The sequence below is a fragment of the Aphis gossypii genome, chromosome 1 (genome assembly GCF_020184175.1).
Source record: "Aphis gossypii isolate Hap1 chromosome 1, ASM2018417v2, whole genome shotgun sequence".
In the NCBI taxonomy this organism is placed as follows: Eukaryota; Metazoa; Arthropoda; class Insecta; order Hemiptera; family Aphididae; genus Aphis; species Aphis gossypii.
This window is the reverse complement of record NC_065530.1, coordinates 14,701,424-14,845,602: the sequence shown is the minus strand read 5'-3', so window position 1 is coordinate 14,845,602 and position 144,179 is coordinate 14,701,424. Positions and strand designations below refer to the sequence as shown.

Below are 144,179 nucleotides of genomic sequence, written 5' to 3'. Positions count from 1 at the left end.
AGACTTTAAAGTTTTATTTATATTTATAAACTTAATATATGCAATGACATTTTAAATTGTAATGTTGTTTTTGGACTTTAAGAGGCATTGCAAATTTAATTGGTATGGCACTGACTATTGCTTATTTATACTGAAACTTATTTACATTTTAATAAATTTTATTATAATTCAGTAATGACTCAAAAGTTAATAACAAAAAGTAATTCATACTTGTATATTGCAATTAGTAAAATAAATTACAAAATATATATTACTTTTATTTTAGATTATCAAAAATGTTATTTCATCATCTTATGAATTATATTTTATAAATTTTATAATGTAATAAAATATAGTAAACAAAAAAAAACCAGAAAAATTATGGTTTTATTTTTAGAATTGGTTTATTATTTAAAGGGACTCACTTGTCTTAGGCGTCAAATAAACAGAAATAGCAGTAATTGGATCATTTGATGCATCTCTATAGAGTTCAGTAACTAATAAATCATTGTCTTTCATTCGCAATGGAAATTTTTGCATATCTAAAAAAGTATAATAATTTTAATTTATATATAAACTTTGAATCAAACATATTTTATAATCTACATTGTAATAATAATATTTGAGTATAATTCTTACCAATATAATATATTGATCCATTATTACAACCAAGAAGTAGAAATGAGCCAGCCGTATCAAATGATGCGATTGGTACTACATCTTGAGTTTGCCAATGTTGAGTCATTGCATGCCAAACCCCTATTTTACCAGTAGGAGATAAAGCCACAAGTTGACTACCAATAAAAAATAAATGTTCTACACGGACATTTAAATTGAATGTACCTAAACATATTTATTTACAAATTTAACTTTGTCCATTTTTAAAATAATATAATATAATATATTACCTATATTGGTTCGAGATCCCTGTTCTGATACTCCCCAAAGTCGAACTTGATTTCCGTATGATATAGCAACCATAACAGAAGATCCATCAGAATTACCATTTTGGCTATTCATTTTAGCATTAATTGCTATTCGTTCTATACAGTTGTCTATATGTGGTGATGTAAAAACTTGTTGCCAACCACTTGAATCCTTTAATCTGTTATAGTACATAATAATATTATTTTTAAGTTACCATAAGAAAAATCTAAAGAGAAATGAAACATACAAAGTTTAAGTATCCAAGAACAGATTTAGGCTGTTATTAAAAGCAATCTTATCCTTATAGACTATAGAAAGCTGATATCTTATATTATTTTTTTGGTGCTAAGTTAATGAAAAATATGTTACATAACGTTGAGAATTGAAAAACAAAATTGTTTCAAGCATATTTATTTTTATTTCTAGTACATATTTTATGATTTAACATGTTGACTATGTGTCTGTGTATATCTTTTTACAGTTTTCACCCAATACGTATGCCATTTTCTAAAAATAATATAAAAAATTGTTTTTATATGGTCTTAAGTTCAAATGGCATATAAATACATATTTCATAACATGCATTTAATCAAATTGAATCATGCCACTTTGGCAACTTTTTTTTTTCATTTATAAATGTTTTGTTTTTTTTTTTTTAAATAAGCCACTTGGGTAAATTTTTGCTCAACACATTTTGGCCTACAGCAAATTAAATATTGTTTATTATTTTTTTTTCTAAATTTTGTGTCATATTGAGTCATCTATGTTTTTTATCACTAGTTAAAAATGTTAATAAAATAAAATATTTTGATAAAAATAAAAAGTATTATTTTTACAATAAATTTAAAAAGTTTAATTTTTACGCACATTTGTTTTTACTTATTAGTTATTACTGATGTATTGACAATACATAAAATACTAATAAGTCAACATAGCAAATTACTGCTACCAAAGTTTAAATTTATACAAAAAAGTTTTTATTTACCTGTAACAAACAATGAAATGAGCATAAGCAACTACAATCCAATTATGGTGAGCTTTGATGATTTGGACACGCAATGGGTCAGCCCAGTTAGAACCTTGATTATAACCAAAAACCAAGTTTAATGCATCATTTCTAATATATTTGTTGAGATCAGCTGATGAGTTTCTGGAATGGTGATTAGGTACATGGTTACCCAATGAAGCTGCCCGAGAGTGTCCACTGTTACCGTTACCACGTCCATTAATAACTGACCCACGACCATTTACAGTAACTCGAGAAATATCCAAAGATGAATTGCGAGAATGACAACGACTAGAAAAATGTTTGTCTTTAATATTGTAATCCTAAATTTTAAAACTATTATTTTATGAAAAACTGAATTGTACCAAGTTAGAATATTTAATATTTACTAACCTTTGATATCCGTGAGTATGAGGTATTGATGATGGTGAATTTGGTGGTGGTGCTGGTTCAGGGACACGGACTATTGAACCAGGCCTTGTTTGATCATCTACTTTAGCTGCATTACTAATTATCTCGGACTCTTGCATAGGAGGGTCTAATAATATTATTCAGAAAAACTTTTTATAAAAAACAATCTAATTATAAGAAAAAATAAGTAGTAAAATAAAATCCTAGATTATCAAACTCAATGCAAATGGTGAATATTAATATAATAATACTACATATTAGGTGATTTAAATATTTTAAATACTTAAAAATTATAAGCTTAAAATATTTTTAAGAACATGATATTAAAAATGTATGTAATCAATAAAAAAAATAAATATCTTTCAAAATTATGACGATATAAAATTTTTTTTTTTTTAAATTTGTTTTGATTGAAAATTATCTAAAAAAAATATTTTCAAAAACATTAATTTACTATGAAATAATAAGTGGTTTGATAAAAATAATTACGCTACATAATAATATTTAATCCAAATTCAAGGTTTTTTAACACTTAATTATAATATTGGATTTGTACTTACTTGGGGCTGGTAACATGCTGTAAAATAGAATGTCTCCACATGATGATTGCTCTAGATCTTCACATAGAATAAGGCGCTTGACTAGAGGCATAATACCATAAAATTCAGCTTCATGGCGTAATGTTCTAATATCGGTACCAGACAAATCTATGTCATGTGTTCGTAGGTAGTTCAAAATTATTGCAAAAACTTTTGGATCACGGTCAATAAATATAGCTCCTGTGTCATCCCGTAGACTAGAAATACGGCCACTTAATAGAGCAGTAAAAAAGGAATCTGGCACCCATGTTAATGTTTGTCGAGATGTTGAGAACCTTAAGACAGATATGTTTGAATTATGTTTCATATGTATTTTAAAGGATTTTTGCTAGCTTTTTTAATGTTTAAATTAGTTTCTTACACAATTTGGGTATTTTTAATGATTGACATAAAACACATACTATTATAAAGTAGGGAAGTATAATAAGGTAAATATTAGGACTTTATTTTAGGATTAATGTCTTAATATACCTAATAAATAAATTTGAATTTAACAAGGTTAGTTATGTAATAATTTGTAAAATTTTTTAAATGTATCTATTTTTAATTTTTAATTTATAAAATATATTTATTATAAAAAGTGTATAATATAATTAATTATATTATAATATAGGTGATATATACTACAATATAAATCATCACCAGAATATTGATTTAATCAGTTATATTTCTTACCTAGTACCACCAACGTTAAGATGCATAATTTCACCATTGTGTGGAGGTAACATGATTCATCAACTTTTTAAATCCTGAAGTTGACTTGAGTATTTGATTGATGTATACTAAACAAATTTATTAGAACAAATTACAATAGCATTACATTCTACTCGTGGTAACGATCACAAAATAATTAAATGAACATTGTTTACGTGGCACATTCAAATAGGTACTAAAATAATTTTGAAAACTATAACACTATAGGTACCTACTTTTTACTTTTATTAATTAATTTGTATATTAATAAATGTTATTATGTCAATAATTATTAATTACGGTTTATGTTGCATTGAGTATCAACATAAATTCAAGTTTCAAGATAGCATATCTTCATATCACGTTATCACTGTTTGTAAAATGATAAATTTGGATAGTAGCTAATTTAGCCAATATAAAATTGACATTGCTCACGATTGAATCATTTAAATAATTGAATCCATTTCAATTATCAATTATTATAAAACGAAATTAGTTTTTTCGTAGATGGCAAAAAGATTTTTGCATAAAAAATTTACAAAACAGATCTATTTTGAAATGGTTTATGGGATGGGGCATGGTTAGTTAATACTCAGTTCTTCCCGTTGTGTATACGAGGGTGTACCCCTGAGAAGTGATAATTAAAATATTGTTTTCTCCGATAACCCATTATCAGCAGTATTAAAATATCAAATTGGGAATTTTGTGTATCAAGTCTATCAACTATCAAGTATCAACTCTTATTGTAGTAATTGTAGTATGTCTATTTAGATCTCTATTCTTAATCTTATCTGTAATACAAAGTCTAAAACTAAGTGCAGTTGCTAACTTGCAGTCTCACAAAAATACAGATCTAAAATAGATTAATCTAATCTATCCTGTGGTAGTACCGCCTAGAATACAGATTGTAATACATAATATTATACATAGGCAGTTTAGTTTTCAATAATATTTATTGATGTACATAAGATTAGGTCATTGTTTTATTCATTAAGATGAATCGCCTTTGATACTCTATTAGCACAATTTTTTTGATATCCTCCAATAGAAACATGCAAAAATACGAAAAACTAGATAAAATCGGAGAGGGTAAGTTCATAGTATACTATTAGTACATTGATATAGATTAATATTTTACCTATTTTTTAACCCTTAACAGGCACTTATGGTACGGTTTTCAAAGCCAAAAACCGTGAAACTTTAGAGATTGTTGCACTGAAACGCGTGAGACTTGATGATGATGACGAGGTATATATCTAAGGGATTTAGTCATGTCTGTTTTTAAGGCAGAATATGTTTCTAGGGTGTTCCTTCATCTGCTTTGCGTGAAATCTGTTTGCTGAAGGAGTTGAAACACAAGAATATCGTACGACTTTATGATGTACTTCATAGTGATAAAAAATTGGTACTTGTCTTTGAACACTGCGATCAAGACTTGAAAAAATATTTCGATAGCTTGAATGGAGAAATTGATCCTAATGTTGTAAAATCATTCATGTATTAAAAAACAATAATTTTTTATTAGATATATGCAATTAAATCAAAATGTATAACTTTAGGTACCAACTATTACGTGGATTAGCATTTTGCCATAGTCACAATGTCTTGCATCGGGATCTTAAACCACAAAATCTTCTTATAAATAAGGTTAGCAAATTAGAATTCTCAAAACAAAGTGAATTATTCAGGTTAATATTATTTTAACTTGATTTATATAGAATGGAGAATTGAAACTAGCTGATTTTGGTTTGGCTAGAGCATTTGGAATTCCAGTTAAATGTTATTCTGCAGAAGTTGTTACACTGTGGTACAGGCCTCCTGATGTTCTATTTGGTGCTAAACTTTACACGACATCTATTGATATGTGGTCTGCCGGATGTATATTTGCTGGTATATTTATTTTATTTTCACTTCAATATTTTTTCACAGAGTTAATTAATTATTACCTATGTTGTTTAGAGTTAGCCAATGCTGGAAGACCTTTATTTCCGGGTTCAGATGTAGATGATCAATTGAAACGGATATTTAAACTTTTGGGAACACCAACTGATGAGACATGGCCTAACATGACAACTCTGCCAGATTTTAAACCAATGCCAATGTATCAACCTAATATGACTCTTGTACAGGTTAGTTATTATAATAATACAAAAATGAAATTAAAGTTTAATCGTTTTACTGTTAATGTTAATTTAGGTAGTGCCCAAATCAACAACTAAAATGCGAGATTTATTACAAAGACTTCTAGTGTGCAATCCTTCTCATAGAATATCAGCAGAACAAGCAATGAGCCATATATACTTTGCAGACATAAATTTATTACCAAAATAATTTAACATTGCTTTTTACTTTTAAAATTTTAAATGCCAAGTATAATTAAATGTGCAATACAGTGTTAACAGTATAAATTAAAATTTGATTTCTAGAGTGTTACTAGTATTAGTATTATGAATCCAACTAAATTATATAGTGTCTGTTTCTTCTCAAGTCATAGCTAATTTTTTTTTTGCTCCAATTTACTCTTATCCTGTTTTAACCAGATTTTATTTAATGATTTTAATATTTTTTTTATTTTTTATTTTTAGAAGTTTTTTTATATATAATTGGTATATATATTTAACTTAATTCAAATTATTTAATTAACTTTATTATACTAAATTCATTTTTAAGTGTGATTTAATATTTCTGTTTTTGGTTAAATTATATTCAGTCTGTAACCAGTAACTATTCTATAAATCATAGCTTATACTTTTTTTGTATATGTTACTATTTTATTAAATTAATTGATTATAACATGACTAGTACCACTAGTGTATTCCTTTTTGGATCTCAATTGTATTAAAGTGTAATTTATTATTTTGTCACTTAAAAATCAATAACTAAGTATTTTGTTAATACCTTTACTATGAATTAAAAGATTTATGTTAAAAGTATTAAAATCATAAATATTGTTATATGATTGTATTTATTTATTCAATTTCTATACCTATTTAGAATTATCTAAGTAATATGCTATTTGATTAAAAATACATATACATTTAGTTGTATTTTCTTTATTATTTTAAGTATCATTAGTCATTTCAGTCTTCGTGTCTTACAGTACAGTTGTACTCATCCCGATAAAATGAAGTTTAATGTAACTCTATCATTGATTCATTAGCTTTGTCTAAATTTTTTTGCAATTAATAATATAAAAATTCAACCTTACTCATACTTTTTTATGAATTATGATATAATATTTTGTACTTTTTTTTGGTCTGTATAATAGTATGACGTAAATTTTAAAATAAAATTAAAATTTTTGTAAGTACAAATCGTACCTAAACACAACACCGGCAGCCCTGATAGCAAGGTTTTGTAGTTTCGTTGAAATTTGAATGAATAATATTCATTTCTATAAGCGTATTTTGTAAGACAAAACTAATAACCAGATTTTACATATATTTACTTATAATTGTTAAAAATGTATGCAAACATACACTAAAAAAGTTAAAATAAAATTTAAATTTTTAATATACTATTTATATGTTACGTCGAATTTATGAAATTGTCTGTCGATATCATGAAATCAGCAACGCTGTTGCCGAATATGTGAAATAGGCAATTTGACTACTATTAATAGTAAATTCTTCATTAACCTAACTATTACCATACCGTTGTATATATTACCTATTACCTATGATGATAGACACTATATGATATGTATGTAGAATGTAGATATAAACATTTTATTTAGTAACTAAAACTTTATTATTGGTTTAATAAAATAATACACTGACGCCAAACATTACCTACATGGCTATATGTCATTCAATTCTCCTAGAAAACACTGTCATAACAGTCTATAATGTACGAAGTGTAGACGGTTCGTTAAGTGCGCTTACGTTGTGATATTAGTATTTTAATTTATTTTTATGTAACTATGGACACTAAATGGACAGAAGAACGAGATGCAAAAGCTGTCAACACTTTTTAATTTTTAATTGGTGGCATTTCTATAAATAAATATAGGCGATACTATCATGTCGCAAGAAATTTGATTTTACCTTTTTGAAGGTACTTACCTAGCTGACGTTCTACGAGTGCGACGAAAGGGCGATCGATGTATTATGGCAGTAGTTGAAAGGTTCCCCAGTATTTTCCGTGACATGCATGTGGCCAGTGGACATAAAGGTAAGACAAAAAAAAAAAGAAAATTAAAAATACTTCTTTAATATTACAATGGCTGCTTTAAAAGTTAATATTGCTATTTGCTAATTATTCTGAAAGGTGTGGGGAAAAATATACTTGAGGCGTTGTTGTGCAGCCTATTTTATCTTCTTCATTAAATTAATATGGGAAAGTAAACCTTGTTGATTTTTAAAGTTCACCAGACAGTGATTTAAAATGTATTCTTCATTACATAGAATATTTGACTAAGTTTTCATTTTTCTGGACTCTGAAGTGTAAGAAGGCTTCGGAAGTGGCGATATTGCACTATATTGCACATATTTTTAACGTTTGGTGTCTCTCAGGTTCTACAGTACGATAATGGTTGCGAATTCACTGTTATTATTATTACAGAATAATTAGCGTTATTATAGCCCGATAAAATACTAATAAACGGTCGGCCACGTTATCCACAAATCTAAGGATCTGTAGAAAGAGGTAATTATTCGCCGAAGGATTCATTGGCGGTGTGGATACGAGACAGCAAGACTGTCACATGGAGTTATGGCTTCACTTTTGTACATATTATAAAATCAATGATACCACATACCACGAAGTTACAAAGATGACTCTATATATGAATCAGTCTTTGGTCAAAATAGCACGAATGCATATTGGATTGGTAACAAAATTACGTAGAGAATTATTGAAAAATAGGGTTAATTGCGGGGCCGGACAAGCCGACAAGGATATCGACGTTGTACCTGTCGTAAAAACTTGCGCTATTATCGGAATATTAAAAAATACATGCAATATAAAATTTTGGTAATCAAGTATAATGATTTATGTTTACACTCATAAACTATTTGTAAATGATTTAGAAAATAAAAATCTATAATTGATACAATATTCGATCTTTAGACATAACTGTTAACTAAAATTGTATTTTGTATGAAGGTTGTTGCAAAAATCTAAAATGTTATATACATACTTATAAAATATTTTCGGTATCAGCATTACTAATTCACAATAGATCTTAGTTGAGTCTCTCCTATATAATAAATTATTGTTCACCCTTTTCCTAGCAAAATCTTAAATACTTCACTGGCTATTATGTTTATGCCAGATTAGCATTTTGATATCTATATTTAATACCGGATCCCCTGGTGAAATTTACTGTTTGTACCGATGGCTTGTCTGGAATTTCGTAAATGAAAATTAACTTGAAAAAATTATTTCAAGTTCTTTAAAAAAGTCAACTCTGGGTAATTGGTTATTACTTATTACCAGAGTGTAATAACCAATGTAATCAATAACGAAATAAGATTTATTGTGATTATAAATGTTAACTTGTTGACCATTACAACAACAACAATATACAAAGTAGTCATAAATCTTTTTGTAATACTATGCTATTCTTAAATTAATTAAAATAACAGTATAATTTTAAGTTACCTACCAATTACCATTAATGCTAGAATTTACATATTTAAAAACCAAACCGACATCATTCATGTGAAAAATAAATAATCGGAGATACTTACAAATATGACCACCATAAATTTGGCTAGGTTAGGTTGATGTACACCGGTCGTGGCAGTTTAAATCATTTTCAAATAAATTGTTGTTATTAATAACAACAATTTGAAGACGTTATAATTTGAAATGAAAAAAAGACGAATTTTAATTGCCTACCCAGAGCGCCGTCATACATACATGTATGTGTAATATTATATAATATTCTATAATATCACTATATAGGACTAGGTGATTCACTGAAGAGAATTAACCAAGTGTAACCCATGCAGAAAAATACACAGCTAATAGTTTTATTAAAGGAAATGTCTTGCGAATCCACCATTGAAATACTTGATTTTTTTAGTTTTAATGTTTTATCAAATATTTATTTTCATAGTATTATATAATATTATCCTTATGAACTATTGGACTTAATACGTTTTTTATAACGTTAATATTGTATTACGTTAATTAAAATAAATAATAATTTTGTTTAGCTAAAATGTATCACAACATTAATTGACTATTAGGTGGTATATGGAGTTTGTCGGGTCAGATTGTATTTATATTTTTAAAATATAAATGAAGTACCTATACAATAAATAAAAATATGTAGGTAATGAGTTATGAGTACTTATGGCTAATATATAAATCAAATATAAGGATATTGTGAATTTATCAATAATTAAGTTAGTATCTATCATTATTATAGTATGTCATTATTCATTAAGAGAAAGAGAAGTATCTTATAATTTTAAAATAGATTATAAAGGCAGTTTGTATGTAAGCTATATAATATTTTTAAGTCTTGTTTCTGAATAAATTCATGGTATTATAATTATAATTAATTAAACATTCGTTATAACATTGATTTTAGGAAAATAAATTTAGGAATGTAATAATTAGATGCAATGTGTAACTTGTTATTCTTATTTTATTTAAGTATACCGTATACCTACTATTATATAGTAAAACATGCATTTTTTGTACTTAAAGTTAAAATATTCAATAATAAACATTATATAAATTCAATAATTAATACTAATATGAGTAAATTTCTGCCTTATTTGAGGATATTTAAAATCAAATTTGTTAAAGGATGTTACAAAAAGAACATACTGATGTATATAAATTCTATCCTAAGTTAAATTACGTTTATGATTTTCCCCATAGTTGTGATGCAATAAAAAAGATAAATATAAAATGTACGTAAAAAATAAATGCTTAAATTCCTAAATATAACGAAAAACTCATAACAAAAACATGCAATAAACCTATAATGTTTAAAGGTATTATTAAAATGATTATAGCTTTAATCAGGATTGTATCTCATTAATCATGTATATTAAGATCAAAATTGACCGATTAGTCACAACTTTAAACTTATTGCACCCTTGACTATTAATTGGTATCGACGATAAATTGTTATATATAATATAATTTATAATATATATTATATAATATTATGCAATTACAATCGTAAAATAAAAAAACAGTAAACCATAAAAGTATACGTCCGACTTGATTTTTTCCATCAAAACACGACGATACACTCGAAGGCTATAGCTGGTCGGCCAGTTTTATAACTAAATAGATAATTTGGCAACAAAATGTATACGATTGAAGGAGGTGAGTGAACCTTTTTGATGGAAAGGGGGATTGAAAGTACAAAAGTTCGCACATATTTAATAACATGTGATTATGTAGTTGTAGTGAAAGATACTATAATACCCCAAAAGTAATAAATTTATAATTAATATACAATATTCGCCTCCCCACTACTAGCTTAATTTCATGTAATTTTTAACTTAGATTTTTTTTTTTGCGGAATACTCTATAAATAAAATATAAACCGGGCGTACCTATTTATTGACTATATTGTTCCTTGTCAGTAAAAATAACGAATAATTTACTGGCTTTATTTATAAACATAATTTTAGTGCAAAATGAATGTATGTAAGATGTCTTTTTTTTTAAAACTAAATTATTTATAAGTATGTTAACACATCTAGCACATCCTCGACCTATTTTAAACCAAATTAATTGATCACATGAGAGATGTGTACTATTATAATTCTCATTAGCCTTTACTCAATATTTATATAATTTACACACAATATATTTGTAAAATCATAAGGAAAATAATATTTATTTACTTGATTTAAATAAATAAAATAGTAACTCAGCTACCTACTAAAATTTATAAATAATTCAAGTTATTATAGTATATAATATTATATTAGTAGGTATTATAGGTAGTTCAAATCATATGTTATACATATGTTTGTTTGTATATATTAAAAAAAAAATCTTTTCATCAATATTTTATAGTTAGTAGTTAGGTACTATATCACTGTATATTTTCTTTATGTGAAAAAACTTAAAAATCTTTCAACACCCCAACGTAATTAATATAATGGTATAATATACATAGGTACATATTATGCACTATAACGGCATAATATTATACTCGGATATTAGTAGAATCTACACAATACACTTCTAAATATTTTAGTTTAAAAAAGGAGACCGAGTCTCCTTTAGCTTATTTCAACATACAAATAATATGTGGTGCTTACTAATTATATTAATATTTAATATAATTTATGAAGACATTTTGATGAATGAAGTAGTTGTATAAGCATAAATTGGGTTAGGGGAAATAACTGTTTTTGGAATGAGTATTTGAAGTTAAAAAAATTATCATCACCACACACATTCGCATAATTTATAATTGACATTTTCATATTTTTTCCTGTAGTGGTCAAAAACTGTCTTATCAAATATGTGTATAAAATATTTCAACTTTTTAAATAGACACTATTATAAACAAAATTCGACTTGACTTTTTATTTTAAAAATAAATTATTTAAATTTTATCGTTTAATAATAAAACTTTTATTTATTAACTATTACTTATTAGTTATTTAGTTTTTGTTAATGTATCATAGTTCATAGATACCTATTTGATGTTTATAAATTATAAGTTATAAGTTAAGACAAAATAATTTTGAAATCAAGGAAGAGTAAGTCTATATATACATATAATATTATGCTAACATCCAATCTTTATGTTAGTTCGTTAACCTCTTTTTTTTTTACAAATTTTAATACAGTTTATGTTTTACTATGCAGTATGCACTAAAATTAGAATATAAATTATTCCAATGTGTTTTGTGAACTATTTAACTATTAGTAGTTTATTTTTATTCAGTATAATCTGTAGCATATACGTATTCTAAACACATCATCGGAGGCACTTAAACAACTATATAATTATTAATTTCATAACTATAGGTTCACACTATGCAAAACGTAACACAACATGTCTGTTGATTATTAATACAGTAAATGGCCTATTTGTCCTAGATAAATGATGTTTTTTCCATGTTAAACTAAAGAAAATTCACTTTATTATTATTACTATAATATATGGTAGACTAATTTACAAAAGCATTGTATGTTTTTATTTTTAACTAATACGTTTTTAAGTACCCGTTTTTGTATAAATATAAGCTGACTAACACTTTAAACAATAAATTTTCAATACAAATTTCCCATTATAAAAATTTTATTTTTTAAGTAGATAATAATAAAATGGTTTATAACTTAAAATTAATATCCTATTAATTAGACTACTAGCTATATGCTTTTATGCCTTTTTATGTATTTATTCTCGGGATAACATCAGGTGCATGATGCATGCACAATGTACCTACATACTATTATAAGAAGGTATTTAAGTATTTTGTGCACTGTGAGTTTAAATAATTTATAGCAGTTGTTAAAACTTTAAAAGAAAATTTATCATTTTTATGAATATATAAACAAATATCATATATTCATATATTATTGGTATATTTATACACGAACACACAAATATTTAATTAAAGTATTAGATACTAAATTAAGCAAATTATAAAAATATATAAAAAGTATAAAATTAAATTAAAACGCATAAAATTGTTTACAGTCCCAAAAATACTGAATCAGTTGAAAATACTACTGAATAGTAATATTTATAAAATATATAGGTAGGTATAACGGTATTTTTATAACAACATATATTAAAAAATTATTTTGTTAAGTTTTATTATACAGCACTCACATTTCAATAGCCGAAAATAGTAAAAAATATTCTGAACCAAATCCTTAAAAAAAAAATCATCTTTTATTTAAGGTCAAATTCTTTTGGCAGTATTGAACTTAGATTAAATAATCCAATAATTAAAATGTTTTTGATTAATAACCTTATATAATATACTAAATATATTACAGTCTACGATACATTTTGCCTTTATAGAAATTATTGCTGCGATGTCATTACAAGTTACAACTATTAATTTTATAAATAAAAAAACACATATACATTTCTAAAAAAATTTATTTTTAAGTAAATTACATGTAGGTACATGTATAATATAATTTATTGTAGAAGAGTCAAATTTTTTATTCATAGAAAAAAAATGTCAGTGATATAAACTCAAATAAGTACGTTTTATCGTGTAATAATCAGTAAAACCATAATATTGTTTAGTATTTATAGACATTTATTATTAAAATTAAACCGAGTGCACTCATTTTACAGAAATAAAACATTAATAAAGTAGGTATAATATTTTAATTAATTAAAATATAATTCTTATATTTATAATTTATGTATAATAAAGTAAAAAGAAGTTTGTCGATTGTAACCATGTTACCATTATAAGATACCTAACTATTTTCTAAATGTAATTCGTTTAAAATAATATGTATAATATATATATTTATAATAATATAAAAATATATATACCTAATTATGTAGTATTATGTGTAAGTAAAGCTAGTATTTGAACTAATTTTTTTAATAGATATAATTTTTAAGATAAGCAATTAATATTTTTTATTTCAATATTTTAGTTATTAATATACATTATTATATAGGATAAGACTATAAGAAATTAGAAATTTAAAAGCTTTTTGTATAATCTATAATTATGTTATATTTTGTATTTTTCGATTTTTTTTTCTATAAATATTTATAAAACATTTTTAAATGGGGAAGAAAATTGGAAATTTAATACAAATTCCTTATAAATTATTATTACGGATATTTAAAATGCATGTATTTTTTTCATAGATATAAACAAATTTATTTAAGTTTAAATTGTGATGATATTAGATATTTAAATGAAAAAGAATGATTTTAATTATTTTTTTTTATGATTCAAAAATATTATTCACGAAAACTTCAACTTTTATAAATATCATTATATTTTATATACACATGACATTTCAAAATATTTTGATTAATATTATTTATATTTATCTTGTCACGAATATTTCACACAATTCTACAACTACAGTATAACTCGGTGTATAAACTTAAAATTTTATAGTAATATTATAAATTTATAAAACACAATTATATTGGTACTTAGTACCTGCAAGTACTATTATATTATTTAAATATTAATTAATGCTACAGTATTATAATTCATAATAAATACAATGCTTTCATCTTTAATTCAATCTGTCGTATTACTAATACTAAAATATCAACATAAATATATCATAAAATAGATTTAGTAATGTGGGCTGGTATATCACCTTCGCTTAAAATATCTTTGGTATAATCATATGCAATAATTTATTATTGAACTCAAATTTAAAACATTCATTGTAGTGACTTTACTGAAAGACGAGTTATTATAAATATACCTAATTAATACACTCGAGTCTCGATACCTATAATACTGCACAATGTAGCGGTTACCTACTTCCTTTCTTTTTTCATTTGACATTTATAAAATGAAATATAATATAATTAATGAATTTTTATTATACTTTATTTTATAGCAAACCTATATTTTGAATTTTTTAGTAAATAGTTATATAAAACTCATTAATGACCTCACAACTGTAAGCTAATATTATTAATGTAAGTCCATTGCTCAAAACTTCAAGCTTAATAAAAGATAATTTTTAAGTTATTTATTCACTCTAACCATTTAAAATATTCGTCAAGTCAAACTGTATATTTTTCTATATTTTCTACCGGCGCTTGATTAGAGTTCTTCTGTCTACATGGACATTTAAGCGGACTTAGCTATTATAATAGAGGTCGATTAAATAATATTAATAAATCTCGTATTCAATGACATGGCTTAACAAACGATTACAAAGTTTGTAATTAAAATAAAGCGGTATTGCTGTGAATTAATGAACCGTTAAATGTATACCTACTTTTATAGATATGGACGTATCATTTCTGTTTGGCAGTGACGCACAGTATGGTGATATTATAATCACTAGTGTTGTAGTGTTAGTAGTGTCACTATACCTTTAGGAACATCGTGTGTGTAATTATATTTATTTATATACCTACCTACGTATTATAAGTATAATAACTAATAAGTAATAAGTAATGACGTTTCAGTTCTGACGCATTATTAATATGCTAACGTCGAGTAAAACATTCAAAAAACAAATTGACCTGAAGATAACGGGATGCTAATGGGCCCAATAACGCCCTGCAATTTTGTTTTATACAGAGTGATTTTTTACCTATACACATCCCATTTTCATGTTTAAGTTATACATTTACTCAAATGGTGATTTTAGAGAGTTTTAAGTATACCTGCTTATTATTTAAGTTTATTTTTTCAAATAGTTAGATTTTTATGGCATTCAATAATTGCTCTAAGATAATAATAGCTTTTTTTTAAAATTGTTTTAACATGTATTTATTGAAATTTAAATTTGAACCAACTGCTTAATTTGAGTTGTTAGACTTAAAATAGGTAGGTAGTAAAGATGATGCGCGCCTATGGTGTATTGAGTAATAAAATAAAATATCATAAATAGAAAATAGGTACATGGGTTTAGAATTTATAATACATGGCAAGTATACTCTTACAGATAACATCGACTAGACAAAGTTTTTTTTTAAATAAAATTAATTAGCATTAAATTATTATATTTTATGTCGAATGTAATATAATCATATAGGTAAATAGGTTCTAAAGTTTAAACCTATTATCTAAAAGTGAAAGCGTCAACAGCTCTAATGTAGCTAAATGGATGACGTGATGAACAACAATATTACTGCTAACCAGGAACGACAACCAAACTGATAGGTTAAGGATACCTAGTCGCTAAATCAAAGAGTAGAATAAGAATCCAGGTCGGTGGGTTCAGGAAATATGGTCGTAAATACATCGAACATGGGTTAAATAAATCAGTTCTATTTAATTCGAATATTAAATACATAACTAAAATTATAGGCTTAACTATAAAACTCTATATTTTAAGTCAATCAATGACCAATATTGGGTGTTAATGCGATTGGGTTGAGACGAAGTATTGGAAAAATGGTACCGTATCCATTTTAGATAAAAAAAAAAAAGGCGTATTACCAGTAATACCTAAATCACACAAAACGTTTATAAAAATAAAATAAGTATCCTTAAAAAATCACCCTGTATACTGAAATATGTATAGTGTCGGCAACTCGTCGTACCATCAACGACTGAACGAGACATGCATAATATTGGCGATGCGAGGAAGCCGCCAAGTATATTATTAATATTATTACACGTTACAATAGCTACGCGACACCGAGGCAGTCAGTCAAAACGATTTTGACGAGAATTTTGTGGAGATTAAATGCGGGATGACACCCGAAAATCGTCGTTTCACCATCTGTATATATAATAATATTACTCGTCCATTTCTTGTCTCTTATATTATATATTGTTTCTCTTCTCGACGACTCATATTATATAGTTGCTTCAGTGCAGTGGCGCCGCCCGAAGACGAACCACTTAGGTGTATTATCTACTTCGACATCAACAACGAGGCGTTATTTTATTGTATATTCGTAGATATAAAATGTATATCATATTATATATAATGTGTATGTTACAGTAAAATGATGTTATATCAGAAAATAACGATATTCGTCGGTTATTAATGTTATTTACCTACGAATATGGGAATTATCGTTATTTTATTATATGTAAATACACAACAAAAACCCTTCGTAAACTACGTGTAAAAATAGCCAGTAAAAAAAAAAAATAATAATAAAACTTTAAGCACAATGAAGATATGATATCATGCATAAAATAAATGCTAAGTACATTGAATTTAAGTAAACTTATTTTGTTTCAAGAACTTATTTACTTGGCTAGGAATTATTTCTTAGGAAAACAAAGTGTGATGGTGAACAAAATAATTAAATAGCGAAGGACTATTAAAATATATTAAATTATTATTATTTAAAAAATATTATTATTAATATTTATATACTATTCTGAATAATTAAACCTAACGTCTTTTGCTCGGCGATAGAGGCGTCTGCTGCGTCTGCGGTGTTTGCGGCTGCTGTCGGGGCTGCTGTTCCGTCTGCGGATCCGCGACGCCAGCGCGTTTTATCATCACCACGGAACCGACCACGGCGAACGATCCGGGCGCGGTGTACTCGACGACGAAAGATTGCGTGAACGTTTCCGTCGTCGCCACGACCAACAGCTGACCGTACGGGCACCGGACCGCAGGGTCGGGATCTAGGGGGAGCGAACCGGGGCACTTGCCCCGAAAGTTTTGGTTGGGGGCACTAAATAACGGCGCCAAATTGTGGGCATAACAAAGAGGGAGGACGCTAATTTTATACTTTGCCCCGGGTAAAAAATATACTAGATCCGGCACTGCCGGACCATCACTACCGACTGGACGACCAGCGTTTTGCAGTCACCGTCGTCGTCTTCGCGGTTGCCGGTCTCTCCGGTGCCGCCACGTTATCGAACAGCTCTCGAATCTGGGTTCGACCCGTGGCCACGTACCTAGTGCCATCGACGTCCACGAGACTTTATACCGCGTCCTCAGAGTAATAACGCCAAACGCCTTTTGACGTGTTATACCATTCTGTATAATATCGCCCGACCATCTGGTGGCCGACCGCGTCGTCGCGGCCACCGTCCACGACCGTCGTCCCGCCGAGACCATCGCCGCCGCCGTTTGAACACTCCTCTTCAACGGCCCGACGCTCGCAAAAGTCGTTTTGTAGTTAAAAATGCATAAAATGTTTTATGTTTAATCTAAGGTTGAAAAATTCAACACTATAAGTTATCCATAAGTTTTCCTTCAAATAGTTATAGAGAAAACTCGAAACATCATTATTATAGGAAACATTTTATGTGCGTTTGAATTTGAAATTTGTACAAAATTGCGTAACGATAACGATTATTCAAAAAGTAGGTGTAAGTCGTAGATACTTGAAAATTTCACCAGTTATATTTAGATTGGCATTTTCTTTACATGATTTAATTCAAAATATTGTTTATTTTAATGCTATTTAAAGAAATTTGAAATATTCGTTTTCGTTTAATTTTTTTTTTTATAATATCGATAAAATTTTTTGACCTAGTAAAAATACTTGAAAATTTAATAAAAAGTTCCTCATAAGTTAGTATTATTATGATTTAAAATTTATAAGAATACATAGACACAATTTTATTTTATTAACATTTGAAGTTCAAATATTGACAAAAATTCGTCAAAATCATGAATATTTGCAAATTATATATAATTTGCAATATATATAATTAGTTGAAAATTCACTACAAGAATTTCCATGAGTTTGACTTACAATAATTGTATTATAAAAGAACTTGAATGTTGGTCAATTAAAAAAATGTTATCTTAAGTTTAAATTTACTATTTAATTTACTTAGTTTTACTAATTTTTTTTTTGTTTAAATCTCATATTTCGTTGAAATATAAACTTATTTTTTAGATTAACATCAAAAGCTCATAAAAAATATTATGACTATATATTCATGTATAAATAAGTTATAATCAATTTAAAAAAAGTTAAATTTTCAAAGTCTTTGATTAAGCGAACATTTTTTTATCGAATTTATTTCCAAAAAAAAAAAAAAAAAATGAATTGAGAGCAGTGTTGAATCCAGACAATTTCACTGGGAGCTTACTTTTTTTCCATTAGTGAATGGTGATACAGTCAGTAGGTACTCGATAGTTCCTATACTAGCAATACGACGGTATAAAAACATTTATATAAATAAATTGTATTTTATTGAACGCGATTAGGTGCGGTAATCGTAACGAGTATTGTGCATTTAATTAATACATTTAGGTACGTTTTGTTGAAAATTGTATTTGTCAGGGGGTGCGAAAGAAATTTCCAGAAATGCCCCCCTGAAATATACTCGGATGTAACACTGATTGCGAGTATCAAATGTGTATATATATAATATAAGTATATAACTCAACAATTGTAATGTATAATCTGATTTTTTCTAAAAATCATAATTAAAAATTCAAGCATTTCATTTTCTAGAAAATATATTCAGATAAAACACGTAGAAAAATGTGAAATATGTTGAGTAGTGTTTTAAAAATTTTAAGCACGAGCTGTGATTCAGTTCGATTACCATTATACGATCCTACCATACAATAATAAATTATACTCCTTGTGTAACATTTATAGATTATGTACATCGTTCGAAAACATTCGTTCAAAATTCGATATCGAATTAATTTTACATAACTTGTATTCAAATACAGTATACAATAAATAAATATACATAAACCTAATACATTAAACATGCATTATATATATATATATATTTGCGTATATTTATCGTCTATATAGTTATATGTTTGTATACATAAATAATTTCATATTATAATTCGGTTACCAAGACCTGACCAATATACATACGCACACACATAATATGCACTCGCTATACTCACAGAAACACTACAGTTTATAAAGACCAACGACCCCCCGGTACCACAAATAGACTCGTATGTCTCGCAGTAGTCGGCTCGCAGACTTATTAATTTTAACCGACAGATATCTTCTAAGTACACGGACTACTGTTCCAGTCTTGCGTTCTGTCACTCTCCGTTACTCCTCCTCATCATAATCCCTTCCTTATAGACTACGTCTATATACAATCCTTTCACCGTCTGTATATTCTTATTCTCCTTCTTCTAGGTTTTTCGTGTTTATTATTGTGATATTTTTTATACATATGTGTCAAAAGTTATTTAGCCAATTTATTAGCTATGTGACAACGTTACACTATACGAATATAAACAGTTCTATGCGTAGTTCTCCGCAGACAAAAATTTAGTTGAAAAAAATTTAAGCACATAATAATATACATATAAACGTAATATTATATAAACACGTAAAGCAGAAATTAACTATTTAATTTTTATGTTATACTATTCAGTTGTTTTATATTTTTATCTGATATAAGGTATTTAAGCATAATCATTTATTGTCTTAGTATGTTTTAGTATATATTATATTACGTATGGGTACATCAATTTATAACATAAATATAGTAAATTAATATGATATACGTTATTATATTTGTCCTATTTATATTATTCCTTTTATAAAATAACGACAAATTTGGTTATTTAAAAATAAACATGCTATACAATAATAATAAAAATAATTAACAAAAAAAAAATTGTTAACAATATTAAGGAATGAAATATTATGGTGTTCTCTTTGTTATGAATATACAAATATATAGACTATAAAGTATAGATATATCTAAATATTATCTTAATCAGGGGTGTCATTTCAATTTTTTTTTGATACGCATAAATATTGAGCAGACCACTATTTATTTTTTCTTGACATATTTGACATTATTAATATTATAGTAGTATAATAATAATTATTAACAAAATTAAAATGACATAATACAAGCAGTAAGCAGTAAAAAAGCTATACATGTCTAAACTTAATACCTAAAATTGAAACCAACAGTTAAATTAAATAAAAACAATTAACAATATAAAGTAATACAATAGATATGCATAGAATAAATCAGTAAAATTTGTGGTTACTAATAATAATCATACAACGGTTGTATTGTGATTATAAAGACGTGATCAATCAATCAATTTTCAACTATCATAATATTTACATATTAATTTATTATTTTAATATAATAACATAAATATAATTTTTATTTTTTGTGATGTGACCGAGTGGGCCATGTGCATGTGCCTTGCCCTTGCGAGCCAAAAATTACAATTTAGAATTTTAGGTACGCAAATGTATACCTTGCGTACCGCAAATGACGCCCCTGATCTTAATTTGTGTTGATGACTTAAAAACACCCAAAAATGCTCTTAGAACTACAAAAAATTGCTTTTAAAAAATGACCGAACAAATCTACTTAAATAAGCTGAAAACAACTTAATTTAAAATTAATAATTATTAATACATAATATAACAATTATATGATATATTAATATCATGTAATAATAATGTACCTACTATGTATGTATTGTAAATCTTATCCGTATATGATAAATTTAATCACAATAAAAACCCCACAATAATAATATTACAATTAGTTTTTGAATATTATACAAATTTTTTTAAAAATCTAAAATTTGAGAATAATGCTTCTATAACTTTGTACAGAATTATAAAAAATGACCTAAAATATGAAAAAATCACGTAAACATTTAAAAAAAGTAAAATTACATTTGTAGCTAAAAATGGCTAAAAAAGCAAAATCAAATTACTAAATTAGTATATACCTAACCTAACCTGTGATTTTTTTGCTAAAATAACATTGTATAGGAACAAAAGAAAAAAATGCAAAATCCATCAACATCTTAACTCTAATACTATCATGTATATGTAAACGAATAGAGAAAAACTATATAATATATACCTATATTTTAATAGATACTACATGTCAACAATATAAAATAACTTGTCAACAAAACTCATATATTTTATTCTCGAGGATTTTATCTCGAAAAAAAAAATAATAACAATAACAATAATGATAATCACATTAAATTTTAAAGTCATTCCAGTGTAATATACTGGACGGTTTGGCGCCGACGGGGTAGTATAATATAATATATGCTGCATATGCTGTGCAGCCCATACAGTATATATATATCTATATGTATATAAGTATAGTAAATGTGTGCACGAGCAATATAGAATGAGGTAGGTACGGTACGGTCATATACCTATATATAATATATATATTATACATATGTATATTGTATATATTCAGTCAGCAGCAGGTTGTTGCATATAAACGCGTGGTGATGCGGGGTCTGCCGCTCGTCAAATGCGCTCGATCATCATTTTTTTTTTAATATTATCATTATATTATGTGTTTTTTTTTTTTTTTATAAGAACCCAGAAGCAATAACAACAGAAACAATAAACGAGCAACAATGTTTAACGAAATGAATAGCAGCGTACACCACACATATTATATATGATATATTATGTACATAATACATATAGTGTACCTATCCAGCGTGTCTGTGTGTACATATACTGATATATCTTATATTATATTATGTATATACCTAGCTAGTTTATTACATGCAACGGACTTCTGTGTGAGTTGTCCGTCTGGCGCCGGCGCCACACGATACTGCTGCAGTGTGTGTATTATATATACCATCGCGTGTACACACATACACACACACACAATACGATGTAGTAACTAAGGTGAAGATGGTTAATGGTTAATAATTAAATAATAATAATACAAATAATAAAAAAAAAAAAAAAATTAAAAATTAAAAATACCATACGTAATATAATATACTATACGTACAACGATGAAACAAAACGCGTTTGATTAATACGGGTAAAGGTAAAGTATTGTACACGAGCTATCGTAATATATATTATTATATCAGCAGTATGTGTACTTGGTTTATCGTCTTCGTCATCATCATCATCATCATAATTATCCATCTCGCGTAGAGAGAGAAGGATAAAGATATATATAGGGATCGATCGAATTATCCGATAACGCGCTCGCCGTCGAGACCAAATGTAGATATAAAAATGACAGACCGACGCGACGACGTCCGACGTTATTATATATTTCTGTGTCCGACGTATGTCTGCAGCAACGGAGTAAAAACGGATTAATAAATATGTGTGTGTAGTGTGTGTGTGTATATAATAACTTAAAGTATATGTATTGGATTGAATTGGCTCCGGAGTTCTTCGAGGATTCGAGCCGTCAGTACTGTCCCGCGAGAACCACAACTACTGTACCGTCTGAATTGGCCTGGAATTTTATCATACACATTAAATACATATTTAATATAAATATATTATATTTAAAACATGAGAATAATATTTATGACTATGACGTTTTAGAAAAATTGTGAACGTATATACTTCAAAAATAAACATAGTTCTCTCAACAAATTCATTCTTACACGTAACATAATAATATAATTGCTTTATATCACGAATATATTTACAACCATTTGATTACGTAAATTGTACTTGTACGAACACGAAGTAAAATCAATTTTTATACAAATTTATAACAAATAATCATCCTCCAATCCGATTTCACGTCTTTGTCAAGACCAATATCAAAAATGTTTTCACACAATTATATAATACCAGAGGCGTAGCCAGGGGGGTTGGGTATTGTGGGCTCCCACCCCTCATTGATTTTTATTTAATTACTTAAATATTTTTAATTACTCAATGTCTTGTATGAACATTGAACGGGGTCGTTGATGGTGAATGGCGACAAATCAAAGAACAGTTAACTAATCATTTTGTGTTGTTCCGCAGCTGATAACGATGCGTATCACACTATATTATGTATCATATTATATTATTATACACTACTGTCACTACTTATGTTCTAAATAAATTAGCGATCAAAACAAAAGACTACGGTTAATGTAATGAAATTCAAATACTTTTGACTTAAAATGTTTAAAATAAAGTAGGTAACTATAACAAAATAAAAAAAAAAATATGTTTTATATATAACCCAATAACTTAACCTAAACGTAAACCTTAGGTTAGTACCTAAACCTTTAACCCCCTCTTTGAAAAATTCTGGCTACGCTACTGCATAATACATATTATAGTACAAAATATTCACGTTCGCTTATATAATACGTTTCATCTCCATATCAGTGGTGTGGGTCACGGAATTACTATATAAATATAAAATAAATAATACAAATAATATATATAATAATAATAATAACAATAATATATTTTGTCATAAAAGATTAGCTTACAATAATATATAAAATATGCAACGCCAACATATATGACACCCCCCCCCCAAAAAAAAAAAGAAAAAAAGCAATGCTTGTGCTTGGGGTGATGGACACCTAAGTCTGGCCTTTCCTAGTAAAAATTAAGATTTTCAAGTCTTTTCTTTCGAATATGATGTACTATAATATTATGTTCTGACTTCTGACTGTTCTGTGCTACTAATTACGTTTAATATTAACTCTATACAGAGCTAGTACAAAATCTTTATCAAATGTGGTACTTACTATACGCCTACCTTAATAAGTAAACTTATGTGTAATCTCATTTATCAATTTTCAGCAGTTATTGAATTTTCTACTAATTTTAAAAGTCATTTTTACACTTTTCTATTAGGTACTCGGTATGTTAATGATGTACAAATGTTGTTCAATAATTTATTTGGTGTAGGTCAACTGACAGTCTGCAAACGACAATCGGCCACTAATGCGCAAACGCAATGTATATAGTATAATTATAATATGGTATTTAGGTAAACACTATAGATCCGTAATCGTTAACCGGCAATTACGAATCGTAACTATAACTACACTACACTTGAAAATATTATCCTTTAAACTTTTATAATAGATCATTTTACTTTAAGATAAATCATAAAAAACAATTTTACACAAATGCATTTTATCTGTTACTCGCGTTTGAGAAAAAAATAAATATTACCTACCCTTTATCCTCTAAAGTTTGCATTCAATAAAATACAAAAAACTATTCCGAGTCCAGAATCATCAATTGAGGGTATAAACGCTTGAAACATACAGAAATCTAAAGTCCTACTAAAATAAAGTTTAGTGATTTGTAGACTTTAATAATAACGGTATATTTAAATTAAATATAATGAAATTATATTACATGGCAATATGGCATTCGCCTAATTGACTACCCAAAATAGTCAAAACTGTAGGGTCTACTGCATACATCCAACAGTCTAATATGTGATGACCATTATTTGACATTTGTGTATACCTAAAAACTCATGAGGATAGATGATTAATGAAAAAATCATAGTTAAATTATTTAAAGGTGACAATTAATTATGTGAAAAATATTTGTTTTTAAATTGTATATCTCTTCAAGTTCTGACATTATTCCGTGATTAAAAACTATTATTATGTTTTAACTAGAAACGTCTGTATCTAAATTTAAAATTCAGAAACTGATAAAAATATAACACAACTTTTAATTGTATTGTAAGTAGGTATGTGATTTTTATTTTAAACTTTAAAGTTAAAACTGTTTAATTAGCTAAAAAAAACACATAATTTTTAATATTCTTAATAACGTTTTTAATAGAACTTGATTTATCCCAAAACATTCTTTGTTGTTTGATTAGCATATGACATTATCATTGTCACTATGTAAGTATGCCAAAGACAAAAATTATTAAATTATTTTAGTTTTACGAAAAAAATAAATAGTTTTTATCCCGAGTCACAGCAGGCTTACTGGAAAGGTTTAAAATGTTTGAATACCAAACAATATAAGAACTGAAAAGCCGGTATAATAAAATGTTTAATGATAGCCGAATCGCAAAAATAACACGTTTCACGACACCTTTAAACATTGGGTACTCGCTGGCGCCATTGAAGCATAATGGACCTCGATGAACAATTCTTCGAGTGTAGATATAATATTATAAAGGTATCTTATGAAATAATCCTAACCGCAACAACTGCGCGTTGAAAATCGCAATCGTTTCTTATCGCACGTATTTTCCGCATTATTGTACAATATAATATTATATGAATATTCATTTATAGCATTTACTATTTTATACACAGAGAACACGCAATATTATGATAATATATATTAATATAATATTATAATAAGTACACAGAAACGTAATTGTCGATCACTGCCGACTGGACGATTATATAAATGATATTATACGAACAAATATAAAATAATATATGTTATAATTGCAACACGACGATTCTTACATACAAATCAAACAAAGTAATAAGTATATATATATTATAGTATATTATATACTATGACTATATGGATACGCGTGTGGCGTGTCGTGGGTTCAATTAACATCGTTATTATATATAGTCTTAATTCGGAGATGCTCATATTGCTCATTAACATTAGGTCATCCGTATAATTTCCACTATTTTTCGTATAACATGAAATACGAACGATATAAATGTATGTATGTACTAAACGCTCAGTGGTTCATTAACTTTTGTGCGGTAGAGCATAAATAATGGCATTGAACATAATAAATACTTATTTTATTGTAACGTATATTATTATTTCCTACTCCACCACAAGTAAGTACTGGGCCACTCGGGTACAGTGTATTCGCTCAAATTCAAATTTCTGTTACTCAAAGACTTGTATTTAACTCTGAGAACAGTTGCTATATCGACGGTTTATACTTAGATATTTCCATATTAGTCACTTAAAACTTAAAAGTAAAAGAACATATAGCTAACAGAATATACTGTATTTGTAAATTAAACGGTTTTTTCCAAACTATAATTTATATCACCAGCCTAATCAGAGATCATTAATTATATTATAATTTGATAATTTCTAATATTTAATTGGGAGTTGAGGAACCAACTTATTAAAGTCAAATAATAGTAATAATAAATTAATATTATATAATTTTATATTTAAAGGTGTTCATTATGATAAACACGTATGTAGGATTATATACGATTATATATATATAACACATTTACTATGAAAGGCATGATTAAAAAAAATGCTCATAATTATTTTTCAACAATATTATTATTTTTTATATAGGCTAAAAATATACCTAGGAAATACTAAACTATATATGTTTCACAATAACATAAACTATTATCCCATAAGTATTGTATAATAAAGGTAAATATAGACGTGTAATTTCTTTAAAATGAGAGTAACGAACATTTTCCATCTATAAAGAATACTTTTGTATCATAACACCTCGAATAGTCGAATACGTCTTATTACGTTTCTCTTCACATTCGAGTCATAGATCTGCAGGTACGCTCTAATGCAGCGCGTGTATACATAATATTGACATTTATCTGTATATATATATTATTTTGATGTGCATCGCGCATACAGGCGCATATATCTTGTGCATTTACCGCGCACTGCAGTTGCAGCAGTTTGTATTTCGTAAAACGTATATAGTAATAGATATGGTAAGTCCTGCAGCAACTATGATATTATTATATTGTAAATCCGTCTCGTGTCTCTCGAGTCAAGAGCTTGTGCGTCCGTACATTATTATTATTATTATTATGTTATTTCACGTAAAATATTATGACTACACACACACACACACTATATATAATAATATTATGTATCTGCAGGAGAGACGCTGACCGTGCGGCGCGGCGGTTGCAGCGATTACCGTGGCGACAGTGCAGCAGGCGTCGACGACGGGCGGCCGTCCGGCGGACGCACGCGGAGCGTTTTAATCCCGTGCCGTAGGGTCCGGTCACGTTCCGTTCGTGTACACCACACATACTCCGGTGCGCTGCAGCAGACGAAGACGTGATATTATTATTATTATATTATTATTATTATCATCATCTCTCGTACACGCCATAAATACACACACACACACAAATGACGCCCCCGCAACACGTTTGGTCGGTACAATGCACACACATACACACGCATTATGTACGCGACGGCGTCACCACCGGCCGCCGGAGATCCTGCAGCCTCGGGTGTGTCCGGTGGACGCGATCCTCGTCGTCCTGCGCACAACGCGAATAGTTCAATAGCCGAGACGGGTAAAATAACATAATATAGAAATGCACTTGTGCACACGCAGCGCGCGCGCGATGGGGCGGCGCCTAAAATATAATATAATATAATATATATGAGATGATATATTATTATTATTATTATACGATCGACGTGTGATCCTTCGTTCGTTTTTTCGCTTCCTATTATGTGTATTGTACTCTCGTAATGCCCCCTTTCAGCCCCCCCGCGAGTTTTCGCATGCCATTGCATATTTTCGTTGTTTGTTTTTCTTCGATTTATATATACGCGCGCGAGTGATGATGGCACGCATCTCGCGGGTATATGCTGTACTCGCCAAATGGTCGAGATTACAAATATCCACATCTGCTGCAGCAGCAGCAGCAGCAGCAGAAGAGTGCATAATAGAATAATATTTATACGTGTAAAATATGTGCGTGTGTGTGTGTGTGGGTATATACTCAGAGCGCGCATATGGCTGACGAATCTGTTATAATTCGTACATTGCCAAAATATTTAAAATTCATAATATAATCGAATCTCCGTCGAGTGTAGAATGTGTTTACAATACATATATGAATTTATGTGGAAACACGTTATTCAATAACGTAGAAATAGGATTGATCATAGTAAATAATATTATTTAATACATACTAGAGCTATGTATTGGCTTTTTTCCAAAATACCAACCACAACAGACGCCCGTTTTGAAAATGAGTTAATAGAGCACTGAAACATTAATAATGAGATGAAATTAAATTTATTCGACTTTGTGATCGGACGAGTATATCACGGTAGTTACATCGCATATACAGTTCATGTTAATCGTTCCATATTTCCATCATTTAATTTATTGATACATATATATATATATTATATATATTATATTATTTTATAAGTACTTACAATCCGAGTTCGTTATAAAATTACTGTGTTCTATCAGCTGTTCAGTGGCACCAATCATTACTATGCATAGTGGCATAGTACATACGTATACGGATACAATACCTTTTTTAGGCGGTTGATGTCCAACGGATAATAATAGTCAGTAGGATATATAGGTACACGAGTTATAGATATTGTTGGATATATTTACTTAAAGTACATACAATTTGTCCTGTATTTTAGTGTAAAATGTTTCTGATTTACTAGTACCTCTATCACAGGTTTTATTTTTGTATGGAATACCATTTGAAACTGACATCGGTGTCACTGGCTGTTTTTAGTTTAAATCTCATTGAAAATATTATTGAATCCCCAATGTGCTTTTAAACTTTTAAAGTTAAGCAGCCTACTGAATTGTTTAAAACGGTAATCATCGTCGTACAACTATACACGTCTAGAATATTTTAAGATATACATAAATTCTGCAAATACATTTGAGGTGAAGTAATACTACACTGTAGTACGGCAGTATGCAATAAAACTTCAGAAATACGTATAATTATTATTACATTTTTATTTTGTTTGCATTACTAATACTTTTTAAAAGATTTAAGTGCACGCTGCAAGTAAATATTTTATAAGCTCATATAGTATATAATATTAGCACTATAAGCTAGATAATTAAATATGCTGTTTATTTTAAATGCAATGGCGTCTAAAGTTTAAATTTGTCTACATTTTAAATTGTATATACGTTTATATATCTACGTTTTATTTTATTTACTTCAACTTTAAATGAAGTTGTAATCACAAATATATAAAAATAAATTGGCTCTCATTTCATTTTATTTTTAAAAATTGTAATTTCTTTATTTTATAATATATATATACATATATTTGGTACACGTACTTTTGGCTTGCATTCGGTATTTTAGTAATATTAAAATGTATTTATTTTAACACTTTTTTTGCACCGTCAACATTTATCATTATAATTTATAATAAGCATAATTACACACGAGAACAAAACTTATCTAGCTCCATAAAATAATTATTCTATACCTACTTAAGCGATACATTATATTTTAAATATTTATATAGCATTGCCTATATTTATTTATAATAAAAATAAAATGTACAATATCTATAAACGGATTAATTTGTTTACTGTTTATAGATGACATATTATGTACCTAAATTATAAGCATTAACGTACATACACTTAGTACTAAAGTGTGCTCAGCCTATCTTATACATTATATTGCACTTTTCTATAGTATAAAATATTTCCTACACTTTACACATAGGTACTATATTAATACAATAATAAGTACCAACAGTGTTTATTATAAATAATATTATAGTTAGATAATAATGTGCGGAAAGTGTATATGTATATAATAAATATGATCATATTATCTCATGTATATCCATTATATAATAGTAATCTATAAGTTAAAACTTAAACCTCTTCCTCCTTGAAATAAAATATTATTTTTAATTAACAATCAATAGGTAGGTCTATTTGTAAACAGGGATGAGCTTGGGGGATGAAACCCAGGTGGTTCACCCGTTACATTATATTCCAAAGCTACCTTTTTTAAATTATTACTTTCTATGTATAGGTACTCCAAAGATACCTTATTTCTACATTATTATATTTTATATTTCAAAAGTACCTTTTTATATTAATATTTATTAGCACACTTTAAAGATACCTTTATCAGTTAGTTAATTAAAATGTACTGACGCGTGTAGTATACTAACGTTCAATAGTCTTGAAAATAATCTATATAGTTATATTTCAAACGTTTACGATTCACCTTTAAAAACAATATTAGTATCTATTCATATGTTTTTTACTTATAAGATTATATACATTTATATTTATACTATATTTTCAGAGTCCCATATTTTTAATGTTTTAATGAATATTTATAAACATGAAAAAATATGCGAAACGTATATGAAACGTACTATGATTTTATACAAAATATATATACATTATCAGCTATAGGTATATTATACAGTGTCACGGTTAGTAGCAGTAAATACGAAACGGAAATCAAGAAATCACGAATCAAAAAACACACATTTATTGTCTGCGGCGGAGGCGGAATCGAGGGTCGTGCCCGGGGGCAGTGCTTGTCATAATATCGTCGCTGCGGTAAATACGACACCGCGAATGGAATCGCGCGTGTCGCGCGGGCGCTGGACTGTAATACCTCCCCCGGAAAAGGGGCGATCCGAATTCGGACGGTTTTACGCGGAGCACGCGCGATCGCGCCAAAAAGCTCGACACGCCGCAGCCGCAGGATTTGACGTGATTTGCGGTCTTAGGACTCCTCCGGTACCCGCGGTCGGGTCCTGCCCTCTCTACGCCGAGTCCGCCGCTCGTCACTCGTCGACCACTGCGGCGGCGGCAGTCCGGCGACACACGTTAGCGGGCGCCAGGGGATCGGCAAAGGCGGGTACGGCGTCTCCTCTCGCGCGCGTGCACGTCGTTTCACAGACGGCGGCCGTGGCGCGCGCGTGCGCGACCGAACCCGATAATTAATCGTCGCTAGTAAATAATATTAGTCCGCCGCCGCCGCCGCCGCCGCCGTGGCGTCAAATCCCGCGGCCCACGTTTTTCTCGCCGCCGCCGCCGCTGGGCTCGTCGTTCTGGCGACGACGTCGGCGGCGGCGCGGCGGCGGCGGCTGTGGCGGCGTCGTCGACGGCGGGTAGAAAATATAAATGGCCCCGCGTGACGGCCGCCGTCTGCACCACCGGGCGGCGGCTGCGGCGGCGGCGGCGGCCGGTGTGTGCGAGTGCGCGTATTATACACGCACCGCCGCCGCCGCCGCCGCCGTGCACACCATAATAAACGTAGCACTCTCATATAATATATATATTATATATTATTATGGTATAGTACGTGTGTTGCGCTACGGCGACGGTCGGCAGTGTGCTATCCGTACGCGTTCGCCTCGCACGTGTTCCGAAGTGTTGCGTCTTCGCCGCCGCCGTCCGAATATATTATATTATAATTTCCGCGCGCCCGCGGCCGCGTGTTTTTTTTTTTCGAATAATAGGATATCGTTACCCGACGATAACGTCCGATTTAAAATCGCAGTTATCGATATATACGATTCACTGCAGAAGTCATCGTGTCCACCGTACGTCCGCCCTCCCCACATCTGTGTACCCCTATTCGCGTAAATCATATTTTTTTTTTTTTTTACGAACGGATTACGAAATAACAATAAAAACGTCATGACGTCTTCGTCCGCCCCCGACGACGGGACGCGCGCCCGCCTGCACCGTGCGGCCGCCGGTAGCACGTAGTGTCGGGAAAACCGAATAAAAAATATTAGTATAGTCGGAAAAAAACCGAAAGATAATTCATAGCAGTCAGACACTACCGTCGCGCGTCGTAGTGACCGGCCGCCGTCCGCAGCTTTGAGCTTTCCCGGTCACCGGCACCACGATGGCCGTCCGCAAGTGCACCGCCGCCGTTTTGTGCGTCGTTCTAGCGACCGCTCTGGCGACAGCCGCGCTTGCAGCCCGGAAACAATCGCCACTGCTCGAAGACATCGCTTTGCCCAAGAAACCGCCGTACAGGGTGACAGGTACTTATAATACCGACCAATCGACCCCCCTCTCTATCTCTGTCTTTCCCGGTCCACCGATTCGCCTACTCGAATTTAAAAATTTACAAAAAAAAATTGATAATATCAAAATAATAATATATATTATTAAAACAATATTATAAAAAATTGTGTTATATAGGAATAAGCGCGAGTCGTCTTTCCCGCCTTTTACTTATATACATCTGACACGCGTCGCTGCCGGCCGATAAAAGAGCCGGTCGTTGTTTTCGTAAACCGATTTTTTGGCATTTTTACAAATATGCGCCTCCCTCGTCGTCGTCCCCGGGGCTATCGCAATTTATTCGTTCCGATTTTATTTTTAGCGTTTATTATCACCGTGTGCGTATCTCTACACTGTTATAATATAGGTGTACAACGCGTATATTATAAATTATAATATTATTATTATTAAGTTTAAAATATATCCGTACATGCATATATAATATATATATATATACACACATGTATATATTAAACATTATTTGTGTACGATGTTATGTAAAAACAATACTTGTCTGTTTACCTCTATTTACGCCTTATCTCTATGCACGTCCTCAGCGGCTCTGCCCTCGCAGCATTGCGTCGGTGACTATTATAATACGACGCGTCGTCGTTATAATATATGATGATATTTATAGGTGTTTTCTCTCTAAATGCATTTCGTGCCCACACGGTGCATTGTGTTCGACGCGATGTTATCCTCCGAGCCGCACGTGTGCACACGTCCATAACCCGCGCTCTCGTCCAGAATCTTTATATTATTATAATATTCTTTACGTACACACCACCTAAAACGTATGTATACGATTATTATATAGGTACTCGCGTGCAAGAGTTGATCTGCGTACTCTTCGATTGGAATCGTGAAAAATACAGATTTCTCAAAACGACTGTATAATGATATTGTATTAATAGGCGTTATCATCTTTTATTTTCAACTATTATTTTTTGTTTTCCGGAGAAAATTATAACGCGTTTCACATGAACGATTTGCGTGGCTTCTTACTTACGCGTCTCGACGACGGCTAGAACCAACATACACGAACGTACGTTATACCTGTATCGTTTATTTAAATATTTTATCTATACCGCAAAAGAGCGTGCGTTGGTGTATTTTCGTAAATTAGGACTTCAAACTTCAAACAATACAAAAATTAAAAATAATCTGATTAAATATACGTAATATTATTATATAACATTAAGCCGTAAAGATAATATATTATAATACTCGGAATTATTGTTTTACATTTTAATGGTTTCTACTTTCTATGTATTAAATGTGAATGAATTGTTCAAACTTTAAAATAGAAGAGAACAGTTATTTTTTGATTTTTTTTTTTTTTTTTTAGGACAAAAGTAAAATAGACTTAATTTGTCAAACTTCAATTTCTAAGTAAAAAAGAAAATTAAATTATTTTATATTTTCATGATAACCAGTACAAGATATTCAGAAAAAATAAGAACTTAGGTTGGCGTTTTAATAATAACATAAATACATAAAAATATGTATCAATATATTCTATATGGTTCGTTTACAGGATGCAAAAACTAGGAAAGCATAGTTAATTAATTAAAAAAAAAATTTATATTGTAAACGTATTGACCGACATCGTATGCAAAAATAAAGTATAAACATGTTGTTATAATGTATTCAGATTTAAAATGCGTATATAAATATTGAAAAAATTAATATAATATGATGTACCAAAAAATAATTTATTATTAACAATCTGTTTAAAATCAATATAAAATAACATTATTTAAAGCAAGTAATTCAATAAAATTGAATTTAAAATTTTTTTAAATGTGTCAATTTACAAAGTATGTTATACATGCTCTTCAATATCTAATTGAAGAATAGTTATTAAAAAAAAATCTTCCAGCTTTATCTAAATAAATATAAAAATTATATTATTATTTCTTAATTAATTTGAATTTATCTTATTGCATAGACATTATTATTAGATAGTCCTTAATACAAATTATATAACACACATAGGTACCCACCTACTATTTTAATTAAACAGAATGTATACATTTACTTAGATATCAGCAATAAAATGCTCAAAAAATTAAATTGATTATTGAATTGACATTTTTCAATATTTATTTAGTTTAAGTAAAATAATAGTGTTTAGTATTTTGAATATTCAAAATAACAATAAAAAAACGTTTTGATTGTAATTTAATTTACATGATTAAAACGAGAATATTGTAATATACTTATTAGTTATTACTATATTAAATAGATAATAATTCATATTAGTATGAATAGTGTGACATACAGTCATATACCTATTTTAGTTTACGATATCAACCACAGCAGTTTACTGTTAATTAGGTAATAGGGTATATGCCGTATGGTAAAGTGCAATCTGTATATCAATATAATCGAATATTTTTAAAAATTGTATTAGTTCATAATTTTGTTACAAGTCATATGATTACGTATGCGAAAATGAATAATAATTCTAATAATCAATCAAATTTTAAATACTATCAAGCCATAAGGTTATAAAATGCTTTGTCATAAAATGTAACAGATTCTTTTAAGTATGATTCATGTGATTTATAATTTGTAAAAAATAAATATTACTCTTATTTTAACGTCAAAATGATTGCAAGCTAACTAATAGGTAGGTAAATAACATTCCCGTTAATTCAGTTCAAACGTGTATATAGTAAACACGAAGTCATACTAAACAGTCAAATTAGCAGTTCTCCTTCACTAATATCCATCCAAAAATAATAAATCGCTTTGGTCCGCACTTTATACACATTCAAATATTAATATTTATACATAGTATACGAGCATTTGTCATACGTACATACATAATATATAAGGACACATCGTAGTCTCGTAAAACTGCCAAGTAATCACACAATAATACATGTCCATCGTGCATTGGGCGTCTAGACGCGGCCAACGACTTCGATACGCACTTTGCACCTACAACATATATTTCACAGAGTGTCCCACAGTATGTTCCGAACAATTTGGCGTACATTCCAAATAAATACTCGACTGAGTCGACTTTAATTATATACTTGCGTGGAGCAATAAAGCAATATAATTTGAAGTATCACATTTTTACATTTTATAATAATCAGACCATTGAGACCATTGAGAAATTCTTAAATTATTAGTATAGGTATCTTCTTCATAACCAACATTAGTCATTAGATAAACTTGTAATCCATTCGATGTATAATATTATGCTGCACTATATATTCTCTGCAGCGTAAATAGTAAATATTTAATCGATGATGTATTTATTTCAGCGGAAATTTCGTTTTTGGTCGTTAATCAGTCATCACCGATGGATTTTAAGCTACTAAGCTACTACTTAATTATATCTAATAATATTACTATTCATTTCAGTACGCTAATTTACGTCTAAATAGTTTTTTTTTTATCAATAAAACCTTAGCATTTAAATAACTAATAACAATATAATAGCTGAAAAACATGCGATGTAAAATCATTAAAGTGTTATATTCTTGCACTGGCACTTATACATTATTTAAGTATTATTACTACACCTATTGGCTATTATGAGCTACCAAGACTATTACAACTCGCAACTTTGCTCGAAAAGATACAGTGATGACTACGAAAATCGGTTAAACTGATATGATGAAGTATATGAAGAAATTAAAAAGGGCTTTTACTTGAAATCAGTTGGAGATGCAATATAACTACAAAAACACAATATTGAGTATACATACATAAGTCGTGTATTATTACACGTCCGTCGTCCCACAATAACCGTCACGACAAGTGCGTTTAGAAACACGAAAAAATATAAATGCTTTTATCAGCACATACCTAGTAAAACAAAAACTCTTTCGGAATGGTTTCCTCTTCTTTTACTACCGACCGTTTGTACGCACAAAGTATTTGACATCACATTGTGAAAAAGCATTGAACGACGGTGTTCATACCGGCGACGGACGTCTTCCGGATGGACCAGCCGCCGCGGCCTGCTTACCCGCGAGCAATCGGCCTTTGCCGCAATGACATCGTTTTTCCGTGCCCACGCGTACATACATGCGATAGGCCACGATTTTATTTTTTCGTACTATATACATTTTTATGACGATTTTAAGTTCACTGAGCCGTGTGTACACCGTCGTCGTCAAATATTATTCAAAACCATTATAATAATAATATAATAAAACACTATTCGCTCGTGTACACGTGGTGGACGGACGTATAAAATAATGTGCACAAGACGAAAATCCGGACGCATGCATAACCAATTATTATTATAATATAACAACGGTTGTTGTTGTTATTATTATAGGTATGTACGACACGCCGTTTAAATAATATATACGATACCATTATAATATTAGGTGCTATTTTTTACCGAATGTTTTTTTTTTTTTTTTAATACATAATGATATAAATACATATATAAAATATTATTATTATAATGTGTAGTGCGTGTGTGTGTGTGCGTATATAACCGGTCATACCAAAATAAGGAATGAACGAAGAAGCTGTTGCGTGCATAAAAACGGCGGGTAAACGACGACGACGTCGCCGCCGTCGCCGCAGCCGTCTTCGTCGTTTTCCAGTCGCCGGCCGGCGCCAATCTGTTTCACGTCATTGCCGGCTGGTGGCTGCACACACACACGCGCGCACCGAACAATGAGAACGCCAACGATAATAATCATTTGTATAAATACGTCCATCGTCGTCGTCGTCGTCGTAGTCGTCGGGATGAGAGAAAAAAATAAAGATATTAACGTTTTAAAAAATTAAATCACGAGAATATAATATTTTTTTTTTTTAAATTTTTTTCCTAAAAACTGCAAACGATAGTTGCAGTATACCGCCTCCCATATTATGTGAAAAATATGATAAACGTACAATACGGTTGAACGTACAAAACGTATATGATGTTTACGAAGGGTCGTATTTTGGGGAGAGGTTGTCCGCGGCCCCGGATTATTATATTTCTATATTTTGTAATTTGTTGTGCAGCGATATAAATCTATATCTTAGTCGTATCAACAATCAAAAGCGATATTAATTACCTAATTAGGATTTTCCGAATTGTCACAATCCAGGAGAGAACTTGAAATGTTTAACTTCCATTTTCGAATCGTATAAAAATATACTTACGTATAAGTTAATTTTTATAAGAAAAATGATTTTATAAACTAAAAAGTTCCCCCCCCCCCGGCGGTAAATTCCTAAGTAGGTACAGCGCTGGACGCGTGATATACACAACACCCGTATTGTTTCAGTTTGTGTGCGAACTCTGTTTATCGCCGAATCATATTATATTACATTATGACGATGATGCCCAAAATTATATTCTTCTTCTCTCCTTTGTGTGCGATTACCTGTTGGTCAGCGGACGAAATCAATTTTCGCATTATTATTATATAATATACACCGTACAAACAGTCAACCACCGTGATTACCCCAACTGGCGTATTTCGCTTATAAGCTATTATTAAATATGACACGCTATGTACCCGAACTGCAGAGTCGTTGATTATTATTATTATTCTAGAGTTCATTTCGGGTACGGTCATTAATTTAAACTGTACACGCGGACACGCGGTAGACCGCAAGACGCATCTATTGTGTACCTGTATACAATGTACACATTTGTATTCTGTATACAGTCGATGGTGTATTGTTGACGGTAATAGACTGTATAGAGTAACATCGTGGCTCGTGGATTGCTTGCTGAAGGCAAGACTGTTTAGATCAACCAACCTATACATATATACCTAATACAGCATATTTAGATCCATTTCATTTATGAGAGCTTATTGATTACTTTTGAGTTCAAGACATCGGGATGTTCCAAACATTTAGAGTAAATTATTAACATAAACTTCTAATATTTATGCATTACGAAGTAGGTATTTCAATTTCCAGTATTCTCTATGTTTTTGTTACGTTATAAATTAGTATTATTACAAATTGTAATTTATATCCATGCATTTATGTGTCACAATTATAGCAGAATTATAAACGGATTATCGATAGATAATAATGCACGATAATATATTTGATATTTATTTGTAAATTTTAATGGTAGGCCCAGTAATTTTTAATGGGAGGAGATGTTATCTTATATCTTATCATAAATTTCATTACATTGCGGAAGCAGAACCAAAGACACAACTCGCAAAATGCAAATTCTTTAAAAGTTAAATTGTTAATATCGTTCATAACAATGTACTAAGACATATAAGTTAGAAGTATATAATATTGCGTGCTCATAGCTTTATCATATTACGTATGGATGGGTTTTTGTCTTAGTCTGTACGATATATATAAATTATAAACATTAAGGAAGTTTTCCTATTGACACCACTTTAAGACGTTTTAAGGAAAACATACTGATACAATTTGAGACAACTGCTAATAATTGATAAGTGATTACACACAAGTTTACTGATTTATACGTGCTCTGTATAGTTAATACTAAACGTACATACCTATAGTAAGACATGGCGTACATTAAATTTATAAAAAAAAATTCGAAAATATTAATTATTTCTAAGGATAGAGCAGATAGAAAATACATATTACTGGCCGCTTCGTATGATTTTGATTTTTCGGGGGCAGAGGAGCTGTGCGAATATCAAAACTAGGAGTATACGCGCATCACGGACATCGGGAAATAGCATGCTTTATACTCAGGAAAAAAAAATACAATACGGTGACAGCCTCGGCCGTGATGTTTATCACAAGTCAAACCACGTTAGCCTAGAACCTTGTCGGATTTTAGCCTTAAAAATGTTTAGTGAACAACGTCACTAAGTCTTTTAAACATATTCAACTGTGTATTGCATATAGTGAACCAGTTAAGTTCTCGAACCCGTGATTCTTTGTGTACTGGAAACCACGATAAGCTCGGCGTGCAACTGCTGTCCATCTATAATTGTATCCACTGATGTATAATGAATGATATTTGTTGGTACTTTGGTAATTGGTAGGTACATATAGGTAGTCGTGTCGAGTGGTTTATCTATTGAGATGTTTTCTATTGATCACCACAATAACTCTTAATAATTTTAATATAATTTAATAATTCGATTTTAAATAGTAATTGGTTAATTTAGCATTATTATTTTCATAATATTATGAATATTAAAATAGTGATGTAGGTACCAGGTACCTATACGCCTATTAAAAGCATGGCGTGTGATTAAATATGTGAAAAACAAGATTAAGTAAATGGCATTTTATGATTGATTTATGACATTCGCAACACGTGAGAATATCATGTATAACTTAAACACGATATAACAAGGGGGCTGTTCAGCTGTTATAATCATCAACAACATTCTAAAAATATCAAACAGATAAAAATTTAAATCCTATTTTTCCACTAGATAATAGTATAGTAATTATTAAATCAGTTTTTTAGTCTATGGTAAGTATAAGCTTATAAAATACAGAAATAAAATAGATTAAGCATATGTTGATGATGAGTGCTAACAAATATGGGTCAATTATAAGACATCTAATTGTTTATATGTACTCTGCGAACACTCGTGGAACTTGAGTATTATAATTTATTATATAAGCCTATATTTGTATAAAAAAACACAGTATAAAACTTGTTTCATAAATTATTTTTAAATTTTGTACACACTTTTTCATTGAAACAATTTCAATAGTTTCGTAAATGATCATAACATAGTGTAGCAAATTTTACGTAGGGCCGATTTTAAACAAACTTACCATTACAATTTTGTTTTAGATCAAGTAGATACGAATATGTTTCAGTTTGTTCGTTTGTATGCGGAAATAAGCCTTAGAATAATCTGAGTAAATAAGAGTTTTAAAATCACAATATTGTACTATTTACCTTATTAGAGTAGATATATTATCTATTAATTGAATTGATTGACTAGCTTGATGTTTTTTTCTTGAGGGAATCAAAAGCTAAAAATATTTTATAATAGAAATATCAATATATTATTTTTTAGTTGAAAAAGTGATCATTTTTATAGTTTTTTACAATATAGGTATTTTGAGTTGCTACATTCGAATTTTATAATTATCAAATTAAGGAAATTTTTCTTTTTTAAAAATCATACTATACCCAAATAAAATTATAATAATCAAACTGAAATTAAATTGTTTTCATAATATTTTATTTTATTAACCGTTTCTTGTGTTAAATCATTTATAACATTTACATGATACTATTGATAGGTAGTCGTGTATTAAATATCTATGTGATGCCCATATTATAATATAATGTACACTATAGTATACTATATACACACAGTAAAGCAGCCACTGTTTCAATTAATTTTCAAGGATTGTGGGTGGTTTTTCGTTTTTTAGAGCTGTAATTATTCGAAAATTAATCAAGTCTTAGCATATTACTTTTTATGCACCTGTAGTTGTAATACCACACAATTGTGGCAGTTGATATGACCGCAGTATCTTCAATAAAAACACAATATCATTCTACCTATAATAATATGGTTATAAATTAAAATATGTATGAAATATAAATATATAGTTGTGGGTAGTGGATACGTAGGTATATAACTCTTAATAATTATTTTGCCTTACTTCACTGAATTCTGTTTATGATTCGGCGCCACTGTATTAAATCAATTAAAATAAATATTAATACGTCTGTAGGTAAATACATTTAAATCACATAATGCTTCAAATATAGATTGTTAACGTGTATACACATCGAGGTACTATAATTAAGTATATTATATTCTAACAACAAAAGAATTGAATTTGAATTGACTTGCCTAAACGATTCGTCTGCAATACAAGTTATAACAAATAGTATTATTATACACCTATATTGAATATAGATGTAGAAATACAAACATAACAGGCAACGCCGTAGACCATGCACATGATATGTGTTGTGTTTGATACACAATAATATACATTTATTTTTATTGATCTCTTCTACTCCTTCGGTAGCAGAGACCATTACTATAATATATAATTTATTACTCGTTACGAACGCCATATAATAGATTATAAAATGTAATGGTGTAATAAATTATGTTTTCAATTAATACAGGTAGTTGGGTTTAATTAATAATATACTGCACAAAAGTAGGATTAACTCAATCGAAGAAAAGGATTTGTATAGCTAAGGAAAAACAAATTTACCGAATAAAGGTATAAGGATAAAACCGTGGCAATGAAACCGTTTGCGTTTCTCTTTGTCCAAACTTCGGAGCCTTAGGGTTTGTTTGACTATTTATTTTGGGGTACTATTTAACTACAGTTAAAAAAAGTTATAGAATAATTATTCAATCACGATTTTTAATTATAGATTAATTACATAAGAAAATGTTTATAAAACTAAACTAAAAATATATTTCATCATGGGTATATATGTATATATAATGCTATTATATACTTTAAATAATCGATTAAAAGATATATCATTTTAATTCATAACTTAAGAATAATTTGTTACACGTTTGAAAATATATAATATTTACCTATATAAAATATATGTTCACGAAAACTTGAAGTGCCACTCGTCTGTTTATATAAATGTTGGTACCTATTCTATTATTTCTATTTTTTTCTACATTAAATTCATCTTTATAAAAATATGATTTATATTTTATTTTTGATTTAGTTTTCCTGAATTAAATAATTTTTTTCAATAATGAAGTTTTTTGATACGGATAAAGAGGTAATCGGTCAAAATTTCTGTTTTAGAAAAGGTTCGAAATTTTAAGAATAAAAAATAGAAAAAAATATAATAGTACAATATATAATGTATAAATTTTTTTAAATTTTATTAAAACAAAAATTAATATTAATTATATTTTATTATATAATATATACTTAGTAGTATCTATTTAATTATAAATGAAAGTTGAATAGAATATTTTGTGTTTTTGGTCTTTTTACCCGACCACAAAAACTGAAACTGGACTTTTTGTCCAACTTTTTTAAAATGGACTTTTCAGCTTATATTTCTTATTTTGTTGAATGAGCTATGAATAACACTGGATAACAAGAAATAATGGTCCACCTATTTATTATATTATGTATTATTATGTATATGTATTGAAAAATGTCGTACCTTCAACAGTTAGGTACAAAGAAAAATCTTACTAAGTTTATAGTATAATTTAAGTAAATTTTACTGTTTATTAAATCAAAGTGGATACTATATGCATAGATAATACTAAGAATAGTGATTAACAAAACATTTATATAATATTAAGTTCATATTACGTAAAGTGTATACCCACCCAACTCCAAAATATATTTGCAAATGATACAATATATTACTCTATAATAGAATTGTTATTTTTTTTAACAATTTGATTTTGTCAATATTTTGTTTTATTTATTTATTTTTTTTTTTTTGTTACTTTCAGAATGTCAGTTTGGCAAACAGCTCAAAGAAATCGGGTCCGTTTGGTTCGCGGACTTGGGGCCACCTTTCGGTGTCATGTACTGTATAAAATGCGAATGCGTTCAGGTAAGTGTGCGACACTTATTATATAGTATTATTATAATAACAACAACAACAACAACAACAAGAGCATAGCAATAACGCGCGCATGTACCTATATATACAATAACTACATGGCATATAGTGTCACCGGCATAAATCTCCGTGTATGAAAATAATCACGTTTTCGTATATATACCTACGGATTTTTTTTTTTTTTTTGTTACACTGAGGTATTTATTTTATTATTATTATCGTCCTCATTACATTATGAAAAAAAATAATAATAAAATAAAATAAAATAAAATAAATAAATACCTCTGTACACGGTGTACGTGTCGCGTTTATAATAATGTACCGGTGCGGTGCAGAATACATAATGTACCTTACCTATATCGGCACCTGCAAACATTAATGTATTATTCACATCATAGAGTGATTATAATATGGTGTGGCGGCGGCGTCACCGTATAGTGTGCGTGTGTGTGTGTTTGTGCATATTATATTATATATTGTGTAAATTATAAATTATTATTATTATTATTATTCGTTACATTGTTTTGGCGATGGAATGAGGTTGTGTGGGGGCCCCCGAGGGCGGGCGCGGCGTACCTATACATAATAATAATAATATGCGTTTAGGAAAAAGGCAGACGGCTTTTCGGGATGTCCGCCGCGACGGACCGCTTGGCGCAGATTATTCTAATTATGCGCTCGCGTATCGCGTCTGCCGCCGTCGTTCAATTATTGTGTGTCGCGCGCGCGCGTCCAAACAATCGACGAGATCGGATTCACGCATTCCATCGTCGCGCGACGGCTGAGGAGAACAATCGATCGAAGCCGCCGCCGCCGCCGCCGCCGATATAGAAAGCTGATGTTCGTGAATAACGACGACGACGACGACGACGACGATATATGTATAAAAAAAATAAATAAAAAAAAAAGAAGAAGAAATATATACGCACACATTGCACACGCGCGCGCATTATTACACGCGTCGTCGTGACTGTCATCGCGCGCGCATAAAATATATTTACGGTAAAAAAAAAAATAAAATAAATAAAAAAGTACGACGTGGACAGTACTATGTGTGTGCGAGAGAGAAAAATTCCGTTAAAAAACCGCACACAAGAAGAACCGCCGGCCGAGGTGTATAACACATAATATATAATATTATATAGATCCCGCACGAATACTGCACGCGAGAGACTTTTAACGCTTTTGACGCGGACGGCGGACGTTTGGTTTTTGGACAAACTCCTGTGCCCACTGTACGGTACTCGACCGGGCCTCGCCCGCGTTTTATATAAAGTCATCGATTTCAGTTAATATTTCGTTACAGGTCAATACAGGTAGCTGTTACCACTACACAGGTTAGTGGTGCCAGCTAAACGTCATACGTGTTTATACGTGTGAATATAATATAAGCCGCGTACACCGTTGAGAAGATATCGTATGTATGTGTGTGTGTGTGTGTATACATAATAATATTGTGTAAAGGAAAGACCGACGACCGTTACGATGTATGTATGTAATAATAATTTCGCTAATTTAAAAAAAGAAGCTCATGACACGCACACTCGCCGCATACTTTATGTCCGAGTCACATTTTTGTATATTATCCATAATAATAATAATAATATAGCTGTAGAATATTTGTTTATTCGTGCCCGGTTTTAAAACAAATCATCGGATCTCGCGCGTACGTTTTTAATAGATGTTTACAATAATTATCTGCGGGCATTATAATATATATAAATGCGCTATTATGCCAGAAGTTCGTGTTCCTATTAGATACCAGCCGATTTACATGTTATGTAAGTAGGTTTAGTAGCAGGTATAAGTGCTAAGTAATAAGCAATAACCGACGGGGAAACGAGCACATAATATATACATATACATATATATGATTATTATGATTATGTTATATTATATATATATTAATAACAGAAAACGTAAAATTATAATAATTTATTTTTGTTTTTCTTTCCTGTGTTCCACAATATAGAGTACAATATTTGCAATCCATATCCTAGTCATGTGTTTTTTAAATTACTATAGTACAGCACGAACAATAGAATAAAATATATTTTATACACTGCAATAGTGCAGTACACACGGTATATTCAATAAAGGCCTGCAGTATTCTGTAGTATAACCACATGCAGGCTATACTCTTTAAGTGCTATAATATTAAAATGTCAACTACTCGATTTCTCGATGTTTTCAACTAAATATTAATAAAAAAACCTATAATATTATAATCCTTACAACTCGACGACGGTAAATATGTATTTTGAATACGCATTTGTCAGTATTGGCAAAACAACAATAATTAGTATTACGAAATAACCTTCAGACAAGTATGATATTATAATTAAATTTATTAGGTATTATTATTTCATCATACTGATTTTCGGCAAAATAGTTATTTACACACAATATTCTTAATGTATATACATTATACAATGAATGATATGACTGAAGAATGAATTAATTTGAAAAACCGTTTTTTTTTTTTTGGAAAATTGTATGATTGCTGGTGTCTTGGTGGTACATAGTAAAAGAAACACGAAAATCATATTATTTATTTTTGTATTATGAATAATACAACAATATATAGTTATAAACCTATTATACCTATAGCTGTAAAGATCCGAATCCCGATTAATATCTGGCGTACAATATTATATTTATATACATTAATGCATTATACATAATACATAAAAACTACATCCTATAATTAAATTATATTTGTATCAATAAAATAAATTATGAAACCCGTAATTATCTATCATTTTACACATTATTCAGGTTCAAAAGAAAAGAAGAATTATTGGCCGGGTGCAATGTCGGAACATAAAACATGATTGCCCTAAACCCAATTGTGAAGAACCCATATTATTGCCAGGAAAGTGTTGCAAATCATGCCCAGGAGAAGATGCCAGTAAGATATTTCATTTGTACTTAATTTCATAACATGTTACATATTATATTATATTGAACGCATTTGGAATTCAATGAGCATTTGTTGGAATATTAAAGAAAATAATTAAGTGCATAGATCTAACGTATTTTATAATATTATTTAAATCGAATAGTAGTAGGTATATAGTAGACGGCAGATAGTAAATTGTTTGTTCTGCCTTTTGCGTATAATTTAAAGTACTTAAGACATGTTATGCTTAAAAATAAGTGTAAAGTCGATGATAATAAAAATCACCATAAAACATACATTATGTGATTAATGTCGATTTGCATGGATTTATTTTGTTTCAATCAGATTTTATGGGTTTGTTTTTTGTAGTAATCCAACCTATAATTAGTACAAATATCATTACTTAATATTCAACTTAAAAAGTAATAAAATAATAATCAATATAAATGTATGAACATGTATTGCCATACGACTATATCATTATATGAATTGTATAAATGTTTAGGAACCTATATAAATTAAAACCGGCAACATTTATTTTTTTTTATTATTATTTTAAAATAATAGGTACTAATAAGTAATAATAGTTATCTGAAATAATTTGAAATTAAATCGATTTCTTATATAGTTTAAATTGTCGACGACAACATTCCAAAAATATTTTATTCTGAATTCCAATATAGAATGCTGTTTATTGATAGAAATTTCTATTGTTGAATTATGTTTCAAGGAAGGGATGCATATATTATTGGATTTATAATGCACTAACGTACAATTAGCATTGTTTGGCATGTTAACAGATAATGTGACATTTTTTTTTCTATCCATTTCGATTAAACCATTTCTAATGAACGACCTTCGTGGATAAATAAATAAGAATAATATGGCACAATAATGTGACAATTATGATTATAAATGTATAAGAAAAAATGCAACAATTTGAAAAACGTGTTCTGCATAATACCTATTACTTATGTTTTCTAGATTACTATTGCTGTGGCCATTAGGTCATGGCTCAAAACGCCATATTGGTAAAATGATAAGAGCAGATTTTAATTGGTATTTTATAAAAACCTGGAAGTATAATATGTGTAATACTGGTATTCGTAAAAATATAATATAGTGTAATAACTGTATTGGCTTAAGTATTGAAGCATTATTATATACAGCCTTACAATGTGATAGAGAAGCATTCCATAAAACGTATTATGAAATAACCTGGAATAAGTATAAAAATGCATCTTTTATTTAATTTTCAATTCCGATGTTGTCTATAGTATGTATGTTACACAAATATACAATACGTGTTATTGTCACTATTGACGTTAAAAAGTACGAATACCTATAGTATAAATACATAAATAATTAAATAATCTTCGTTTGTCATTCGTATATTTTCAGTATACTTCCAAAAATATTATTACATCTATTATTATAGATACTTATATAGTGGAGGCTTGATGTTAAATACTCAACAATAATTATTATTAGAGTCAGGTCTTAGGGACCAAAAACAATAAATAAAATAATTGCAAATTTCAAAATCAATAAATAATATTTTATGAACTTAATTTATAATACATACTATAATATTATGATGGATAGGTAGTTTAATCCGAAGAACTCAAATATTGAATTTAATTGTTCTTGATTTCGTTTCCAATGGCTTATAGAAGTGAGAATACAAAGAAAATGTTGGACAAATTATTTGTTTAATTTATGTCATTGATCACATATTTACGAAATCCATACTAATATGATTTATGTTAAATATTTAAAGTAACATTACATAAGGTTTTTATTAAACCTTCAAAAGTTCTAAGTATACTTAGATAATTAATGAAGATTATGCAAAACGTATTCAGCACTTAAATAAACGATAATAATTTACCAACCCTTTTAAAATATAAGTGAGTTAACAAAATACTTGTTCTTATTTTATATCTTTACTCTATACATCATTCTGGCATAGGTTTTATGAAAAATGTAAGAAGTGAAGTCATTATTATATATTATGTAAGACATACATTACCAAAAATTACCTTTGTACTCAAAAAGGAAATAGTAATTGTTTTTCATACTTAATTATTTTTACTAGTTTACTACATAGTTTAAATTATTTATCATTTTAAGTACTCAAATTATAATATCATTTACAAATGTATAATCTATTTAGGTATTAAGTAGGTATTTATTAGGTTTTAATAATTATACCTATTTTATATTTGATCAGTTTCGTATTTGCGTATTTACCTATACTAAACATTATTTTAAAGTAAATATTAATTTTTTTTATACAAAGTAGGTATAAACTACATGTACAAATTAAATATATTTTTTTTTTGTCGCTAAATCTAATAAATAATTAAATTGAGTTAGTAAATATTATGTACTTAGTACGTTTAAGGGCACAATAAAAACTAATAACAATTTTCAATAGTTTAATTATCGCCTACGTAAGTAAATATCACAATATTAGCTTTTCAAACAAATTAAATTGAAATGTGTTAATTTATTACGATTAAAGAATATTTAAATTATCAAAATTATTAAGATTTTATTATTAAATAATAGAATAACATTTTTAAATAACACAATTGTTTAATAATTTTATAATTAAATTAATTTTACCATAATAAAAATGATAGCATGTATAAACATTGTTCATATGATGGGTATACAAACGAATTCACAAAATTCATTTGAATGATTACAAATTGTAATAATAAGAATTTATTGTTTACTTTTAGACTTTAGTCAACAGAATTTAGCTTTTTGTGTGGGTACCGAATTTTGTTTTTCAATAAAATAATATAATATTACCTTCATTTTTGGAGGACTTGATTAATGCATATATAATGTCCGAATGTAGCTAGTTTCCCTTATATATAATATTCTCGATACGCTATACTACCGCTATATACCTACTCCCTATGACGTTCCAAATGACGACGAAAATAGTCTGGCGTGCGCAAATACTTTGGCAATATATAGACGAACAGACGGGCCGCCACCAAGGTTTAATGCGGATTATATATACATGAATATAAAACTCTTATACATAATATGATATATATAATAGGTATATACTTACTATACTTGCTTTTATATATTATATCAAATGTATGTCGAGATCATTGTAGTAAAACTTGGCCATAGATGTATTATGATTGTCCTTAAATTTGAATGTTCTGCTGTTGTTTTTGAACCTTGCGTCATTTATATAAATATATAAAACAAAATATTTATCGTTGGTTTCAGAGGACTTTGTACAAGATCCACCAGATGAAGAAGAAAAGAGCATGAAACGTATGTATGACTTATTTATCCACGTACAATATTACTATATTAGCTAAAGCACCTGCAATATAATAACCATAATCATCAGTTGTTTGAATCACAATTGCTGAATTTTGAGCAAACTAAATTAATATTTATTATTTAAATATAACTTCCTTCGATTAAAATGAAAATCACGTTTTTTAAGTGATAAATATAAAATACGATTAGGTAGTATATAGTACCTATTTAAAAATAATCGCAAAAATTTGGATGGTTGTACATCAACAAAAAATATCTATAGAAAACTTAATTCGTCTATATGTAATATGTTATAAGTAGGTATACCAACTCTAATAGTCCACTTTTAAAATTTTACTGTATCCTGTTCTATAAGCAGCCAGCAGATAATAATAGCTAATTATTCAATTAATAAATTAAAATAGATTTATGATAACTCATCAATTAACATAAGGTAGATCGAAATCGGTTATATTTTGTATTCGATTTTTATGGAAAAATTTAATAGGTGCAGGTTTTGAAAACAATTTATATTTGCCTTGTGGTTTAAACACGTCGGCGCCACCACACAATACGATAAATCGTATAGAGTGTAAAGTGTAGTACCTACGTCAGTTGTCTGATAATATGCTTCCCAGATAATATGAAGATAAAATATTTGAACGATCATCCAAAGAATATTTAAAAACTACGAAACGTATTCAACTATATAATCCCTAAAAGAATAGGTTGACAGGTAGTAATATATATAGCAACTGGATTTCAAGAATGCCAAGTGCGATGTGAATATATACTTTATACATAATAATTATAATAAGACAAACAAATATGTTATCTATATATGTACAAGATACAAATAAGGCTACAGCATAATATGAAAACAGTTAACGAATGGGTTAGATTCTTGTAGGCAAATACTAATAATTTAGCCTACCTATATAAAAAAAATGGAACCATAGAACAGTAATAAAATATAATCATATAAACGTTTTAATAAAACTAATATATTATTATGTATTATGTCCAGTATTTTCATTTAGTTTATCAACCAACATACACTAGACATATTACTGTACACTATAATAATTGCAAATTCAATAAATGTATTCTTATATTTATATATATTATTACGTACCTATATAGATTTCGCTGCAGTATTGACTGGCCAATCGACAAAATCAAATAATGAGCTTAGGAAAATGGATTTTCCACCAACTTCAATGCAAGAAATGGGATTAGACTATGTAGCAACCGGACGTTTTACATTCTACAGAAAACATTTATATTTTTCATTTTATACCAACAAACCTAACAGGCCAAAAATGGTGCAGTTCATTGACACGAATGGCAACATAATTGAAGAAATTGTAAGTTCTAAATTTTGATCTGTCAAGGCTGTAAAAAATAAATCTAATCGTTTTGTTTTAGGCCTTGCTAACGGGCACCTCTTACCAGAATCTGACGAACAAAATATGCGGAGTCTGGAGACGAGTATCCAAAGACTACAAGCGCTTATTACGCGAAGAAAAAATATCTGTATCACTAGTTTGGGACACGGCTATTATCGGTGGCTCTCTTTATAGGTAAGCTAATTACGATACAGTCATAATGTTATAAACCTACCTATCAGCATAGCCGTAGCGTAATGAATTTATATGGGGGGGGGGGGCTATGGCTTCCTAAGTCTCCACCATTCTACGCCTATGCATATCAGTTATCCATAGCCCTGTGTAATTACAATAATATAGCCAATAAAAAATGAAATTTATTCTGTTGATACACACTTAAGAATAACAATTTTTAGGGATCTATTTGTTATTTTTGTGTTATACCTCAACTGAAGTACCTACTTATACATACATTATGATACATACTATAATAGTCTATAACAGGGTTGTAAACTTGCGGCTCTTATCATAGTTACCAGATGCGACTCGCTTCCTTTTTATAAATTCAAAATTATTATGAATCCACATTTTTTTGCTATAATTTATAAACAGTTATTTAATTACATAAAATATAAATATAAATATTTTGGTTCTTGTAATTATTGTATTAATTCATGTGGCTCAGGAACAAAATATTCACGTTGGCCACCCCTGGTCTATAATATCGGTAATCGGTCAAAATGTCCGTTTTAAAAAAAGTTAGACAAAAAGTACGGTTTCAGCTTTTATTATCGGACAATAAGACATAGTATATTTTTAGTGTCTGACAAAAAGTCCGAAAATACAAAATACTCTATTATATTTTCATTTATAACTATATATAATATATATATAGTTATAATTCATTTATAAATATTACCTTGTAACTTTATAAGGTAATTATTGATTTTTTCGTCCAGAATCCAAAATAATGTATAGTATATAATATAACTTATAGTTATACTTAATCGCATTTACTGATAATATAGTGCGTTTTTAATCATACATAATATACATAAAATATAAAAATTCAATTAGGGTCTTTTGCGTTAAAAATATTCTTTGAATTTTTTTTTAATTTTTATCACTAATAAACAAAATATTGTTAATTTATCATAAAACACATCAATTTTTGACATCGATTTTTATAAAAATCATGGATCATAAATCATTTTTAAAAAAGTCGGCATGAGGGTACCGCTCTGCTGTACATTAGAGGGTGGGGTGGACCTCGGATTAGGGTAGGTTAAATTTGAATGCAATGATAGGTATCATTGTATACAAAAAACGATTCTGAACGGAGATGATTTGTCAGTCTAGAATATTTAACATTAGATATAAATACAAACAATTTTATGAATTTTGAACTACAAAATAATTTGCAAATATTCATGATTTTGACGAATTTTTGCCAACATTTTAACTTCAAATGCTAATAAAAAAAAATTGTGCCCATGTATTCTTATAATTTTTTAATCACTATAAGAATAACATATGAGGAACTTTGTATAAAATGTTTAAGTATTTTGATTGGGCCAAAAAAATTTTATCGACACTTCAAAAAAAAATTTCAGAAAAATTGAAAAATTCAGTTGTCTATAAATAATAGCTCAAAAAAACTCAAAATATTTTGAAAATTAAATCATGAAAAGAAAATTCCAATCTAAATAACTGGTAAAATGTTACTTATACTTTTTGAATAATAACAAATATATAAAATCGTTTGAAGATAAATCGTTATCATTATGCGATTTCGTAAAAATTTAAAATTCAAACGCACTTAAAATTTTTCCTATAATGATGCTTCGAGTTTTCTCTAAAGCTACTTGAAGAAAAACCTATGGAAAACTTAGTGTTGTATTTTTAATTCTTAGTTATAAACACAAAACATTTTATGATTTTTCAATTTAAAATGTCAAAGTTTTCGACAGATTTCGTAAAAATTTGAAGTATAAAAGCTCATAAAAAAAAATTGTGACTAACGATTTTTAATTTTTTTTAGCTACAATAAGAACAATTCATAAGGAACCTTGTATTAAATTTTCAAGTTTATTTAGTTATCCAAAATTTTTTTACCGACACTTCAAAAAAAGTCGAAAATTTAACTGTATATAGATAACACTAACATAAATATTTGGTGAAAATTTCAAGTCTTTACAGTGATTAGTTTTTGAATTACAACCATATAAAAAAATCGATTCGGTCGAAAACTGGTTTTGCGTAAAAATTCCCGTTTTTCCGTCATTTTTTTTTTGTTCTTCTCGATTTTTTTGAAAACTGTTGGAAAATGTTTACTTTTTACCTCTATAATGCACCAAGGATATTCAATTTTCCATCGGAAACCACCTCCGAAGTTTGAAATTGAAGCGTTATTCCGACTAGTTATGCTGTACACAGACACAAAAACAAAAAAAAAACACACATCATTGTAAAATCAATACATTCATCACTCCGTTCAGAATCTAAAACGATTTGGAGTAAACGAGGGTTAAATAGCCCCCCTCTCACCAACATTGGTAAATTGGTTACACGAACTTACACATATACGAACCTAAACTATAATAACATATATTTTGTAGTTTGTACTACGTATTATTAATAAAGTTAGCGTAGGTTTAGAGCGCTGGACACGGAGGCATTCAGCTCGCTTCTCACGGGTGACGCCCGAGATTCCGGTGGTACGAGCATTGTGTCCATATCGACCATATCACCGTCCATACACGTACAAATCATGTTCAATGGCCCGTTCGCCAGTCAAGACAGCGGATTGTTTCTAGTCAAATTGAAATACATCGGAAACGAACGCGCCATTATAGAAGAGGTATGTGCACTTAAATATTCGACCTAAAGACCTGAAACATAATATACTATGATGTTACAATCTTCTGGTTTTGAAACTATGATTGCAGACCATAAGAGTGGACAAGCTCACAAACGGTACGATCGTCATCGAATTACGATCGCCAGTCACGTTTTCCGACCTCAACGCGTTGTCCAAACTAGATGTCGTCGTCACTTTGGAAGCCAAACAGTCGAGTTTCAAGTTGCAGGGAGTCGTGGTACCACGAGTGTTCTGTGACCTCTACCAGACACTAGTCGCATCCAACGGCAATCAAATTGACTTAAAAAAAGACAGGTGTGTATAGTGAAATGTTATGCCTAACTTACAAACTTACAATCGATGATCGCCATGTGGAGGACGTTTGTGAATTATTGCGCGGTATCCATAAAATGCATTCGTGCGTTGCACGAAATTTAATTCGCGTCACCGTGTGAACGCACTAGTATAAAAACCAAACACACGATAATTTTAAAAATACTCTTGGCATTGCATTGTGATCAATTTGGCAAAACACGGAAAAGACACACTTCCTCTGAAAGGGAAACTATATAATTTAATTATTTATATATTATACGGCTCGTCGTCTTCGACGAAACTATTATATACCAATACATTTTGAACGAAATGAAAGTTGTAAACTGTATAATGGGTTGACCGTACGTGTGAATGACCTCGTGTCACTTAAATTATTCACGTGGATGACTGAAAATAGTGCAATTGGTCGCTAATGATAGTTCTATCTTATAATCGTACTGTTTACCAGTCGTTCACCCGAGTAAGTGTCTCGGCGTACAACACGCACATTTTCAAAGAGAAAAAGTGAAAACGTTAGTAAATATTTACAATATTTAAGTCGTGAAATTTCGCTCAAATATAATATTATATAAATATGCCATTAACAATAAAGTTCATATACTATATGATTCAAATCGTCTACATTGTTACTCTGTTTTCTACGCAACGACCGACGGCGGCGGCTAAGAGATGTTCTACGATTACGCTCGGAAATAAATTATTCGCTTAGCTGTTATAACTATCTGGCGTGGTTCCGATTGTTTTGAATAATGCTCTTGTTTTTAATGCGTTTTGGCAGGACCTGTGGCGCGGCTTGGGCGTTTATTAATAAGGACGGAGCGTTGGAATATCGTGTTAAATTTGACAATAACGCAGTCACTGAGTTGGCTATTGGTAAGGTTACAAAAATAGATGCACTCGATTTAACGCAATCCCATTAAACACGATCATTTAATTTTCCCCTGCGTTGAGCAGTTTCTAGCGAGCCCCGAGTGTCGGCTCTCGATATATCCGAGACTATAGTCCAAAACTGGAGCAACGGGACAGTGTCCACCGTGGGCCCAGTACACCTGGAACAGCTGTACGCCGAGGAGTTGAACTTGTTCAGTGCGTCGTCCGGCTTTAAAAATCGATTTCTGTGGAGGCCGGTGGCTGATGCTAGAGACACGTCAGGCGCGATGCTTCTGTCCAGCCCCGACGAACGGTCGATGGTCGGCATGTTGTGGATCACCGTAGATCCCGACTGTACGCTGCAATACGAAGTGAGCTCATTTTATTGTATAATGTCATTAATATTCTATTTGCTCATCCGTGCGACTGTGCAATACTGCAGCCAGCTATACATATATAATCACGATAAAACTAATCAACAGGTCGTTCTCTCCGGTTCAAACGTTAAAAATCGAATCTTTGAACTGTACATCGAAGACTCGCCGCTTTTACTTCCCGGGGCACCGGTGTACAAAAGACTTCTCGAGGAGTTTGAGGGACCGACGCTCGAAGGGTACACTATCGGCTTAGGTCAAGAAGAACTATTACGACTAAACGTAAACATCGTGCACGTGGACCTGTGGGATCCGAAACTGGGACAATCCATACTAAAAACCGAATGGAAACATGTTAGTTATTTTGTTGAGTAAATGAAATTGTCTCTTTATTTACTTACTCGACGTTTTATTATTATCAGGTTAATGTTCCTGCAGTTTGTTATACTCGAGACGCGGGCGATAACGATTCAAACAATATACTTATGAATGACGACGAATCAGACCATCCACGTACGTCGCACTTGAGTTGTTTACATGGTCAAAAATATTATCAACATGGTGCTCAATGGACATCTACAGTTGACGAATGTTTCATGTGTAATTGTCATTATGGTAGGGCAATATGTGATCTTATAATTTGTCCAGTAGTTCAATGTCCAGTGCCTTCGGCCAAACCAGGAATGTGTTGTCCAACGTGTGAAGGTAAATGTTAAATACTTGAATCTCAAGTTGAGATGAAGTTAGCGCAAGCATTTTTAAGGGGTCTTAATCGTACTCGTTTTCAATTTAGAGTATTGTCACAGCCGCGCGCGTTGTCTCCTCTTTATAGGTACGTACAGTGTAGCAATTTTCGTTAAGCAGAACCAATTTTATGTTGTTAGCTTTTTACTTTTCGGTACCCAATGTTACTTATTAGACTACATATTATTAAAGTGAATTTATTTACATAAATAATCAAAAATTAGAAGTAAGCACATTGTAGATGGTTTTCACTTGGTTTTATGTGATACCTATTTTTATTTTTGAACGAGTTATAACTGTGATTATTTTTAAATTATAATACTTTACATTCACTCCGCCTCATAATCCGCCTAAAAATTTAAATATCGTAAAATTTAACGTATAAATATGGGTAACAATGACGTTTAATGGTCTTACCTTTAGGTTTGATTGTATAGTTCAATTCACTTTAATATTAAATTAAACAGCATAAAATTGGTTCTACTGAACGCAAATTTCCTTCGTTGTACGTTTGTAAGACGAAGACAACTAATCCCGGTAAAATATCTTAAAGAATTTTTCAATACAATAAATAATAATATAGGTTTTGATGTACAAAAATGCGAGTGCTGTAAAACTGTTTATTATACGACTGTTCATACTTATTTTTTTATTAGATAACGTATTTGAAAATCAAAATAATTCGACAAACTCTTGCTTGTTAGCTGGACAGCAATTTCAAGCTGGCAGTAGCTGGCATCCATACTTACCTCCAAATGGTTTTGACACTTGTACACTATGTCATTGTAATGTTAGTAATTCAAAAATGTTAAAAAAAAATTAATTTTAACACTTTTATCGATTTAAATGTGTTCTAGAACACATCGTTAAAAATAAAGTGTCAACGGATGGATTGTCCACCATTGGAATGTGACCAAAGAGTGGCTATCAGGCCAACAAAACGTTCCTGTTGTAAGGTTTGTCCGTCCACTTTGCAAACTACTTCTAAACCAACAGGTCCGCTTGTTCAACTAGCCCAGGGCGACCAACAAGTCAACAGCGAGAGTGGTTCAGATATAGAAGTATTAACTAATGGAGGTTGCAGTTATCCTGTTGGAGGACCATATGAGAATGGTCAAGAATGGCATCCCAAAATATACTCGCATGGTGAAGTTAAATGCATCAATTGTAAATGCAAAGTATGTAATAAAAATTGCACTATACTTAATATAATCATAAATTTTAAAATTTTAATAAATTTATTTATTATAAAATATCAAAATATTATTGTTCAGACTCGCATATTTCAGATAACCTATAACTAATAAGTAATAACTATATGTATATATTATAAATTATAAAGATTATTTTAATACATCAAATCATTATTAACACATTAATCAACATTATTTTATTTTGTTTAATTGTAATGTGTTTAAAGTTGAATTAAATTAAATTAATGCTGTTTTTGTATTTTAGCTTTGAATAAAACTATGTATTACTGCAGTGTTTAATGATAATTTTTTTTCAGGATGGAAAAGTGAGATGTGACCGTAAAAAATGTCCAAAATGGTCTTCGTGCTCAGATCCCTGTTGCAAATCTGTTTGTCGAAGACATAAACGTCAACTATTTAATTTTTAAATATAAACAACACATTGTTCCTGAAAAAAAAAATAAGTGTAATAAAGAATAGGTACAGAATAATATTACAAACTTTTATATACAATAATGATGAGACTCATCAAATAAGCAGTCTTATACTTATGATAATTAATATATTATTGTTTACCGAAATCCATAGACTGATATACATAATATATATATTATTTTTCTTTTAATGGGTAGCTGATATTATGTAATTGTCAGTATTAATATTAAATGTAATTGTAAACATTTAAAAAAAATATTAACTTACTGTAATAATGTAAATATGTATTTTTTTTTAAATTTTAAATTATAAAATTGTTGGCTGTCGTGATAAGTAATTTTTGTTCTCTTATTGAATTTCAGTAAGTCAAAAACATATTAATATTTTATTAAAAACTTGTTTTTAAATGTGTACATTTTTTTTTATACATATATAGATATATCTTAAAATTAATATTTATTTACTTTATGTTGTTTTACTTTAGACAGAATTTTTTTTAAGTTAAATTTAATGCATGTATATTATATACAGTGTTATTGCTAAATCAATCTGAAGTTTTTAAATGAATTAAGACAACGAAAAACTCATATGAATATTATGTTACCGTGACAACAATAAATATATTTTAAAAAGATTATTTTTTTTATGATACAATATGAATAATACAGTCGAATCTCAATAACTCAAATTTCAAGGGAGGTTATTTAATTTGACCTATATATTTTTTGAGTCACAAATACTGCACTAAGTGTTTAGGAATTCCCTAGGGACAAAAAAATTTGATTTATCGAAGTTCGAGATAACGAGACTCGACTGTATATAATTGTTTAAATTCATTTTACCTGATTACTTTGTACTATGTTTTGAACAATAAAATCGCACACCATCCACATTAGTAGCTCTAGTATACTTGGCTAACAGGTTGTTTACATTTAACTTATCAGTAGATAATTTCCTATAAAAACAATATTTTTAATATAATTTAAACAACTCAGTTATCTTTAAATAATACTCGAGAAATGGTTGAATTTCATTTAATGTCCATTTACTTCTGACTTGAAATAAGTATTGAAATCTATCGATTATATCATCAGGTAAGTCTTGTTCATTAAAATAACAAATTGTCTGTGGATGACTGGATTGATCAACAAGAACTGTACCATCTAATTGTTTCAAATTAGTAGTCATTCCTGGAGAAACACAATTCCACATGATAAGACATATAACATTAAAATATATATAGTATACAATTAGAAATTAACCTTCTGGTACACTTCCTTGCCAGGCAGTCTTAAAATCAGTTAAATTAAATTTGTCACATGGACGCAAAAGTCCAACAGCCATAAATCTACACACTTTGTCTTCAATTAATGATCTATGTGTTTGACCTAAAAAAAATATAAAATACAAAATATTTAATACACAAATTAATACACAAATTATATCTCATATGAGTACGTATTTCAAGTTGGAATAACATTGTATGAATGTCAGCAAAAATAAACTTGATTTACACATAAAAATATAAAACAATTTGAATACTTTAAAGCAGCGGTTTTCAATCTTTTTATATTCGCGGGTCACCTACACAGTTTGAACATTTTTAAGTACCACCAGATCATTTTTTTTTTTTTTTTGCTTATTAATAATGTAAAAAAATAATAATCAAAAACCTTTTTAAAAGAATGAAAAACGTTAATAATTAATATACTTACTTAAATTTGATGATACACACCAAGTACTATATTGATCAATAATGTGTTGCAATATTACCGGAGGCAATAGTTCACCAAGAATATTAAGAGTTTCGTCCATTGGTATTGTATTATAAGGCCATGACTGTTCATCAATCAAATTTAATAAAAATGATAAAGCTCTACACTCATAATCAAACTCTAGTACTCTCCAATTACCTGGAATAAATAATGATTAAAATGAATGATTCATAGTTAATCTTAATTATAGATTTTATTTGTCACTTGAATTATAATTTTTGTTTTTATTACCATCAATTTGGAATGCACCCATTTCTTTGAGAGCATCTTTTAATTGATCATCACTAGCTTGTATTATGGCTGATAAATGCTCAAACGTATACATTTCATTGGATGCCAATACTTCTTTTTCTAGTTCTGATCCTTTGTAACTACACTTTTCTAGTAAATTTCTCAATTTTTTAAGACGTGGTTTACAAGGTTTTACTTCAAAATATGTATGGAATATACCAACTACCTACAGTAATTAATTTATAAATATCCATTATAACATCACCAGTTTTACAAAATAAATTACTTTTCTGTTAGTAAGTTCTGTGTTGTTAGTATCTTCATCTGGAAATGTTAATTCAGGAAGTAATAAAATTGAATTTGATGTTTCAGCTTCTTTAACATCATAGGTCTTAGCCTTGGTACATAATACAGCAGATTCATTATGATCTCCTTTGAATACCACCCTGTAATAATACAAAATAAGTAAGACAAAGGTATCTAGGTAATAATGCCAAATAGAGCTGTTTAATAATTAATAATAAATGAATTTGAAAAGAACATTAAAGTTCTACCTACACAATAAATTATGGTGACTCATAATAACATAGCATCTAAAACTGTATAAGCAAAAGAACAATATATTAACTGTATGCCAATAAGTTGTAATACAAACCTGGAATTAAACTATTATGTAATTTATAAGTGTTTCTATAAAAAAGTTAGGTTTTGATTCAAATTAATCCATTAAAAATTTAAAAATATTAAACATACGGTATAAAATATAAAAGGGAATTACAAATTTACCTTAATAATTTTATATTATAGTAGATAAACAATATTTATTTTAATGTTATTTGGTAAGTTACAGTTTAAAATAAAATAGTAGGTAAACAATGATTAAAATAATAAATTTAGATTACAATAATTAGTATGCTTAATGCTTATAATATGATGGGATTAAAATGGTATGAAATTCATAGATACACACTATTTTATTGATAATTTAAGTTATTTATCAGTAAAAATACAAGTATCTCTTGATCTAAAACCATTTAAACACTATCAAAGTATATTATATTGTTGAATACTATAAGGACTTATAAAGAGGGAAATAAAAAAAGTTATTAATATAGGTATTTATTAATCATACGTTTGACCACATTTAAGATCTGATAAAATGTGTTCATCCAGTTGCAACAATTTGTAGTTTTCAAACTTCTCTCCAAAATAAATAGGTTGTACATTTGGTTTAAGATCATTTTCCGAAAGTTTTGCATGCTCTATAACTTTCTTTACATCTTCAGCAGTCCTTACATAGTTACTGATAAACATAATACATTATTATTTTATCAATTAGTTGGTAAATTATTTCTAGTGCTTACCTTATTTCGTTTTGAGACATTTTTATAAAAACTTAATTTAATTACGATAAAAATATAATATACACTTAATGTCTGTAATGTGCATGTAATAATAATTAAACTAATTGTAATGAACTATTAAGTTGGACTAGACAAAAAATATATTATAAAAAAGTAAACAGAATACACAAATTAAGATATAGGTAGGTACTTAATATTTATTTAGGTTCCTGACAGAATAATATTATTACACTTCTAAGTTATAATGTAAATCGTGAATACGTTATAGATTCATTTAATTTGATGGTAGGTAAATACTAGTAAATACTAAATAGTAAATAATGCAAGTTCTGACTGTCTATAATACCTACTGCATAGTGAATACTGATTACACGCCATAGTGCCATACTGGCATACTCAAATATCACAAAATAGAGGGAAAACAAATCACATTGCTGTTGTTGTTGTTATCACGGACTAAGCCAATATCACAGAATATAATATTATGTAATTTCATGAGAAGTTTGTTCTACAAATATTTTGTGAAACAAATAGTCACCGGAACAAGTGTTTTGTGGAACAAATAGTAGTGATCCATTCTGTGCCAATATCTCGAAGTAATTAAGTAAATAAACAATAATTTTTTTGATATTTGATAAGGTTTTCAAAAGAAAATAATATGCCTAGATCCTAAATAGATCTATTTTGTATTTTTTTTTTCAAGTTAATACTTTGACAAGTATAACGATTTAAAATTTGATAATTTTCTAATCTTGCTTTGATTTTAAAGTTTAATGAAAAACAAATCGGTAATAGTACCTACTACTCGAGAGATTGTCCGAAACGATGAGAAAATACCAACAATTGCTGTTGGTGCTTGTGTCTTTTGTCAGTGTCACTTCACTATTGTTGTACAGGTATGAATACATGCAGCTTTTGAATGTCTTAGAAGTGCTCAACTTTTTCGGTTATACAGCCGATAACATGACGAAATGTATTCTACTCGAGGACAAGTTCTATGTGGATATGGAAAATGACAATTTATTAGCAAAAGCACCTGTTTCTTGGATTAAACGCGATCAGTACTATGCGTACTCTGCCTTCTGGTCTGCTCAACAACAATCTGTTCATTTGCAGATTCTAGGCCCAAGTACAGCATTCTCTGGTTACGAATGTCGTGTATGGTTTAAAATAGCAGATCAGTTTGTTTCCAAGACGGCCAAACTTTCTTACAATATTAAAACTAATAACCGTGATCCAAATTTTCATCAATATGAGGTTCATTGTAAACCTGATGTTCCTGTCAACACTGAACCATATGGAGTTTTGCTGGGACGGGATAATTCATTAAAATTATTCATACCAATCATAATTCAAAAAGAATCTTCCATTAAAGATGATCTGATTGTATGTATTGCACCTGATTATTCTGGCATTCCTGATACATATCTTGTAGAATTCATTGCTTATCATACATTGTTAGGGGTTCGTCATTTTGTAGTTTATGATATTGGCATACATTACCAAGTTATTGAATTTTTACGTTCAATTGCTGGCCACAATGATTTATATAAAACTTTTTCTACGCTCTCTTGGCAGTTTCCTTCGACTGATTTACACTTAGAAAAGTCAATTTTACAAAAAGATTGTTTGCAAAGAACACAGGGTCTTGCAAAACATAGTATTTTATTATCATGGGATCAGTACTTAATGTTAAACAAGAATGAAAGATTGAATTCTTTAAAGAATGACATCGAATATACATTCGAAGTAAAGAAATGTTGTAATAATCGGCAGTTAAAAAAATCCTTGCCTATGGCTATGAAGAAAACAATATGTGAAAAGACCAATGAAACAGTAAATACTATCATTGATGACCAAATCACAAACTATCAATCGCCTACAAAAATGGGATCAATACATAGGTTGGAAGAAGTATGTGAAAAAATCTATGGAAAAGATGACAAAAATCTGACGGCTAGGTATTTAATTAATTTTGTTCAAAGTAAACTGTTAAGCTTATGGAAATCTCAATTAAAATTATCCATTACACGTGCAAAAAATAATAATGTGATAAATCTGTAAAAAAAACATTCTTGAATTTATTTTGACTGTAACATTTAAAAAGGAATTATATGCATATTTTTTTAGAGTATATTTTTATACAAAATCAAATAAATATTACTATTTTAAATAATTAAATTAATGTGCTGTCTTATTTTTAAATTTCAGCTTCCAAAAAAACATTATAAAATAATGTAAATATATAAATTAATAAAAACAAAAAAAAAAAAAACCAAGTAAAACTAAAATACTTTAACCAATACGTTGGAAAATCACAGTGTTCAATAATCCTGCTTCTGACAATGTTTGATCATTATTGTCTAATGTTTTTGGAGGGTATGATGACTGCAGTTTAAATGGCCTAGAAGCAAAGCTAGATCTTGCACTGATATAAAAAGTAATTAAGAAAAATATTCAATAAGTCAGTTAATTTCTAATATAATTTATTAATTTAACTTCAAATAGTTTATTAACTATTTACACAACACTAAAATACCTACAAAAACAAATATACTAAATTGTATTATATAGTAATAAATACAATAGAACTAATCAAATATAATACTTAATGCAATTGTAAGTTTCTAGAATTATCTCTCCACAATAAAATTATTTAATGTTATAATTAACGAATTGTAATAGATTCCTAAAATCATAATATAATTTTAAATATTAAATTGCTCAAATTTGGTCTGATTATTCTGAAAATTTTATTATGTATCTTTTACATATTATATAGTTAATTACTATACATAGTTTCCAATTTCCACTCGAGAAAAATATCAAGTCCCTTCAGGTTTAATTTTTAAATTAAAACCTAAATTGGTAATTTAGGTCTTTCAGTTTTAATCAGTTCTAATTTTAGATCAACCTTTGAAATTATGACTTCATATTTTCATGTTGTGACTATATTCCAGCCACCGAGAGAACGCTACTCTTTCGCACACACAAATGATTGCACTCCGCAGTTCCGTACCCAAATTTCTGCCACTCTACCACCTAATTGCCGTAAAGCAGCGATGGTGGTGGCAACACGCGTTTATGGTGGCCAGTGTTTCGGAGGGTTTAGTGGTGGGAATGTGTGAGAATGGACAAATTTTGGTCGCCGCCCAGAAGTGTTCTTTCGGTGGCCATACTATAAGTTAAATTAATATTTAATAGCCAGCGCAATATTTTTCAAAAAAATTTGATTAAAAAGGATACGCTATGATGTAACGACGAATATCTCCAATTGTATGACTATGGTTAAATGTGGCTACAATTCTTGTACCATCTACTAATCTGATCTGTAATGAAGTGGTTGGCTCGTCTGGTATTAAAGGAACTTCAGCACGAGCATTAGTTTCATTGGCAACACCATTGTCAGAAGAATTTTCTTTTGGGACTTCATTACCAACAACATCTGGTGCAGGGCTACAAATTCATACTCATGATGATACATATTTAATTAAATATACTATGTAATATACTAGTATTACCTTCCCAACAAATTTCCAGATCCTCCAAAAATCTTTTTTTTTGGTTTAGAGGGTACATATTCTTCATATCTATGATCTTCAACACTAACATGAAGTTCGTCTTCACTAGATACATTTGCCTCTTTCAAAAGTAATGGTGGAATCTCCTCTCTAAAATAGTAGAATAACAATTAATAATGAATTGATTTATGTAAATTATTTTGATGCATGAACTACAATGTTAAACATTGGTACTTGTAGGTTATATTAACAATGGTTAAATACTTTCTTAACATCCTAATTTTCAAACTATATTGTCAATGTAACTAAAAATGTAGATGTTATCAGAAAATACAAGTATCAAAATATTAGACTATAGATTAACTGGCTTTGCTTAATTATTATTATTAACATTAAATTACTAACCCTCTAGCAACTAGAAGTAGAAATTCTCTATTTTCTGGCCGATCAATGCTGTGCAATTCACCATCATTGATAGTGAATCCTTCTTTCCATACTTTTAAGACAACTTCTTCTTGATTAGATGAACGTTTTGTAGTTGAGTTATGAGATGGGATGACTAAAATCAAAATATTTTAGTAAAAACACTAATTTATAAATGATTAAATAAAATTGTATTCAACAGACCTTCAGTATCATTTTCAGTTTGGCCTAACTTGTAACCAGTACCAAAGAAATTTGATGCACCACTATCCTGTGTAGAATTGCTGCTACCACTTGGTGCTGAAGTACTAGCATACCTAGATAGATTTAATATTTATATAATTTATCTAATTCCAACGTATGAATAATTTCTTTTTTTTTACTTCTGTGCCGTTTGAAACATATCAGTGATAACATCAGCATTGTTACGCGGCGGCCCAATTACTTGTTGACCACTTGTAATTGACCCACCAGCGTAGAATCTCTGACCTTCTTCATCATCACTGTCCTTATCTTCGACTTCAGCATTTTTCAAACTACTGAATGTCATTATCCTAAAAAAAAATTAATAACGACAATGTAAGAACAGTAGTAACAGTTTATCAATAATATTATTGATTTGGTAGTGAAAATTTGTTTACTAATATAATATAATTAAATGTAGCTTAATTTACCTAGATTGTGGTTGCCATTTTTTTGGTTTTGCTGCTGGCTTATAACTTGACACACTTGCCATAGGTACATCTCTATTAGAAACAGCTGCTGGTCTCGATGAAGACTGTTCAGCATTGTCGCTTAAAGGTTCGTCATCGGTACCTTCATCATAAAAACTGGCTAGTGCAGCCTAAAGTACACAATAATAAATCAATATTAGAAACAGCAACAACAGGTACAACTTAAGTAATTATTTCTTTACATCCATATTCCAGGCGGCCGATTCTAAATAAAATTTTGCTCTTTCAGTGTCTACATTAGCTATGCCAGCGAATTCGTTGACCTTGTTGCTTTGCTCAGAGTCGCTCATTGTGTTATTAGACTTAGAGCAATTACAAAAAATTAACTACAAAGGAAATATTGCGAAACCAACAACTAAAATGTAAATGTAATATTAATATACACGTTCAATATATACTGATATTACTAAAAGTCAATAATCCAACAAACTGAACAAACCCAAGTGTTCCTTGTTTATCTCTTAGTTCTTGTTCTTACCCACAAAAAGCGCTTGTAATCAATTTTTTTTTTTTTTTGTTACTATTTGAATCCGTGATATAACCTAAAATATTCTATCAGTGTTACCAAAAAAATAACACGTTAAACTTTTATTTTTCATTTAGTCAACATTGCTTATACACCAAAGAATTTTATGCTCGGCCACCACCACGGTCTTATGCCAACAATAATAAAACAATGATAACATCACTCGTTATCGCGTATTCGCGTTATTTTCTCGACACTTTTGGTTTGAGACTTGAGTATTTACTTATTTAGATTTTAGAGTATTGACCAATATTGTCAGTTGACCACTATAATAGTGGCATTCGCACTATTAAAAATTATTAATTAATTATTTGTATACTTTTGTCTATTATATTTAATTCTGCTTAGAACTTAGTGATTTCTTACCATAAGTTACTTCTCTCCGTCCTTTTAACAAAATTAAAAACTACAGACCGTATTAAGATTTAAAAAATACCCACTTTTATCATCAGAATGGCTGATGCTTTTGACAAACTTCGTATGATGGAAGACGAAATGAACAAGTAATTAAATAAATTGTTTATTAATCATGTAACAATAAGTTTTTTTCTTAATGGTTGAATGTTCGTTTTGTTTATTTAGATTTGAGGAAGAAATTGGAATACCCAACTACATGGATGGAACACCTGGTCCTCAATCTTACGGTCATGTAAATCGTCATCATTTAAATTCTGGCAGTGGATATCCAAATGAACATGATTCAGCAAATCATACATGGAAAGTACAATGTCCTTAAATTCTGGTAATTATGAATTGATATAAACATCTAACTTCAACGCTTATATGAGATACGTACAATATTTAAAAAAAAAAATTATCTTTTAAATATATTATTAAGTTATAGAAAATACCTATTCCAATTAATACCTATTGAAAATTCTGGAACTGTCTGTGATGTAATTATGAAGAGAAATCAAGTCTTGTAAGTTTTGTATTTAACTAAAGACAAAGGTGCTTGTCATCAAACCATATTTTAATTGAAATATTTATCTTTACAAATTATTAAAAACTACATGGTATATAATATATAGGTATTTATTATTTTCAAATGATTATCTATTTATTAAATAAGATCATAATATTTTTTATCATTATATAATATATTATTTAATTAATTTTTGAAGTCTATATTTTTCATAAAATATATGGTAGATTTTTATTGTTAACTATGTAATATATATTACTGTCTCACAGGTTAACAGTTTAACAGATGTAAATTTTTATTACATATTTTACACTGTCTGTTGAGAAACCTGACCTGCATGACGGAAGAAAACTCATAGTTTCTTTTGGCGGCTATGGTCGCCTACTTATCACCTATTGCAGGAAGGGAATCTTTGACAGAGCGCCCGTTAGTCAGATGGTCTCTCGGCGAATGGTGTATTTATATATTACATATAAGTATAGGGCCTGGAAACTGATGAATTTGCATTGTTTTTTCTAGATAGGTACAATGGTATTATATTATACAAATTTGATTAGTTATATACTTAAATGAATAATTAGTATTACTTAATAATAGCGTTACTTTTAAATTTTGGTAATATTATTTAGACATTAATTACATTTTCCAATATTTTTCCAAACGTTAGGTCAAGTATAATATGTACTTAAATTAAATGAATACCTACATTTTTTTTTACATATTTATTGTAAAAAGGCATACCATTATTTTTGCTAGTTATCAATAACTTCATTTTCAGATATTCTAATTAACCTGAAACATCCAAAATTATCTACGGTATCCTTTTTAAAATCTATTGTATTAGTACATTGATTAATAATTACTAATATTAGTAAAGGTTTCATAGTGCCAATTAAAATAATGTAGAAAAAATAGTTCTTAAAATTCATTTTTAAAAAGATAAAAATTTAAAAATAATGAAAAAATAACCCAAGGTAGCTCTGCTGTATAGAATTTATTAAGTATATTTTATCATTGTGTAGTACTGTAGTACATAGTATTTAACTATTTTGTTAATATAGTTAAAACAAAATAACGTAACACTTGTTACTTGTTTACATCACAAATTTATGTACCTTTTATAAGTTCTTACAAATCACAATCATAATTATTACCAGACAGGTAATTTATTTATAAAATAAAAGTGGACTTAAATTGATTACCGCTATCAACTTTGGTAAATGACACATGTACAGTAGATCATAAATGAAAAAAATATTATGCTTTATTATTTTGGTATTTTGCTCTTTAGAGATTAATTTTATATTATTGAAAAATGTTTAGTGTTTATAGTTATATAACTAAGTGGTTTTTATACTTTTAGGTAATTTTTCTACATTTCAGACTTGTGGCCTCATGCGTGCCTTTATGTTAAGTGTCTTTTTAGAATACTTTCATATCATCTAGTTCTGGGCCCTAGTCATACCAGCTCAAAATAATGAAATGATTGTTTAAATCTTTAAAATGTTGCTTCCATTGTTTATCTTAATTAGTAATGAACTAATAATTTATTAAAGTATCAAAGTGCTATTATATTAATATTATACATTGTTTTTAGATAATTATTCATTGGCGGGACAACAAAATACGATTGCCTCTCAAGGATATAATAATATGCGACCATCATTTTCTAACAGTCAAATGCTATTACAGCAACCTCAGCGAAGATTTAATGTCAAAATGGACAAAACAATTGGTCCTGTTATTCTGAGGTATCTATTGATTATTCATTTTCAATTTCCATAACCGTAATTGAATAGTTCCAATATAAATGTCGTACAACAAATAGAATAGTAGTAAATATTATTAATATAATATTATTACTTTATTTTTAAAGTATCGAGTTGTTGATTACATTTGTCATAAATTTACTTATCAGTAAGTTTTTAATGACATTTATAAAAGTGATTTCTAGTGATTTTTTCTTAAAGTATAATGATTTGGAATTTATAATTATCCGACATTGAAGCTAATCTTTTACTATTCATCATATATTACTTATAATTTATTTTTTGTCTAAATATAATATAATATTTCTTTGCAATTTTTCCTTGTAAGATTAAAGTATTTTATGTGTATCATAAAAAATTGACTATTTTTTTAAAGAAAAAACAATAACAATTAACAATGATAATATGCATTTGTTATTAGAAAAATAATAATAGTAAAATTCATTTAAATTTAAATTTTTACCTTTATGATATATAGATGTTATATTTTTAAAATTAAACTGTGTGTTTTAGTGGTGCTCCTAAACTGTATACATCTAAACCTGAACCACCTCAAATACCATCAAACGATTTGATGATTAAAGCAGAAGATATATTAAAAATGACAACAAGCATCAATCCGTTAAAAAAAGAATCTAAAAAATCTCAACCTACAGTATTGCCAGGTAAAGAAATGGCAGAGGCTGTTAAAGCAACATCTAAAACAGTTGTTGTATCAGCTGGAGGTAATGCTGTTGCCGCAGCTGAATGTGCTGCCTCAATCCCAAATCAATCTGCCAAAAGCAGAGGAAAGAAAAATAAAAAGTTCATACGAACTTCGGGTGGACAGGTCTGGGAAGATCAAACACTATCTGAATGGGACGAAGGTATGCATTATAGTAATCAATAATCAATTATATACATTGTTAAAAAAAAATTTTTTATATATATAGTATTGTTTTAACATAATATGATAAGTAATCCAAAATAATTATGTTTTTAGATGATTTTCGATTATTTTGCGGAGATTTAGGTAATGACGTTACTGATGAATTATTAGCTCGAACATTTAGTCGATATCCTTCATTCCAAAAAGCCCGTGTTGTACGTGATCGTCGAACTATGAAAACTCGAGGTTTTGGGTTTGTATCATTTAAAGATCCAGCAGACTTTATTAGAGCTACAAAAGAACTCAATGGTAATATTATTTTTTTTTTTACTCAATATTTTTACTCTATACCTACTTTTATTTTATTTATTAGGTCGATATGTGGGTAGTAGACCAATAAAACTACGGAAGAGTATGTGGAAAAATAGAAGTTTGGAAGTAACTAAAAAGAAGGAAAAAGAAAAGGCTGCACTTATTAATTTATTAACTGGTCAATCTTCATAACAATATTTTCTAATCATATAAGTAAACTAAATATATTTCTGTAAAATTGTAAGCAGTAAATTTATTTTTATTTGATTCTTAGTTTTTACCTTTACAGTAAGATCTTGATTTTCTGGTATAAAAACACAAAATGTATAAAGCAATTTCAAAATTACACAAATAAAATGTATTCTTTAAGTATAAAAATTAAATTTATAGTTTTAAATTAATTAATACTAATCAGATAAAATTAATTTGCATTCATTTTAGATAATTATTATATAAACACTGAATTGTTGTTCAATGAATTATTGCACAAAAGAATAGATAGGAAGTATTACACAAAAGATGAAATACAGTAGCAATATTGTCAAAACTACTTTTATAGTGTTAAAACAATTTATATTAATATATTATGTATAATTAAAAATAACAGTACACTTCATTTATTCAATTACATATAGTTTAATTTTTTAATTTTTTGGTTGGTACTTTTTAAGGTGTATTTTTTTAGCACATGTTATCTTTGTAAAGATTATGAATTCCATACTAAATGAAATAGGTGTGGACTGAGAATATGAAAAAAAAAATCCAGAATATATATCAAGTTTTTTACATCATTATTCACTTTTTTTTTTTAAATATAAAACTGTACAACTTATTTCTTCAACAATAACTTTTAACGATTCTTATTTTAATATAGACTATAGTTAATATTTTGGTATGTAAGATAATAGGTATCGTCAGTTAAAGATGAGAATACAAATAAATTAAGTAAAACTATATGTGAAGGTGAAATATCATAATTAAAACATTCATTCATAGAAGGAGCAAGTTTTAAAAAAAAAAATAAAGTAATAAATAAACTTAAAAAATTTAAACGTGCAACAAAAAATGAAAAAAAATAATAATAAAACAGTAATATACAAAAAAAAAAAAACTATAAGAAAAAATAATTTTAAAACGAAACATAAAATCACAGTTTTCGATTAATTTGTCAATAATATTTAATAAATAAATAATTTTCTTATTTTAATACACAATAGTAATGTTCTAACGAGTAACATTTTATTAGATTTTAAAAATATAAAATATACAGTCTACATTGTATTTGTTAATACAATTGAATATTTCGATTATATACATAATATTTTACATATAATATATTTATACAGAGTATATCATTATATTTTCTTCTTTATTTAAAAAAAATATTTCTGCGGTTGATATTTGAAAATAACTTAGAAAATGAAATGATGTATCTTACATTATATTGTTAGAAAAATTATTCTTCCAGACAATTTCAAATTTTACAAAAACCAATGGTCTACATTTTAAAAATAATTTGTAATTAGTAAAAATAATACAATAATTTCAAGTCTCAATATTACATAAAATGTCAAAAATGTTATTCCAAATATCATTTAACATTATTTATCAAACATCCATGGTGTTAATTTGATATTATACATAATGTTATATGTATATACATATACATATTATACTTAATAATATATATATATAAGTGTGTGTGTTTACAATGATTAGATAGGTAACAGTTAAGCTAGTAATCTAATAAATTGGATGGTAAATTCAATAAACATCCATTAGACTTAAAATAATCATAGTAGGATGAATTAAAAATCAGACAATAATTGAGTGTATTATAACAGCAAAAAATAATGAAAATTTATAATTATTACATTATTAATTATTTTGTGTAAGCTGTGAATATAAAGAATTACAAATTAAATGATAAGAATTTTAACAATAATTTCTGTTACATTACCATAAATAAGTACATACAAAGAATAAATATTATTCAGATTAAAAAAAATTACTAATCATTTGCTGTTGAAGTTCTTAAAAACAATTATTTTATTTGGTTATTGGCAAAGGAGTATAGAATATTTAAAGAACTTGAAATTTTAATAGTTTATCAATTCAATTGTTACTTATATTAAATAAAATTTGATAAATTTATGGATAACTTGTTATTTGAGATTTTATCTAAACTTAATTCATTAAACATAAAAATTAAATTAACAACTAATTTGTTTGACTAATAATTTAATGAATAATATTTTAAATTTACTTTTAAAATTATAATTATTATCAAATAAAAACAATAATTTTAAATATACAGTAAATGTATTATATAAAAAAATGTTATTTAATAACTAATTAAGATTTAAAATTTAACCTTATTAAAAGCTATTCTATTATACTTGAGGTAATAATTTAGGAAATTTATGAATTGAGGAAATAGAAAAATATATTCAAAAAAATTGAATCAAGTTAAAAAGAATATATTTTTAAGAACTTCGGTTAAATGATTGATAATTTTTTCTAAAAAAAAGTATTAACATACACAAAATAATTATTTATAAAAATGCCTCAACCAGAGGAACTATTACATTGTAATAATATATAATAACCTAATCTAGGAAATATTATATAGCTTTTAAAATTACAAATTGTATTTTTTCATAAACAACATAATATTGTCATTATATTTTAATTTGTTTTAATAGGAACTTGTTTTGATGGCCAATATGTGCATCATTTACCTTGTAGTTGGATTTCCATGTACTATACATTTGTTTATGATATTGTATCCTAAAATGAATAATTTAAAATTTAAAAAATCTTCCATTATAATAAAAGTATAAAATTATGTTCAATAACTTACATCTAGGAAATGAATGTTCAATGGAGTACATGTTTGGTGAGTCAGAAGCATTGGATATAGTCTTCCTTTCGTCGGCTGAATTATCAGACCAATCCACTACGTTGCTACTTGAAATACAATGTACCATTGGTTGCCTATTTTGTATATCAGATAATGTTGATGATGGTGATAATGCAGCATCTAAGTCAGCTGTTACAGAACTCGAAGGCATTTCTGGTTTAGCTGAAGGACTTTGTCCACTCACAGGACTTAAAGTAGTTGTATCAGGTGGACTACCTACATAAGCATTACGGTTCGTAGCAACAATTAGAGCAGGTGTAGATGAAATCTGTAACATTTGTTGTCCGGCAGCAGTTTGTGTAGACACTGAGTGCTTAGCAAATTTTGAATTCTTATCAGAATTTGTTGTGGCAATAATGAAATTTCCTGACGAATTAGTTTTTTCAAGAATGAAGTTTCCACAAAGCTGCTTATCGCCAGAAGTTGGACTAGTAATGATAAAACTTTGGGTTTGCTTCTCAGAATTCATATTATTTAAAATAAAATGTGTACCACCCGATTGTTGCTTATCTTTAGGACTCAGAATAAACCCTTGTTGTTTATTATCGGCAATAATATAATTTTGACCTTGTTTTTCATTTATTATTAAATTTCCTTGTTCGTTGCCTTGTTGTCCAGATACCATGGTCATCTGTTGTTGAACAATGGTTGTGTTTTGTTGAACTACAGTGGTGTTTTCTTGATTTTGTTGAATAGAACACGGTACAACGTGTATATAATCATTTTGCTGCTGATTCCTATTTTGATTTTGCGATTGATTAGGGCTTAAGTTGGCTAAAATAGGGCTCAATTGGCCAACACTATTTACGATAAACTGATTACTTTGTTGTGGTCTTTGTTGAGTTTGAGGTGTCCTTAAAACCATTCCCGTAGGTAATATATTTTGACCAGTATTAGAAAATGGGGTAATAACATTTAATTGCATTGTATCTTGTAGTATAGAATTGTCAGCCATAACTACACCACCTAAATTTGCTGGTACAATGAATTGTTGAATTGCTGGAAGATTATGAACAAGACTAACAGGTTGAATGACATTTGTTATAAGTTGTTGGTTACCATATTGAGTAGTCTTATTTGGTAGTATTAATGTTTGAACAACAGGCTGATTATAGTTTTGCTGTTGAGGTTGTAACAATACACTAGAATTGTTCTGGTTAGGAGATATTTGTGGTGATTTTCGTTTTTTAGAATTAATAGTTTTACGTTTAGAATCTGGCGGAGATAATAAATTTGATCCTCTAGGTGAAAATGCTCCATTATTATCTATATTTCCTGTGGCAACAGCAAGTTGCGGTACTTGGACTTGATCAACTGTCATAACATTTCCTGGCTGAAGTAGTAAAGTACTTTGGCCTCCCTGTAAAGTATTTACAAGGACAGTAGGTTGTTGTTGCACTGTCGAAAGAACTTGGGAAGTGTTAGGTGATTGTATTTTAGTTGACGCCATTATAAATTGTCCATTACTTGTTAATAATATATGGCTTGGTTGAATACTAGATTTTTCTGAAGACGTAGGTACTTGTATGTTACTTACAACACTTTGTACCATTTCTAGAGGGGTTTTGGACATGATAGATTGTTGTTGACTAGGTGGTAATACTTGGTCTTCAGACGTGTTCACAGTTACCACAGATGTATTGGTTCTACCAGCTAGTACTGAAGTAATTGTATTTGAACTAGCTGTTCGACCGCTAGCCATTGTAGTAACATTTGTAGTGAATCTAGGTTTTTCTTGTCTGTACGGTCTTGCAGGAGGAGATAATGGTGAAAATGAATTTGTACTTATTGTATTATTTAGTAGAGCTGTTTGTTGTGCTAAGTAACCACTTGGATCATCTAAAAATGACGGATAACTGTCTTCTTCAGAAGGAGACTTTGATTTTCTACCAAAATTAACAGTTTTAGTAGATAGTTTAAGAGGCTTTCTATTTTTTTCTTCTGCTCTAGAAATTTGGGGAATATGATGATGTATGGGAGGCACTCGATCCTCAACTATTTGTTTAGAACTTTCTCTTTGCGATATTTGTTGTTGCTGAATTTGTTGTTGCTGAATTTGTTGTTGATGTATTTGTTGTTGTTGAATTTGTCGTTGATGTATTTGGTGTTGTTGTACTTGTTGTTGTTGTATTTGCTGTTGCTGTACTTGTTGTTGTTGTATTTGTTGTTGCTGTACTTGTTGTTGTTGTATTTGTTGTTGCTGTACTTGTTGTTGTATTTGTTGTTGCTGTACTTGTTGTTGCTGTACTTGTTGTTGCTGTATTTGTTGTTGCTGTACTTGTTGTTGTTGTATTTGCTGTTGCTGTACTTGTTGTTGTTGTTGTATTTGTTGTTGCTGTACTTGTTGATGAGATGATTGTTGGTGTTTGTTAAGCTGCCAGGGAGGTGTTGATCTATGTTGAGGCCTTGATGGTTTTGTAATTGATTGTTGTATATTTTGTGTATTTAATTGTTGTATTTGTTTAACCTGTGAAGTTTGTGGTCTTATTAATGGAACTTCAACAGGACTTTGGTTATTAATTACAGTACAAACATTATTTTTTAAATTAGAATCTATATTATGATGGCACTGTGACTGAGATTGTGGCTCATATTCATATTCTGATGGATATTCTTGTGTTGTACTGTTTCTATTATCGGGATAAGAGTCTGTATAGTTATTTTGATTTTGGTACATTTCTGGATAATATTCATGATTTGTAGTAGATTCATTCTGTCGTACAGGCTGTGACTGCGGTTGCTGTTGATATGAATTAATTTGGTTACCATAACTAGGATTTTGATCACCTGGATTACAATAGTGTCCACAATGACTAGAACAATTGAAGCGACAATTCCCTTGAGGTCTTAGACTATCATAATTGTTATATTGCATCTGTTCTGGTTGGTACATACTATGCGTATTTTTTTGATAATAATCTTGTGATGTCATATCATTTTGGTATTGTTGGTGATGTGGCTGACATGAAGAGTCCGGTTGTAACGCAGTTGTTTCATGAGATCTACATTGAGGGGAGTTATACCTATAACCATTTCGATATGATTGTTCATATCCTAAGTCTTGCTGGTATGAATGATTTGGATAGTGAGGAACTCTTGGATTTCCCAAACTCATTGATTGGGATTGGGTATTTGGTATCATTGTTCCTTGAGGATTAGGCATTACTGTTTCTTGAGAATTGGGCATCACAGGTCCTTGAAGATTTGACATCATTGCACTTTGAGAATTAGGCAAAATTGGTCCTTGGGAATTTGACATCACAGATGAACTTTGGTTTAGTATTGGTGGGATTTGAGGATTTGGTACCACATGCTGCATACCTTGCGGCATTATTTCTGGTCCTTGAGTATTTAACATAGGTTGTGGAGATTGAGGATTTGACATTGCGGATGTTCCTTGAGATGAAAATCTTATTTGACTAGAAACAGCAGATTGATCTGGCCATTGCATCTATAAAAACACAAATTTTACATTATTATAATTAAAAAATTATAATACAATATAGAATTATAAATAAACTCTCACTTGATGAGAATTCGAAACTTGAGAAAAGTTTTCTTTTCCAGATTTTTCACATTCATAAGGAGGAAATGAATATTGTTGCTGGACACCAGAAAGTTTTCGTTTTCTTCGATTTTCTGCCATTTCTAAGGAATATTTGCTAAATCTATTTTCAGAATTGTTAAACATGATTTTCCTCTTGTGATTACAGAGATTGGTCATAGTGTTGAGGCCAGACGTAGGTTTCGTCATTACCTATAATTAAAATGTATATAAATTCATATTAAATAATATTATAGATACTTATATATTAGGGTGGCCCTTATTTATGAATTTTCAAATTTTTAATTTCTCACCCTCCTAATTTTTTCATTACCATACGAAAGTTATGTGGGTTACACACACACACACATATATATATATATATATATAATATGTTTTGTATATAAATGTCATATTTAAATATGATGACGTGTTTGATATATGTAAATAATTGGATAAAAGATTTATATAAGTATTTAATAATATTATAAATAAATATGTGGGAGTGTCACCTTGAGTAATTTTTTGGAGGATAGTAGACTTGTCAAGGACAAGATTTGTGAATGGTTAATGGCTACGCCTTGATAATAATTATGACACTTCGTAAATGAAAAAATCAAGGTCAAATATCAAATAAATCATAATATGCATATGTATAAACAAATATAAAGATCGTGAGAATCGTTAAATATTTCATGACGTCTTAAACATTCCTTATGTCAAAATATATATGATAAAAATTAACCGAAAACTATTACGTGTATTTTCTGTAGAAATTTAAATTTATACGGTAAATATTTTAAATGTTAATATATTATTCATTCCCTACCAAATAAGTACAGAAAAATAATGTAACGTTAAAAAATAACGACTAAAATCGATTAATAAAAACTTATGTGGTTGAATATAGCCACTTATCTAGCCAAAAGGTTGAAAATAACGATAAGTGAGAGTAAAAAATTAAATAATAACATAGGTAACAATAGAAATGGTGCTAAAATATTATTCATGAATCACAATTAAATAGTAAATGCATTTGTTAAATCCATATTACTGAAAACTACAACGAATGCGTTAATTTTTTATAGAATCAATTGAACGTACCTATATGTAGATTAGGTATTATTAATTATTAATTTATTGTTACTACTTAGTTAAAAGATATTTATTATTTTATTACAATGATTTAAGTTCAAAAATAATTTTTTTTCAACTACGCTTTTAAAGATTTTCTAAATGAATCATACGTCAAATTGTATGACAACAATTTAAATACTTAAATGTTTAGCTGGCGCTCGTTTGCAAATTATTAATAGCATGTTTAATACAGTGTATATTTTTATCGCGCGAGCGCTTTGGACGGGTCCCAAAAAATATCATCAAACCTGCAGAATTTGGTTTGTTTCACTTTGTCCAAACCCAAAATGAACAACAACATTAGACGATAATTACCATTCAACAAACATCTACACAATATGTAGGGGAAAACAGACAGAACCGAATAGTTTCGGTCTGCTAGTCACAACATCTTGGTAATTCGATTGTTGTTTTAAGAAATTCGTTTCCGTCGAAGCTAAACATTCAAAAGAAAAATAACATGACCTTCATGGTACTTGATCACAATATATTGTAGGTCTTAATTATGTATTAAAAGTATTAGCATTTTTAAATTATTAATTAAATAATACTAAGCAACAACTGTCATCTTTTACAGATTTTGTTTTATTCATTGTTTAAAAGAGGCTAGTGGGTCTCGAGTTATTTATTTAATTAGTCTAAAAAAGAGTTACTTGTTAACCAGCAGATTGACAATTTACAATGTTATAAAAAATATATATAGAATTTTAACTTTTAAGCATGATTATATTGATTTAATAATAGTTTTATTTTAAACAAAAATGAGACTAACGTGTTTATAAACTAGACCTGACATAATAAAATCAAATAAATCATTTTAAGTATTAAGAAGATTATAATATCTTTTTTTAACCGGGTCATTAGTTTTCATAAGATCATTACTGATAATATTAAGTAGGTATTATAAATAATTTCATATGATGATTAAGAATCGGATTCAAATATATTTTGTTATGAACAGTTTTTAAGTAAATTTAGAATTTAGTTGAAAGGACCTGCAACTGTTTCCTTATAGTATTATAAAATTGTAGTATAAAAAAATGAACTTACTAGTTCTCCAACAATTTTATATCAAACAAATTATAATTAAATAATGCGAAAAGTGGTTTAAAAAAACTATATTTCACATACATTTAAATTTGAAGTATAATATAATAAATAATAATAGTATGGTGTCTGCAATAAGTTATCAATGGCAAATTTATTCAAGAAACACTAAAATTGTTAATCAAACTTAATGTATACTTTTCGATTATTGTATTAAATTTGAAAAACACATATAAAGGATATTATTTTATTTATAAAATGTACAGACAAAGTAGACAAAAATTCGGAAGAACTTTGATACATTACTGTTGGAATTAATAATGAAATAAACGAATTATACAATATTATAAAAAGAACTTAATAATTATCAACAGATAAACCGGTTTTCTTAAAACTTAACATAAACCGGTTTTTTGACGTCTAGTATAGTAAATGATGATTACATTTTTTGTATGTATTGTTTATTTTTTTTATTTTGGCGCACGGTTTTCCAAAATTTCAATTCAATGTAACTGTTAGAAAGTTATAGTTTTAATAATGTTATTTATTTATTCACTAGGCTTTAGAAATTCTTAGGAATCTAATAATCTTTTAAAATATTTTTAATCTTTAATTGTTTTTTAATTTAAGATAAAACTATAAAAACTGTTTTACACTTTAATAAGTATGTAAAATTGATATGTATATTGTATACGTATTTGAAGGTGTGTTAAAAATGAAAAGACTGACGAGTGATGGTTAATAAACACAAATACATGCATTAATATAAAACGTACCTATATGGAAAGTTGATAAATGAAAAAACAATAAAATGTTTCCAAACTTTCTACACGCATAACGTACAAGTATAGTGTCATAACTGGCTTATGAATGATAATTTTTAAATTAAAACGACAAACGAATCATCATATAATTTTTTACATATCAAAAGAATTACGTGAAACCAAAAATTCAGTATCTACAGTGTTTAATATTATGACTATTTAAAATAATTAAGTAAATTTAAATCCATTATATATATATATAATATTTCAAATACTAAACAATAATGATATTCACAATAAATATTCTGCATGATGAAATTTTGATACTTAATAATTTATACCGTAATACTGAAGTAGTTATATGTTATTAGGTGAAATTATTAACTTATATTACTATAAAAATATATTATGCTAAAATTTAGTCCCATAGTTGTAATATATACGTATACACAGACATAATGATTGATAAATGACAAGCGAGGTTATTTATTTTTATTATTTATTATTTTTGAGTCAATAGGATTTAATTTTTATTATCTATAATAAATATGTATTTGGCATCGATTAGTCATTTTTTTTTTTAACTAAATGCTGTAATTTATATTTGCACATTCTTTAAAAAATTATGTTATAAGTTAAATAAATTAGTGTACATTTAATATAAAAATGACCTTGAATTTTTCTACTTGTTTTATATCTTGAATTCTTGAATAAATTATAGAAATTAAAATAATACAAATATTGAAATGTTTAAATTTAAATACAAATTGTAAATCAATTGAACAATTATATAATATATACTATACAATTATTATTTTCATATTATTCAAATTAAATAATAATCAGGTTCTTTTTTTATGTTTAGAAAGTTTTAAAGAAATCAGTAACATATATTTTTAAAAAACATTTAAATAAAGTTTTCTACAATATTAAAAAATAAATCTAGAAACATATCATTGGTCACAAACTCATAACCCACTAATTGTTATACGTGATACACACATCATATTACATGGTATTATATATTGCATATATCAATAATCACAGAAATTACCTACATATTAAATCCAAAGTTAATGTATTAAGCTAAAGACGGTTATAAAAATTAGCATTGAATTGCGCTCAAAATGTTGATAACACATTAGTATGTTAATTTTAAGTTGAATATATTATATTTATATTTCACGATTATAATAAATATGAAGGTGCCTTTAGGTACTAAGGGAATATATATAGTTTTCACATCTATAATAATAATTAGTTTATAACATATAATTTATATTTAAAAACAAAATAAAGTATTTTCAACAAAAATACCAGTAGTTAGGAACTCAATATGTCCTAACTCCTAAACACATTTCTGAATATTAGAATTTAAAATTAATGACTTAGTTAATCTACATTAAATATATATATATATATCAAACTATTAAATATTCAAATCTAATTATAGAATAATAAATTTATTAAAAAAAAATTAATCTATTCATCACAGCATAAATTAACTTTTTTCAATAAGAAAATAAATAACATTATAAAATACATATAACGGTTGGAAATGTATACGTGATAACTGATACCTAAGTAACTATAATGAAATAATTATTATGCATGTAAAAATAATAACAAACGCATTGTCTGTACCCATGATTATGCCCTCTAAATTACAACGTTAGTTAGGAACCAGCACATCACACCTGGTAACACTTATATATTATACTATAGCAGTATAGCCTGACACCTGCCACCTAACTGCTGCCATATGACGTGTTAACGTATATGCAAAGACACATATAAAATCATATGTACGTGCGCATATTATTGCACAAACTTTCCCGTGAAATAACATAAATTTAAGATATAAAATGTTTTACAAATTCTATACGTCAACTTAACTAATGACTAAAATAGAAGGAAACATAATTAATTTGAAAGAAAGTTTCTAATTATCCATCATGACTGATAAATTACTCTTCTCTTTTATTATTATTTTATAAACTCAAACATTTTATAGTAAAAAATAATAATAATTTTAAGCACAGTTTTAGTATCATTAATACTACATACACTATCTAATATAGTTAATACTTTTTTTTTTATTAGAACCAAAGACAATAGGAAAATTATTTTTAAAGTATTTCTCTTATAAATTCAATAATATATGAACATTCTACTAAGTAGGTACGATATAAATAAATATTTTACTTACTGAAATTATAAATTTTCAAAACTATTTGGTTTTGAAAATTTAGAGGTTAGCAACAATATTTAAAATATATAAATATATACATACCTATGTTTTTACAATTACGACATAAGAGCTTTTGGAACTAAATTATCTTAATCGAATTTGGTTTAGTGAGTAAGTGAATTCTATATCAAATTTGTGAGCTACAATTATTACAAGTAACTTTTTGTTCACCGAGTTCAATGATACGCGAATAATAACTATAATTACAATATATTATAATAAAGAATAATGATAATTTTAGTCCAAACGAGAATTGATAAAAGTTTCCTTGATGAGATTGGATGGTGTAGACTGTGTAGAAAAAACAATGGGACAATTTGACGAACGTGGTTAATATAATGGAATTGTATAGAAGAAAGGGGTGTAATTCTATATAATGTTTTATCGCAAATGCGCAAAAAAAAAGTGTTCCAAATAATAAATGCACATTGAAAACATCAATACTGCTCCGGCTGTACAACTCTACCTGAACCTATCAACACCGACCAGCTAAAAAATGCTCTATTAGACCAAGCACTAAAAAAACATTTCTACAAAATCTTAGTTAACTTACTCGGCCGTTTTAAATTGTGTTTAAATGGATTCAAATTATTTTTTATATATTATTAAGATTTCACAAATTAATAAATATTAAGATTTGGGGGTTTCACGGACAAGCTGTTTTATTTTAATAAAGTAATGACATTAGAAAATATAAATAATGAGATAATTTAAATATAAGTATATATTATACTAGGTGATTTTTTTATCGTTGAACACTTTGTATACACTTTGTATGCAAAGTGTTCAACGATAAAAAAATCACCCTGTATATCCTTATATTCATATGACCATATCTCATGTCTTTTTATTTAATTTGATATATTATTAATATGGTATATTCTATAATATATTATACTTTCATAAGACTAAATTAAATTGAAGTACATATTTCCTATTAATTATAAACTATAGTAATTGTTTAAAAGAAATTAACAGCTTTAATATTATTATTATTTTTGATTATTACATTTTAAAATTTTAAAAGTATTGAATTTAATAAATATATTTTTTAAATAGGATACAATATTTTATAAATAATAAAAACCAAAACATAAACTATAGACAACTTTAGGTGACCCCTTTCTTAGGTTGTACCAGAGAGTATCCATTGAAAATGTACTTGGTTGAATTATAATGTGTTTAAAAGAGGAAAACAAAAAATATTTTGAAGGGGTGAAGCGAAATGTATACGACGTAATTTTTAAACAACCTAAAAAAATATGACGAATAATTTCAATTAAGTAAAAAACAACACTCAGGTACATAGAAAGCATCAGCATTTAAACCACTTACTCAATAACATATTTAAAATGACGAGAATAAAATAAAGGTTAGAGTTTAGGTATCCCTGGTTTTTGAATAAAAATGCTGAATTTTTTATCAACAGTTACGAACCCGGAATAGCAGCTGTTGAAAAAGATGAGAAAGAGAGTGAGTGTGTGTGTGTGTGTGTGTTTGTATGAGAGAGAGAGAGAAAGACAGAGAGAGAGAGAGACTATAACGCTGTAGTAACATCTGCCTGTAGGTTTCAAACATTGCTTATAATAAATGGTATATTAAAAGGGTGAGCATTATAAAAATTACGGGAATCAGTGAATAACAATTGTCAAAAACTGTTTTAAATATGTATATGTATATTATATTGCATTACCTTTGCGTCAAAATTAAAAACGTGTTCACACTGAAAAGGGCATTCAAGTCCACATTTGCATGTACCCTGAGTTTGCAAATATATTTTAGCTTGATCCAATGAATTTAGAACTGCGTTGCTAGGACTGAAAAATAAAATAACGAATTGTTATTAATCATAACTTATTATAAATACAGTAATTATACTTAATATTTTAACTAAAAACTTTAAAAAACAACAATAAGTAACGAGTTGAGCAAATTAAGAACAAAATAATATCATTAAATCAATGGTTCATTTAAAAATATAAATACAAAAAGTATCAATTAAAAATATATAATTAGGCACTTTATAAATAATTGAAATTAACTTAAACAAATTAAATTTGAAAATGTGTAAAATATATTTAATTTCACTACTTGCTTTAAATTTAATTTTACATGACTAAAAAATACCTAATTTATTTAAATTCTATTAGGTAATATTATCATTAATTTATTCAAATTAATAATGAAATAAAAATATTGAAAATTATCATTCTTTAGTAAACAAAAATTGTTGAAATTATTTTAAGGGTGGTGAGAAGGTTTCAAACAAAAAGGAAACACGCACAGTGCTCACCCTCAAGTGTTACGGTTCAAATAACTACCGCCCTTCTAAATATATGTATATTTAACAATATTTTATAAAGTAAAAAGTTTTCTTAGATTCTTTGTGATAAAATTATATTAACAAATAGTTTTTAATGATATCAAAAACATAAACGAAAAAGGAATAAAAAATAGTGAGGTATTATATTTATTAGATGAAATTATATATTTGATGATATTATGTATTATTTTTGTAATAAATTATAATTTGTATTATTAACAAAATGAAAACATATTTTTTTTTGTTTTACAACGTAATTTAACTCTAATAATTACATTTTGATACATGCTGTATGTCATATAATATTAGTAATATTGAATATTTTCGATAAATCCTGACAGCTGGTTATAAAACCAGTTACTAAGACCACGAGGCAAATTTAATATAAGAATCATACAATTTAAATTATAGTTATGACCACCAAACACATGGAATATTTAAGAATTTACGATATTGAATAGTCCTTGAGATTAAGACCATACGAAAAGTTGTTGATCATAAAATTATCGTGTTCCATTGCATTTAAATTTTTGAAATTATCATATCTAAATAAAAATGAATTACTATTTACTTTAAGTACTTTTATATTAAGTGTATTAATATGATATTTATAATACTGTTATTGAAACATTTTTTTTTTTGTTTGGTATTTAGTATTTATCATTGATATTCTTGGTAATTCTTAACAAATACAATTATATTACACAACTTAGCTTATAAAGATTTTATATAAAAACCTTATTAATACCTATTTGATGGTCTAATAATAATTCAATTTTTTTCAAATAATTTTATGAATTATAATTCAAGAATTAATAACAAACCAAAATGGTTTGGTTAAGTAGTAAAGAAAGTAAGAAAGTAAACATATTTTTATAAATAATCAGACAATATTAGTCATTAGTCATTAGTCATTATTATTAATAACTAATTTTGATAATAAAAATAATATGTAAATATTATAAACACCAGCAACATACACGAATAAAATATATTTTAAAAAAGTGTCTATAACAACATCATAAAATATGACATTTATTAAATCGTTGTAAGTATTAACTGCCTACCTACATTTAAATATTAATGAATTGCTTTTGTTTCTTTCTCCGAGTATCGCTTCTTTCATTTACATAAGTGGGTCAAAACGAATACTTAAGAAATATTTGAAAACAATATGGTAGCAATAATGTTGTAATTCCGAGAATTTTCAAAGGAGTGACCGGTTATTTTAAAATTAAAGTACAAATGATTACACAGACAATAGAACACGAGATGACGAAAGAAAAACCGCGCCCCGAAAATCATAATAAGCTATTTGTACCTGAAGTATGGTGTTAAAATTCAAAATTAGTAATGTTCTTCAATACGCCTACTGTCTGTATGCAAATTGGGCAACCTTGTACACAATAAGATTTATTTTCGAGTTTGATCAACACCAAACCTGGGAGGTATATCGCAGTGATACGGTTGTTATTGCTTAATAAACAGGTTACAGTTGTAGTATTGCATCATATCAGTCTTCTAAATTTCTTCCTATATCCGAATCCGATACAACTAACAACAAAATTCAATGAAATCTTGCACAACAAATAAGTCGAATGAAAATTATCATGCCCCAAAATAATGGTGTAATTGAATTTATTTAAATTGTTTATAATACAATATTATTATATATGTATGTATAAATTAAAAATGAATAAATAAAATGTGATAATGTAATTAGACACAAAAATTATCCAGCACTGAATAATCTAACCCTAGAAAAGAGATTTATTTAACTATTTAAAAGTTTTACCTAGTGTCCTAGTATAATAAAATCATATTAATAATGATAAATTATTAGTTTATTACATACAATTAATATCTATATAAATATATCGTAATGCGTATACAATAATTTTAAAATGGCACCTATTAACTACATAGTTATTAATTTATTATGATATAATTCAATAATATATGTATATTGTATAAATACCTATAAATTATTGAAATATTTGATTTGTTAACACTATATTATAATATTGAGATGGTTTAATTTATGTTGTCTGACCGGTATTTATAGAAACAAAAAACAAATCTTAGTGAAAAGGTCAAAATCGTGACCGATTACAAGATCTTATCCAATAATACATTTTATTTGACATTGTATAGCATTTTTAAATTCGCATATCGTATTAACACATTCTCTAACGGTAAAATAATCTATTATGTTTTTTGAACGATACATTAAGACGAGTGGCGTCCTAGAAAGCAAGAGATTGTCGAATTATTTTGATTTTCAAATACGTCAAGTAATAAAAAAATAAGTGTAAAAAGTTTTTCAATACAATTTTTTACATCAAAATCTATAATTTTATAGTGTCGAAAAATCGTTAAGGATTTATTATCTATATTTGTTGTCTCTGTATTATAAACATACGACATTAAAAATGTATGTACAACAGTTACTCTATTATTAAACTTAAAGGTGAGAAGATTACCTATGTTTTTATGTGGGTATTTTACGACATTTTAATTTTTAAGCAATTTATGACTATGTTACATTTTGAATATTCTTATAACTGTTAAATATATACATAAAATCTTGTAAAAACACACATAATATTCTTACTATTAAGTTAAATAATAATTCATTGTTTTATTAAAAGTTAGTACTTAGTACTTAGTACACTAAACTAGAAATATTGTAAAACACGAATTTGTTATGTGGTGCGTTTAATCACATACATATATACTGGTGTAGCGTCTTCTTAAGAAATGCATCTTTAAACACTCCCCGTCTCAACCGATTCCCTCAATTCAAGATCATTTTAAAATATTTAATACTATATAATAATACCCTAAACATTAAAAAAAATTTCTTCATGTTGTCACATCACTAAGTATCAATGTAGTAACATTATGATAATAACAATAGTATTGTTTGTCATTGATTATTGTACTTGAAACACCTCAGTATAATTAAAAAATGTAATGTTTAACAGATTTTATACGTACCTATCTAGTATTCAGAAATCAGATTCCCTAATAATTTGAAATATTTAAACTTTAAAGCTATAAAAATAATTCCGTCTACAATTTGTTCGTTATTTAGGAAGATAAAAGGATCTGATGAATTGGTACTATACTACACTATATATATATATATATATTTATAGAGAAATTGATGGACAGCGGTCGTGATACTATAGTTATGTGTGCCAATTAACAGAGGTTCGATCGTCACGACAGTCACAGTCGTGAAACTGACGAACAGCACGACTTGCTAAACGATTTTGTTACTTTAAAGAATAGAAGACAAGTACTTTGTTACTTAGAGGTAAATCGTAAGTGGGCGGATAAAAATGTTTACAAGCCTGTTATGTATTAATAATAGAAAATGATGTTTTAACTCGGTCGAGAACAAACATAATGGTAAAACAAAAGATAAATTAAATATAATATAATAAACTGTATATTAAATAATAAATGAACAAATAGTAATTTTAGACGTAGTAATAAAAGAGTATTATTCCAATGTGAAGGTAAAAAAATGTTTTTATTTAAATAATCACGAAAACATTAAATTATATTTTGTCAAAATAATACTAGTACGTTAATTTGCCAACACATAGCAACAACAACGTAAGTTATTAGTTTATTAATTATTGACTTTATATAAACAAATTGAAATATTGGAAAAAATAAGATAAATCAAAAGAATCAAGTTCATAAAATATTTAATACAAATTCATTGCTACAATTTCTCTATCAAAAATATCACGGGTAAAGAAGAATGTATATCATCGTATACACTATACGAGGCAATTAGGCCAAAAGCCTAGTCATAGCTTAACAATGCGCCATATTCCACCACACGGTGAAAGGTTCAATGAACTATATTTACAGTAGAGTACATTTCATTATTTCGCTAAGTGAAAGTATGTTTGTGTATTTAAACAGCTAAAAAAAATGTCACGAGACACGAATCTTAAATACCTACAGACATCTAATGAAAATAAATATGCAATAATGAAAATCTTGAATATTTTTTATTCATAGATGAATATTAATATATTATAATATACGTCTATAGTAATACTTATACCTCAAGTGAGATATAAAATAATATTTTACATTGTTTTTATCAGAGTTTTTATTTTTCAAAAGTTATCCTAACTTATAGTAAATAAAATTTCTTTATTTATAATTGTTAAAATTAGAAAAACCCCATTGATTGAATTTGCTTATTCTCCATATTTCTCGTAAATTATAAATTAGTAATAATAATTACAAAGTATTTTAAACCAAAAAATTGTTAACCTTCTAAAAATATTCTCATTATTATTATACATAGTAGTTATTAATTATACACAAATATACGTGTAAAGTGGGGAAAACATTGTTGGAGCACACGATTTGTTCGCATATCACCAAAATCAGTATTTATTAAAAAAACATTTTATTGTTCATGACGTACTTTTCTATTCTCACGCAAGGTTCATTAGATGACCTCACTCGCTGTACTCGGTCGATTATGATTATGATGGAGTAGAATTGATAAAAAAAATATATTACAATACACAAGGTATTGGGGTCATGCGACAATCTTTTTATTCGACTTATAAATCAAATTCGTATTTGTATTTTGGGGGTCATCTATACGAATTGCTCTAATAACAATACTAATAAGTAATAAGTTATCCGATCACTAATATTACTATTATATGACAGTGATGCGTAACCTTTTTTGATCCACGACGACCCCCAAAATTATTTATTTTGTATAAAACTATAAAATAATATATATATTATATAACTTTTTCATGTAGTGTAAAATTATTGGTAAGCCCCTAATAAAATTCCGTGACCCCCAGGTTGCGCACCTCTGTTGTACAAAACTACCTATAACGCTCTATAAAGTTTTAAAATTTAAATATTACAATTATTAGCTAGTAATTTTTAAGTAACAACTACATAAATATACCAAATATTGAATAAAATATGAATGATATAAACCAATTGGTACTTAAGTTCATTTATTATGGCTCACGGAAACCTCTTTATATTAATCAGTTTACATTTTTGAGTCAAATAAATTATTGTAAATATTTTCAATTCATATTAAAGTAATAAATTTCCAATTTTAAAATAAATCATAGTTTTGTATGATAATAAAGCATTTCATCTATACGAGAATGATCGTGAAAATATTTAGATGGTTTTAAACATATTCTCCCATATATACCTATCGAACCAAAGTTATAATTTTGAAAACTATATGTAAACGGTTTGAAAATATAAACTAAGATTCAAACATCTGCTATATTTGTATTAGCTTAAATATATTTATCTTTGTCAAACTTTCGAGGATAAAAAAAAGACGTGATATCTATATTATATATTATAATAGGTATCTATTTATTTTATTTGCGATAAAAAAATAGTCGACACGTGTGCAATACGTAAATATAATATATAATATATACGTTACTACTCGTATCTTTTAAAGCATTACTAACTTTATATACCATTTATATTCCACTTTTACGTCGCTCAAATTACAATTAGATATACTTATTTATAATGCGATGTTTAAGCACCCTAACTAGTGTATATATTATAATTTTTGTAATATATAATACAATAATGAAAACATTTTGACTTGACGCGAACGCGAACGCAGCATTATATTATTTTACGTAGTAGGTACCTATAGTATGTAATATAAACGAAAGGTAAAAAAAAAAAAACATTTGTCCGTTGCATTTCGTGTTCAAACAGCTTGCACTCGTTTTTTTTCTTTCTTTTTTTCCCGCCCCTCTATATACACATAATAATATGTATAATGCGCGGACCGGTTTATTGAAACGCATTCTTCTTTTTCTCCTCTCACAGCGGCGGCGGCGATGATCGGAAAAGAAAATGTACCGTGAACTGTGGTGGCAGACGACGGCGGCGACGGCGGTAATATTGCACTGCCCGCCGAGCAATTGCACAATTCGAACGAGCCGCAAACCGGTTTCACGCGTCTCTCGTCTCGCGCTCTACGGCCGCTGCTGGCAGACCTGTCAAAAGTGCATCGATACGCGTACACCAGTTCTTGCCATTTACGGGACGCGACCAGACGGATCGTCGGGGGCATCGTTTATATAGAGATACGTTGCGCATTGGGCAGGGGGAAGAAAAAAAAATTTAATAAATAAAACAAACACGAAAAGACGAAATTGATCGGTCGTTTGGAAGCGACAGAAATTAATTTGTGTAAGTCGTGAGACAATGGGGCGAGCGGAGAAGGGGCAGGGCGTTTTGCTATGCAGCTCGTCGTTTGTATGTGTACGCACGCCGTACACTACTCCGGAAACGGCTCTTCAAAAGGCTAAACATCAATAAAGCGCATTAGGTGACGACGACGGGTATACATGAGGTTTATCCGGGTAAAAAGTCGTCAGGGGGTGGTAAAGGGGTTCCCGGGCGGATGAGAAGCCCTCTCTATTGGATCAAATGTCGTAACATTACATAACCCGAAAGAAAACCAGAGCTGCGGGTGCGGGGACGACGGTCGCGAGCGACTGTGAGTGTTCTTCCAAGGGGGTAAATCAATAAGACGGACCCGGAGGCGGCGATCACACCGGGTGGAACCCGCCGGCTGCCTGTTATAGTTATAAAGGGTATAAGTGAAGTTTACGGATGATAAGTCCCTGCGCGCCTCCACCAAACCGCGCGTATCAAAATCTCTCTAAATAATACTATTGACTCCGTCGTCGTCGACAACAACGACACGATTAAGTATAGATACAAAAATAAACGTATACAGAACGGTCGGAAGTGATTCAATTCAAATTGTTAAACTAACTACAACAAAGTATAAATTAAATTATACCTAAGTAAAATTATGTAATAAAATATTAAAATATAAATAAAAAAATTAATAAATTATGTAATTATTATTTAATAATTAATATACCATTAAAATAATTAATTGATAATAATTGTTAACACCAAAATATCAAATTATTGATTGTTTATAATTATTATTAATGTATGGATGAAAAAAAATGAAAATTGTTTTCAATTATTTTATTCATTATCGTAATTATTTGACTACTTATAATCTTTATGACAGAATTTTGAATTACTCTAATAAAAATGTCCATTAAAAGTTTAAATAGTAAGTTAAGCAAGGCTTAATATTTCATGTATCTAAACTTAAAGGGGGTCTAATGTTGCAAACGGTCGATTAACCGTATCACGACCAAATTAAACCGTCACACAATCCGCGCACTCCTAAATCCGAAATTAACGCAGTTTGAGAAGTAAAGCGGCAGTAAACCATCCATCAAATACACCCTCTTGTCTTTTCCGCCTGTTTCTAACCTGAAAATCCCGTATTTTGTGTACAAAGATTTATGAACATCTATCGTCTCACTCGACTTACGTTCCTATAGATCACATACACATACGTAAGTATGAAGACGTTTAAAAAAAAACGTAAAAATAATTTTTTTAATATCTAACTTAGCGGCGGAAAATAAAGTATGAGGTAAATAAGAGATTTAAGTGGAATGTATTATATTATTTAAATTTCCATGTTGAAAAATTAGAATTAAAAAATAATAAGAAATCTATAAAACATCTTTAAAGGTTTGGTTATTACAAGACCAGTCATCAATAATTCTTACACAGTATAGGTACAACAGACATCTATTATACTAGACTTCCTTCTAATACGAAAAAATGTATTTCCAATAAACCATTTGTTAAAACATTTTATGTACAAATTAAATCATTTTGGGAACCCTGGAACGGTAGTAAATCGTTTAAAAGCTGCCGAAGCGTCCCTGGGGTGATGGGTGGGATGCCTTTAATATACTGTGACGTCACTCATGGACGCTTTCCGCCACAGCCGACAGTTAATTGCCTCGGTTAGCCGGTAATCAATACAGTCCTGAAGGAGCTACCTGGCGGCAGCGGCCCTTAACTCGATAAAAAAGACGACAAATCGTGAGAATAGCCTTTTTTGTTGCAACAACAAACACCAGCTGAGACGCGCTCAGATTTAATTAGCCACTTAAAAACAAATCAGCTTTCTACTATAAAAATAATGTTTTTTTTTTTTCATAAATCTCTAATTTTAACTCATAATTATTATCTTAAGGTTGTAGGAGTCAATTATTTAATAGGAGATAAATTATGTCAATTTCTAGTTACACTAGAAAGCGCTCTGTACGGAAATGATATTACGATTCGTATAACTAAATCATTTCAATAATAAAAAAAAACTGTTATAAAAAAAGATTATATACACAGTAAAATTGTCAGTTTTGATAATATTTTTATTATTATGTAAAAGAGGAAAACTTTATTTAAGTAGCTTTATAGATTCGATTTTTAAATGTCCTATAAATAATAGTAAAAAAATTCTAAAAAATATGTAATTATTTACTATCTATATTATAACTTCTGAAAATATGTTTTTTTTTTAATTGAATGTAATACGACATCTGTTCAATTTTCAATTTTTAAATGCGAGTTTTCTCTAATTAAATAAGAAGTGTATACACCTTCAATTTAATTTTTAATAAACAAACATAGAAGATATATCACAAGTGAGTTCTTCAAAACGTATACTTATTTTTCAAATTTATTTAAAACTGCTAATATTTAATTAATAGATAATATAGTTATTACATATGGTACTAAACTAGTTAACTAAATATCTAACTATAAGCAAATTTTTGGAATAATAATATACTTGATATTATATTACTAGATTTACGATCTAGACATTAGCGATTTATATGTGCAATCATAATATTATATTAAAATATTGTGTACAAAATAAAATACTAAAAAAAAATATTAATTTAATTTATTAAAAATATTGGCATACATTATGATCATTTACAAATTCTTTTAGTGATTTTTAATTAGTTTTTAAATTTTTAAAGACTAGTAGAAATTCGAAAAAAATACAAGAATATCTTTATCAAAACAATAGACATTTTTCAAGTCCCTAAATCTAAAAATAGAACTATCAAAATACATCGTCGAAAACTTGATGAAATTATAATGCACTAAGACAAAATATTTAGTATAATATTAATAAATTCCTGATAATGAATACAACTAATATAAAATATTTACTACGATTGATAATGTAAGAATGGTATTAATTTATTAAATGGTATTAATTCCTGGTTATTGACAAATCATTTACTCGATCGAATTGATTCATCGGATTTCCACTATTAGAATTTAAAAAACCTTTACAAGTTCTAAATTATAAAATTAACATTTTATTTAGTTTTTGAAAGTTTAGAAATAATAAAGATAATTTCCAAGCAATTACATTTTAAAGATACCTATACTCTACAGTTCTACACAATCATAAAGTATCATATTATTATACAAACGTTATTTGTAAATACGTAATACTTAAGTGGATGTCTAATTTTAAGTAAGTTATGAGTATGTAAAAAATTAAATTAAAAAAATTTCATAGCTCATTTAAAAACTAAAATATTGTAAAAAAAACTATGAAAAAACACAAACAATCTTCTTATTTTTAAGTTTGTTAATACGTTTTTTATTAGTTAATAGTTAATTCACTTTATTCTTAGAGTTTCCTACACAAAATTTGAACTACTGTACATAAATTTGTCATATTGTATATTCGTAAGACGGAAAAAATATATACGGTTGTTCTCACATGTGTACGTGGTGCTCTAAATATGTTAACGACCTTCTTTAAATAATAATTCATAAACCAAATGTATTATTTTTAGTTTCACAAGACTGTCAAATCCAGAATAAAATAATATTTGAATAACTAAAGACACATATTATAATAGTTATTAATCCATATAACACAATTATTTAGTACACGATTAATTAAAGAAAGGGACGTTAATAGTTTAATACGCCATTGAAGTACTTAGTATTAAATCATATGAAGCAATTTAATAAAACACATACTAAAATATGTTGACCGTTGACGTACATCAAACTGTTTATAGTTATTATATCGATGACATGATATAAATAATTAGATAACAAAAATAGGTAATCAATATGCAATACAAATAAATAAAGAATTATTCATAAAATACAATTAATATTATTTAATTAGTTTTTATGTAACAACTAACAATAATTGTTTGATCTATTATTCAATGATAATACTTTAAGGTATTTCTCATATCTCACGTAACACATTATTTAATACAAATAAATTAATTTGAATTAGATTTGAATGAAACACCTTAGAAGCATGTTTACCCTTTCAGTGGCCAACTAAACTGGTTTATTACAACAAGGTTAGTTAATCACTTCTAACACACGTAAATCTAGAGGATCACTAAAAAAAATTAAACCAGTCGTAAACGATTACACTCAATTTAGTATTTTTTTCTTCCTTAAATATCTTTGAAACATTTTTTTGTTCAGCTAGTGAACGTTTTGGTGTACCCGACAACTTCTTCCTTCATTGCTGGTGAGTGGTGACCATGAACATAAATTTCGTATTTCCTTTTTTAGAAGTCTAATGATAATTGAATTAGAATCGGTTGTAGGTAATTATATAAGATCAATTTAGAGGTCGAAATCGTACGGATTAATGCTAGTGAAGGTTAGATTAGGTACCTACTAGTATTTGGTAATGACATCAAATTACATTTTTAATAGATAAATAAATAAATTATAAAAGTGAGTATGAGATATATAAAAAATTTAACAAAATATGTCATTAATACTTTTTAAGCATACAAAAATAACTTACAGAATAATAAATAAAATAATTAAGTCTTAAACATTAAATTTATAAAATTTGATTAATTTTGTTAAGCCTCAGTTTAGAATAAACCCAAAACATATTAAATTAAATTAATCATATTTTTATTCTAAATCTAGGCGTTTGTTTTAAATACGTTTTTTCGTAAGAACAATTTACGAATATACAATTGTAAATGACATGAATAAAATAACGAAATGGTTTTAATTAACATGTAAAAGCAAATAAGTATTTTATAAATTGTGTTGCATTAATTTAAAATTTAAATCATTTATAAGTATTTAACAATGTTCCAAGAAAAAAGTATGACGATGTCATGAATCATGATACAGGAATATTATCAATATCATCTGTTCTCTACACTTAACATTTTTCAAATTTAACAGGGTTGTAAAATGGGTAGCTGTTGCGGTCATGGTGTGTTATAGTTCTATAGAAGTCATATACATGTCTTTTGTATATAAGGAATGTCCGGTATAATTTACAATATTAGGGTGTAATTTTAGGGAGAAAAGGTCTTTTAAGCCTGGAAGCCAGGTGATTTGTATTGAAACCTCGTGTTTTCAATAGAAAAACGCATCTTATACAGTAGTAAATCAAAGACACCCCATGGTGTAAAATAGTATTTTAGGTCAGAATTTCGCCGACACAGAAGCAGATACTTCCAATAACCCACCAAGAGGATAATAGAGGTTAAATAGGGGACTTTAAAGGAAATGTATTGTGGCATTAGCGCCTTCATTTTCAAATTATTGTTTAAACCATTGGAAATCAAGATATAACATAATATTATCTTACTAAATAATGAAAATAGTTTTACTTAAATAATTTAAACATTTAACAAATAGTGCGAAATTAATAATAACTCGTATTCGTCGTTTGTACAAATTTTACATTTTGAATTGCTGATTTAGACAATAAGAAATAAAAATATAGGTAGTACCTATTGCATAAACTCGACGAAAATTTTTTCCATGCCACTTTCAAAAATCATGTTTGATTACACTAACAATTTAACAAATTACTTATCAAAATTGTAATACATACATTAAAGTCTTTAACATTTTTTTTTAGTACTAAAATTAATTATTAAAACATTACTAAATAAAATTAGCAGTTAAATATCCTATTATTTCAGTTTGAAGAGAATCATTATAAATAAAATTTAAAACTTTATTTTATTATAAATCAAAACTATTTTTAATTTTTTTTTAAATTTTTTTCCACTACATACCTAATGATATTATTAGTTAAATTGATTTACCTACAAAAAACTGTGTTAATATTATCTGCTTTTAAAGTATTTTTGTATTATAGAAGTCAGTAAGTAAAATATATTTAAAACATATAAAAATAATTTTGAAGATGAATCATTTACAAAAAATGTGTGCTGATACATAACTACTTGTCTAATTAATATAGCAAGTAAACAAAAAAATATATTTTTTTACTTAAGTTTAAATTAAAAATTATTTTAAAGATGTGTTTTAATACTTGTATCCCACCGACCAATCTAAACCAAATACTTTAATCCTAAATATTATACTCCACTAAATACTACTTTAATATTTATAAGTTAATTTGGTATTATCTTAAGAATTTAAATGTATTTAATTACTATTTTATAAAATTAAAAAATGTTAACTAAGTGTTTTAAAATAAAATTTAATGTTCAATTTACCTTATATAATTTATAACTCCTTTATTATGAATTCTTCTCCATCCTACTGGTACAGTAATTGAAGATACAAAAGCTGCTGGGGTTGAAACAATGTTATTTGTCAATGTGACAACTGCAGTTGAGTTAGGACAGTGATAAGTTTTATCACACTCACTGTTAACAATTTGATTATTATCGGTCGAGTAACAGTAACCTTTCGGCACTTGGTTCATGTTAACGGCAGTCGTCGGTCGAGCGACGACGCCATGACTACAAGACGGATCATTAGACTTGCACCGATATCGGGTGTTTGGGTCTGTGAACAAGGGCCCAGCAGATTGCAGTGGCTGGTCGGTTGACTCGGTCGTCATGCCGTATCAGATGACCGACATAAAGTGCGTAAAGGCAGAGCGAGGCATTTTTCAGATTATTCATGGAGGCTTTTCCTTGTCCGAATATGCTACCGCAGCTACCATCACTGCACAGTTGATATGGTAGAGTATGACCGACGCATGACGGATGTTCCAAACATATCCCTTTGATTTTCTATAGTATAAAGATAAAATTAGAATTGGAATACTTAAAATTTAAATAAATAAGAACATTAAATTAAAATTTTTGTCATTTTATTAAAATTAGTAAATATAATATAACAATTGAAAAATAAACCAGATAAATAATATAATGCATAAAAATATCCATCACAAATACATAAATAATTTAAAATTTTTAAAATCAAAGAATTAATTATTAATATAAAGTTTAATAAGAATATGTAGATAACTTAATACAATGCCTATAGGTATTGTTAAAGATATTGGAGAGTTTAAATTGAACCATTATGAGGTAAAAAAACCATAAGAAATGGTAGGTATTATAAATACCTCATACTTATTATAAATATAAATATAAATAAATATTATAAATTATAAATAAAAATGCAAAACATTAGGTATCAGTTGTCAAAAAGGATGAACGAAGACTAATATGAAAAAACTAAAAATTATTTGGGAAAAGAAAAAACACAATAAATCTTTTAAAAAAGTTTATAAAATTATAAAAATGAAATTCAAACGTATAATTAATATTTGGCCAAACATTTTTTCCCTCGCAAATTTTAACATTCGCTTACCTGCATGACTTTTGACACTCATCAAAATTTTTGACCAACTGTCGTGGATTTCGTTTAAGTCACAGCTGCCCAAGTACCCATCAGCTTTCTGATCGGTCACCACAATAAAGCACGTAACGCATCATTAAAAATACGTAGTATGCTTTACATATAATGATTACCTATACGTATGATAGAAAGCACTCGTAGCACATTCACACGGCGATAAAATAAATTTAAACTTTAGACAACTATCACGATCGTGATAATATAATTTTTATACTATTAAAATAACAAAACAACATCGTTGGGCGCGCACAAGCCACAGACGCACTTTTTCGCGACGAGTAAAAAAACAACTAAAAAGCGATACCTTTAAGCCGTTAATAAAAACAAAACAAAAAAACACAATACGTACGCTATATACTATATTATTATTATTAGATTATTTTTATAATTTATTTTATCGAGAGGAATAAAAACAACTGAAATCCGAATTAAAATTACAGTGACGCCAGTAAAACGCACGTACGCACGACGGAGGGGTAAGACTGGCGCTGATGTTGTGTACTTGTGTACATCGGTACTTGCGTAGTCGCGTACACGAACGGGTGATGGCTGACGGGTGTGCGCAAGGGCGACCTTCGATGCGGCGCGACCGAGCCGCCACTCGCGGCCGTTGTGCGTACCATTTTACGAGGGCGCGTTTCCACCGAGACGCCGCGGCGGTCGTCGTATGCGACGAGTGTTTAATAATATTATGTATTTATAAATATTATATTTTATACTTTCTAGCGGTGAATCCTCGCTGGTCGCTTCAGAAATAAGAAAATCTGCGAATATTGGACCGTTTTTTTTGGGAAATAGTACAAACCGAACCCTTTAAATAGCGGACAAAACGTCTGCGAACGAGTGTCCTGCAGTATTCAGAGATTTCACCGTATCATTATGTTTATATTTATCCATTTAGGAATTTAGGACATATTAATGTAATTTAGTACCTATATAATAATAGAAAGCAATGCTATTAGTAAATAGGTAGGGATGATATCGAATATTATGAATTAAAATATTTTAGTAGGATAATATACCTACATATAATAATATCCCAGTGCTTGGAACGGTGTAATATCAACCGGCTACTGCCTACTAGTCACATACATCATTTTTAAAAAACAGTATTATTATGCGGTGGCATGTGCTCGTAGACCCGTTCCTGCGGTAGCTATAGTCGGATTTTTCATTCAAACGATTTAGTGTAGGTACATATAGGTTCGTTTTATATTTTTTTATTCAATCTAAATATAAATCCAAATAATATGATCTCTTTTGAAATTTTATTATTAAAAAATCCAGACGGTATATTATATGGCCAGAAACCTGTAGAACTGAGGTATCCGCCGTATTACCCGTATTTGATAATTGGTGAGTATTAGATGATACTGGAGCGCATTCGAATCACTTAACTCCATAGACATAATAGAATTCTATTATGTCTATGCTTAACTCGTCTACTGACTAATTTAAACTTAAATCAATTATCATAGAACATAGTATGTACTACCTACATATACTACATATTAATATATATTAGACACTAGAGTTACAATAATTGATTAACTCAATACAAGATGCGTTGTGCCATCAATGGATGGACAAAAAGTGAGTCGTTTAGATAAAATCGGTTAATTTACTGTCCTGGCATAAAAAAATAAGCTGAACACTAAACTAAAATGTCGAGTAAAAATCGAGACGTTTGGTTAGTGCTTACACTTTATAGGTATGAGCCAATTTACAATAATTTTGAAGCTTTACTATTAATTATTATATATCTACCTACCTAATTAATAAATTACATAGAATTAGACATGATGAACTCGTATATTATATTTTATATAGGTAGGTATGCTAAGAGATTACGAACTATGTTCTTAAATATATTTACATGTATAATATGCATTTATATAATGGCCAATTAAATGTTAAAATACGATCTTAAAAAACTAACCAAAGGAAGGTAACAAACTATAAAGTATAGGTAATATGAAATGAAAATGTAAGTAACGACAGAACCTTTAAAGTTTCTACGGTCAACATTTTTTGGATAATAACAAAATTATAAAAATAGGTTGAAGATAATATGTGGATAAATCGATTAATTTTTATATTAATTACATATTTAAAATATAACAGAAAACAAATTAATCGTTCTATTAAAATAATACATTAACTAATTTTCTTAAAATTAACTGGTAGGGGTGGGGGTCGTCGTCGAATCCTTAACACTCCAAATTGTAGTTACCTACCTATACGAATGATTTATTTAACGAATTACTCATTATTTTATTATTTAATAAAACGCTAATTATTTAATTGCATAATAAATATAAATCCCTATTCTAAAACAATATTTTCGTGAAAATTTATGATTTTTAGTTTTTTACAATTGTTTTTTTTATTGTTGTAACTTTAATGTCTTAATATTTTGAATGACAACATATATTTTTAATTCCATATTTCAATACACAATTTTATCTAAGCATTTAACATTTTGATCTATAGAAATCAAACTTCAAATAAGTAGTTAAATAGTTATTATTTATTAGTTAATAATAGCTCTAAGTAATAATTTATATTAAAGTATAAAAGAGTGGAGTAGTGACTACATCAATACTTTGAAGGGTATTCCTGTAGTCCTGTACCATTCCATTGTACTCATAATGTATACTTTAAATACTTCTCATCAAAGTTATACAACTGTCTAAAATTTAGTTTTTAAAACATCGAAATACTTCAAACAATGTTCATTCTTGGAATAGAGTTAAACATTTTGGTGGTAAAAAATATATTTTTTTAACAATTTAAATTTTGGATATTATGCAAAAAAAAAATATTATCATAAATGCTAATAGTTTTTAAAATGATAAAAATATTAGTCATAATATTTACATTAAATAAATTACACAGTAGCCAGTAGTGTAAGTAGGTACCTATATATAATTTCAGAAACAAGTATGTCAAACTTTTTTTATAACTCATCTCATAAATCATAAGATATCTAGTACCTAAAACCTACTGATGTAGTAAACTGTATAGACATAGTAACATACTATAATTATAGTAAAACACTTCATGCATGACATTCTTGTTAAAGCTTAAAATACAACTGTATTATAGCTTAAATATTATTATACATTTTATAATAAATAATAATTCTATAGGTAGATTATATAAAAATAGATTCAATGATGTACTAAATTAAAAATAATAGTAAAACTTTTCAAAAGAATTTAAATTCATTACATTTTATAATGTTATTTTATCTTTCAACTACCAAATGTAATTTATTTATAAATATAATACTTAAAGAATCAAGCACCTTAATATATCTTAATCAACAATATACTTAAATAACCATAAAAAATTAAAAAAAAAATTATTATGTGTAAAATACATGGATTTAATATTATTTCATTTTAATTAAACATATACATTGAATATTGATGCAATACACTTAATAAAATGTACATTAATAAAATTAATAACATTTAGTTAATTATGTAATTGTAAAATAGTTAATATTTAAAAAATATCATAAACAAATTTTAAGTATTTAATGTAAGAAACAATATAATAGTTAATGAATGTTTTATTATTTATTTTTAACTAAACAATGTAAAATGTACTTTATAATTTTTAAATACTTAACAAATTAGTTTGGACTAAAGTCCATTGTTTAAAGTGTGATTATATAAAATATGAATATTTGTAATAAACTAATAAATTATTAAATTAAACTTATCTTATAATTTATCAGTGTAGGTAAATCTTTAGTCATTTTTTAAATGACTAGTAAAATAATTATTCACAATTTTCTAAAAATTGAAAAATATTTTTTTTAGTATAGGTAGTACAATAAATGAGTTATTAACTATTTTCTGAATTGAATATATTACAAAGGTAATCATACAATAAAAATAAACAATGTTAACTAATAACTATGAAAATATATTTTAAATTTATTTATTTGAATGGTTAATCCACTTAATTAGTATACATTTTTTTAAACAAAAATAGATTTCATGTTCATTATTTATGGTTATATGACTATAATCAGAAAATTATACATCATATTTTTAATACCAAATGTAATTACTTTTATGTATTTTAAATTAAATAAAAAATTATAAAGAGTTAGGTAAATTCAGTAAAATGTTTATAGGCACTAATACAGTTTGAGGTTGTTTTTGATTAATAACATGTAACATTGTATCCATATACATAAAATGCATAACAAATCCTAATTGTAAATTTTCATTTTTTTTAAAATTTTCAGAAGGCTTTACTTCAAATTTTAATGCAACTTTGTTGCCTTTTCTCCAATATACATATTTTGGATCATCATTGTCTGTATTTACTTCATTTGTATCATCATATTCAGCTGTATCATCTCTAGCTGCAATTTTTATTTCACCTTCGGGAACCATAATATCACCATGTAATTCTAATACAATAGGAATTGGTTCTGGCAATTGCTTAGGAGTAGCTATTAAATCTTCCCCTTCTAGTCGCCTCGGCTCTCTTATTATGTTTATAGTATTTAAATCTAATTTTTCAAAACGCACAGCTGTAGATATTTGTGCTGGATTACACAACTTAAGTATCAAAGAACTCCATTTACCAGCTACTAATGGTTCACATTTGATTATTTTTATCTCTGGAACATGATAGTAAGCTAAATGTTTAATTTTAAACTTTACAGCATTATATTCTGGTTTAACTACATTATGTTCACATACACGACAACGTAATGAATGCTTTACTCGAAGATGTTTACGAATTGGAAAAAGATCATCTGTATTTTCTGCTTGAAGTTCAGGAGTTGCAAAACGTTGTTCTAAAGTTGAAACTTGTTTCAAATCTACGATATCTTCAAATATATTTATAGGTAATTCAGGAACATTTTCAATAGCTTCAGCTGGACTTATTTCTGAAGTACTAAAACCAGTACCATCTGAGTGAAAATTTGGTAATCCTGCACGTTTCCGTGCCATCATTGCATTCAAACCAAATTTTTCCAAAAAATGCATATAATTACGGCCATAATGTTTGGTATTTCTTTTCTGCTTATCAAACACTTCTTTTAAAGAAACAGATTTATAATGATTAATTAGATCTAAAATACGACCATCATTTGGATTTTTATTAACTGGCCAGTTTCCTGATGATGTTGGCTGATCAGGGATGCTTGGCTCATGAGATCGCCAATTACAAAATAAACAGAGTAAATAATACATTTTTTGAGGTGGTTTTTTTGGTTCTGGTGTTCGAGAATATGAACGTGTTGAAAGAGTATTAAAACACCGTGGGCACTCTAGACAAGAAGCACATCGGTTTTTTTTATGCTTGGCTTCAGTTGAAGACAAATTCTCAAAACAATGAGGACAGTAAGTAGTGTCAATTTCATGGCTTACGCAGAAATCACAACGAAGTGTTAGACAATGACGACAGAAAAACAGATCAGGTAAAAGTTTCTGTAAGCCACACGTACAAATTGAAGTTATAGTTTTTTGAAACATATATGAAGCCATTTCAACTGAACTTATATTTCTGAAAAAACATAAATCTACATAAATCATACAAAAATAATAAGTTTATAATAATTAAAATTATATAAAATATAAATTATAAAGAAATGTCAATGTGAAAATTTAGCAATCGTTCTATTAAAAATATTTAGATTATATAATATAAATATCTACAATATACCTATATTTTACTGATTTAATAACCTAATATTTATTTTATTGAGTAAAAAGTTTACAATATATTGTAATGAGTTTGTATTTATATATATATATGAAGGGTTATGAGAAAATCAATATTAATCAATATTGCTAAAACGTTCAGTATTACAATTTTAAAGTTTGAACTCTGATTTTTTTTCCTAACACGATGACATTTAAACCTGAGTTATATCATTGACCGTGATCTTATTTCCCTAACTCGATTCACATGTGATTCGTTCAGGAACTAACAAGATAATAAACTATCTGGGTTATTCATTCTTTTGACTATGATCATTTTTCCCCATAGGCCTTCTTACAGGTAGGAACATTGAAAAAAATATTAGCAAATACATTTTAATATTTTAATATGAACTCACTTTTAAATAAATAAGTATAGTACTTAATTATATATATCAAGATGTATTCAACAAGTCACTAGTGTCTAAGAACAATTTATACATTAATAAAGTATACAAAAATATTTGATAAAATTAAATTATTAATGAAGATAAAACAATTAAATTAGATTTAAATATCAAAAATTAAGTTAGGTGTATTAGAATATTATAACTTAAAATATTATTTACTACTTAGCACACAGTGAATAGTGATTACTGATTAGTGATAATACAAAAAATAAAAATCGGTTCGATAGTTACTATCTATTTCTCAAATTAGTGTTACCATGTATTGAAATCGAAAATTCTATTCTGTAGCTATAACTTACTGTCCATGGGACTAGGGACAGATCGGCCCACGTATTTTTTAATAGACAAACTTCATCTATTATAATTTGTCTGAAATAACTAATAATTTAAACTACACTAATTAATCTCAAAAAATATTTAATATTAATGTGGTAAATAAATACGATTGCCAATACTATATTATGTTATCATTATGTATATTTACTATAATGTGTAACAAATATGAAATAATAACATTTTACATTTTTATATAGTATAATGTGATTCATATTGGATGATTGGGTCTCTTACGTCCCAGTCATAGATCAGTCCTAGTCCCTTAGCTTAGGCCAGCTTATAATCTTATAATTTTCAATTACCTGGCCAGTTTGCCACTGATTACTCTATAACAACGATTCTCTAACTGTGGTACGCAGAAGGCCGCATGGTGGTAAAACGGAATATTTTTTTTTTATTATTTAAAAAAGAATATTAACAATCTATGCTACAAGGCATAATAAGCAAATTTGAACATAATATACAATAAAATTTACAACTTGATCACATGAGGAGGGAGGCCATCCAGTGATAGAACCCAACGTTATTTATTTTTATTTTTTTTTCTCATTAATTCTTAATTATTAAGTTCACTTAAATTAAAATTAAACGGTTTTTACTGGTAATCCGAATTTAATAAATCACGACACCATTTTCTCTTTAGACGGCGTGGGGGAAAACGGAATATTAAAAGTAAATATTCGATTCTGATCTCATTGAAAATTTGTTATTTAATTCATATATTATTTTAAAAAATCTAATAAATAAAAACAATTATATTGTGGTATTTAACTAAAAAGTAAAGTATAAGTACAATTTGAAAGTTCTATTTTTAATCATTATAGTGGTATGCGACTGATTAATAAGACACTTGAGTGGTACGCAAAAAAAAGTTTGAGAACCGCTGTTCTATAATCTATAATAGGTACAAATCAATAACCATAATCTCCCAATTCTCCCAAATGGACTATTATTTTTTTGGTCAAAATTATTACTTTCACCCTAACGACCATCGCCTATATACGTACAGGTTGTTGACATTATTGCATTTGTCAAATAGATGAGTTACAGTATTTCACCTTGTATAGGTACTTACTTCCTACATATTATAGGTACCTATATTATAAGTAGGTATGACGTATGTGCGATAAAACATATTTTAAACTGTTATAGATACTGCTGAGTGCCGAGTAGGTATTTTTCTAAATCTGCATAGAGATTGCAATTATTCATTTTAATTAATAATAATAGAATAGATAGGAAGATATTATGTGTTTTATAATAAAATAAGAAGTCTTTTAAGTTGACCTTTGAGTATTGAATAACAATATATGGTTATGAGTTAATGACCTTTGAATACCTATACGTCCATACTGATTTATTTATTAGTTATTACCTAGTTATTACTTACAATAGGTACATCAAAAGTTATTATTCCAATATTCTATTGTCGAATCGTCAAGTAAAAAATTCAAACAAAAAATTCATAACCTAGCTAATAAGTAATTATAATTAATACAATATAATATGGTCAACGGCCTACTATGATTATTTTATTAAATACCTAGTAGACACTACCTAAGTACACAAAAAGGAAAAAAGGAGAGAGGTAAGTAGGTTACTGTAATGCATGTGTTAAATTTGAATTCAATGATAAATCGTTAGCATACGAAAAACGATTCTGAGGGGAGAGTTTTTATTCAATAAATATTAATAATAAATAAATTTAATTAGAATATTTTCTATATTTTTAACTAAAAATTGAACTTTAAATAATTATAAAAAATATACCTAGGAGGTATCTTTTATACTATTAAACAGCGATCATAAAAAGTTTTAAGGAACCTTATTGTATTAGTTATATTTAAAAATTATAAAATTTAAAATGTTTGTGTCTATATGTATTATGTATTACGCAATAACTGTTAAAATATTTTAATAGTTTTAATATTTTATCATGTATGGGAAATGATAATATAGATATTTTATGAAAATTTCAAGTACCTATATACATAGGTACTAATGTACTATACCTATGTTACCGAATTAACCATATGGTTAATTCATTTTTGAAATGTACTAAAAAAACAATCGATTTAATTGAAAATTGGTTTTACACTTTTACCTTTCAAATACTAAAAACTATCTAGGTGTAATTTGCTCCCAAAAACCACCACTAAAGTTTGAAAATTTAAATTCTTTTTTTACTATAAATAGTACCATAATGGCATAATGCATAGGTACACATTACACATAAAAAATTTTATAAAATCAATACATTCATCGCTCTAATTAGAATTTAAAATTAAAGTGTTCACGAAATGTGCGTCAATATTTAGTATATCTACCTAAATATAAATTTGGTTGTATAAAATGGAAATCTATCAAAATTGTACTTAAATAATCATCTAGTAATTACCGTTGTTTTTAAAATTATTATTACAGATATAACATATAAATCCATGAGTGTCCCCAAGGGGGAGGGGCAAGACGGGGCACTTGCCCCCCACTGGAATAATGTTTTTTCCACAGCACTTGGTAAAATTCCCAATGAGAAATAAGCTTTTAAAAATAGGTCTACCTATGTATTAAGATAAAAAATAATTTTGCTGTCCCCTCCTAGAAAAATGTCTGGGGACGCCCATGTATAAATCAATATTTTAAATGAAATAAAGATCAGTTGTCAGTGTTTATCACTCGACACTCATAGGTGCAATTAGAAACCGACATTTTTGGGGATGAACAATATGTGTACAAAATATAAATACTAAAAAATCCAAAGATAGCTGAGTATATAATAATTCATAGGTAAATGGGTACCTACTTATTTTTTTCATTCTCGATATACAATATATATTATATATTATACATATATTTATTAATACATTATAGTTTAATATTTTATAATTAATGATAATTGATAATATCTACTTCGAAATAGTCAAATTTAAATAGAAAAATGTTTTATTTTTGGGGGTGCAAAAGTCCTCAGTGCATCCCCCTAGTTATCTCAATGGTTAGTAATTGGTACTTATAATTTTCAGAACTAAGTCCCATACACAGGTAATATATTATGTATATGTATGAGCATTGAGCACAACATAATATTATATAGTACCATATAGGCGTGCGTATACCTATTCAAATTTTGGATCGAGCTAGATGCGTATTTGATTACGCATATCATTATGGTTAAAATTTTTTTATGTCATATTAATAATTTAATTGTAAAATTTAACTACAATAAAATTAGTCGACTACTACTACTACTTAGATTTATCAACTATCACGATTCATACGCAACTCGGTATTTATATTTATTATTTTATTATTATTCATATTTTATACCTATTATTACCTAATGGCTGATATTGATATTTGTATAATTTTTTTTAGTTAATATCATAGGTAACCACAGATATATAAAACAACATATTTAAGATATTTTATATATCTGTGTAGGTAACACACTAATGTCAAGTACACAATTAATATTATTAGTATTTATTATTTATCTTAAACACTGAGTATGAACTATGAGGTACAGTAGTCAATAATATTCACGGGCTATATTATACTATTATAAGTCCACGATCTATTGGTAGTAATAGTAACTACTAAAATAAGTATCGTTCTGTTTTTGTGGTAGTGGTTGTATTGACGGCTTCTACGCAGTGCGTGCGATTCGAGGGAAAACCAATGCGCGTTGGGGTAACGTTCGGCTGTTGTCAAGGAGTATGCGTTTGTGTATTGTGAGCAAAGCGTTTTCCAAACGCAATCACTGCCGCTGCGCGAACGTTCTAGAAACTACAAACTCATTCCGCATTCGATAAAACGTCGTACTTGTCGGCTCGGCTTGGCCTTTCACAATCCGCTTTCGTAGCTACGCAGTCGTTCTTTACCGGACGCGCATCACCTGTTTCGCGTGCTAACAACGATCGTCGTCAGATAATAGAACATAAGTACTGTGAACGTTCCGAACGGATCTAGATTCTTCAAGAAACGCCGAAAAGTCTTTTAATTGTGGTCCGGTATCATAGTTTTGACAAGGTGAGTATCTACAAGATAAAAATTACAAGTTCGTTTAATAATTCGGGATTGCCGGATGTATCGCCATTGTCTCGCGTCCGGGGTGCTGCCTTCCCCCGCCGTCATCGATGACCGTGAACTGCTAATTTTGCGTACTATCGAGTATCGATCGGATCGATGACGATTCGGCCGTCCCGTAAATGTATGATTTTATGTAGGTAATACGTAATCGTCGTTCCCGAGTCGGGTGGCCGATTATGATTTCAGAAATTCGCCATTGTTGGGCCTGTGCGACACCCCCTCGGCAGTTAGGTCTCCGATATGGCGTGGTTTTGGTTTATGCATCGTACCGAGCTCATTGGGAAAGACACGGTTCCGGCAATAGTTCGTTATGACTAAAGAAAACTTAAATTTAGGTGTATGCGTTTGTGTGTAGATATAAACGTGCATTATACTCACACAAATATGAACGTATAATGATATACTTGTGCGTGCGTGCGTGTGCGTATTTCCGTGTGAACGGGCTTTGCCATTGAGGTTTTTATTTTGGTGAAAATTGTTTAAATCGATTATTGCCCATATGATTTCAGGTGTCTGTTACAATTTTATTGACATATATGTACATATATACACCGTGTAGAAAATTTGTTGTGATTTGCTTGTTCTATGAGCATTTTTTTAAAAGATTATTTTTAATTGACAATTTAAACATGCAAAATTCAGTATTAATTTACCAACATCCTAAACATTGATATTGTTTTAGTATTTATACATCTAGGCTTGATTTTACATTTAATTTAAAATGTTAACTTAATCAAACAAATATAAATTCTTTAATTGAAAATTATTTTATTTCAATAACTTTCATAATATGATTATAATAATGTGACATGGCATAGGTATGTTAAAAGCAGAGATGGATCTAGGGGGAGGGCGAACTGGGGCACTTGCCCCGAAAGTTTTGATTGGGGGGCGCTAATTTTATACTTTGCCCCGGGTAAAAAATATACTAGATCCGGCACTGGTTAAAAGTTACTTTCTAGTTATCTATTTCAGAATTTTCCTACATAATTATGATAAAGAAAATAGTTAATTTTATTATTATTACAGTGAGGTAGGTACTAAATAATTAATTCATTAACTACACATGTATTAAGATGCCTATCACCGATATTTATGTCCTATTCAAAATAATTTTCTAGTATTGATGTTTTTTTGCTAGTAAAAAATATAAATCTTAGTTAGCATTTTGTTATGTTGATATAATTCTTGACATAATTGTTTTTTTTTTTAAATAAACTCGTTCATGATAAGAGTGGGTTGCATAAAGAAATATTAAATTATTGATAACCATGGTTACTAAATAAATTAGACCAATTTTTTTCATAAAACCAAACAAAATAATTCTTATCGTAATTCATAAAAGTAAAATACAAATTATTTTAATTAATATTTATTTCATATTCATATGTGAACTTTGAATATTTGTTGTATTCAATAATATTATATTATATTAACCAATCTGTAACTAGTTACAGAGCCCAAATCGGATCTGCAATTTACAGGTTCGTTAGCCGATAATTTACAGACCTGGTGACTTTACCGAGCGTTTAAGCAACACCTAGTTTTATTTACAGATCCATTAACGTACTTACAGATCTGTAAGTAATTACAGGACGTTTATGCAACCCACTCTATGTATTATTTTCGTCTACAACTTTATATAATGCACAATATCTTATTGATGTATTTAAATTTTGACGTTATATCATTGGAATAGTAATTATTTAAATGAAAAAGAAATATACTTAAAGCTGTTTATAAAAAAAATTGTAGGTATTTGTTAACATATTTTTAAAATATATTTATTTTAAATTTTTAGTAGGTACCTACTTGGTATTTTGACCTTTATAAGAATAATAGGTATATAAACAATAACATTAATTTTGATTTTTGATACTAAATAACACTTAACCACACTAATTAATACCTATTAGTCATTTAATTTTTCTAATTTTCTGCAATAAGTAGTCAATTGAAGAAGAAAAAACTATTCTATCAATAATTAGTTATTAATTAAGTTGTTTCAAAATTGTTTTTAGTGTATATGATTATTATAGTTTATAGTTAATAATTTATTAATAATTATATTGGTATTTTCCGAGTATTGGAAATTTAACTTATTTTTTTGTCAATTTTTTTTCAGATTAACTAGTTGGAGTTAACCATAACAAAAATGGTTAAAGAAACAACTTACTATGATATCTTAGGTGTTAAACCTAATTGTGGGAATGATGAGCTTAAAAAAGCATATAGAAAATTAGCCCTTAAGTATCATCCGGACAAGAACCCAAATGAAGGTGAAAAGGTAATAAATTATTATAAATTCTTGGTTTTATTCAAAAAAGTTATTTTCATATTTATTTTCTTTATTTTTTTAACATATCTATTAACTAGAGTTGATTATTTCTGAATTTTAGTTCAAACAAATTTCTCAAGCTTATGAAGTATTAACTACACCAGAAAAACGTCGTTTATATGACCAAGGTGGCGAACAAGCACTTAAAGAGGGTGGAGTGGGTAACTCATTCTCTTCACCTATGGATCTGTTTGACATGTTCTTTGGTCAATTTGGTGGAGGTGGTGGTCGTGGCCGTGGTCGACATGGACCTCAAAAAGGCAAAGACGTTGTTCATCAATTAAGTGTTACTCTTGAGGATCTTTACAATGGCTGTGTACGCAAATTAGCACTAGAAAAAAATATTATATGTGACAAATGTGAAGGTAGAGGTGGTAAGAAAGGAGCTGTAGAGCAATGCCCAGGATGTCAAGGCAGTGGAATTCAAGTGCAAATTCATCAGTTGGGACCAGGTATGATACAACAAGTGCAGTCTATGTGCAGTGAATGTCGTGGACAGGGTGAACGCATCAATCCCAAAGACAGATGTAGAACTTGTAATGGAAAAAAGGTAATTGGTGTTAAAAATTCCTACAAACAAGATAATAATTATTTTATAAATGATTAGGTTACTCGAGAAAGGAAAATTTTGGAAGTAAATGTAGATAAAGGCATGGTTGATGGACAAAAGATAACATTTAATGGAGAAGGTGATCAAGAACCTGGACTTGAACCTGGTGATATAATTATTGTGTTGGATGAAAAAGAACACCGTGTATATAAGTAAGCCACAATATATTATATAAGTCATATGATATTAATTTGATATAAATAGTTGTTTCTTTTGTTAATTCCTAAAAAATAAAATAGACCATTGTTTAACAAATATATTTTTGTATTTATAGGAGAAGCGGATCTGATTTAATTCTTCGCTTGGAAATTGAATTAGTTGAGGCATTGTGTGGATTCAAGAAAGTGGTTAAGACTCTAGATGAACGTTCTTTGGTGATTAACTCTGAAGCCGGTAAATAAAGAGTGAAACTTTTTATATAAGTATTTTAAAGTATTGCTAACACGATTAAATAAATTATAGGTGAAGTTTTGAAGCATGGTGATGTCAAATGTGTGATGGGTGAAGGTATGCCTCAGTATAAGAACCCATTTGAAAAAGGTCGCATGATCATTCAATTCTTGGTGAATTTCCCCGAAACATTGTCACCCTCCAAGGTGCCTTTGCTTGAAACGTGTCTTCCTCCAAGGTAAGAAACAACTTTTAAAGCTGTCTTATTTTGGCCTAGCCAAACTTGCATAATATGTAATATCTACATTGTTTATAATTTAATGATCTATAATCCTTATTTTTTTCCATCATAGACCAGTTGAAACTATTCCGGAGAATTTTGAAGAAGTTTCGCTTATAGAGATGGATCCTGAATATGACTCCAGAAGACAATCCAGACGTGAGGCATACAATGATGAAGATGGACCCACCAGAAATGTACAATGTGCTTCACACTAATGTTTTTCACTTCTAAAAGTCCATATATTTTACAGTACTGAGTTATCTGTACTCATTCCGTAATAAGACACTGAGCAAACAAAATTTGATATTCTGTATAAAATTTTAGATGTCATATACAGTATTTCTTTCCTTATATATTTACTATTTTTTTTTTTTTATTACTCAAAAGTTAAAGGATACATTTAATTTAATTGCTTTCTGCTGATCAATACATTAGTACACTCCATTTTTAGTTACTTGTTTTTTATTTTATAAAAAATGATTAATCATTTCTATTTTACACAGAATTATTATTTTGTATTAATTCTTAATCCCAGTTCCCTGCAATTCTGTTTAGTCATTGTTTCCTATTTTTCTTTTGATTTGAATATGGGGTTATGATTTGAGAATTCACTTTTTGTAATTAGTGGTATTTTTTGATTTTTGATTAGTTTTTATCAGGGGAATTTGTTGAAAGATGATTTTATGTTTGTTTAATATTTGCAAAACAAGTAAATTTTAGGCGTATTCTATTTCTAACTTGTCAAGAATCTAGTGAACAGATTAAGTGAGAAAGAGAACAAATTCAAATTTACAATATATTTCTTATAGCTTTTCAAGTTGGAAATAGAACAATTTTTTAATAAACCAACAGGGGATTCTTTAACTATTAGACGTCACTGCTTTCCACCCAAGCAATATAAATATTTTGTACATTTTTATGGAATAGTTATATTGTTCTGATTATACTAATATGAACAATTTTTTGTTGCATGTAAGTTTGAAAGTACAATACCAAAAAAATTAAAGAAATTGATAATTTAAAAATAAATAAATTTCTTTTATTTTTGAATTGTTTGATATCTTTTATTAAATAAACTTCTTGTAATACGCCATACGTATAATTAATGTTCCCCGTTGGTTTTGAAATAATTGATGAATAAATATAATAACTCAAACTTAATACAAGATTAAAAAAAAAACTGATACTTACACTGATACCTTTAAAAACCTTATACTTCATTAAATATTAGAAGCTGAAAATATAAAGCAGTATAGATTTTATAATAAATTAGCATTCGTAGACATTTTTACCAATATGATTTAATTGTCATCAAAATAAATTATTTATATTTGAAGCAGTTTATAATTGTAAACTAGTGTTTTTGGTTAGTTTTTGATGTGTTAACATCTTTACACGCCACCCTACCAAAAAAAGTGTGTAAAAAACTGGATCTAGAGTGAATTGGTATTAATTCGATGTCATGAAAAATTGTAACAGAAGTTTAATGGTTGCTTTAGTTGCTCACTAATAATTGATTACAATATAATATCTTTTTAATAAAATATATTATATTTATATCTCCAGAGAGTGCTACACAGCGGTAAAGAAAACAGCAAGCCCGCGTTAGATTGTTTACACATCAATATTGAGTGTCAGATACAAACTGACACACATTTTTTTTCAAGCTAAACATGCACAGACTTGTACAAAGATTATTTATGAAACTATCAAAATTGATAAGTAATTATTGAAACATGATAATTTGATGGGTTTGATAGTTAAATTTATAAAATGATTTATTCAAATAAAAACAATTGATTTATACCTATACAAAGACCATCTTATCAAAAATATTTCCTATTTTCTAACACGGTTAACCAGTCTATGGTTATACTAAACTTTAAATTTAATTTATGAGGCTTAAACTATTCATTAATACAACAACTTTATTGTTAACTTAAAATAATTATTTGTAAGTAATAACTCATTTTGTGATTTTGGAGGCAAGGTTAATCAAAGTTCAGTTGAAAATTAAATAACTCTTAATTATTTTATTGAGTAAATGAGGAATTTTAACTTGTTTAAGGTTATTAATGTTTAATTGAAATTATTTGATAAAAATAAATAAATCAAGATTTTGAGTAAAACATTTAAAAAGATTATCAAGGTAGGTACATAGAAATGAAGAATTGTATGTTATACTTTTTTTAATAACATTGATGCATTACAAAATTAAAATATTTTCCATTCAACCCAATAAACTAAATATCTAATTGAAATAACATTTGTAGTGTGGTTTCAAAACAAAAAAAACAATGATTTTCTTAACATTCATGTACAGCATCAATCATAGCTCTCAAGTGTTCGGGATCAACATCAGGGTAGATACCATGACCCAAATTTGCAATGTATCTGTGTTTTGTAAATTTTGACACCATATTCTTTACCATTTCTTTTATTTGTTCAGGTGGACCATACAATGAGCAAGGATCTAAATTGCCTTGTAATGTTATATTATTACCAACAATTTTCCTAGCTTCAACAGGATCGATTGTCCAATCCAAACCAATAATGTCATAATCAAAAGTAGATAGTTGTTTGATAGCATAGTGTCCCCCTTTGGCAAATACTATCATTGGTACACTATTATCCTTTAACTCATTTTTAACACGAGAGCAAATAGATGACAGATATGGACCACTAAATCTAAAAAAAAAAAAGTATGTATACATAGGTATTAATTTTAATTCTTAACTAGTTGACTATTTTGAATACCTGTCAAACAGTTCAGAATTCAAATATTCTGCATTTGATTCAAACACTTGCAACATTTGAGCACCAGCATTTACCTGCTCTATTAAATATTTCACTATAATGTCTGTGAGGATTTGTAATAATTTCTTGCTCTCTTCTGGATATTTGTACAACCATTTTTTAGCCTTTGACATTGTTTTGGATCCACCTCCTTCTATCATATAACACATGAGTGTCCATGGCGCACCACTAAATCCTATAAGAGGTACCTATAAAATAATATTATTTATAGAGTATGTCATACCTGATTGTGTTGTCTTTAGTCTAGCTAACATATAGCAAACTAAAATTAACATATTATCAATCTTAAAGATTATAAAATTATTGGTGTTCTCTCAATAGTTTCTACGATGTTTTAATTTATGTGTAGAAAATAATGATGAAAAATGCTTCTAACTCGCTTAAAAATTAAAATAATGGAAAAACTTACGAAAACACAGATAATGTTTTTACTTTAAAATTTAATAACAAATAAATCATTCTAATTTTAAAGTTAACAATACAAAATCGAAACTGCTGAACACAAATTTTCTATGCTGTTCATTGTAAGGCAGAGACGACATATGTGAGTATGATATCTTATTTGTTGGATTATACAACATAATAAATAATAATATATACTAAAACATAAAAGGTAATTTTGAGTGATAAGGTTTATTCTTTTTGATGAATATTTTAAATGCGCCAACGCAACAGTAATGCCATTACAATTATCTCTGTATCAAGATTTTGTGACTATGATTTTGAATAGCATAAAAATTGTTTAAAAAAAACATGGGTGTTAATATTTTATAAATTAAGATTTAAAATAAATTTAAATGTATTTTGTGATTAATAAAAATCAATCTACCTAAATCAAATTAACCATGAACAATAAATAATTTAATTGAACAGTTTTTTTAGTACAATTATATTTATTTTAAAAACAATAAATATAAATTAATTAAAAATTATATTTATTGATGTTGTCTGTAAAAAATTTAATCATTAAGTAATTAAAGTGTTTTGCCAACATTATTTGGTATATTCAATAGTCGAATGTAAGTATGATAATATAATGTTCAACGGTATTACCTGGCCATTTAATCGATGTCTAGTCAATGTAATTGCTTCAAATACATATCCTAATTCTTTTTTAACATCAATTGATTGGTTTAGTCTGTCTAAGTCTAAAGGTTCCTTCAAAGGATCTGGAATAACAGGCCCAACGCTAGGCTGCATTTCAACGATCATACCTAATGCTTGAACAATCACTAGGATATCACTGAAAATTATGGAAGCATCAAGATCGTATCTCTGAATTGGTTGCAAAGTGACTTCACATGCGAGTTCTGGTGTTCGACATATAGTGAAAAAATCATAACGCGATCGCAATTCTCTGAATTCGGGTAAATATCGACCAGCTTGTCGCATTACCCATACTGGAATACGATCAACTTCCTCACCTCTGGCTGCTCGTAAAATACGATCATTTTTAAGTGCGGGGAAATTCATACTACTAAAAAAAAACTTTAACTCGCAGACAATTAAAATGTATAACAATTGCAAATTATCTAAATACAGTGTAGATACTTGTTTTGTGTAAAAAATGAGTAATAAAATAATAAATAATAAATAACAAAATTAAATCACGACTCACAAGTCACGAACTATAAAAAAATTAAGAAACTAGAAAGTAGAAAGTCAAAAGCGTTGAGTAATCACTTATCAGTTTTTTTGATAACGATAAATGATACCTAGGTAATTTGATGATAAAAATTATAAAATGATTATTGATTATAATATTCAAATTTCAGAATTTCAAATACATAATGTGTAGGCTGTACTGCAGCTGTAGCGTGTTTATAGTTTACTTTCCATTACTTAAAATTTTAAAATGATTGTCTTTAAAATGGTAAGATATTTAATTTAAGTATATAAGTGCACGTAATAGCGTGTGACGTGAAGGTGTTGTTGGTAGTTTATTACAATAATATGTTAATATAGGTAATATAGGTAGTTTTCTATGTAAAATTATTTAATTGCAAATCCCGAAAGACTGGTTAATAGCAGCTACATCGTTTGTCGAGTTTTGTCCAAAAGTCGAAATCGGCCCACCTCACGGTACATTATGGTTAATGAATGATTCAATGATACCGTAATTAAATCGGGAATGGTTATTTAGAATTCAGATTAATAAAAATATATTGAATACAGAATAGGTACCTATAATTAACATGACACGATAGATGACATAATTGCTGTGAACTCGGCTTTATTGTACTTGTAAGTATTAAAAATAATATGTTATTTATTTATTTATTATTGTAATTGTTTAATAAGTGCTCCTATAATTTTAATTATTATCAATAATTTGAGTTAATTTTAATTTTTAACGAATATCGCCGTCATACAATAATAATTATAGCTGCTATAGGACGTAATGAGCGTACGATTAACAATAAGTACCCAAAATGGTAGCATCCACCATACATAATTATGTTTTTAGACTTTTAAAAGGATTAAATCAATTAGGAGTATTTCTTTAAAGACAAAATAACGATAATCAACAGAAGCTCGTAGACTGTAGAGGAATAATTATATTTGATGAAAATACTGAAATACGTGGTGCAAGTACAACCAGGGCCAGATCTAGCATATTTTTTACCTTGGGCAAAGTATAAAATTAGCGCTCTTTTATAATTCAATCCCCCTCATTATGGTATTTGGTAATTTGGCACACCTCCCCCCTTGATATTATTTCTACCAATGCAGTTAAATGAACACAATACAAAAAATGTGATTAATTGTTTAATATTTTTATTCATAGTTCGATATCCATGAATTAATATTATAAGAATTAAAACCGTATTAATTGTCTTGAAGGAAGTGAACATTTGAAGCTCAAACCTCGACTAAGTTATTCAATATCACAAAAATTTGCAAATAATTTTGTAGTTCAACATTTATACAATGACACAATGTAATTTACGTGGATTTAGATTATCTGTGGGGCTTATAGGTCTGAGAGAGAAAAACTGATAGGTATTACTCTAAATTTATTGTGACTGTTATTGGTCTAATGGTGGTTATAATTTGGATTAGGGACTTGTGCGGCGAATCCTTCGATTTAAAGATTTTACATTGATATATAAACTTTGTTTAACTTATGATTAAATTAATAATTAATATAAATTAGATTATTTGCAATTAATGGTTAAGCCAAAATTGCTAGATTCACACCTGTTATTTTTTTGTAACATTTTTGTATTTTTTTTTTTTTAATTAACTACTTTGTACTAATTTTCAGTTGGAACTAAGGTTGGAAAGTGTTTTGTTTTTATTTTTAGGCAAAATGACTTAAAATAAAACGTATGATGTTGATAACAATTTATTCAAATTTGTAAAAACATAAAATTCTAATTATTTTCAGCACAAAATGCAAATTTTGTGTGTAGATTTATATTTTATTCATAAATTATTATTATTATTTTTTATAATTAGTTATACCTTAACTTATAATATCATAGAATTGCAAAAAAAAAATTACGTAATCAAATGTCTATAAAAATGTTAAATGTTAATTTGTATTAATTATTAGTTGGAAAGTCGAATTTAGTTCTGACAATGCTATAAATAAATTTTTTATTTAACATCTTAAGAAATTTACATTTAGAATGTCTGAAGCATTGTCAAAATATCAACATAACAACCACTACATAAGTTGATAATTAATGACGGAGTAGGTATGCTCATCGAACTATCGAAGAACTCGGTTGATTTGTTCTACATGAATTCTGAGCGTCGCAGCCATTATGAAAAACTAAAAGTTAACTGAAGAGTTCGACAAAATTCAAACTTAACAATCAGTTCAGTCAGAAAGACCTACAGGACATGTCTCGCGTTAACGAGCATTTTTTTTTTGTGAATCACTTGAGATACACAATATAGGTACCTATAGTAGGCACTCATGATTTTTCAACAAAATCTTGAAAGCATATAACGGTGTGTATAATATTATGGATTATATCCAATGTATGAATACCATACTAAAACCAACAAATGTACCATTATATATTAATATTATTATGTTGTAGGTAGTAGGTATGCCGGAAATATAATATTATTACTACATCCATATACTTCCCTTCACCCTTGTTAGATGTGACGTACATGTAAAACGCCATACATTAGGTGTAATACCTATAAATATTTATAATATATTTTATTAAAATTCAATATTTTTGTAAACATTTTTTTGATTTTAATGGAATATAGCGCACACAGTTAAACTATCTACTATTATATTAGGTATAGCTGATTTAACAAAATTTCGATTTTAAATGATTGTTCAAAATAGGTACTGCAGCCTATGTCCTAAAATAATATTCTTAATTCACATTTCACAAGAGTGATGTCAACTATCAATAGACATTTAAAAAAGTTAACATAATATGTAATTAGAGGTACATATTTTGATTTGTGTTTCTAAGCTACGCAACATAATATAGTTACCCCCAAGGTGGTATTGACAAAACATACAGGTATAAGTAGAAATCATTATAACCGCATATACCTACTCCATAATTTATTCATTGTATATTACAACATGGTTATAAGTTTATAACATAATCATAATTTGCAGTTTTAATGTCTGTTTAAATATATTTTTTAAAACATTATAAATTCTTAATTATTTTTGTATAGTTCACGTGATTTAATAATATCGAGTATTGAATAAATCAAATCATTACAATGCCTTTTCAATTGCCAATGATCCCAGGATTTCAAACTTATAACAAAGTAAATAATTTTATATACTACAAATAAATTCTTTTTGTTTTAAAGTTTTTTTATAAACTTTTCATTAAGTCATTTTCTTATAAAAAGATTTAATTTAATATAATTAAATTATAAATATAAGGAAATTAAAACGAGGTATCCGAAAACACCGGATCTTGACATCATGAGCGGTGTGCATATTATCAGATCATTACACATCAAAAATGAAAAGAAATGCAATTCTGTTTTTAATTCCACTACTGATCTCGAAGAAACCAAAAAGCCTACTTGGCTAGTATTTGATAAACAGGTAAGCAAAATGTAAATGATGTACGCGTACGTAAATGTAAATGTTGATAAATAATTAGACATTTGATTAGAAGTTTCAAGTTACCGTAATTTTAAACGAAGTTTATCTAATAAAATAGGTAGGTTTATAAATACGATATTGTTAAAAATAGTAATCAGGGCTCAATTTCATTCCAGAACTTAACTTTTGATGCATATTTCAAAAGTACGGCGAATGAGAGCTTTGGCTGTGCCTATAATTTAAGAAAATGTAAAATAATTTATTTTCTTGAAGATGATACAATTAAAGTAGTTGAACCCGTCGTTATCAACAGTGGCTTACCACAAGGTATATTATACTCGTTAAAATATTGTGATTACTTACACGATTAATTAAGTATAAATTTTATAATATATTTACTATTTATTATTTATGTACCTATTACTTATGACTTAAAATAATAATGTTATTATTTTTATTTAGTTATAAATAATATTTAATTGGAAATTGTTGCTTTGTTTAACTTTCGTTTACCGATTTTTGTGTAGAACACTCACTTAATAAATTATACATAAGCATGCAGTAGGTACCTATTGACAGCACCTACATACTACATAGTGCTTTATTTTATAAATAATCACCTATTTTACTTATTAATCTAAAAACTAAATAACATAATAAATTTATAATTGATTTTCTAAAATAACAAGAATATGTGACGATAACGTTTTAATATTTTTTATTATTCGATAATTAAATGGAAAAAATACCAATAGCTAGCTAGGTATTTAATAATAATTAATAATGTATTAATGTGTTAATACTTATCTAAATATGATATCGGCGAAGTATTTCCAAGGTTGTCATATGTTTTTTCGAACACTTATATAGGTGTTAAGAAGGAATTCAAACTATGGGGACTTAGTTTCAGTTGTTAGCTGTTCAATATGGATTTAAAATAAATATATGCCAAATAATCATGTTAATTATAAATTATAAATAAAACTAGGAATAAATTGGATTTATAATTAAGTTCTGTAAATATTTATTATACTTACTTTCTATATGTATACATTTTTTGTGTATTGAAACAAAATGTTCAATCTATAAATGAAAATTTTTAACTTGTAATATTTACAATATCTTCTTATATTTTTTTTTATATATATATGTAAATTAAAATATCGAAAAAAAGACGATGCCTAAGCACAGATAACGTTTTTACCTTTCGCCTCGATAATAAGTTGATTCTTCCTATATTAAAGCTAACGACATAAATTAATTTTATTCTCCTGTGTTGTATCCTATACATAAACAACACATGCGAGGGTAATACTTTCTTAAAGGTACGGGTTTTCTGTAGCGTTTGGACTCGTTTTCTTGAAGTCGTGCTGCTCCACTATTTAACGCTGCAAGAAAGCTGTACCTTAATTTTTTTCTATTTGCGTTGAAGTGGACGAAGTACGAGACGAATGCCAGACAACTGGTGTGTATTGTGTAGTGGCTATAGTGCAGCATGTAACCATTTATAAATTATGATACCTACTGTTATTAATTTTAACATTATTTATGATATATTTATAACATTTAAGCAGTCGTAAATCAAATCAAGTAGATAATTAATATAGAATTAAAATAATTCATACAAACGTATGTTTTATTATCTACCACCTACCTTTTGTTGTTTTTTAATTATATCATAATTATTTATGATTTATATATTTATAATTTACAACGATAAATTTACTCATGAGCTAATTACAAGTTTATATCAATAAAAATAAGTTGTAATGATGTGTTGAATAATAAAGTGTTATTTACTATTTAGTGTACCTAAGTTAATTTTTATAATAGCCATTAATTTGCCAGTTAAAAATTATTTAATTGACTAAGACTACATACGTATTATACTATGTATTAGATAATATATATATTATATATATAGGTATAACTGTATTAATTTGTTGATTAATTATTAGGATGTTTAATAAAACGACATAAAATTCCGTTATCAAATAACAAAAATGACTACTACAAACTATTAGATTTAAATGTCGGAGTTACTGTGGAGTTTTATGGAAAACAGTTTAAAATAATTGGCACCGATAGTTTCACTAGAGATTTTTTGAAAAAAAATGGCGTTGATGTACCCGAAAATTTGTCAATGCCTGATGACCCATATTTTACTAGAAGAGAAAAAGTAATACTAATATTGTTTGAAATATAAATCATAATATGATAATATGATTATTATATAATTAATTTATTTGCTTTTAATGAATGTATTTTATTACAAAAATGTATAGACACCAAAGAAAAAACAAACGGCAAGTAAAATAATGTCACCCATCTATAAACAAGCTCAAGGATTCGAAGGCATTTTAAATTTTAAAGGTTTTTGGGATGATCGTTATAATGTAGATGGTGACTTACATATTTTAGAAATTCGTTACTTTTTGGTGGACGATACAATACAGATAGTTGAACATAATTCAGATGGTGGTTTAAAAACATTTCTCAAAAGACAAAAACTTCCAAAAGTATTAAATCGTTTTTAGAACTTTATAACTAATTATTATTTATTAAGATGCGTTGAATTTTGTTTTAGGATCAAATTTATGTAAAACCACCGGGATTTAGTGAACAAAATGATTTGTTGAATGTATTGGCTATAAATTCAATGAATCAATGGTACGCTTTTGATCCTTTAAGTAATTTGAATGGAGTACAAGACTCTTATTATCATTGGTCAAATCTTCACGTGGGAGCTGAAATTGACGTTTATAGCCGAAAAATAGTTTTGTCTAGTTGTGACGAGTTTACCAAGCAATATTATTCAGACTATGGTTTAAGTAGGCTATAAAAATGTTCTATCATAATTTTAAAATTTTAAATTCAAGTATTTTATGTATTGTTATTGTAATTTAGATAATTTTCCATCTATTACTAACACTCCGAAAGTAATAGAAGAAAAATCGAATGTTCAAACTCAAACCATACCAGTATGTCAGGATGAAAATATTTTGAATAAACTACTTAGTCATTCAAAAATAGAAGCTTTAGTTTTTAAAGCAAAAATTCTACCTAAAGAACCGAATAATTTAAATCGTGAGTTTATCGTAAAATGTTTTTTAAGCGATCAAAGTTTTTCTGTTTCTGAAATGAAAATTCAAAATGCTGGTAAGTTTAATTATATTTATAAACATATTAACATATTATGTAATGACTTATGGATTTTGTATATTTTGTTAGGCGCAATAGGTTGTAGATTTTTTTCAAAACGGAAAATCCCGAAAGAAAGTCCAAACGAATTTAATGTAATATTTAAATTATATGTTGGTGTTAAATTGATTATAGATGGTTTCCAATTTGTGTTTGTTGATGTCGAGGATAGAACGTTAAGTTTTATGATGGATCATCCAAAAGAAGTAAGTTTGTATTGTGCCAATCAATTATCATGGGTTATAGTTATGGTTAAAAATCCAAAACTTATTAAAATACATTTTTACAGTTTCCACATAGTGATGTTCATTATGTAATGAATCAAATGTCAAAAGTATTACACACTGATATAGATACGTTACACATGAAATATTTACAAAATAAATCTGAAATTGAAAGAAATGAATTTATCGAAATAATGTTGAACGAGTTTCCAAATTTTAGTCGCCATGGCGTGTTTGTTTTGGCATTACAGTACAAAAAGCACGAAAAGTACAAAGAAGTATCTGACAATTTGTTTAGAAGCATTTTGCAGGATGAGTTGAAGCGAGAATTGTTTGTAGGTTTCGACGGACTTGAAATTAATTTCAAACAAAGAAACTTGGATAAAAAGGACGGATATCTTGAACGCAGTAGTGCATTCAAAGCTTTAAAAAGTGCAAAACTACCATTTTCCACCGAAATTATAAATATGATATTAGACAGGTAAGATTATGATAAATAAGTAATATACATTATATAACTATAAAATATTATATACACCGCAAAACATAAATCTTTACAATATTATATGTATATTATATACATATTTAATAGGTTATTTTATCAATTTGTAAAAACAATTTATATAACTGTATTCATATTAAATTAATAATATATTTTAGAATTTGCATAATGGTGAAGCTTTGGTTTACAATAATTTATTATTTTGTTATTAATTGTAGTAAATTATCTTAATTAAACATAATTTAATGTGTTGTTTACTTTTTTCATTGTTTTAAAATAATAATTGTCCATCGTATAACATGAATAATTTTTAAAATGTATTGTTTTCATTTAAAAATGTTATATATAATTAAGTTTCAAGTAGCTATAATAATGGTACACGTTTTTCTAATTATATTCTTAAAATTGATAAAAAATTGTTTTAAGTCTGAATTTCAGCGGTTAAGTGTCACGAAAATTACCATATTATTATCAATTATTTTTGTTGTAAAAGTTTTTTTGAAAAAATATGTAATCTTATGCAATTTAGTTTAAATGGTTCTCTTCGGAGGCACTCGCTAAAAATTAACCCTCGTCTTTTTTGATTAAATCAGTTTTATATTTAGAATTTAAAACTCAGTTTCTTATTCATAAAATTGCCTATAGGCTATAATAATACAAAAAACGTTTTATTTTAGATTTGCTCATCACGAGACAAATAAAGTGAATTACGTGGACTTGCTGGAGTATTTGAATTATACTATAAATCCTACTCCCGGATCACAAGGTTTATCGAAGGTAGTTCAGAATAATAAATTAAAATAAATATCATAATTCATAATTAACGTATTAACTTTAAAAACATATTGAAATTTTTTCAATAATTTTCCCTTCAGGACATACTATTATACAGGAAACCAAATGAAGCATTTATCAGAGTCGACGAGTTCATCAACGATTTACGGAAATTATTAAAATAATAACAGTATAGTACGAGATACACAAGTCCCCCCACTCAATGCTGATATTGGTTTCCAATATTGTTGTGAGTTCCGGCCAACTGATGACGTGACAAACTGGTTTGTTTGGTAACCACTCAACATGTGTTTTTGCTGCGACAGCGACATGCATTCAAGGGCGTACGGGATGTATTGTGTATTTGTGTGCAGTTTGAGTGTGACTAGTGAGTAGTAACTAGTGAGTGCTGAGCCGTTCATCTGAAACGTTCCGATGAGTAAGTGTTGTACTCAAATCTCAATTCAGAACTGAGTGATTTTAATCACAACCTTTTTGTGAGTCATATTTTAAGAGTGTTTTTTTTTTTGAAATTGTATTTTATCAAAACATTTTGTCTGATTATTATTCATTTTTTTTTTAAAATTTTTATAATTATTTTTAAAATATTTAAAATCTTGTTGTGATAGTTTTGTTCATTTATATAATAACAGTTGTGCAAAATTTGTAAAATTCACTTTACATAGATGATGGTTGTACAAGCTTGAAAGTTATTGGACGCGATATAACGTGGATAAGAGGTACCTAGTTATTTTAAGCTTTTAATTATATCATTAATTGTTTTTATACAACACCTGTTTTTGGTTATTTTAGTTATATGAATTACATAAAATATTATTTGATTCATTTACCTTTTATATATACTAAATATTAATTTGAGTTGAAAAAAATGTACTTATGTGCAGTTACATATTAAAATAATATTATGATTATGAATTAATATGAAAAAAACCTTGATAAACTGGTATTTTTAGAAGTACCTACCTATTTCGATTAAAATTGATTATTTAGATAAAATCAAATATGATTTTTAGATGTACTGAGGTAATAGCCAATAACCTCTAAATGCAGTTACATAAAGTATATTTCTTGTTATTTCTTCTAAAAGAATATTACAGTTATTAATTTAAAAGAAAATAGGTACCTACACACGTGTATCATGGTACCTACCTATGTATAATATATTAATGTTTAATCAGTCTATTATAATTTGAATTGATTTTAGTAATATTAAAATTCAGTAAAATATTATTAGTATTCTTCAAGTTATGTATTTTATTATTTATTTTATTTATTTATCAATTTGCACTTTTCAATAACTACTTGTCGTAGTATTGAAGATATTTGATATTTACTTTATGTAATTCTGACAAGCGACAGCCATCACGTTTTATTGTGACGTAGATACGTGTACTTCAAAAGTATTATAGTCATCATTCATCATATTTGTAAATCATTTAAAAAATGTTTTATTTCATAATCATTTTGATATTAATAGAAAAAAACTTAAATTATTGGTTTAAGTATGGTAATGTATTGGATATTGCTGATATTAAATTGAAATTTTCAACTGAAAAATTAATATAAAAACATATTCATAAATTATATGCCTTTGTTTAAAATGAAAACCACAGTTTTTTATCTGTAGCTTTTTAAATTATTTTTTTATTGCATAAAATTAAAAATTAGTCGTTTATTTCCCCGTGTTTTCTCCATCTATATTAACCATAATTAACCAGCATGCTGAAATAAGTATTGGCTGTTTCTCAAGATGGAAATAACGTCTGGAATTAAAAATTGTAAGGATTTAATGAAGCTTAAATAGTGAATATTGAATTTGTTATACAATATACATGTATCTACTTCACGAAAAATAGACACTGGACATAATTATAGATGTCTAACGTATGTCCATCAATTATTGAAATAGACTTATTAAGACTGTTAAACAATAATATTTTGAATTAAAGTTATTAATACTTTTTAAAATATTATATAGCACAAAGTATATCATACGTACCTATTACACAAATACACAATAATATAATAGTACAAATTATTAACATAATAATAATTTTGCTTCACCGACAGGTAACAATTTAATTTCAATATCCTACCAAAATGAAAATTTTAATAATCTGTAATATTTAGCAAGTCGATAATAAATAATATGCAATACGCAATTATTCGGTGGCCTGAGATATACAAGTCACTAAACTTTGATACTTACTAATTTTATTACTTTACAAGGTGTTTTTTTTATCGTTTAAAAGTTATTAAAACTTATTATTTTAAAATCTATTAATGTTTTTGAAAATATTTTGCTTACATGATTTCCAGTAGAAATAAAACAATTTTTCTAAGAATTTATATTTTTAATCACTATAATCTTTTAAGTTTTTTTTATCTTTTTAAACAACATCGGATTATTTCGATTCGTAAAAAACAAAATTCTGACGAATAGTTTTTGAGTTATGGGTATTTAAAGCTTTGGTAAGGGGGAGTAGATCGGCATTTTGTGGGGATCATCATTCCACTCACACAACATTAACTTTAAATACTTGTAACTCATAAACTACTCGTTAGAATTTTGATTATTGTGTTTCGAAATACTCTGAAAAAATATTTTGTCTCAGTATATGAAATAAAAAAGAGTGTTGTCGCTCAATATAAATTTATGGCGATGGAAATTATTAAAAAGTTAATAGATTTTGAAATAATGAGTGCTATTTGGTTAAAGAATCACCTTGCATATAACACCCGTACGTCTTATAAACGCACAACATAGATAATTAATTTTCGTCCAGCAGAACTAATTTTATGCAATATATTTTTAGTAATTTTATTGAATTTATTTATTTTCAAAATTATATGTAGGTAATAGCCTTAACTGAGTTAATACTTCCAGATTTACGATATTTACATTTTTAAGCAAGTTATGAGCCTTTTTAAACTGTTGTAATATTTTATTACTTATAAGATTTAAGAATAGTGATTAACTTAATTCAATCTAATATTAAAGTATTTAGATTTTAGACCTAACAGCATCAAATTGGTTCCGCAAATTGGTTATGTTGTACGCTATTGTAAGACGGAGTCAATATATGATAGCATATAATATCATGACGTCACGTGAGATTACTTCTAATTTTTTTTTTACAGAAAATTGTTGTTTGACGAATTGGTATTAAAAGTCTTTGAAATATCAAATAATATAATTTATTATCTATATATTTTTTTTTAGAAATAAAGAATCATTGAAAGAAGAATTCCCCGATTTGTATATAAAATATTATAAAGAAATATATTTTTTAATATACATTAGTTTCATGTAAATTAAAAATAATATTCATGTAGTTGTAAATGTTTTTCTTGTGAAAAATATTTTATTTACACTTCTTCTTCTCGTGTGGTATTATTCGTTATTTACACTAATGGTGGCACAATAATATAAAACCAAAATCAATTAGATAATCAATTATATACCTACCTATTTCAATAGGTACTCATTGTAAAAATTATTTTGATTTTTTCATATATTCGATTATACACTTTGAAATAATGAGTATAATAAGTGTTATTTTTGATAAACTAAATGGTCGTGTTTTTCAATTTATGAAGCAATTGTATTTATTATTCACTATTCATAATTTTTAACTATTCTCTATAATAGTGTATAACCATTAACGTTTTAATTTTAATGCATTTTTATTTTAAATAATAATAGTAAATGTTGAGTTATTAGGTATATCATTTATTAATTTCATATTAATATTGAAATTTCTCAACACGTACAATTTATACGATACCAATGTTTTGGTAAATGTATCTATAATAATCGTAGAAGAATAAGTTCTGTATACTATAATGTGTATTTGACATTTGTTAGTGGATTGTAAAATATAATATATATATATAAGTTTTCAAGTTCGTTGTTAAAAATATGAACACATACATCGTGTGCGTTAAACCTTATAGCGTTTTTATTTGCTTTGATGTTACCCATTATTGTTGAACAATAACATGTAGGTAATTAAAAAAGTGAAACTTTATTGTTCCACTATTAATGTGTCCAAGTGTTTTTTGTAGCTTGATGCCGTATAATCACAATGATAAAAATTCGTATCGGCCGGGTGACTGGTCGATTTATTATTTGGACAAATCGATAGTTGTTATTCGTTATTATTTATCATTTTGTCGCGTTGGTGGTTGGTAGGCACCTATTTTGAAAATTTAACCTACACTTGCACAAATCATTTAATATGGTTTAGAGCTGTGGCATCCGCGATGCCTAAAACACCCCTCGATTTGTTGTTGGAAATCACTTCAGATTTGTAACTCTTCATCTGTAATAATTGATACTGTATTTTTGCATTGTTTTCAATCAGTCAAAATAAAACATTTTTAAATGGAAAAATAACTTTCATCGATTACAATATCTGCCGTTTGCGTATAGTTTTTTTTTTTTTTTTAATTTCATCAATATATAATTTCGTTCAATATCCGTCAAAGTCAATGTGCAGTTTACTGTACGTGAACTATAGGTAATTATGTAATACCTACTTCACGTTGAGTAGGATATTTTAATCGTTCAGAGTCATTGCCGAGTTTTTGTGTATAAAATAAGTTAGTTAAATTTACTAACATTTTAATTACTTAGTTTTAAGATATTTTTTTTTTCGGAATATTTGAATTTTTAATTTTTGAAGTGTATGTTCTCATTATTATCTATATTAAATCGTTATAATTCCAAATAATTTTTCAGTATAATTATACATTAAAGACATACAGATTTATTGAGATAACTGTTTTGATAAAACTGTACATTATTGAAAACAATTATTTAGATTTAGGTAAAACCTATAATTTTAATACATGAATTTTAAAAGTTATCTTTATTTTTTATCATATTATGTTTTAATAAACTATACCTATTATTTGCAATAAAAAAATATTATAATGTAAGAAATGTAATGTAATATCGGTACCTATATTTTAAATAGCTTTCAAATGAATATACCCAATACCAACATTGTACTGCTACAGCTACATACAGCTGTGTTGTTAATTTGTTTCATTTTACAAGACTATACTATCTATTAACTATTAACAATTGAAACGAGTTTTAATAGAAATACATTCGTGCAATTGTTTTTTTCTTTTATAAATTAATAAATGTAGAAAAAAGTTTCCGGTTTTATAATTTTTTATTTTATTTTTTTAATTATTAGATAATAACTATAATACACAATACACTATCTAAAAAGTTATGATTGTGGTCTATAGTGATGGGAGTTGAGACAACTATTAAAAAAATCTTCTTATATTTTAATACACAATATATGCAATTTGTAATGAATATTAGTGTGGTATAAGAAAAAACAGTCAGTTAATATTTTGTTGTTCACAGTTCAATATTGTATAATTAAGTAGAAAGAAAAAATGACAATGTCGCATCTGTTTTTAATTTGGAATTGTTGAAATAGCTTATGCAGCTATAGTGACAGTAACAGTAATACCTACGTAAGTTGAAAAAAAATATTAACTAACTGATTTTGCCGTGTAAATAACATTTTCATAGTACCTATACCTACTTATATGATTAAGCGAAACAAGAATAAATAACACAATTTTGTTACATTATATTTTAATATTAGCTGACTACTCCCTATATATTTTGTTTTAAAGCAGTTTTAAATTTGATCTGTCATAATTTTTTGAAGTAGTAAAATCGTTTCATTCTTCAATACTGAGGATAGTTTTTTATTGCTAATGTTAGAATTAAAATTTAACACATCCAATGACCAACTCAATTACGAGGTACACTCAAACCCTCCATTGAACGGTGAAACCTCTCTATAGTAGACAATATATTGGGGAATTCAAATAATATGTTCACTACTAAGGGTTGTCAACTATTATAGTAGGGGTATTTACTCATTTATACCATAACATTTGCTTATGCTATATTAAGGGGTATCACACAGGTTTCATTGTAATACTATATATCTGTTACGGTAAAAGTACGAATACCGGTAAAACTTAGGATAAACAAAATAGTTTGGCCGAACTCTGAATGATTTTTGTAGTTCGGAGTGTTCGGACTTACTTATGAGACTCGGTAAATAATTATTTTTATATGCGAGTATAAAGCAAAGGAAAAAACATCATATAATTGATTAAGATTTTGGATTTTTACCAACACTGGTTGTTTATCTTAAGTTTTATCTCATCTCGTCTGTAAAAGTACGAACTACAAAAATTATTCAGGATTTGATCAAACTATTTTATGTATCCTAGGTTCTATCGGTATTCGTATTTTTATTGTAACATTTCCATATAGAAAAGCGACTTCCCTGGTTATTTTATTGAATTACAGTTCATATAATATTTCTTAATTGTCTTAAGTTTAATGTACGTATACTATTGGCGTTATGTAATTCAAGTTGAAATTGATATTTAAATATTTTTGCGTACTCTGGTTTTAGTAATTACTCGGTTAATCGCGAACCGGTTGTGGTGTTCGTTTAACGATGTAGTATTGTAATAATTGCTAATTATTACCAAAAGAATGTTGCTTATTTGTGTTTTTAATATTATTAAAACCTCGGGCTAAGCATTTTTCCACGAAATCCGTAAATAATAATAATTAGCTATCGGTAACTGGTATTAAGCATACTGTTACTCATTTATGTGCCCTACAACGGTTACAACGTGCGCGTGTAATACAGTGAGCCAAAGACCAAGATCGTTGATTCTCGGTGGGAAGCCTAAACATTGTTCGGGGCCGTCTAGTTCCTACGTCACTGAGGGATAATTACACACCGGACCAAATGGAATACCCTCGTAAAACCATCAGTCTTTGTAAAACAAAATCCTTTCAAAGCTTTCTCCTTCTTTTTGATGTAGTTTTGCATATAATATTCAAGTGGGAAAACATACTACTCCGGTAATCGTTATTACATTTTTTTTCGTTTCTTTTTCTTTTTTTTTTTTTTTTTTTAAACAATTTAGAGAATTTTCATATTCGCAATATTATATAGGTATACGATATAATATATACATGTACTGGTATTTATAGGTACCCTACGTTTATTTTGCAGCGCGCGCACATGTTATAATAAAGCACGGAAAAATGTACATTCGTTTACATAAACATTATTATTGACATAATATCGTAACATGTACTACAGGTACCTACTACAGTCCTACAATGTACAGAGTGATTCGTCCAGCATATTATTGTTCTCGCACATTCGTATTTTACTGAAGTACTGAATTTATTTTAATTTTCATTAATAGAATTCTTAAACGCTCCATCATATTTTTAAATTAAATAATGTTCTAATACGTACTACAAACTAAAATAATAATCGTGAATCATACGTATTTACCATACAAATCGTTAAACGCAAGATTTTTTTTTTATGTTTTAACATCAAACTTTGAGCTAGCATGTTTCTGAATTATATAGTTAGTGTTCTAAAGATAGCTAACCGTGATTATAAGTTTGAAAAATATGGTTATTTTATGATTGTTTGAAAATGTAAACTATTTTCATATCTAATATATTATTAATATTATTAATTTGTTAGGATTTTTCGAGTATAAAAAAATACTACAATACTATTTTATATTTTATGCAAGACTTCTATAACTGCTATTAAATACGGACTATTATCCTTTTTATATGAAGTTTAATAATTCGGAATCTAATACACGTTTGAATTTCTATTTAGATGCATTTCTATATTTTCAATAAAAAATCAAGCACTTAATAACGTAAAAGAGTAATTTTAATTTGAAAAAAACAGTTTGTTTATCGTCAACAGAATACTACTCAAGTATTAGAAAACATCTGTGTTCATGAGGAGGGAATCAACAGCTAGTGTGGTTGGCGAATCACCCTCTGTATATAGTATACTGTTTTGTATTATTATATAATTAAGTGAAACACTATTCGAAAATCCAGCACTTGAATACAAAATATATTTGTGTTTGGTCGTTTAGCGCTAGCTATACTGATTTATTGTTATTATATCATCTTGGAAAAAATGATTATTACGATATTCAATTTCAATGACGTTATGAAAATATCACGTCAGTGTGATTTTTCGTAAATATTTATAAGGAATAATAATTATTATTACTATTGACGCTGAAGGTTCGAGAAGACAACTGACAAACTCGACGGGAACAATACATCATCATTTTTCGTTTATTATTATTATTTTTATTTATTTTTTTATACACAGATTTGTATCGGGACGCGGGAATCGCGCGTACGGATAACACGAAAAAAGTCGTAAATTATCTAATCAATGCTGTTGTTGTAAAACAAAGACACGCGTAAACAATACGTTGCAGGTATATATCTTTGTCACCGTGTGCTAAAATATCATTATATGTATTACGATCCGCGTATGTAGGCATTCGACCTCGGTTTGGTGAATTTATAATTTAACAAAAAAAAAACAAAAAGTTACGCACTCCTCCGCATTATATTATACAATATTTATAATAGGTAATAATATTATTGTCGGTGGACGATATTATAATAATTGCGATTGCAGTGCTATATGTAATATTTTTTTTCTCGAGTTCGGCCTCTTCCGTTTGCGATACAGTATAATAATAATATATATTATTATTACCATTGCATTGACTTGCATTGACCAACCGTTGAACACAGACGACCACGTGCAGCCGGCAGCAGAGGCGTTTTCGTTTTCGTTTTATTATTATTTTTTTTTCTTTTAATATTTGGCGTACGGTGATGCAACGGACGTTTAATTCATTGACAGGGAGTAATCACCTCTAATTGACACACTTAAACTTCAACAACTACACTGCACCGCCCGTGCGTTGTTAGTGTGTTATATATACGCTGCTGCAGACGGGGAACCATATAACATAATATATAATCCTTGTACAATATAGTAGGTAAGTGCCGGACGGTCGGCGACTTGATATTATATACAGAGGAGCACCGCCACGTCTCCTGTTCCTACTCGCGGGTGTAGATCGGTTTGAAATTTCATTACCTACGATTGTCCGTTAAAGTTTTCGTAGGGCTAAAAAACGAAAAAATAAAATTATAACTCAGCGACTATAGGCGCCTATGTACGGTTTCCGTTCTGAAAATACGACCGCCGCCCCGCGTGTGATTTTCATACTTACCGACAAGTTTTAATATTTCACTCCGCGGCAGTATGACGACGGTATGAATTTTATATACTCCTACGCGCGCATTACGCATACATCATCATATTTTATCATAACCGCAAGCGTACACGTCAATACACGTCTCGTTTAATAATATATCGCGCCGTGTCTTGCAGGTTATTGCGATACTCCAATAATAATGTCCTAATTGTCGGTTCGAACGACTTTATGTTATATAAACACTCCTACTTATTTTCATCTTACGGATATAGGTATTATGCGACGTTTCCACGATTTACATAATATTTTGTCGGCGGCGGCGTGAAGATCCGTAATGTTTTTATTTTTAATCTTCATATCGGCTGTCCGAGTAACAACGCAGCTATAGGCTTAGCGATGTCCGATCTATTTGCGCATTCGCTATAATCAGTATAGTACAGTAAGTTTTTATAGATATGACGAATGTTTTATTTTGTAGTGATAATATGTGTGCGCTGTACATAAATTTACTATCTGACGTGTTTCCTGTTCTCGAGCAGCAGCGAGCATTCGGTTCGTTTTAAACGTACACATATGAATTGGTTAAAAAAACTGTACACAACAACAAAACATTCCGTTGTTCCGTTGTGTATTATGTTGTTATTATTGTTTTTCTATTAAATTTGCAATCGTTTCATGATACAAGTGTCAGAGACGTACGGCTTCTTCTTCTTTCCCATTCGCGGAATACGCATCGACGGCGGATGGATCTCGGGTTATTATTTTTCGGCAAAAAATCGTAACGCCTCGCGGCAGTCCGTATTACGATAATAGCACCGTGAAAACCGAAAAGATTAATTTTTTTTACGCGTTCTATATGAGGAGTATATAGATGTCGTATATTTTCATTACGACCTAGCTCTCTCTCCAGTTTTACCGTATCGTATCATTTATTTGCACCCGCAACTCGTATATTATATGAATGTATTAATTTATAAGTCGTACGTTCTTAGTCAATTAAACTGATTTAATTTCAAAACTTGTGATGTATTCAAAACGTATAGAGACGCCTCCCTTAGAGTCTTAGACTGGTTGTGGACAGGTCAAAGCGTGACAAAAGAAGTTAGCAAACGTCTAACAGTTATTGTTAACTCTAATTACTTGCGGCGGCGATGTCTCTGCTGTCGGCGGTCGGTGATGGTGCGTATGATGACCTCTCTCAGTTCCGCACTTATGTATTCACGACATGTGCCGTCACCTGTATCATGATCCATGGGCGGCTACGTACGCCGCCGGCTGTGAATTAATATTGTGATCGGTACATCTTTCCGACTGAGACCGTAAGTCGTCTCCCTACCCATATATACCCTACACTCTACAGGGTATCCGTCTCGTCAAGTTTTTGTATTATTCATATTATTATTTTTGAGATACTATTTTAAAAATTGTTCACCGCGTCGGGTCGACAACCGTAAAAGTCGCAATAATTTTCGGATCAAAACTTGAAACAAAATAAAACCAAATTAGTTTTCGCGTTTGTTAAAAACTCGTCGATCGTCATGACCATCGATCAATGTACCTACTTCAAAAAAGTAAACATTTTACGAGACAATATACCGTCATGTTTTTCGTTGTTAAAGTACAAAAAATAAGGTTAGGAGTCTGTAGAAAGTATAAGTTTCTGGTAAAATAATATATTATATAATATTAGGTATACTATACAGATGTGGCCTGCGCGAGAACAACCGCACGGAGAGACACCCTGTATATTTACGTTTAATATACCACACTTCCTTTCCCTTAATCACGTTCAGGCTGGGAAACACCAGACTTGAATATTAAAATGCGCCGTATGTTTACATTTGTTTTTACTCACTTTCGTCGGGAATACATTATACACACACACACACACACACATTTATATAATATTATATCACATTTATCACGAGACCCGATGCGCCGAGTGAAATACAAATTAAACCCGTAATGGAAGTTGAGGTTTCTTTTGAATAATTTCGTTTCATAATATCTTACCACTCGTACTATACTGCAGCGTGTAGTATACATACACATGAACACATGCACACGAATAGACGCCGACGGGGACGTGAGAGCTCCCGGTGTAATACTCACGTGTTGCACGTGTAACGAGATCATAACCGGAAACGGGGAGGGTGTATAATAAATAATAGAAATCCTTTTCCCGTGCGATCGGGGCAGCTGATGAAGACGCGCCCTTTAGACGCGTATGGTCCATATCGATCTAGATTTTTAACGGAGATCGTCTTCCTGTTCGATTTTTTCCTTTTTGTGTTGTTTGTCTGCTTTACTCGGATTCACATCCGTCAACAGCGACCAAATGTTTCCGACGTGAACTATGTAATATAATATATATATAATGCAAACCGTGATTCGCAGGTGTTTAACCATGGGAGCCGAATCTCAATACAGTGACACTCTCAGATCGTCCAAAAAATGCAGCAAGTTGAGGCCGTTGAAGATAACCGCAGTCGGCGACGGAATGGTCGGAAAAACTTGCATGCTCATCACTTATACGACCAAGCAGTTTCCTATGGAATACGTGCCCACCGTGTAAGTGAAAACAAATTTTTCCATATTAGTTATGTATAAATCAATGAACGAGTAATTATAATGCAGCTGTAAGTATACAGTATAAATAGTTGATACTTTGGTATAGGTACGTTGATTTTATTTTAATCAGTGGTTGGTAGTTTATTATAGTTGGTCATTGCACTCATAAGTTCATAACTATACTATAATCATATGTCGCTATACCCACAATATTATTATGACTCATTATAATGTTATTAATTATTATTTAAATATTCTAAATAATATTATTGGCTCACTGGATATTTGAAATAATCTCGGCAATTTTAAAATGCTATAGCTACTAATGTAATATTTGTAGAATAATAATGATTAATAATTTTAACGTGTTTACCAGTGTAATCTACTCTTTATTAAATATTGATAATTATTATATCATTATATTTTTACATTTTTGTGAAAAAAAAAAACAAATAGTTAAGCTGCCGTTTCATAAATAATGATATCAAAATACAATCCCACATTTGAGGTACATCCTGTTGATTACTTGTTAATCATAAAAATATGAACTATATGAATTTCTATTAAAAAATATATTATTTTTTTAATAATAAAGCTTGTAATTTATTTATTATTTAGATTACCTACATTTTACCTAAACTTAAAAATATTTTTTGTTTGTAAAAATCGGAAATATTATTACTACATATTGTACCTATAATATCAAACTCAAATTTGTTTCAATATAGGAAACCATTTTTGGCATTTCTCATTAATTTCTCAAATTGTTAAAGTAAATATTACCTATAAGGCTATAACAAAAAATGCAGAGAAATTTATAGTACATATTATGTAGAGTTTTTTGTTTAATATTTAAATTTTAATACAATTCAATAGTATTTATTATACATTTTAATCTGTCAATTACAAAAATCAAAATATTTTTGAGATCGTTAACTGTGTTTACTGTTAGTACCTATATTTTGTGATTACTTAATTTAAAGAATTTGACTATATAAAATGAAAAATCTAAATAGTGATTTTGATACAATATTTGAGTTATTTGTTATAGACAGATGTAACAGATGTTAAACTTTTGTGATTCTTATAAGTTATCCATTGTTAAAATGTAAGACAAACACAGTACAATTAGAAATTTAAGCGTGGGCGTGATTTTTTCGTTGTTATTTTTTTGGTGATTAATTGGGATATATACTTTGGAGAATATCCAAAAAGTAACGCATGTTACTGCGATTAAACGCTGATAGTACTTTGGTGAAAAACATATTAGAATTGTTCAGTGGCTATACAGAGAAAATCGCTAAAACCAATACACATTACACAATATAACCTATACTATATTATAACATAAAGGTGAATAATAAAATATATGTAAGTATTATTTGTTGGTATAAATACTATCTTTTTTAACACGAATTTTATCATATTTTTGAATTAACCTGATAACCCCGTAGTCTGTTATAGTGTATTATTTTAAAATTTAAAGACATCAATAATTATAAATGCATTATAAATTGTCAAATGAAAAATACCGCAATTCGTTTTATTTTGTAAACAGTTCATAGTTAATAAGATATTTATTATATTTATCCATACGATGATGTACAATTTTTAAATTGTTAAAAACTGAATAATAAACGGTGTATATTATTATTCTGATGTTCGTACAGCATAAGTGTTCACAAACCACGTTAATTAAAATACGTAGGTATTAGAGAAAGTATGTCAGAAATGAGTCATATTATTTGTGACTAAATAATACCTGAGAAGGTTCTTTTTATTTAAATGTTAACTATAAAGCGACCTATATTATAAGATTTAGCGTTGTTTTATTTACTTATTGTGTAGAGTTGCCTTCAAATTGGAGAATATAAATATAAATCATATTATGCAAATTGGATATTTAGTGTGTTAAAAGTATGTCTAAATGTTGTTTTATCTTTCCTTTATTTAGGTTTTCATATTTTTTGCAAACGCTGTAGTATTTTTATAAATACAAATATTTTAATTTATTTTTTAAAATGTAATATTATAATTCAAAAAATCTATTATAAAAATATGAAAATCCTAAATAGCTGTATAATATTTGAAATTATATTTTATAATAGTATATTTGTATGCATTTAATTTATAATTTGTGCTATACATTTAATCTATATTTTTTATTAAATTAAATGAATTTAAAATTGGTTGAAGTTTTAAACTTATCATGAGTTCGATTTCTTATTAAATTGAATTAGGTTTTAAATTTTATCATATATCTATGATAAGTGATGGTTGCTTTGGTCGAGCTCTGTTATTATGTCAAAAACTTTCAAACATAATTAGATTTAGTTTTGAACGTATGCTACATAAATTTGATCACCTTATTGATTTTGCAACGAATTAGGTAATTATAGGTATTGATTAAAGTCTGAAAATATTAAATAATAATTTTTTAATATACGTTATTCATAGGTGCCTATATAGTTCAATTTCTTAAGTTGTATAATAGTCGTGAACATTAGGTGTTCAATGTACAATGTACCTAGACATCCTATTATGATTATTGTTAATGTTATAGACATATTATTTAGTTTCAATACATTTTTTATGACGTTTTATCAATAATATTTATATTTTTGAATAAAATATTTTTGTTTGTCTTTATTATTTTTTTATAAATTATAAATTAAATTTATATATTTATGAACGTAATACAAATTACAATGCAATATATTTACGTATAATATAGACACTAACACGACAATCATTCGTATATGTGAATTTTTTTTATAGGGAAGGAATATCAAATTTTATTTTAAAAACACGATGTGTTTACTTCTATTAATAATTATAAATATTTTAAACTTTTTTAAGATTCGACAATTATGCAGAGAACATAATTATGGATGGCCAAGAGTACAACATGTGTCTGTGGGACACTGCCGGCCAAGAAGATTACGAAAGACTTCGGCCATTGTCTTATCCTAATGTAAGTTAGAGCATTTTAATTTTTTAATATTGAAACACATTTTATAAATATATTATTATTTATACAATTTTATTTTTTAAAAATGTTTACCATTTAAATTTAATTTATTCATAGTTTATGGAACCATTCATGGAAAGAGAAATGGTGAATTTAAAAAAAAAATTAAAAACTAATCGATTATTTTTTGTACTGATCTTCAAATTGTTATAATTTATAATTTTTGTACGCTGTTCAGTTTTAAAACACATGGTTTCCGGATGAATCACGCGGAAAAAATGAAAACTATTCATGTGTTGTATTAATATATGATAATATTATATTACAGACGGATTGTTTTCTACTTTGCTATTCAGTCGGTAGTCGAAGTTCATTCGAAAACATTGCCAGTAAATGGCATCCGGAAATTCAACACCACTGTCCGAAAATACCTGTGATATTGATCGGTAAGGCCAGATGACGAATAGTGCTGTATTTTACCGTATTTGTACGAATGCTGGTATATTGTGTTCTATGAATTTCGAATTGTATTTATTTATTTTTATATACCACGGAACATTGATCCAAATGTTATCGAACTAATGAAAAACAAATATTTCGTCATTTTTTTTTGATTTCCGTATGTCAGATATTATTACATAATCTCTGTTTTAATTTTATTACATAACTATGTTTTGATGTTTGTTAAAATATAATATTTCACGACATGCAGTACTGCAGTAAGTGGCTGTACAAATATTGGATCTAAAATCCGCCAAAACTTGATAAAAATAATTAAATCCATAGACTATTTAATTACACGGGGATATTATAATAATATAATATAACATCAAACATCAAAATAGACGAAACACAATACTTGTGATTAAAATAAAACAGAAGATAAATAATTTATTTGGTTTTACTTGTAATCAAATTAAAAAAAAAAAAATTAAATTTTGTTAATATTAGCTTAAAATAATTACGCGAAACAAATAAACGAACATCCAGAGTCCGTATAAAGTATAAACACACAAGGGTACGCCCAAACAAGAATAATATTAATTTTGTACTCATCCATTGTGCGCGTATAACATAGCATCATAATGGTTATCTTATACAATCGTACCTGGTGAATAATAATTGAATTCATAAAAAGTAATAGTCCAAGTGTATTGGCTGTGCATCTCAACGAGCGTTGGTCTATATATGATGTATATATTTTATATATTATATTTATGATCAATTATTCGATATTTTTTCAAACGCGGTACATGCGATATATAGGTAAAACTTGAGAATACCCACTCGATATCAAATTATTGATATTAAAATATAAATAGAATAAGTTGTACTAATCGTTAAAGTTAAATAAGCGGTTTAAAAAAATATGTACTCGGGTCTTTTACTATACGTTCAATAGATCAAAACCGTCAGTTTCGGTCGTAGAGATTTTTATTTATTATTTTTGGAGAGCTCGTAATAAAAATTTGTAAGGGTCTTTTACCGGACGTCGTTCGACGTCCGACGACACTTGATTATTATTATTATCGTCGAGTGAATTCACGAGTCACGATCGTTGCGATAATATTTTACTATATGTATGTGGGTATTATTATATTCAATATCCATATTGTGTCCATTACTATTATTCAATTGATACGCGTATAAGCGCGGAAATTTAAGCTATGTCATGCCGTAACGTTTACGATAATAATAATAATATATAATATCATTATGAAGCTTTTTACGCTGCCCATATGGTTCGATATTCACATACATATTATTGACCGTTATCAAAAACAATAAGTAATTCGTCGCATTTTGCAGGTACGAAAACGGACTTGAGGCTGAGCCAAAACGACTGCGTGACTCGGAAAAAGGGCAAAAAAATGATGAAAAAGATCGGGGCGGTCAAGTACTTGGAGTGCTCGGCCCTGACCAACGAAGGGTTGGACACCATATTCACGGAATCCGTCCGCGCGGCCATCAAAAGGCCGAGACAGAACTGTTTTGCGTTCCCGTTCACCCAGTGCTGTAAATAAGGACGCGCTCGCCGGATCCATCGTCGTCGCAGTCGTCAACTATATCCGTGAGATCTCGTACAAGTGTTGTGTTCCGTCGTTATGAGCATTATACACACATGATATTATTATAATGTAACTGTATGATGGAATACGGCGTTTCGTTTATTGAAACTCACTTTTGGAAACGCAAAATATGTGCCATATATATTGTATATAGATCGCGAATCGTCCGTACATAATATTTTATAATATAAAATTAATATATATCAACGTAACGCTGTTCAAACGTACATTATACCTATCTACCTATACACCTATCTTACCATACATCATCATATTATTATGACCTCGCCGCGATAACGAACCAACGAGATTTTATGTACAATAATTTAATATAATATGTTGCCTTATGCGTGTTGTCGGCTTATTATATTATATGAACTAGAATAAGTTATTATAAATATTGTTTTTTTTTTTTTTTTTTGATAAAAATGTAAAAATGTATTATTATTAATTTTTTATTATTATTATTATTATTATTTGTTTGTTTTGTCATGTGCATAATATAGTATATATTGCAGTATAATACCTAGTTTATCTCACACTATACGCATATTATTATCACGGTATGACACGAATATTTGATTATTATACAATTTCAGTTTTGATTAATTTGTTATTAATTATTAAACTATATTTATAAAAAAAATTACATCGTTTATTGCGTTAATTACATTCCGATTTTCCCAAATAATTAGAATAACGCTTAAAAACTCATTTTGGTTTTTTCGTAAATTCGTGATTTTCATTTGAGTTTCAACACTCAATAGTTATATAATTGTTTAATTACACGCGATTAGTAAATGGTTTATAATAGCTGATGATAATAATATTCCCAGACAATACTTACTTATTTGTACTTTATCATATTTTACCTATTCCAAATTCCAATACCGGTAACACTCAAATAATGTGTAGGAGGTAAGTACCTATTTTTGCTATTTTTTTTTTTCGCTAATTAAATAAAATGAGAAATCTCTTAACTTTTAAACGAATGAATTCTAAATGATTGTTGTTATCTTTTGAAACATTTTACCGACAACCACGATTTACGATAAAAATATATCTCAAATCGTGCGTGCCTATACGGTACTACTAATAATAATTATAGCCACACAATCTTATCACAAATAATAATTTATGGGTTAAATACTTTAATGTTTAATCTTCCACGTGACATTGTGAGATGTGTGGATACGATAACACATTAACACGTATATATTGTTCGATGAACGCTTTTGACTCGGTGACTTTAATGATTTTTCACAGTGATTCTTTTCACATTTGGGTAATTCCTAAAACAACGGGGTGGCTGGTTTAAAGTAGATTTTAATTATTTTGAATCATCATTTATATTCTACAGTTCTAAGAATGCGGTATTGTATTTTCGTTTTTTTTTTATTTTTTCATACTCCGAGACCAGTCTAGTGGCCATCCAAACGATTCAGCTTATTTGCGCGTTCATTATAAATTTATTGACTTGACATTATTTGGTTTTTTTCAAAAAATCTCAAATCTCGTGTTGTAATTTATAAATGTTGATGTCCAAGCTTTTAGTTTTGTGTTAAATACATTTCATCGTGCATTTGGTATTTAGATAAGCATACAATTTAACCTGGATATTGAATAAAATATTATCTGTAGGGGACTCGATGGTGTACTAATAAATTTCGATATAAAAAATACCCAACTGCTCGTATGTATCATATAGTTTTAAAATTCTATTACATCCTTTTTATAAATAGTGATACTAAAATATAAATCGAGTGAGTTGTAACCACAGTGAAAACATTATTGATTCTTAATTAAATTCAATTGAAAGTATGTATTATTGAATTCACCGGTAAGTTGTTTTAGTACAAAAATAAAATAAATTAATCTATTCATTAAACATTAATTGAACGTTTGATTAATATATTAAATTACTGCAAAAGTCTGATGATCACACTGATTATTAAGTTTTATTAGTTTTAAAGATTTAATTGTGTCTGGTCATTATATATGAGTTTAGTGAGGTTAGTTGTAAGTTTCCTCGGCTGCAGTAATGCAAAAGTATTTCTTTAGACATCAGTTGAAAATGGAAAAAAAAATGAAAACAGACGTCTATGTTAAGCTTTTAAAAATAAAATGTTTGTATATTATGTCACGACTTACGATGCATTGTTATGTATGTTAATAAAAATAAAATCTTTTACTTATATTTAAACTTATGCACTGCTTCTACTTTTTTTTATTATTCTTTGCGAGTACTTAAAATGTCAAGAACGTTCTATAAGCACTCTAGTTTTTCCAAAACCATCAAGCCATTTAGAATCGGTTTTTGAATGCATTATTTATTTCAATATGAACACTTTTAATAATTGTAAATATTTAAATCATACTTGCGTGTGTTTACCTTTAGAAAGAGTTGAATATAATAAATATATATTGGTGTACCTTTTGACCATAGACTAAGATTTCTCGAATATATATTATTATATTTTACAAATAAACTTAGGTATTAGGTTCTGATTACATAAAAGTATCTTGGATAATTATATCCAACTATGAGTAACTCTCAGAGTTATTTAATCAGCTTTAGCACAATTGTGTTTTCTATATGGTATATCCAGAGTGAGGCTGTCAATATTCTACGCATATCAATGTTTCATCTACAATTATTAATTCATCAATTTAAGTTATGTTTGATAAACTTAAATTTTATTGAAAATTAAAATAATTGATATTATTCTGAGCTTATACTTTGAACTATAATTCAAACTTATAACGGTTATAAGAAACTATTCATAAATTATTAAACATATAATTAACATATATTATGTTTATATAAATAAATAGGTGCATATATACACTACACCTAAATAATGTGTAATATATTTATATTGTATTGGTAAATTTTAAAATCTGATAATAATATCTATAGGTGCGTGTTTATGATGGTTAATCATTTTATTCACCGTCAATGTGTAATTAGACTTAATTATTTAAAATTATAAATTGAGTGTAGAGATTTAATTACAATAATATATTTACTAATGGGCTGTTAAATAACAATTTTTG

The 144,179-nt window shown here is 28.2% G+C and overlaps 13 protein-coding genes across 18 annotated transcripts in view; 7 read left to right on the top strand and 6 right to left on the bottom strand.

The window, feature by feature from the left end:
* The window catches only part of LOC114122557 (BTB/POZ domain-containing protein KCTD3), an 18,804-nt gene extending 14,846 nt beyond the window's left edge, over positions 1 to 3,958 (bottom strand). For 2 of the 3 annotated variants that reach the window (XM_027985239.2, XM_050201122.1), the window contains exons 1-7: positions 3,598 to 3,935; positions 2,884 to 3,197; positions 2,306 to 2,450; positions 1,892 to 2,203; positions 888 to 1,084; positions 619 to 822; positions 405 to 521 (exon numbers count right to left, since the gene is read on the bottom strand). In XM_027985239.2, the coding sequence (XP_027841040.1) occupies positions 405 to 521; positions 619 to 822; positions 888 to 1,084; positions 1,892 to 2,203; positions 2,306 to 2,450; positions 2,884 to 3,197; positions 3,598 to 3,650 (1,342 nt within the window). In that variant the 5' untranslated portion in view covers positions 3,651 to 3,935. Of the gene's footprint in view, positions 1 to 404; positions 522 to 618; positions 823 to 887; positions 1,085 to 1,891; positions 2,204 to 2,305; positions 2,451 to 2,883; positions 3,198 to 3,597 lie in introns of all 3 variants that reach the window. The other variant, XM_050201124.1, reaches the window with a different exon arrangement.
* Positions 3,959 to 4,296: 338 nt separating this feature from the next.
* On the top strand, positions 4,297 to 6,564 carry LOC114122571 (cyclin-dependent-like kinase 5). Its single transcript, XM_027985255.2, has 7 exons — positions 4,297 to 4,704; positions 4,775 to 4,863; positions 4,919 to 5,112; positions 5,175 to 5,262; positions 5,334 to 5,505; positions 5,575 to 5,744; positions 5,812 to 6,564. The coding sequence occupies exons 1-7, from the start codon at positions 4,668 to 4,670 to the stop codon at positions 5,944 to 5,946; spliced, it is 885 nt and encodes a 294-aa protein (XP_027841056.2). The 5' UTR covers positions 4,297 to 4,667; the 3' UTR covers positions 5,947 to 6,564.
* A 25,373-nt stretch (positions 6,565 to 31,937) lies between these two features.
* On the top strand, positions 31,938 to 58,180 carry LOC114122564 (dorsal-ventral patterning protein Sog). Its single transcript, XM_050197151.1, has 15 exons — positions 31,938 to 32,623; positions 43,019 to 43,122; positions 45,910 to 46,042; positions 49,295 to 49,342; positions 50,477 to 50,700; positions 50,762 to 50,916; positions 53,374 to 53,581; positions 53,670 to 53,896; positions 54,696 to 54,790; positions 54,872 to 55,158; positions 55,270 to 55,515; positions 55,584 to 55,866; positions 56,562 to 56,695; positions 56,763 to 57,083; positions 57,416 to 58,180. Exons 1-15 carry the CDS (start codon positions 32,482 to 32,484, stop codon positions 57,524 to 57,526), a joined length of 2,718 nt encoding a protein of 905 aa, XP_050053108.1. The 5' UTR covers positions 31,938 to 32,481; the 3' UTR covers positions 57,527 to 58,180.
* Positions 57,231 to 61,236, bottom strand: LOC114122555 (sister chromatid cohesion protein DCC1). Its single transcript, XM_027985236.2, has 9 exons — positions 60,904 to 61,236; positions 60,672 to 60,842; positions 59,826 to 59,985; positions 59,540 to 59,765; positions 59,249 to 59,446; positions 58,796 to 58,921; positions 58,546 to 58,723; positions 58,376 to 58,488; positions 57,231 to 57,546 (listed from the first exon to the last, which is right to left on the bottom strand). The coding sequence occupies exons 1-8, from the start codon at positions 60,921 to 60,923 to the stop codon at positions 58,380 to 58,382; spliced, it is 1,188 nt and encodes a 395-aa protein (XP_027841037.2). The 5' UTR covers positions 60,924 to 61,236; the 3' UTR covers positions 57,231 to 57,546; positions 58,376 to 58,379.
* Positions 61,237 to 61,383: 147 nt separating this feature from the next.
* LOC114122561 (uncharacterized) lies at positions 61,384 to 63,084 on the top strand. The gene has a single exon (XM_027985241.2). The coding sequence runs from the start codon at positions 61,729 to 61,731 to the stop codon at positions 62,965 to 62,967; it is 1,239 nt and encodes a 412-aa protein (XP_027841042.1). The 5' UTR covers positions 61,384 to 61,728; the 3' UTR covers positions 62,968 to 63,084.
* On the bottom strand, positions 62,961 to 66,046 carry LOC114122562 (NSFL1 cofactor p47). The gene is made up of 8 exons (XM_027985242.2): positions 65,764 to 66,046; positions 65,522 to 65,691; positions 65,231 to 65,401; positions 65,052 to 65,164; positions 64,830 to 64,983; positions 64,425 to 64,574; positions 64,150 to 64,359; positions 62,961 to 63,331 (listed from the first exon to the last, which is right to left on the bottom strand). Exons 1-8 carry the CDS (start codon positions 65,869 to 65,871, stop codon positions 63,199 to 63,201), a joined length of 1,209 nt encoding a protein of 402 aa, XP_027841043.2. The 5' UTR covers positions 65,872 to 66,046; the 3' UTR covers positions 62,961 to 63,198.
* Positions 66,047 to 66,285: 239 nt separating this feature from the next.
* Positions 66,286 to 70,248, top strand: LOC114122563 (RNA-binding protein 42-like). Of its 3 annotated transcripts, none has more exons than XM_050197152.1 (6): positions 66,286 to 66,610; positions 66,690 to 66,781; positions 68,630 to 68,783; positions 69,315 to 69,667; positions 69,784 to 69,978; positions 70,043 to 70,248. In XM_050197152.1, the coding sequence occupies exons 1-6, from the start codon at positions 66,561 to 66,563 to the stop codon at positions 70,171 to 70,173; spliced, it is 975 nt and encodes a 324-aa protein (XP_050053109.1). In that variant the 5' UTR covers positions 66,286 to 66,560; the 3' UTR covers positions 70,174 to 70,248. The 3 variants fall into 3 exon arrangements, with proteins under 3 accessions (XP_050053109.1, XP_027841044.2, XP_027841045.1); XM_027985243.2 differs by having other exon boundaries at positions 66,289 to 66,610; positions 66,690 to 66,849; XM_027985244.2 differs by lacking the exons at positions 66,286 to 66,610; positions 66,690 to 66,781 and adding an exon at positions 68,079 to 68,563.
* Positions 70,249 to 70,542: 294 nt separating this feature from the next.
* LOC114122554 (probable serine/threonine-protein kinase tsuA) lies at positions 70,543 to 98,102 on the bottom strand. The gene is made up of 6 exons (XM_027985235.2): positions 97,537 to 98,102; positions 96,426 to 96,950; positions 83,341 to 83,464; positions 76,431 to 76,661; positions 72,845 to 76,355; positions 70,543 to 72,771 (listed from the first exon to the last, which is right to left on the bottom strand). Coding segments are annotated over exons 2-6 (4,218 nt in total). The 5' UTR covers positions 96,776 to 96,950; positions 97,537 to 98,102; the 3' UTR covers positions 70,543 to 72,769.
* Positions 98,103 to 101,152: 3,050 nt separating this feature from the next.
* On the bottom strand, positions 101,153 to 103,897 carry LOC114122553 (dynactin subunit 4). The gene is made up of 2 exons (XM_027985234.2): positions 103,682 to 103,897; positions 101,153 to 103,125 (listed from the first exon to the last, which is right to left on the bottom strand). The coding sequence occupies exon 2, from the start codon at positions 103,104 to 103,106 to the stop codon at positions 101,700 to 101,702; it is 1,407 nt and encodes a 468-aa protein (XP_027841035.2). The 5' UTR covers positions 103,107 to 103,125; positions 103,682 to 103,897; the 3' UTR covers positions 101,153 to 101,699.
* A 3,988-nt stretch (positions 103,898 to 107,885) lies between these two features.
* On the top strand, positions 107,886 to 112,228 carry LOC114122556 (dnaJ homolog subfamily A member 1). The gene is made up of 7 exons (XM_027985238.2): positions 107,886 to 108,097; positions 110,283 to 110,444; positions 110,557 to 111,045; positions 111,103 to 111,257; positions 111,380 to 111,498; positions 111,568 to 111,733; positions 111,849 to 112,228. Exons 2-7 carry the CDS (start codon positions 110,313 to 110,315, stop codon positions 111,991 to 111,993), a joined length of 1,206 nt encoding a protein of 401 aa, XP_027841039.1. The 5' UTR covers positions 107,886 to 108,097; positions 110,283 to 110,312; the 3' UTR covers positions 111,994 to 112,228.
* Positions 112,229 to 113,949: 1,721 nt separating this feature from the next.
* LOC114122567 (uroporphyrinogen decarboxylase) lies at positions 113,950 to 116,244 on the bottom strand. Its single transcript, XM_027985249.2, has 3 exons — positions 115,649 to 116,244; positions 114,536 to 114,783; positions 113,950 to 114,466 (listed from the first exon to the last, which is right to left on the bottom strand). Exons 1-3 carry the CDS (start codon positions 116,066 to 116,068, stop codon positions 114,085 to 114,087), a joined length of 1,050 nt encoding a protein of 349 aa, XP_027841050.2. The 5' UTR covers positions 116,069 to 116,244; the 3' UTR covers positions 113,950 to 114,084.
* A 117-nt stretch (positions 116,245 to 116,361) lies between these two features.
* Positions 116,362 to 124,587, top strand: LOC114128169 (EF-hand domain-containing family member C2-like). Of its 2 annotated transcripts, XM_050198557.1 has the most exons (13): positions 116,362 to 116,468; positions 116,561 to 116,839; positions 119,261 to 119,356; positions 119,478 to 119,645; positions 119,822 to 119,972; positions 121,604 to 121,824; positions 121,931 to 122,164; positions 122,233 to 122,476; positions 122,553 to 122,804; positions 122,877 to 123,052; positions 123,136 to 123,551; positions 124,250 to 124,349; positions 124,448 to 124,587. In XM_050198557.1, the coding sequence occupies exons 3-13, from the start codon at positions 119,309 to 119,311 to the stop codon at positions 124,529 to 124,531; spliced, it is 2,094 nt and encodes a 697-aa protein (XP_050054514.1). In that variant the 5' UTR covers positions 116,362 to 116,468; positions 116,561 to 116,839; positions 119,261 to 119,308; the 3' UTR covers positions 124,532 to 124,587. The 2 variants fall into 2 exon arrangements, 1 of the variants encoding a protein (XP_050054514.1); XR_007603534.1 differs by lacking the exon at positions 124,448 to 124,587 and having other exon boundaries at positions 116,369 to 116,839; positions 123,136 to 123,348; positions 123,410 to 123,551.
* Positions 124,588 to 124,699: 112 nt separating this feature from the next.
* LOC114128170 (ras-like GTP-binding protein RhoL) lies at positions 124,700 to 141,645 on the top strand. Its single transcript, XM_027992621.2, has 6 exons — positions 124,700 to 124,843; positions 125,000 to 125,086; positions 135,909 to 136,082; positions 138,942 to 139,056; positions 139,382 to 139,499; positions 140,863 to 141,645. Exons 3-6 carry the CDS (start codon positions 135,919 to 135,921, stop codon positions 141,075 to 141,077), a joined length of 612 nt encoding a protein of 203 aa, XP_027848422.1. The 5' UTR covers positions 124,700 to 124,843; positions 125,000 to 125,086; positions 135,909 to 135,918; the 3' UTR covers positions 141,078 to 141,645.
* The last annotated feature ends 2,534 nt before the right edge of the window (positions 141,646 to 144,179 follow it).

What these genes read in the sequence shown, in the direction of transcription:
- LOC114122571 (XM_027985255.2), top strand. Translation starts at nt 4,668, where the DNA reads ATGCAAAAATACGAAAAACTAGATAAAATCGGAGAGG. An exon ending in ACTAGATAAAATCGGAGAGG is followed by an intron (nt 4,705 to 4,774) that starts GTAAGTTCATAG and finishes AACCCTTAACAG; the next exon opens with GCACTTATGGTACGGTTTTC. An exon ending in AAAATCTTCTTATAAATAAG is followed by an intron (nt 5,263 to 5,333) that starts GTTAGCAAATTA and finishes TGATTTATATAG; the next exon opens with AATGGAGAATTGAAACTAGC.
- LOC114122554 (XM_027985235.2), bottom strand. Translation starts at nt 96,775, where the DNA reads ATGACGACCGAGTCAACCGACCAGCCACTGCAATCTGCTGGGCCCTTG. An exon ending in TTTTTAATTTTGACGCAAAG is followed by an intron (nt 76,662 to 83,340) that starts GTAATGCAATAT and finishes TTTTAATTATAG; the next exon opens with GTAATGACGAAACCTACGTC. An exon ending in AAGTTTCGAATTCTCATCAA is followed by an intron (nt 76,356 to 76,430) that starts GTGAGAGTTTAT and finishes GTGTTTTTATAG; the next exon opens with ATGCAATGGCCAGATCAATC.
- LOC114122562 (XM_027985242.2), bottom strand. Translation starts at nt 65,871, where the DNA reads ATGAGCGACTCTGAGCAAAGCAACAAGGTCAACGAATTCGCTGGCATA. An exon ending in AAATGGCAACCACAATCTAG is followed by an intron (nt 65,402 to 65,521) that starts GTAAATTAAGCT and finishes ATTTTTTTTTAG; the next exon opens with GATAATGACATTCAGTAGTT. An exon ending in ATGTTTCAAACGGCACAGAA is followed by an intron (nt 65,165 to 65,230) that starts GTAAAAAAAAAG and finishes AAATCTATCTAG; the next exon opens with GTATGCTAGTACTTCAGCAC.
- LOC114128170 (XM_027992621.2), top strand. Translation starts at nt 135,919, where the DNA reads ATGGGAGCCGAATCTCAATACAGTGACACTCTCAGATCGTCCAAAAAA. An exon ending in ATGGAATACGTGCCCACCGT is followed by an intron (nt 136,083 to 138,941) that starts GTAAGTGAAAAC and finishes AACTTTTTTAAG; the next exon opens with ATTCGACAATTATGCAGAGA. An exon ending in AATACCTGTGATATTGATCG is followed by an intron (nt 139,500 to 140,862) that starts GTAAGGCCAGAT and finishes CGCATTTTGCAG; the next exon opens with GTACGAAAACGGACTTGAGG.
- LOC114122563 (XM_050197152.1), top strand. Translation starts at nt 66,561, where the DNA reads ATGGCTGATGCTTTTGACAAACTTCGTATGATGGAAGACGAAATGAAC. An exon ending in ATGGAAGACGAAATGAACAA is followed by an intron (nt 66,611 to 66,689) that starts GTAATTAAATAA and finishes TTGTTTATTTAG; the next exon opens with ATTTGAGGAAGAAATTGGAA. An exon ending in AGCTACAAAAGAACTCAATG is followed by an intron (nt 69,979 to 70,042) that starts GTAATATTATTT and finishes TTTATTTATTAG; the next exon opens with GTCGATATGTGGGTAGTAGA.
- LOC114122564 (XM_050197151.1), top strand. Translation starts at nt 32,482, where the DNA reads ATGGCCGTCCGCAAGTGCACCGCCGCCGTTTTGTGCGTCGTTCTAGCG. An exon ending in AGAAGAAAAGAGCATGAAAC is followed by an intron (nt 49,343 to 50,476) that starts GTATGTATGACT and finishes GTACCTATATAG; the next exon opens with ATTTCGCTGCAGTATTGACT. An exon ending in GTACACTATGTCATTGTAAT is followed by an intron (nt 56,696 to 56,762) that starts GTTAGTAATTCA and finishes AATGTGTTCTAG; the next exon opens with AACACATCGTTAAAAATAAA.
- LOC114122553 (XM_027985234.2), bottom strand. Translation starts at nt 103,106, where the DNA reads ATGGCTTCATATATGTTTCAAAAAACTATAACTTCAATTTGTACGTGT.
- LOC114122567 (XM_027985249.2), bottom strand. Translation starts at nt 116,068, where the DNA reads ATGAATTTCCCCGCACTTAAAAATGATCGTATTTTACGAGCAGCCAGA. An exon ending in GACATCGATTAAATGGCCAG is followed by an intron (nt 114,784 to 115,648) that starts GTAATACCGTTG and finishes ATTATTTTATAG; the next exon opens with GTACCTCTTATAGGATTTAG. An exon ending in AATTCTGAACTGTTTGACAG is followed by an intron (nt 114,467 to 114,535) that starts GTATTCAAAATA and finishes TTTTTTTTTTAG; the next exon opens with ATTTAGTGGTCCATATCTGT.
- LOC114122555 (XM_027985236.2), bottom strand. Translation starts at nt 60,923, where the DNA reads ATGTCTCAAAACGAAATAAG. An exon ending in GATCTTAAATGTGGTCAAAC is followed by an intron (nt 59,986 to 60,671) that starts GTATGATTAATA and finishes GTATTATTACAG; the next exon opens with GGTGGTATTCAAAGGAGATC. An exon ending in GTGTGTATCATCAAATTTAA is followed by an intron (nt 58,922 to 59,248) that starts GTAAGTATATTA and finishes TATTTTTTTTAG; the next exon opens with GTCAAACACATAGATCATTA.
- LOC114122561 (XM_027985241.2), top strand. Translation starts at nt 61,729, where the DNA reads ATGAGAAAATACCAACAATTGCTGTTGGTGCTTGTGTCTTTTGTCAGT.
- LOC114128169 (XM_050198557.1), top strand. Translation starts at nt 119,309, where the DNA reads ATGCCTTTTCAATTGCCAATGATCCCAGGATTTCAAACTTATAACAAA. An exon ending in ATTTTACTAGAAGAGAAAAA is followed by an intron (nt 121,825 to 121,930) that starts GTAATACTAATA and finishes AAAAATGTATAG; the next exon opens with ACACCAAAGAAAAAACAAAC. An exon ending in TTATTCAGACTATGGTTTAA is followed by an intron (nt 122,477 to 122,552) that starts GTAGGCTATAAA and finishes ATTGTAATTTAG; the next exon opens with ATAATTTTCCATCTATTACT.
- LOC114122556 (XM_027985238.2), top strand. Translation starts at nt 110,313, where the DNA reads ATGGTTAAAGAAACAACTTACTATGATATCTTAGGTGTTAAACCTAAT. An exon ending in GAACTTGTAATGGAAAAAAG is followed by an intron (nt 111,046 to 111,102) that starts GTAATTGGTGTT and finishes ATAAATGATTAG; the next exon opens with GTTACTCGAGAAAGGAAAAT. An exon ending in GGTGATTAACTCTGAAGCCG is followed by an intron (nt 111,499 to 111,567) that starts GTAAATAAAGAG and finishes AATAAATTATAG; the next exon opens with GTGAAGTTTTGAAGCATGGT.